Source organism: Ornithorhynchus anatinus, chromosome X5 (assembly GCF_004115215.2).
Source record: "Ornithorhynchus anatinus isolate Pmale09 chromosome X5, mOrnAna1.pri.v4, whole genome shotgun sequence".
In the NCBI taxonomy this organism is placed as follows: Eukaryota; Metazoa; Chordata; class Mammalia; order Monotremata; family Ornithorhynchidae; genus Ornithorhynchus; species Ornithorhynchus anatinus.
In genome coordinates, this window is record NC_041753.1 from 23,926,875 (window position 1) to 24,067,318 (window position 140,444).

General features: G+C 46.6%; 12 protein-coding genes, 2 long non-coding RNA genes and 1 other non-coding gene across 20 annotated transcripts; 7 read left to right on the forward strand and 8 right to left on the reverse strand.

Moving 5' to 3' along the window:
* Nucleotides 1–5,597: 5,597 nt before the first annotated feature.
* LOC100076662 (putative olfactory receptor 2W6) lies at nt 5,598–6,542 on the reverse strand. The gene has a single exon (XM_001507954.3). It carries the CDS (start codon nt 6,540–6,542, stop codon nt 5,598–5,600), a length of 945 nt encoding a protein of 314 aa, XP_001508004.3.
* Nucleotides 6,543–15,686: 9,144 nt separating this feature from the next.
* On the reverse strand, nt 15,687–16,643 carry LOC100079630 (olfactory receptor 15-like). Its single transcript, XM_001510526.2, has one exon. The coding sequence runs from the start codon at nt 16,641–16,643 to the stop codon at nt 15,687–15,689; it is 957 nt and encodes a 318-aa protein (XP_001510576.2).
* Nucleotides 16,644–25,288: 8,645 nt separating this feature from the next.
* On the reverse strand, nt 25,289–26,248 carry LOC100079589 (olfactory receptor 2B2-like). The gene has a single exon (XM_029054644.1). The coding sequence runs from the start codon at nt 26,246–26,248 to the stop codon at nt 25,289–25,291; it is 960 nt and encodes a 319-aa protein (XP_028910477.1).
* A 12-nt stretch (nt 26,249–26,260) lies between these two features.
* On the reverse strand, nt 26,261–32,991 carry LOC100079404 (olfactory receptor 2B2-like). The gene is made up of 3 exons (XM_029054645.1): nt 32,104–32,991; nt 29,432–29,467; nt 26,261–26,269 (listed from the first exon to the last, which is right to left on the reverse strand). Exons 1-3 carry the CDS (start codon nt 32,989–32,991, stop codon nt 26,261–26,263), a joined length of 933 nt encoding a protein of 310 aa, XP_028910478.1.
* On the forward strand, nt 30,137–30,276 carry LOC114808328. Its single transcript, XR_003756174.1, has one exon. It is a non-coding gene; the product is annotated as a small nucleolar RNA SNORA7 (small nucleolar RNA).
* Nucleotides 32,992–38,106: 5,115 nt separating the features above from the next.
* LOC100079368 (olfactory receptor 2G3-like) lies at nt 38,107–39,036 on the reverse strand. The gene has a single exon (XM_001510296.2). It carries the CDS (start codon nt 39,034–39,036, stop codon nt 38,107–38,109), a length of 930 nt encoding a protein of 309 aa, XP_001510346.2.
* Nucleotides 39,037–49,142: 10,106 nt separating this feature from the next.
* Nucleotides 49,143–50,090, forward strand: LOC100079330 (olfactory receptor 2B11-like). Its single transcript, XM_001510257.3, has one exon. It carries the CDS (start codon nt 49,143–49,145, stop codon nt 50,088–50,090), a length of 948 nt encoding a protein of 315 aa, XP_001510307.3.
* Nucleotides 50,091–57,554: 7,464 nt separating this feature from the next.
* On the forward strand, nt 57,555–58,532 carry LOC100680956 (olfactory receptor 2G3-like). The gene has a single exon (XM_003430449.2). The coding sequence runs from the start codon at nt 57,555–57,557 to the stop codon at nt 58,530–58,532; it is 978 nt and encodes a 325-aa protein (XP_003430497.2).
* Nucleotides 58,533–61,416: 2,884 nt separating this feature from the next.
* On the forward strand, nt 61,417–77,600 carry LOC100079260 (butyrophilin subfamily 1 member A1-like). 2 transcript variants are annotated; one of them, XM_029054894.2, is made up of 6 exons: nt 61,417–61,684; nt 67,935–68,061; nt 71,381–71,728; nt 72,934–73,218; nt 74,030–74,140; nt 74,585–74,872. In XM_029054894.2, exons 1-6 carry the CDS (start codon nt 61,619–61,621, stop codon nt 74,599–74,601), a joined length of 954 nt encoding a protein of 317 aa, XP_028910727.1. In that variant the 5' UTR covers nt 61,417–61,618; the 3' UTR covers nt 74,602–74,872. The 2 variants fall into 2 exon arrangements, with proteins under 2 accessions (XP_028910727.1, XP_028910730.1); XM_029054897.2 differs by lacking the exons at nt 74,030–74,140; nt 74,585–74,872 and adding an exon at nt 75,418–77,600.
* A 5,146-nt stretch (nt 77,601–82,746) lies between these two features.
* On the reverse strand, nt 82,747–86,612 carry LOC120638168. Its single transcript, XR_005659672.1, has 4 exons — nt 85,682–86,612; nt 84,076–84,361; nt 83,248–83,364; nt 82,747–82,909 (listed from the first exon to the last, which is right to left on the reverse strand). It is a non-coding gene; the product is annotated as an uncharacterized LOC120638168 (long non-coding RNA).
* A 1,332-nt stretch (nt 86,613–87,944) lies between these two features.
* Nucleotides 87,945–99,414, forward strand: LOC103164805 (butyrophilin subfamily 1 member A1-like). Its single transcript, XM_029054899.2, has 6 exons — nt 87,945–88,576; nt 91,227–91,371; nt 95,370–95,717; nt 96,614–96,895; nt 97,987–98,103; nt 99,114–99,414. The coding sequence occupies exons 1-6, from the start codon at nt 88,559–88,561 to the stop codon at nt 99,146–99,148; spliced, it is 945 nt and encodes a 314-aa protein (XP_028910732.1). The 5' UTR covers nt 87,945–88,558; the 3' UTR covers nt 99,149–99,414.
* A 5,587-nt stretch (nt 99,415–105,001) lies between these two features.
* LOC114807955 (butyrophilin-like protein 1) lies at nt 105,002–120,411 on the forward strand. 5 transcript variants are annotated; one of them, XM_039910906.1, is made up of 5 exons: nt 105,002–105,327; nt 109,111–109,234; nt 116,016–116,300; nt 118,142–118,258; nt 119,470–120,411. In XM_039910906.1, the coding sequence occupies exons 2-5, from the start codon at nt 109,126–109,128 to the stop codon at nt 119,490–119,492; spliced, it is 534 nt and encodes a 177-aa protein (XP_039766840.1). In that variant the 5' UTR covers nt 105,002–105,327; nt 109,111–109,125; the 3' UTR covers nt 119,493–120,411. The 5 variants fall into 5 exon arrangements, with proteins under 5 accessions (XP_039766840.1, XP_028910736.1, XP_028910738.1 ...); XM_029054903.2 differs by having other exon boundaries at nt 116,016–116,082; XM_029054905.2 differs by lacking the exon at nt 119,470–120,411 and having other exon boundaries at nt 118,142–118,411.
* Nucleotides 120,412–127,434: 7,023 nt separating this feature from the next.
* Nucleotides 127,435–128,630, reverse strand: LOC120638169. Its single transcript, XR_005659673.1, has 2 exons — nt 128,388–128,630; nt 127,435–127,642 (listed from the first exon to the last, which is right to left on the reverse strand). It is a non-coding gene; the product is annotated as an uncharacterized LOC120638169 (long non-coding RNA).
* A 1,542-nt stretch (nt 128,631–130,172) lies between these two features.
* Nucleotides 130,173–138,408, reverse strand: LOC114807954 (butyrophilin subfamily 3 member A2-like). The gene is made up of 4 exons (XM_039910747.1): nt 138,332–138,408; nt 134,493–134,566; nt 133,252–133,680; nt 130,173–130,779 (listed from the first exon to the last, which is right to left on the reverse strand). Exons 1-4 carry the CDS (start codon nt 138,406–138,408, stop codon nt 130,370–130,372), a joined length of 990 nt encoding a protein of 329 aa, XP_039766681.1. The 3' UTR covers nt 130,173–130,369.
* An 886-nt stretch (nt 138,409–139,294) lies between these two features.
* LOC100093025 (olfactory receptor 14J1) lies at nt 139,295–140,252 on the forward strand. The gene has a single exon (XM_016225440.2). It carries the CDS (start codon nt 139,295–139,297, stop codon nt 140,222–140,224), a length of 930 nt encoding a protein of 309 aa, XP_016080926.2. The 3' UTR covers nt 140,225–140,252.
* The last annotated feature ends 192 nt before the right edge of the window (nt 140,253–140,444 follow it).

A 140,444-nucleotide genomic window follows, 5' to 3' on the forward strand; every position in this document is an offset into this window, starting at 1 on the left:
ATTAGAAGGGGAAATTTACACATTAGGTCACACAGACCTAAACATATAACCTCAGCGCTTAGTACAGTGCCTGGCACATAATAAGTGCTTAATAATACCATTAACAAACCTAAATTTTAGTATGGGTGTCAAGGAGAGCAGTCATCACATGGTTCCTTAAAATATCCTGTTGCACTGTTCGAAATCAAATACTGGCTCTGATGGGCCACTGTTGATGCACTGATAGGAGTGGGGTAGGTTCTCAGGTTCATTAGTTGTGATGGGCAAAAGTATCCACTAGAAAATGGGGGTATGTACGCGGGGGGGGTGGGATGTCTGCTTTCAGTTTCCTTGCTCCGTGTCATTTCTCAAAGTGAAAGTCACACAACCTTCTCCCATGGGAAAGGTTACTCTAGCCCAGAAATATTACCAAAATCAAAAAAAGAAAAACTAGATGATGAGAAGCAACAGTTATCCTCTTAGCAATAGTAAAACACTTCTGGAAGCTTCATCAGCTCCAGGAGGAGCCCAGAGGTAGGTTGCTCTGGAGGGAGAAGACACTAACGAGCTGAATTCTCCGATCTCTCTCAGAACCAACCTCAGATGCAGCTGAGCTCATGAAAAGTCTCTCAGCCATCTCTGGAAGTTTGTTTTCCCTGCAAGTGGCTCTAGATGGTGGCACACGATGGTGACCGCTCAGAAAACGTGGTGCATCAAAGACTCTGCAAGGATTAGCTAGTGGACCAGCTGCGGAAATCCTCAGCACTTCAAGGTGCTTGCACTCTTCTCCTATTAATAATTGTACTACTTGTTAAGGGCTTACTATGTGTCAAGCACTGTACTAAATACTTGGGTAGAAACAAGATGATCAGGTCAGACACAGTCCCTGTCCCACATGGGGCTCACAATCTAAGAGGGAGGGAGAACGGGTATTTAATCCCCTTTCATAAATGAGGAAACAAATACAGAGAAGTTTAAGTGATTTGTCTATGATCACACAGCAGGCAAGTGGAAGAGATAGAATTAAAACCCAGAGCTTTGCACCAAGTCCCACTGCTTCTCCACATTATAATTCAGGCAGTTTGTGGTTAACCATATTCTCAGTTAGCCAGTTCCGAAGGACTCTCAGTAGATTTTCTTTTTTAATGGTGTTCACTGCGCACTTATTATGTGTCAAACACTGTTCTAAGCACTGGGGTAGATTGAAATCAATCAGGTCAGACACAGTCCCTGTCCCATATGGGGCTCACAGTCTAAGTAGGAGGGAAAACAGGTGTTAAAATGTTATTTTACAGTTGAGGAAACTGAGGCACAGAGAAATTAAATGATTTGCCCAAGGTCACATGGCAGGCAATTGGCGGAGCTGAGATTTGGACCCAAGTCTTCTGACTCCCATGCCAGTGCTCTTGCTATTGGGCCACGTTTCTTTCCAGATCTTGTCAGCAGTGGACAGCCTTCAGATGCTATAATTTGCAATCAGATTTTGGCAATTATTTTTTAAGATAAAGGTGAAATAGTCCACCATGTGACCTCAAGCTACTCACTGATCCTTTCTGGGCCTCAGTTTCTTCCTCTGTAAATTGGGGATAATGTATCAGCACCTCCTCCCTTTTCTACTGTTGTCTGATCTGATTCATTGTATAATTGTTGTAGGGCTTGGAATGGAGTGTTTACTAAAGCCAAATTCTCCCAGTTCCCCTGATTCACACATTATCTGCGGCTTCACCTTGGTCTCCCTGACATGACGGTTTCCTCTAGGGTGTAAACCCATTGTGGGCAGGGAATATGTCTACCAACTATGTTATAGTGTATTTTCCCAAGCAATTGGTACAGTGCTCTGCACACATGAAGCACTTACCAAATATGATCCTTGACTGATGGATTCAGTTTAGTCTGGGCCAGGCACAGTCTGATGCCAAAGGTGTCTGGCTACTTGAGAGTGAAATAACTCCTGGACAAATGCTGTATCCCCATTGGAGGCGGAAGATCAGCAGTGGTTTAAATCTTTAATTCTGCGGCTGTTTTTCTTCAAAACAAAGAGAGGAAATTCCTTTTCTCCTTGTCCCGTTCATTTATTTATTTTGATGTCCATCTGCCCTTCTAGACTGTAAGCTCCTACTGATCACTTAGGATCAGCTGTAAGTGCCTACTGATCAGTGATCACGTCCTACCAACTGTACTGTGTTCTATTCTCCCAAGGGTTTAGTACAGTACCAGCACCCAATAAGTACCACTGACTGATTGATTATTGTATGGTACTCATCTGTTTCCCATATGCCGTGGCTTCCCCTTCCAACATACCTGCATACTCCTTGTATCATTCTCTTCTAGCCCCTCTTCCTGCTAAACAACCCACCACTGGATTCTATTCCTTTTCTCCCTCCTGCCTAGTCTATGAGCCCCATGTGGGACATGGACTGTGTCCGACCTGATTTGACTTGTATCTACCCTAATGTTTGACATGTAGTAAACATGTAACAAATACCTTTTTTTTTTTTGGAAAAAAAGGAGCTGTGGGGGGAAACGTTTTAAGAATTGGGGGAGAATGGGAGAGGCCAGGGGCCAGGGAAAGGGAGTTTCCTGATCACCAGGCAGAAGGATCAAGGAGGGTCAACACATTCGTTTTGCTTCTGATGGAGTCAAAGCCAGCTTTCAAATAAAGGACTCTCTGACTCACCATAAATCCCATCAGTCAATGGTGTTTACTAAATGCTTACTGTGTGCAGAGCACTGTACGAAGCGCTCAAGATAATATAATGCAATAGAGTTGGTAGGCACAATCCCTGCCCTCAAGGGGCTTACAGTTGAGGAAATACTCATGTAACTTTGTGTCTTGTCCAAAATTGAGGACACAGTTCCGGTCACTTTGGTAAACTAGGGCATCCAATAGGGAATGAGTTTCTAATTCATAACATGTTTATATGAGAAAAATGATTCTGACTTATGTTTAGAGTTAAGGCACAATTTTTCAAGATTGGGTTGTGTGGTGAGGCTAAAGACTACTTGTTGATCCATTTAGTGTAGAAAACCCATGGTGTCTCTTGATGGCAAACGATGTGCAAGTCCCACTCTGGGGGATGGCATGAGACACAGTGGTTGGAAATGCAGATACCAGGACATACACACACACACACCTCCACCACCATCCAGTTCTAGTGGGTGACATATTTGCCCTTACTGGCTCCTATGAACTCTATCTTGCAGGCACCCCTTAAGCGTTCTTAATTCAGTTTTACGTGCAGGAGAATGCCGCGAATCTTCCAGTAAGTACAAGGGAATAGAGATCCAGGAGGCTTGCAGGGATGCTAATAAACTGAAGGATGGAACCCAGATGATCTGCTTCCCACCCTCCCTTCCAGAGGATTGCAGATTTAAAGAAGTTGGATTCATGCTTTCATGCCTATTTAGGAAGCAGAGAGAAAATGTAGCCTAGTGGACAAGCCCTGGGCCTGGGATTCAGGGGACCGGGGTTTTAGTTCTGGCTCTGCCTCTGGCCTTCTGAGTGACCTTGGGTCAGACACTTCACTTCTCCGTGACTCAGTTTCTTCAACTGTAAAATGGAAATTCAATACCTGTTCTCCCTCCTCCTTAGACTGTGAACCCCATGTGAGACAGGCACTGTGTCCAACCTGATTATCTACCAACTACTCAAGCTTTTAATACAGTGCTTGGCACATAGCAAACACTTAAAATATAATAATAATATATGGAGGTTCATCTTACACTGAAGGGATATCAAGATTCAGAGCCTGAACCCTTCATTTCTGTTTCTGCCCCAAAGCTACCTGCAGAACTTCCATCATTATCCTACTCACCTAGGCACCAGCTGACATCAGACTCACTGTTCTCAAAACTTCTGGTGTTGATCATTCCAGGTCCCAGGGACCCAATCCGAATCCAAGTAGGATTTATAGCCAAGAGGGAGGGAGGAGTCTAATTCTGTCCTCTCTGATCTCCATACCCTGTTCCCAAGGGAGGAGACGAAGACCGACAGTGGAAATTCTGTTATTTTCCTTGGGACAAATTCCCCCAGAGAACCATCATGTCTTCTCTCTCTCTCTCCTTTCTCCCTCCCTCTCTCTCTTCCTCTCTCTGTCTCTCTCCCCGCAATTCTCTTTCTATTTCTCTCTCTTAGGTTGTGTCCTTATAGTCAACACATGGAATTCAGAGAGTCAGAGATGGAATTCACACCCAGTGGTGTCTCAATCAACCAATCAGTGATATTTATTGAGCCCTTGTTATGTGCAGGGTAGTAATAGTAGTAATAATAGTAAGTATTAAGTGCATAGAATTCCTACTTGAAACTGAGGGAGTGAATGAGTTCTCTGAGGGCGTGGTCATAGATGGAGAGAGAAGGGACTTTTGACCACCCTCAAAGTGAAAAAATTCTTCCTGAGATCTCATAATGGCATCTCTCACTTCAGGAAATACATATTTTTTCTTATTCTACCCTTCTGCCTACAAGTCTACCCTTCAAACACTTGTACCCTTCCACTGGGCATCCTTCTCTTCTCAAGGCGTAACAGTTTCACTGACTTCAGCTTTTCCACTTACATACTATTTGCCAAATCCTAATGATAACAATGATGGTGATGGGAAGCAGCTTGGCATTCTGAATAAAGAATAGGCCTGGGAACCAGAGAACCTGGGTTCTATCCCCACTCCACACTTGCCTGTTTTGTGATGTTGGGCAATTTACATTAACCATTTTGTGACTCAGTTTCCTCAACAGAAAAATGGGGATTTGATTCCTTTCATCCCCCTAATTAGACTGTGAACCCCATGTGGGATAGGGACTGTATCTGGCCTGATTAACTTGTATCTACCCAATGCCTAGAACAGTGCTTGACAAATAGTAAGCACTTAAAAAATACCATTAAAAAAGATGATGACATTTATTAGGCCAAATAAAAACTTCACTTATGCCAGACAAGGCAATTAGAGCAGATACAATCCCTGTCCCACATGGGGCTCACAGGGTGTGAGGGAGGTAGAAAGAATATTTTATCCCCAATTTCCAGGTGAGGAAACTGAGACACAAAGGGATTAAGAGAACTTTCCTGATGACAGAGGGCAGACAAGTGATAGAGCCGGGACTAGAACCTGGATTTCCTGAGATCAGTCCCTCATCCTTTCCACTAGGCGAAGCAGCCTCTCGGACTGTGGGTTCTTTCTCACCCTTTTCTAAGCTCGCCACTTTCCTTTTCCACTGTGGAGACCAAAATCTGATATTGAATTCTGCAAAGGGCTGGCTTAGTATTCACTGTGAAAGAGGCTGACCTGGCATTGCTCACCGGTTTACTGAAGTGCCTTGTTATTCTCAATACTGCACTGGGCATTACTCCTCATATGAGGATAAGGCAGTAGTAATAATAATAGTAATAGTAGTCTTTGTCATCACAGTAGTCATATAAATAGTAGTAGTAATAAGAGGGAAGAATCAGGCTAAGAATCAGGCTTAGGGGAGGGGGGTTGCCTAGATACTAGGAGTTGCTCCCAAACTTTTCTGCCTCAACTTTAGTATTTCTCCAGTCCATCATTACTGAAAGATCTCCCTTCCCTCCAGTGCACATTGTAAGGGTCCAAACAGAAGTGTACCCTAAATCAATTCCATGTTCTCAGGCACCTCCAGGCTCCCCTCCCCTCCCAAACACCTTCTTCAGAGCCCCTTTGACATCTTTGTTCCGCAGGGAGTAGATGAGGGGATTGGCACAAGGGGTGATGATGGTGTAGAAGAGTGTGAGGAACTTGCCCTGGTCCTGAGAAGGACTGTCAGCCGGCTGCAGGTACACATAGATGATGGTGCCATAGAAGAGACACACCACAGTGAGGTGAGAGCCACAGGTGTTGAAAGCCTTCCGCCGTCCGACCACCGACTTGATCCTCAGCACGGCCCGAGTGATGAAGATGTAGGAGGCCAGAATTAGCATCAGTGGGGCAAGGACGATTAAGATGCCCAGCGTAAAGGCCAGGCCTTCAAGCGACAAGGTGTCAACACAGGCCAGGCCAATCAGAGCGGGCATCTCACACAGGAAGTGGTCCACTCGGCGGTGGCCGCAACGGGGAAGGAGTAGGGTCTGGGGGGTCATGACCAGAGAGTTTCCCATCCCACTCAACCAGGCCAGGGAGGCCAGCCAGCCACAGAGTCGTGGGGACATTATGACGCTGTAACGGAGAGGCTGGCAGATGGCAGCGTAGCGGTCATAAGACATGACCGCCAACAGGACGCATTCCACACCCCCAAAGGCTAGGACAAAGTAGAGCTGAATGGCACAGCCCAGGTATGAGATGGTCTTGTCTGGCCCCCGCAGGTTGTAGAGCATCTGGGGGATGGAACTGGTGGTGTAGCAGAGGTCCAGGAAAGAGAGGTTGGTGAGGAAGAAATACATGGGGGTGTGGAGTCGAAGGTCCAGGGCCGCCAGGAGGATGATGGTCATGTTGCCAAATAGGGTGAGGAGGTAGAAGACGAAGACAACCCCAAAGAGCACCATCTCCAATCTGGGTCGGTCAGAGAAGCCCACCAAGATGAACCCTGCCAACAAGCTGTCAGTGACATTTGCCATCTCCTGTGGGGACATAGGCGCACCATTCAAGCAGTCCCCAGAAGGATGAATGTACGACCCATTTATCTGGCCTGGTTCTCAAAGATGAGAGGATTTTCCCGAGTGCTTAGTAAGTGCTTTGCGCACAGTAAGCACTCACTAAATGCGAATGAATGAATGAATGAATGAATGAATGAATGAATGAATGAATAAGCAGTCGTTCTAATTCTCTGACTCATTCAATGTCTAAGTGCTTTAAACTACATAGTCTCCAGCCTAGCAAAAGGGGGGCAGAGCTGGGGAAGAGGGAATTGGGACATCGCGGTGAGCCCAGCTGCTGTCCCTCCCACAGTGGCCCCACTGTCTGAGAAGAGGAAGGGGAGGAGAAGGAGCAGATGCAGTGTTATCAGCGATTTGCAGAGTCCAGCCAGGAGGAGATGAATGTCCTTCCCCAGACTATCCCTCTAGCCCTGCTAAATTCTTCTGCTCCAGGCCAAACACGGAGATCCTCGGTTTTTACCACCACTGTCGGCTCCACACCAATGCAAGCATCACAGTTGATTTTCCAGAAATATTCTCTCTGCCTGTCTCTTGATCTCTGTGTCCCACTATGATTTCACTGGGTGAGAAGATTGACAGAGCACTCTATCAATCAGATCCTGTCTGCAGGTACCAATCAGAGGATGCTCCTCTTGAGCATGCCATAAATCAACCTCTTCAACTGGCTGGAGGATGATCGGATCCGGGTGCCCAGGGACAGCCGTAATCCATTTGAATGGCAATGTACGTCTGTTTCGCGTACCCATTTAAGGTGTAATGAAAAACCCACCTTAACAGTAATCAATAATCAACACCCACCCTTTCCTCTCCATTCAAATTGCTACCACACTGGTGCAAGCACTTTTTATAGTATTTGTGAAGTGCTTTCTGTATAATAATAATAATGATGGCATTTGTTAAGTGCTTACTATGTGCCAAGCACTGTTCTAAGCATTGGGAGGGATTCAAGGTAATCAGGTTGTCCCACATGGGGCTCACAGTCTTCATCGCCATTTTCCAGATGAGGTAACTGAGGCACAGAGAAGTTAAGTGACTTGCCCAAAGTCACACAGCTGACAAGTGGCGGACTCCCAAGCCCGTGCTCTTTCCACTGAGCCATGCTGCTTCTCATACTGTATGTACTGTTCTATGAGCTTGTCATGCCCTGTCTCTGCTGTCGCATCACCTTGCTTCCTGACTTCCCTGCCTCCTGTCTCTCCCTTCTCCAGTCCATACTTCACTCTGCTGCTCATATCATTTTGGGAGAGTACAGTAGACTGAGTAGACGTGATCCCTGCTCTCAAGTTCTTACAATCTACTGGGGATTATATTCCATGTTCTCCAGAAGGTGTTTCCTGATTAAGCTCTTACTTTCCAGGCTGTATCAATCTAACAACCTAGTTTAGCATCTATCCTTATCCACTTTGCCTTAGAATTTATTCATTTACTTCTACATAAATTTGAATCTTTGTGTCCTTACTCTCCTTTTTACACTACCATTAAAGAAATAGAGAGCAGAATCAAGGAAAGCATATCCTCTGGGAGACAGAGTGCAGAAATAGGAGGGTAACAGGGTCAATCAATCATTTGTATTTATTGAGTGCTTATTGAGTTAGTAGACACAGGATTGCAGAGCTGCAGTGTTTTCCAATCTTCTCTGCGACTGTGAGATCTGGACCACACACCAATGCCACATCTGGCTTCTCGAGCAGTTTTATCAGCATTGCTTATGGGTCATACTCAATATTAATTGGCAAGGTAAGATCATAAATGATGAAGCTCAAATGTAGGCAGCCTCCTAGCATCAAAGCCAAGCTTACCTTAACACGGTTACGCTGGGTGGGACAAATGAAGAGACTGAGAGACTGTGGGAGGCCCAAATAGTTGCTGTATTGAGAGCTGAAATTGGAAACTGAAGGCCAGAAGAGCAGAGGAAGTGTTTTAAGGACAAGGTAAAATAGCCTCATACAATGCTGCATACCAGCTGAAAACTGGGAGTCGATTGCTGAGGACAGAAGAGAGTGCCTCTGAGCAAAAGCTTTGCATGGAAAGAGAGACAAGAAAGAAAAAAAAAACACTCACTGCATGCTGCAAATATTGAACATAGAAGCACAAAAGACAATTGTTTTCTGTGTTCATTGTGGCTGGGACTGCGGGTCCCACATTGGCCTTTTCAGCCACTCACACACTCACAGATGAACTTTATTGTCTGACATCTTCTTTGTAGGAAAGCTATGTTTTTATCCTGCCATACTCCTGCTATCAAGAATTGTCCTATTATTCTTCCTTCTGCTCCAACTATCTGTAAGTAATTTGCATCATTCTGTCTCCAGTCGCTCATTCGATGACTGGTATGTATTGAGTGCTTACTTTCTGCAGAGCACTGCACTAAGCAGGTGGGAGAGTCCGATACAGTGCTCCTTGATACTGTCCACTTCTATTTCTATTGCCCACAAGTTGCTTAGTGTCTCACATAAAGGTATGATTGATTGACTGATTAATTGAAGGAAGGCATGGAGAAATTTACTAAGTGCTTGCAGGGCCCTCCACTAGAACAAGCTGGGGATGGGATTGTGTTTTCAAATGATCTATTCCCCTGGAAACTTTCCAAGGTGAACTGACTTCCTTCAGCATGAAGGAGAATCCACTAATATGTAAACTACTCCTCTGTGGACAGGGATCGCGTCTACCAACTCCACTCTGATCAGTACGGTGCTCAGTACATAGTGTGAACTTATTAAATAAGCATTAATTGATTTAATGAGAATCCACCTCTCTGTTTCTAGTAGGTTTAATAGTACTTATTGAGCTCCTTCTGAGGGCAATACACCATATTAAGCATTAGAACTGCATAATCCATGTAATAAAGGTGCCCAGGGATCCATGTTGCTTAGCAATAGAGCTGATGTCATGCTCATAAGAGCAAGGAATAACACTAATAATTAGTGTGGCATTTGTTAAGTGCTAACTTTGTGTCAAGCACTGTACTAAGCACTGGGGTAGACACGGGATAATCAAGTTAGACACTGGCCCTGTCCCACATGGGGCTCACTGTCCAAGGGGGAATGAATAGGGTTTAATCCCCATTTTATAAATTAAGAAAAGAAGCACAGAGAAGTGAAGTTATAAAGCAAAAACTCCTTACTATTGGCTTCAAAGCTCTCCGTCACCTTTCCTCTTTTTACCTTACTCCTTTCTCTCCTTCTACATCCCAGCCCGCACACTCCAATCCTCTGGTACTAACCTCCTCCCTGTGCCTCATTCTCGCCTGTCCCTAAGGCGACCCCTGGCCCACATCCTACCTCTGGCCTGAAATGCCCTCCCTCCTCAAATCGGCCAAACTAGCTCTCTTCCCCCCTTCAAAGCCCTACTGAAAGCTCACCTCCTCCAGGAGGCCTTCCCAGACTAAGTCCCCCTTTTCCTCTGCTCCCCCTCCTCTCCCCATTGCCCCTACCTGCTCCCTTTGCTCTATACCCCCGCCCCACAGCACTTGTGTATATATGTACATACTTTTGATTGTAATTCTATTTATTTTTATTAATGATGTGTACATATATAATAATAATAATGATGGTATTTGTTAAGTGCTTACTATGCACCAAGGACTGTTCTAAGCGCTGGGGGAGAATACAAGGTCATCAGGTTGTCCCAAGTGGGGGTCACAGTCTTAATCCCCATTTTACAGATGAGGGGACTGAGGTACAGAGAAGTTAAGTGACTTGCCCAAAGTCACACAGCTGACAAGTGGTGGAAACAGGATTAGAACCCATGACCTCTGACTCCCAAGCCCGTGCTCTTTCCACTGAGCCACGCTGCTTCTCTAAATATATATATAGATATATATATAGCTATAATTCTATTTATTTATAATGATGCTACCGTTGCCTGTTTACTTGTTTTGATGTCTGTCTCCCGCCTTCTAGACTGTGAGTCTGCCCTGGGCAGGGATTGTCTCTATTTGCTGCTGAATTGTACTTCCCAAGCACTTAGTACAGTGCTCTGCACACAGTAAGCGCTCGATAAATAAGATTGAATGAATGAATGAAGTGACTGGCCTAAGATCACAGAGTAGGCAAATGGCAGAGCCAGAAATATAATCTGTCTTCTGACTTCCAGGCATATGATCTTTCCACTAGACCATGTGGCTTACCCATAATTTATTTAATAATTAATTTTGATCAGGCCATTTGAACTAAGTTCGCAGATAAGGCCAAAAATGTTATTTTCCTGTTGCTATTGGCAATGCGCACTCTGAAGGTCTGTGGTCCCGTCCCTGGGGTCCGTCTTTGAGATTTCAGCACATTCCCCAGTCATCGATTTGGATTCAACCATTGGCTGCAATTATGGCTCAATGTTCAACTAGTATCTCCTAATAAATAGACCATACGCCACCCCCCCACCTCCCGCCCTAACTTACCCCCAAAGGGATTGGCTGCTTCAAATTGTTAATTGTCTTTGCTAACAAGTCCCAAGGGTGAAAGGATGAAGCTGGGGGCTTCATCGTGCAGAACCTGGTGCTTTAATAAGATACCTGGGAACTCATACTGGGAATGGTGGCTCTTTCAGCTGCCCATCTCCCAGGCTCCTCGATGTAATGAACCTGAATTCAAGGTTCATATTCTGTAAGTACTCCTTATGTTGAACTTGCCCTCAGTCTATAGGAGTTGTGAAGGCCATCTAGTCCATCTCTCTGTCTCCAGGTGGGTCATTAGAGACCCAAAGAAGGCGATGTCCACTGGTGAGGTGCTTCCTTACCTCACAACCGCTCATTCAGAATACCTAAGGGCCATTTGCATCTTCCCTATTGGTCCTCTGCCAACCAAATGTTTAATAAATGCCAAAAGCCCCAGCTGGAGACCAAATCTCTTGGTAAGGAAAAGAGAAGGAAAATTGTTGTGGAACAGCCACCCTTCTCCATCCCAGATCAAACCTTTTTTCTCCTCCATCCCAGCTCAGCTGATCAGTTATCAGAACCAACATTTTTGATCAATCATTATATGAATCCATTATATCATATCATGCAATGTTGTATATCATACCACCCTGCATGATAGCATGTTATATAATGTGATAGTGTACAATTGTTGCCGAATTTTACATTCCAAGCGCTTAGTACACTGCTCTACATATAGTAAGCATTCAATAAATACTATTGAATGAATACTCTATCGATCAATCAGTAGCATTTATTGGGTGCCTTTTTTTGTAGAGAAAAGTGTACTCAGTTGATGGGTTAAAGGACTTAATTCCTGGTTTATGATGTGATATGACATGGTATCACAGGATATTCTGTGGAACGGTAGGATATATGATATGATATACACCAACCCCTGTCTCTCAATCTTCCAGCCAGCTTCAGACCCAGAAGTCAATAGTTCTATGAGCCTTGTGGAGTAGGAAAAATGATGTTACAAGACAATAGAGTTGTCATGAGGGACGATCTTTAGGAATAAGCAGATGCTTGTTTAGCTGGGGTGGGTTAGGGCCAACCCTAAGGGAAGTCATGTGGACAGAAGAGACAGGCTCCTTCAGGAATGTTATGGCATGTTATGGAATGTAGAAGTTGACCTCAACCTATCCCTCAATCTGCTCAAACCGGAGGGGACCCATCACAAACATTCCTTTCTAGCTCCAAGCCCCATCCGCACCCAGTTTCCTTAATACTCACCGCAGTCAGCCATAGATTTGGGGGTTTCACATCTTGAGTCCCTGACTGTTCCTAGGTACTGAGACACTAGGTAAGACCTGCTTGTGGCAGCAAGGAGTAAGGATGGACCAAATTGGGGGAGATAGGGAGGTAGCTTCAATCCCAGGCATCAATCGACACCTCCCATCTGTATCTCCAGAAAAGTGGTCCTGGAGAAGAAGTCCCTAAGAACAAAGGATCCAAGATGGCATAATGGGAGCATCTTATGAGTTTTAGAGAAGTTGCAGGACCTGATCATCCCCTGATTCCCCTCCCCACCTGGGCCCCAGAGAATAAAAAGTTCTTCCTCTCCTTAATAACTCAGTTCATTACCACTAATGAGATCTGAGGGGAATCTCCAACCCTAAGAAACAAGTCCTCTTTCTCACTGTACCTGTGGGACTCAGAGCTTTCTCTTTTACATTACTTTTCTATCTCTAGTGCTTTCAACTTGGGTCTGTCACCAAACCACCGCCCCCAACCTACCTATCCATGAATTGTGAACCCCTAGATATCCAGGAACTGTGTCTAATTCTCATTCATGCGTTTTTCCCCAGTATGTAACTGCAGTGCTTTTCACATCATAGGTGCCTAACAAATACCATTTTTACTACTTCTACTAAATCACTTCCCCATTTAATCAATCAGTAGTATTCATTTTGCATCTAGCCTGTGTAGAACACTGTTCTGAGCAGTCAGTAGAGAACTTAGAACTCTACGTCGACAGACCGCTGGCAAAATGCATTTTATTGTTTTCTCTTTTATTTTGGTATAGTGTTCTTATTTTTCCAACACGCTTTCACATTTTCACATTTTCACAGTTAACCTTTTTTTCATGCCTTCCCGCCTGCCTGAAGCTCCCTTTCCCTCCACATTCAGCTGACCACCACTCTCCCCATTTTCAAAGCCCTACCTCCATATCTCCAGGAGACTTCCCCTGACTACTCTCTCATCTCTGCACCCTATTCTTCCGCCCTTCTGCATCCTTTTTTGCACTTGAGTCTTCACCCCTTAAGTATGTAGGTACTCACCCCACCACCTTCCCCATCACATTACTTATGTATCTTTGTTTCTCTCTACATGTAATTTACTTTGGTCTCTGTTTCTCCTGCTAGAATGTGGGCTCCATGAAGACAGAGAATGTATCCTCAAGTCTATTTACTCTTCCGAGTGCTTGGTTCAAAGTTCTGTACTATGTAAGCACTTGCTAAACAGTAGTGATGGATTGATTGATTCATATTAATCATCTCATTTTATCCTCACAAAACCTGCTAGAGGTAGAGAGTATCAGATATTATTATCCGTTACCCCCATCTTTCTAATTAGGAAACTGAGGCCCAGTGAGATTAAAGGACTGAGGTATTATTCAGTAAATTATTGCTTTACAGTAATCAATCAATAGTATTTACTGAGTGCTTACTGTGTGCAGAAAACTGTACTTATATTTTCACTTGGGAAAGTATAATACAATAGAATTGTATAGAAGAAAACTTCACAGACTGCACTGTGTTCAGATGGGTCTGTCGGAGACAAGTTTATTTCTACTAGCGCTAGTAGGAAGTGGTCATTGACGGAGCTTCTCCTGCTAGCCAAAACCAGCTCAACTCCACCTTGAAATAGGCTTGCATATACACACAGATAGGCGGGTGGAAATGTGTTATATGTGATTGACAGCGAGGCCTGCAATTTATTTGAGCAAGAGAGCAGTGCTATTATTACACTTAATGATGATAGAGCGGATATCGGTTTCACAGTATATTACAGAAAGGGAAAATGGAGCTCGGCTCGCAGTTTTCCTGGTTTAGATAGCCAAGCAGACCTAGAAGTGAAACAGCTAAAGAGAAGAGGACTGTGGGGGTGGGCTAAGGCCTAGTCCAAAAAGGGGCCAAGGATCGTGTCAGACCACTGTGCCTACACACTTTGTAGGCCTGATCCCTGCCCACGGGGAGCATACAGTATAAAGAGGGAGAAGGTCCTGACTCTAGTGGTGAGTAGAGACACATGCTGCCAGGTAAACTAATCTTTGTCGAACATCGACTCCACTGCTGTGAGGTGTGTTAGGGAGTGCTTTTGCCCACTCTGAATAATCCCCAGGAACTGACACTGACTCTTCTCCATGGCATCAAGGAGAACCCATCCTGCATTTAACCACCTCTGAGGGAAAGGGAACATAGATCCTCAGGAAGCTTAGTGACCGTACTAGCTGGTGTGTGGCTAAGGGTATACCATGGACTCTGAATCACAAGGAATCTGAAATTCTGCTCTTCTAACCACAGCTCCCTACTGCCTTTAGTTTGTATTTTGCTATATAATAATAACAATAATAATATTTGTTAAATATTTGCTATGTGCTAAACGCTGTACTAAGCACATGGGTAGATGCAAGATAATCCGTATTATGTATTATATATTTGTCCTTGTATCTTGTGCTGTTTTAGTGTTTTATTTTATCTTTGTCCCTGTGTCTAAGTCGAGTCCTCCCCTTCCCCTCCCTTTACTCATAGAATATGAACCCCTTGAAGGACGGGATATGTGTCTAATTTCCACCTGAGTACTCTTTCCCAGAACTTAATACAATGCTTTGCATTCAGTAAATGCTTAGTAAACACCATTAATATTAATATGACTATCACTAGTAATAATAATAATAATGATGGTATTTATTAAGTGCTTACTATGTACCAAGCACTGTTCTAAGAACTGGGGTAGATACAGGGTAATCAGGGTGTCCCATGTGGGGCTCACAGTCTTAATTCCCACTTTACAGATGAGGTAACTGAGGCACAGAGAAGTGAGGTGATTTGCCCAAGGTCACACAGGCGACAAGCGGAGGAGCTGGGATTAGAACCCACATCCTCTGACTCCCAGTCCCCTGCTCTTTCCACTAGTCCTCATTCAATCCCTGCCCTCGAGGATCTTGTAACAGCTGTACAAAAGGCATTTGTTGCACACAAGCTGTTTACACTCTAAAGGGGGGGAAACCCTGTGTGTCCAAATATATGCATGTTCATGTATGTGTGTACCTGGAAAAACGTGCACACGTGTGTGGGTAAATGTACGTGCTTGTTTTGTGTGTGTTTGAATGTTTATCTCTATGCGTGGGTTTCTGTCACCCTTGTCTAGGTATGTCTCTGGGGTTCTTACTTCCCTGATTTGTACTCACTTCTTTGCCTGTTTGAAAAAGATCCCCGCCTCATGGAAGTTTTGGTCCCTGTGGATTATTTAATGGGAAGTTACGAGGTGTTGGCCACTGTCGTTCACCTCTGGGTAAGTACGATATAGAAAGAAGACACAGTCCCTATCCTCAAGGAGTTTACAATGGAATAGTCACACCTAAGCCCCCAAACATTCAGATTATTTAGCCTAGGATCCTACCTCTTTTCTTCAAATCATGAAAACCCAAGCTCCTTAGGAGGTGGCGGGTGGGGTAGGGTAGTCCCTCATGCCTCACCCCTCCTACCCCGGCTTTGACTGCTCTTCCCCAGAAGCCTCTTCAGCGCCCCTTTCACATCTTTGTTCCTTAGCGTGTAGATGAAGGGGTTGAACATTGGGGTGACGACGCTGTAGAATAGGGTCATGAGTTTGGCCTTATCCCGGGAGTTGTCGGCAGAGGGCTGGACGTACATCCCAATCACTGGGCCATAGAAGAGTGAGACCACGGTAACGTGAGAGCCACAAGTGTTGAAGGCCTTGAGCCTGCCTGCAGAGGAGCGGATCCTTAGCACCGCCACAGCAATGAAGCTGTAGGACACCAGGATGAGAGACAGGGGCACCAGGGCATAGAAGGTGCCCACCACGGAGAGCATGGCCACATTGAAGGAGGTGTCCACACAGGCCATCTCAATGACCACCGGCACCTCACAGAAGAAGTTGTCGACCACGTGGTTCCCACAAAGGGGAAGCTGGACGGTGAGTGAGCTCTGCAGCAGGGAGTTGGCCAAGCCACTGACCCAGGCCGTGGCCACCAAGAGGATGCTGAGACGCTGATGCATGATGGCCAGGTAGTGCAAGGGTTTGCAGATGGCCACATAGCGGTCAAAGGACATCATGGCTAGAAGGATGCACTCAGTGGCCCCCAGGAAGTGAAAAATGTAGAACTGGGCCACACAGCCCCCATAGCTGATGGTCTTGTCTGGGCCCCAAAGGTTCTTCAACATCTGGGGAACTGTCGTGGTGGTGAAGCACAGATCCAGGAAGGACAAGTTGCTCAGGAAGAAGTACATGGGGCTATCCAACTTGGGATCCAACCGGGACACCAAAATGATGGCCACATTGCCCACCAGAGTGAAGAGATAAGCGACGAGGACCATGAGGAAAAGAGGCATCTCCAACCAGGGCCGGTCAGAGAAGCCCAGAAGAATGAAGACCCAGTGGGAGCTCACATTCTTGTGATCCATCTTGCAGAAGCCCCTACTGAGGGAGATAGAACGAGAATGAAGATTTCTATTTCCAAACCACTTTGACCCCAAGATGTTCAATGAACCCTAAGCTGTTCACCCAACAGCTCAGTCAGGAGTTGCAGGAGAAAGAGGCAGGAGCAGTTCTTCCTGGTTTTCAGAGACACGGTGAGAGCAAATGACTTGTCTGGGCTGAGATAACAAGTCCGTGGTGGAGCCATTATTAGGACTGAACAACCTGGCCTAGTGATGAGAACAAGGGCCTGGGAGTCAAGGGACCTGGGTTCTAATCCCAGTTCCACCACTTATCTGTTGTGTGACCTTGAGCAAGTCACTGAACTTTTCTGTGCCTCAGTTTTCTCCTCTGTAAAATGGGGATTCAATGCCTGTCCTCCCTGCTACTTAGACCGTGAGCCTCATGGGGGCAGGGACTGTCTGACCTGATTAACTTGTATCTACCCCAGCACTTAGAACAGAGCTTGACATATAGTAAGCACTTGGCAAATAACATAATAATAATAACCAAATCTAACAGTCCAGAATATGAAGTCAGTTCTAGACAGAGTCTATAGTCAGGGAAGTGAGTCCAGGCCACAGGGCACAGGACCTCTGTGAAGGGATAAGGCATAATCAGCCTGCCTAAGGAGTTTGGACAAGAGAATGGGAGCCAGGAAATGGTGAATGAACCAGAGAATCAAGAGAACCTCTTGAAAGAGCATAGTATGGGCTGTTACTGAGAATGTTTTAAAAAATAAAGGAGCCAGGAGAGAGGGAAAAGTTGACAACAGCAATAAGGATGGGGTGAAAAGTGGGGAAAAGTCATTTTACTACCCATCTCCAAGCTTGAACAATTAATAATAATAGTTATTATTATCAAGCACTTACGTGACAAACACTGTTCTAAGCTCTGGGGGAGATAAAAGATAATCAGGTTAGCCTCAGTCACTGTCTCACATGAGGGTCACAGTCTAAGGGTAGTGCAGAGCACCTAAATTTCAAAGTGTTAGTGGGCTGGACTCTCTTCGCACTTTTCTGATAACAGCAGAATTCATCTTCTATATCCCACAAATCAAGCAATCAATGCTATTTATTGAGTGCTTACTATGAACTATTGCCTCCCACTTTCGAACCATCTCTTATGCCGTGTCCACACTGTCAAGCCTTATTTTCCTTATTCTCTCCTGCAAGTAAATTCACCTGTCCCTACCACACCCCTGCCATTCTTCCAAATTCCATTCAAGGCTCACCTCCTCCAGAAAGCCATCTCAGATAATCCTACCTGAATCCACTTGCTCTGCTCATTTACAAAACACATTTAGCACTCCCCTCTATGTCTTTAGAGGCAGCTGACATTGTCCCTGACAGACATTTCTTCATATATTCATTTGTATTTGTTCTCTTCAATTAGGAGTGTGTCCTTTTGTATCTTCCCATTATACCCTAGTACATCCTATTACTCACTGGTACAACCTGTGAAGTGTATGAAGGGTAGAGAAGATATATTTGCCTCCCTATGTTACAACCCATTGGCTGGTGGAGTAATAGCAGGTAACCCAAGCACCTGTTGATTAGGAAAATCAATCAGGGTGGCTGCTAGCAGAGTCTGAAAAAGAAATGTTGGAAAGACACAATGTCCCATCCACCAACCATGATGTGAAGCTGTGTCCTGCCAGAAAAAAAACAACAGCAGACAGGCTAACTCCAAAGTTGGGTGTTGAGAAAAGGAGATGAGAAGAGAGTGGGAAAGGCACGAAAGGGCAAAGGGGGGTCTGTATGGACCAGAGGTTATGGAAAGCTGGTATTACTGCAAGGCAGAGTGGAAAGTAATGTCAGATTATCAGATCAAATAAGTGTGCATCAACTGTGGCATTTGTTAAGCGCCTGAAATTCCACTCCTAGCCACAGTGTCCTACAGATCTTGGGGGTCTTTTGTCATTAGTATAACAATTATTATTTGGTATATAATTCTTATGATTATTATATTTGTTCACCACTTACTATAGATCAAGCACTGTTCTAAGCACTGGGTCTGTACAATTTAATCAAGTTGGACACAATCTCTCCACATGGGGTTAACAGGCTAAGAAGGAGGGAGAATGGATATTTAATTCTCATTTTACTATTGAGGAAACTGAGGCACAGAGAAGTTACATGACTTGCCCAAGGTCACAAAGTAGGTAAATGGTGAAGCTGGGATTAGAACTCACGTCCTCTGACTCCCAGGCCTGTGCTTTTTCTACTCCCTGCCTCTTCTCTCTCTCCCCACTCTAGTCCATACTTCACACCACTGCCCAGATCATTTTTCTTCAAAACTGTTTAGTCCATGTATCCCCACTCCTCAAGAACCCCCCGGTGGTTGCCCATCCATCTCCACACCAAATAGAAGCTCCTTACCATCAACTTTAAAGCATTCAATCACCTTGCCCCCTCCTCCCTCCCCTCACTGATTTCCAACTACAACTCAACCTGCACACTTCACTCCTCTAACGCCAGCCTATTCATTCATCCATTCATTCAATAGTATTTATTGAGCACTTACTATGTGCAGAGCACTGTACTAAGCGCTTGGAATGTATTCACTCTACCTCAGTCTCAACTATCTCACCAATGACCCCTTGCCCATGTCCAGCCTCTAGCCTGGAACTCCTTCCCTCTTTATATTTGAAGTTGATCACTCGCCCCATCTTCAAAGCCTTGTTAAAAGCACATTTCCTCCAAGAGGCCTTCCTCGACTAAGCCCTCATTTCCTCTTCTCCCACTCACTTCTGCATCACTGCATTTGCTCCCTTTATTCACCCCTTCCTCAACCCCACAGCACTTCTGTACAGATCCATAATTGACTTGTTTATATCAATGTCTGTCTCCTCCTCTGGACTGTAAGCTCACTGTGGGGAGGGAACATGTCTACCAACTCAGTTGTATTGTACTCTCTAAAGTGGTTAATACAGTTCTCCGCACACAGTAAGCATTCAATATATATGATTGATTGACCGATTGAATGCTTCCCTGTTGTGTTAGCATTTTGTTTCATCTCTCCTTATCACCAGTCCCCTCTCTCCACTTTTCAGTTTTTAGATTGTGAGCCACCTGAGGACCAGGAACCATGTCTAATTCCCAGCTGGGTATTTTTTTCCAAATGCTTAGTACAGTGGATGAAGTTAATGCTTAACAGATCCTTTGATTCCTTGTATCCTTTAAATGTTTCTTCTCCCCTTCTTCCCTCCCTCTCCATACTCCCATTTGAAGCTGCTGACTGGGGATCCTGCCACCCCCCTCAGACATCTTTACCTTCAAACCCCTGCCAGTACTAGGGACCATAGCATGGTCAAAGCAGTGAGACCTAGTGAATAAAGCAGTCTTGGGAGTCAGAGGTCTAATCCCGGCTACACCTCTTGTCTACTGTGACCTTGGACAAATCACTTAACTTCTCCATTTGTCAGTTATCTCTTCTGTAAAATGGGGATTAAGACTGTGAGCCCCATATGGCACATGGACTGCATCTAGCCTGATTTGCTTGTATCTTCCCCAGTGCTTAGTAAAATGCCTGGCACATAGTAGCACTTAACAAATACCATTTTTTAAAAAAGTGCCTCAGAGCTTGACCTCACAACTTCCACAATGGACAACCCCCAGTACAAGCTCCCAAAGGGTCCCTCGGGAATGAAAACTCACCTTCTCTGACCAGTGAGTTGCAATTCCTGATCTTCTTTTCTGCTGCATCATAGGAGGTGAGAGCTTTCCTCAAAGGGATGTTAGAACCTTTCCTCCTTTGACTAGGGCAGAAGCGGGCAGTGAGGAGGGCTGGGAGACTTTCAGGTGCTTGTGGAAGGAGAAGGCTTCATGTTTATAGGCATTGTCCCTATTACAGAACCGTCCCCGCCCCCAGAGGATGGCTCAGGAAGCTGAACTTGGCTTATTGACTCCATCAGCCTTCGTGGATTCTCTTTCCCTCTTCTGCAATTATCTGCAATAACCCTGGTGCAAACTCCCCAGGGCAGACTTGTTTCGCTTTTCTTTCTTCCCCCGATACGTTTTGCTCTGGGATTTGAGTGCATTTTTCCACTCCCGATGAATATCAGAATCCAAGAACCAAAGAAAGCACCATGTCTTTAAATAGAGCTGTTTCCACAGTCTTATGTTTTGAAGCCTCCTGTCTTTCTCTCTTTCTGTCTTTCTGAGACTCTCTCAACCTTCCTCTCCCTCTGATTTATCTGTCTCTCATTCTGCTTCTCTCTGCATCTCTTTCTCTTTGCCATCTCTCAGATTACTTCTCTCTCTTTCTCTGAATAGCTGTCTCTCATTCTGCTTCTCTGCCTTTCTTTGACTTCCTCAATCTGCCTATCTCCATTTGCCTTTCGTTCTCAGGCTGATCCTTCCTCTGTTTCTCCCTCTCATTTCTCCTGTACATTCAGTTGTCTTTTGGAGGGATGGCAGAGAAGTGAGAGAAAGAGAGAGAGAGAGCAGGAAAAGAGTGCAGAGCTAAGACCAAAATCCAACTCTACCAGCCATTTTTTTTTACTGTATCACACCACCTCCCCAGTGATGAGCTACTAGGGGGCAGTGTGGTCTAGTAGAAAGAGTGTGGACCTGGGAGCTAGAGGATCTGGATCCTAATCCTGGCTCCACCACATACCTGCTGCATGACCTTAAGCAAGTCACTTAACTTCCCTGTTTCTCAGTTCCCTCAGCTACAAAATGGGGATGCAATACTTGTTCTTCTTCCTACTTAGACTGTGATCCCCATAGGCCCACATGGAGCCTACATTCTAGCGGAGGAGAAAGACAAAAAATAAATTACAGGTAGGGAAAATGGAAGGATGTAAGGATATGTACATATGTATATATGCTCTGTGGGACTGGATGTGGGATGAATATCAAGTGCTTAAGAGATATATAGCTGAGTACATAGGCAACGCAGAGGAAAGGGCATTGAGGACTTTTGTTAGGGAAGACCTCCTAGAGGAGATATGATTTTAGGAGAGCTTTGAAAGTAGGGAGAGTGCTGGCTACTCAGATAAAAAGTAGGAGAGAGTTTCAGCCCTGAGGGAAGACATGGGCAAGAGGCCAGCAGTGGGATAGACAAGATTGAGGCACAGAAAGTAAACTGGCATTAGAAGAGTGAAGCGTGCAGTTTGGGTTCAAGTAAACGAGCTAGGTAAGTAGGAGGGCAATACATAAATTGTTTATTTATATTAATGTCTGTCTCCCCCTCAAGACTGTAAGGTTTCTGTTGGCAGGGAACAGGTCTACCATGTTTTATTATACTTTACCAAGTACATAGTACAGTGGTCTGCACACAGAACTGCTTAAAAAATACCATCAGTTGATTGATCGATTGAGGGAAAGCTCTTAATAAATATCACTGATTAACTGATTGAAATCAGCAGAGAGCACAATTGAATGATATGCCAACAACTGCAATGTTTTGAACAAGGTAAGTATTTCATAAACACTAATCATTGGTAATGATGATCACAATCATGGTGATGATAAAGTCTTCACTATTCAGTCAAATGAGGGATTTCTCGATATTGAATCCCCAGCCAAAAGGTACCTGAAATTTGAAGACATTAAAGAGAAGTTATTTCTTGGTTTCTCTACATAATAATAATAATGATGGTATTTAAGCGCTTACTATGTGCCAAGCACTGTTCTAAGCACTGGGAGGGATTCAAGGTAATCAGGTTGTCCCACATGGGTTTCACAGTCTTAATCCCCATTTTCAGATGAGGTAATTGAGGCAAAGAAAGGTTAAGTGACTTTCCCAAGGTCACACAGCAGACAAGTGGCAGAGCCGGGATCAGAACCCATGTCCTCCGACTCCCAACCCTGTGCTCTTGCCACTAGGCTACACTGCTTCTCATCTCTAAAGAGACTGTCCAGTTCATGTCCACCTCTGGACATGCAAAATAATAATAATAATAACTATTATGGTGTCTGTTAAACACTGACTATATGCCAGACACTGTTCTAAGCACTGGGGTAGATACAAGATAATTGGTTTGGACACAGTCCCTGTTCCACCCAGGGCTCACAGTCTTAATCCCCATTTTACAGATGATGGAACTGAGGCACAGAGAAGTGAAGTGACTTGCCCAAGGCCACATAGCAGACAAGTGGCAGAGTCAGGATTAGAACCCATGACCTTCTGACTCCCAGGCCCGTGCTCTATCCCTGAGGCCATGCTGTTTCAAAAACACTCAGCGGAGCCCAGCAAATTGTTGTCTCTAAGCTTCCAAATATCTGGTTTTTCCCCCGACTCTCCAGTTTCACCATGCCTTCTGCTTCTCATTCCCAAACCTCGGGGCTTCTGAGACATCCCAGGGGTGGGTAGAATGATAAGATTGTAGAGATGGAATGGACCAAATGAAATCACTTAGACTAGCACTTTGGCCTGGCCTGCTATGCGACCTAGAGCAAATCACTTAACCTCTCCGTGCCTTAGTTACTACATCTTTTAAAATGGGCAAAACATCCTTGCTCTCTTAGATTGAGAGTCCTCTGGGGTCATATTGAATCTACCGCAGTGAGTGTTTCGCATATGCTAAGTACTTGATAAATGCCATAAACATCATGATTATCAATGTTTTGCTTCTAGGCAGTTGTCTAAGGTATCTAGGGCATGTAGTTATCCACTGCATCCAGTTCTTCCTCCATCAGGTGGCCAAATGAAAACAGTGGGAACACCAGGCCCTGACTGACTTCCAGCATGCTCAACACATGCAGGGCTGCAGGGGATTTATGCCACAGCATCTCACCATCTGCAAATCTTAGAAGGCCCCTAGAGTTCTCCCATTCCACCGGACCTGTAGAATTCTACGCTTTCGTGTTCTTCTATGTGGTTTTGTGTTTAGATCGTTTCATCTTCCCTACTATTGCTGGCCACAGAACCTGCCCCACCTTATTTTTAAATCTACTATTGCTGGCCCTCCATGAATTTTCCCAGTGCTTAGGACAGTGCTTTGCATACAGTAAGCCCATGATAAATACTAATGCTGCTACTGCTGCTCACCTATTTTTAGACACCCGGGAATAGAGACTCTGTGATCTCATCTGGTCCCCTGTTTCAGAGTTCAATCAGCTCAAATTAGTTTAACCATCTCATCCTAATGTAAGCTCCCTGTAGGTAGGGAACATGTCTTGGCCTCTAGTAGTATCATTACTACTAAAATTTGTAGACAAGAAGGTTTTCCCCCTACCTACCCAACATTTCACTTGTTGCAATTCAAAGAAATTTCATTCTTTTGGACCTTTTGTGGAATGGAGAGAAATCAAACATCCACTCACCATGCATAGTTTTAGAAAGTTACTAAGTCATGCCTCGGACTTAACTTCTCCTTCTTAATAAGTTTATTCTTAGAGTACATTTATTTTTAATATAGTATTTATTAAGAACTTACTCTATGCCCAAGAATGGTATAAAAGTGTTGGGTTAGTGTAGAGGATAATCAGACAAAATTCCTGTACCACATGGAGCTCACAGTCTAAGAGATAGGGAGAGCAGTTATTTCCTCTCCATTTAGAGACAAGGAAACCGAAGCACAGAGAAGTTATGTGACTTGTCCAAGGTCACTTGGCTGCCAAGTGATGACGCAGGGATTAGAAACCAGGTGCTCTAACTTCCAGGCCCTTGCTCCATCCACCAGGCCTTGCTGCTGCTAGTTTTACTGGAGTCTCCTGAAGCCCAGTACCATGATTTTTGCATCAAGCCTCACTGTCTCGACTTTCATCTGAGATTGTCTTCTCTGAATCCTCCTAAGTTTCCCTCTATCCTTTTAAAGAGGAGGCTTTTGGGGACAGGCCTAAATCCTGTAATCCATCTTGTTGGGCCAAGTCACCATTACCTCCAGGCTAAACCACTTGGGAGTCTGTAACATACTTTCTTATCTCTAGGAGCTAGCAGATGCCTCTGGGCTACATCTGCTCATGACTGCTGATAAAGAGATAAGGAAGTGGAATGAGCGAAACAAGGCAGAGCTCAGCCATGCCAAACCCCATAAGAATCAGCCCCAGGGAACAGCCCTTTGCAGCAGGACAAGATCACCATTAACTGGTCTAACACTCTCCTCTACCCAGAGTTTGGAAGCCCTCTCTATCTTGGCACTTCTAGAAAGATGGGGCACCTGGATGATCCTCGTTTGTATGTGAATAGACCCATGGCTTTGGCCTAGGTGAGATAGATAGCTCCAGGCCATTTTTGCACTGAATTTTGACCCAGGGGAGTCTGAGTAGCTGTTGGCTGTGTTTGTGATGGATGTTTGTGCTGAGTGCGCTTTGACCCAGGTAGCAAAGTAAGCTATGGCCATGAATCACACTATAATGCTTTGGACCTAGGTGAGCCCAGGGATTCGGGCCATGTTGTAATGAATTTGCTAACATATTAAATAGACTAGGTGAACCCAGCCTTTAGGCCATGTTGTAATGAATTCTATTAGTATATTAGAGGATTTTGGGGAGCCCGCTTTTTGGGCCTTGACTTTCTGCTTCTTCTTTTTTATGATACTCTTCTTGTGTCTGTACACGGGGGACTCAATAAAGAGATCAAGATCCTTTTTTAAAAAAATGCATCTTGGCTCGTTCTGACTTCCTCCCAGCTCTTACCAGCCAGTGAAAGGGGATTCCGAAACCCAAGCCTTATCAACTGGTCACACCTTCCCAAGGAGGCTTCCCATGAGGGAGGGAACCTTGGACACAAGTCCCAGGAAAGCGCGGTGCACATCCTTATTCCTCAGAGTGTAGATGATGGGATTCAACATGGGGGTGATGATCCCATAGAAGAGAGAGACCATCTTTCCATGCTCCATTGAGATGGGGGATGGGGGCTTCAGGTACACATAGATGGCCGTCCCATAGAAGAGCAAAACCACCAGCAGGTGAGAACCACAGGTCTCGAAGGCCCTGCGGCGGCCCTTCACCAGTGGGATCCTCAGCACGGACCGGACGATGAAGCAGTAGGAGATCAGGATGAGGGTCATGGGGATCAGGAGGAAGAGGATGCTGATGAAGAAGAGCTCTGCCTCATTGGCCACGGTATTGACACAGGACAGCTTGAGCAGGGCGGGCACCTCGCAGAAGAAGTGATTCACTCGGCGGCGGCCACAGCGGGGCATCTTCAGCGTCCATGTGGACTGGAGCACGGAGGTGCTGACCCCGCTGAACCATGAGATGGCTACTAGCTGGAAGCAAAGCCTGTGGTGCATAATAGTGGAATAATGCAGGGGCCTGCAGATGGCCACAAAGCGGTCAAAGGACATGGCCATCAGGAGGATGCACTCAGTGGAGCCCAAAGCCAGGAAGATGAAGAGCTGAGCCACACAGCCACCATAGCTGATGGTCCTGCGTGTGCTGCGAAGGTTGACTAGCATCTGAGGAACGGTGGTGGTGGTGTAACAGAGGTCCAGGAGGGAGAGATTAGTGAGGAAAATGTACATGGGGGTGTGGAGTCGGGGGTCCAGCCGACACAGCAGGATGATGGTCACATTGCCAAGGATGGTCAGGATGTAGAAGACCAGAAAGACCACAAAGAGGGGCAGCTCCAGCCAGGGCTGGTCTGAAAAGCCCAGCAGGATGAAGTCTTGTGAGAAACTCCCATTGGCCAAGTCCATGCTGGCTCATCTCTAGGACACCTGTAGGACAAAAGAGAAACCAGAGTGAGGGGGATGAAGACCAGCCCACCATTTGTCATGTTTAGGATGAGCAAAGGTCTGGCAGCAGAACTTATATGAGGAATACAGAGTTGAGAAAGGGGGTGGGAGAGAAGGAGCAAATCATTAGAGACTGTTTACTATAATTGTCAGGTTTAATTGGAGTTAATTTGAGTGAGGGGAAACCAAAAAATAAGAATGCACGTGTTTATTGAACCCTCGCTATGTGCTCAAACACTGTGCTAAGCCCTGGGGTAGATATCATATAATCAGATCAGATACCATCCTAGTTCCACAACAGGTTCTTAATCTAAAAGGAAATCTGTCTTTAGTCCTGACAGTAATGTAAACTGAGGAGGGAGATGGAGCAGTGGGGTGAGGGTTAGAAAAAGGAAGCACTGTGAGTGGGAAAGCTGCATGTGAGATGAAGATCAGTCTTGGTGGTGGTTGGTGGAGCAAGTAGGTTGGGGTTAGTATGTCCAGAGCATGACTGAAAGAGAGCTTGATGAAAATATAATTCACTCATGAGACAAAAATCTCCGGTGGCCGCTTATCAACCTCCGTATCTAACAATAACTCCTCGCCAATGGTTTCGAAGCTCTCCATCACCCTGCCCCTTCTTATCGCACTTCCCTTCTGTCCTTCTACATCCCAGCCCACTCACTCCGTTCCACTGGTACTAACCTTCTCACTGTGCCTCGTTCTCGCCTGTCCAGCCATCAACCCCTGGCCCATGTCCTACTTCTGGAATGCCCTCCCTCCTCAAATCTGCCAAACCAGCACACTTCCCCCCTTCAAAGCCCTACTGAAGGCTCACCACCTCCAAGAGGCCTTCCCAGACTAAGCCCCCCCCCTTTTCCTCAGCTCTGCCTCTCCTCCGCTTCGCCTCAACTCACTCCCTTTGCTCTACCCCTCTCTCCCTGCCCACAGCACTTATGTATATGTCTATAGTCTGTTCATTTATGTTAATGCCTGTTTACCTGTTTTGATGTGTATATGTCTATAATTCTATTTATTTATATTGATGCCTGTTTACTTGTTTTGATGTCTGTCTCCCCCCTTCTAGACTGTAAGCCTGGTATGGGCAGGGATTGTCTCTCTTTATTGCTGAACTGCACTCTCCAAGTGCTTACTATAGTGGTCTGCACACGGTAAGTTCTCAATAAATAAGATTGAATGAATGAATAAATGAATGATTGCATGAATGAATGAATAAGAACTTCTGCCATATAGGGTGTGAGGCAATAGAGTGGGATATTAGAGGAAGAAAAGGCTGGGTCAATCTCCAGAGGATTTTCAGAATCCAAGGCTGAGGGAGACCCTGACAGTGAGAAGACAGATGGAGACCTGGAAGGATCTTAGTAGCATGAACTCTCCCTGTATATGGTTCTGCATAATCATCAAGGTCTGAAAAATCTGGGTGGGATTTGGGGCTTGAAGGAGAGAGGGCTGATGAGAAGCAGGAATGTGTCTCTTGCTTGCTTTTATTTCCCAAGTACTTAGCACAGCGGTCCCTCAATAAATACAGTTTCTTTGACTGCTGTTACTACTACTCGATCCCCAGATGTGACTATCCCACACCAGGGGAAGTGGAGATCTGGTGAGGTCATAGTTCGTTTGATCAGGTTAGCCAGTGAAAACAGATAATTCAGACCCCAGAGTGGATTCTGTGGCTAGAATCATCTTGCTGAGCTACATACAGTGATCATAACAGCCAGTTCTTCCTCAGTCCTTTAGTTCAGTCGGGATGTTTGGACTAGTCTCTATGGGAGCACAGGCAAGTTTCTTACCCTCTATTGGCCCCAATCTGTGAAACGTGGCTCAGAACTTCAGCCCCTAGCTGCCTCCCAAAGACCATGTGAAGGCTTTGTGAGAGTGGAGATGTGATGTCTTTGGGTCAGAAATGTATGACATTCATTCTAATATTACTACTTCTTATCTGAAAGGTAATCATGGTCAGGTCCACTGGGTAGTGGTGTCATGTGGAACTGAACGGGGGCCGGGGTGGGGGGGCTGTGTGCATGTGTCTGTAAACCCTTTATGATCCATGGAATCATTTTGAGCTGGACTCACATTCCCTTCTTCATATACAAAGATAGAGACAGAAACAGAGAGAGAGAGAGGACAAGAGAGGAGAGAGAAAGAAAGAGAGACAGTGATAGAGAGAGGAAGAAGAAAGAACGAAAAGGGGGAGAAAGATTGGTCAATCACTCATTGGTATTTTCTGAGCATTAACAGCATAGTGTTAAGCACTTGGGAGAGTATATTAAAGGTAAACATGGTCCTTTCTCTCAGGGAAAGAGAAGAAGCAGGAGAGAGAGAAAGGAAAAAGAAGTAATGAGACAAAGGAACGAGAGAAAAAGAGGAGAAAACCGTGTCTTTTATTATCATAGAAGATGTGACAGTGAAATTCATTACAAGTATGAAAATTCACTGCCTCTCCTCTATGGGTTTCATGTATGACCATATATTGCCTGTCGCTACAAAGATAGGGAGAGAACTGAGGAAGTTTCAGACTGAGTCAATTCATCTAGACAACCCACCCAAATTACTCTGGCTCCCAAGTTGTCATTTTGGTCTATGTAGCAGGTTGCGGAGAATCCTAGAGGTAGGTTTCATCCATTTTTTTCCCAGCAAATTAAACCAAGAAGTTGACTAAACCATCCAGGATAAACTGCATCCCAAACAGTTGCCTGTGTTTTCTTTTCTTAAAGTTTCCCCCTCTCAACTGTAAGGTGGCTGTGGGCAGGGAATGTCTGTTGTTATATTGTACTCTCCCAGGAGCTTAGTACAGTGTTCTGCACACAGTAAGTACTCAATAAATATGACTGACTGACTTACTGACACACACTACCTTGGAAGAATTTTCCCATGCTTTGTCCATTCTAGTATCCACAGATAGTATTTATTGAGTATCTCCTTTTTGTAAAGCACTGTTCTAAGTGCTCGTGATAGTACAATGGAGTAGGTAGACACAGTTTCTGCCATGTAGAAGTCCTGATATCCAACCACAGTCGGGCCTGATTTGGTTTAAGCCCCTTTCTTTACATTAAATATCTATAAACATGGAAAATGACTAGTCAGCATTTTCCCCATCCAACCCACTGTAAGCACAAAAACCAAGTCACCTCTCAAAGTACCTACCTCTGTCGCTAGCCCGAACATTTGCAATCCCTTTATCTGGCACACATTGAACTAAGTTATGATCCACTTTTAGAGTAAAATATTAATGGCATTTTTTAAATGTTTATTATACACCGAGAATTGGGCTAAGTACCAAGGTGAAGAGAATGCATTCAGGTCACACATTTTCCCTTCCCCATATGGGGCTCTCTTTATAGTATCTGATCTGATTGCATTTTATCTACCCTAGCAGGCAGTAAAGTGCTTGCCACATGTATAACAAATACCACACACACAAAACAGTTTAATAACCAAGACCCCAAAATTGTTTCACCAAAATGCATATAAGAATTACCTCCTTAATCTGGAATGCCAAACTCCTATTGCTTATTGATAAAAGTCTCTCATTTCTGACTCCCTTGCAGCTTGTGTTCAACTAGGCACTTAAGTCAATGACTGGTTAATGTTAATCACTCTTCCAATTTAAGTGTTTGTTTTTCTTATCATCCTTCCTAAATTCCATCCTATTGACCAAGGACCAGTTTTACAATTCTGTAGGATTTTCTAAGTGTTACTGACCCCGGTCTAACCTGGGTTATCAACAAACTTACTGGCAACATTCTTGGTTCCTTTTTTACCAGGGCAGGGAAAGAAGATATTACTTGGATAATGTTCTCAACTTTTGAAGTACCTTTTATCACATAGACATGCTCTATTCCGCACTCCCCCCTCTCAGGGTCGCACCTGGAGAGTTTCCAGTACTCTACCAGTCTCTGTTATGGGAGAGAGAGAGTCAAGCAGAGGCATACCCATTCCATTCCTGGCTTGGGCAGTGGTTAGTGAGTGGAAGGCAATCTGCTACAAGTCAAAACCCACCCGTGCTGGGCAGCAGCGGCATGGAAGAGGGTGAAGGCTCGAGTTTACTGCAGGGGAGGAAGCAATGGTAAACCACTTCTGTATTTTTACCAAGAAAACTCTGTGGCTACACTGCCAGAATGATTGCAGATGGAGAGCGGGGCTTTCTGGGAGAGATGTGTCTGTGGTGTCGCTATGGGTCGGAAACGACTCGGCAGCATAAGACAAGATTCCACACTCCAATCAATCAATCAGTCACATTTATTGAATGCTTACTGTGTGCAGAGAACTGTACTAAGCGCTTGGGAGAGTACAATATAACAGAATTGGTAAACACCTTCCCTGCCCAAAATGAGCTTACCAGCCGCTGCCAATGGAAGTAAAATGAAGAGAATTGAGGAGATTGAGGGGAAGACGGGACTGAGTTACATATCATCATTTCAACTCAGGAAGCTGGGAATCTCTTGACACCTCAATTGGCCAGGGTTCTTTCCACTGGGTTCAGATCCAACAACTTACCTCCATTCCGTTTAGGGATGGACAGCTGAAAATTCTGGAGTCAGCAGTGAACTGGCTAAGGGGAGTTGCAATGAGAGAGCGTCTCAGAATGGAGCCTCGCAGAACTGGCAGAGGGAAACAAATGAAAATGCTAATTCACCAGTAAAGGGATCTGGGATTATCTAACCTTTGCTCTGGACCTAAGACTAAAGGGAAAAAGCTGGGATCTTTTGGCACTTTTATGGACACCACAAATGTAGCAGTTTGGGTGAGAGGCATGATTAGCTAACTTGACTCTTCCAATTAACACAAGTGTCCAGAGGGAAATATCAGGGGGTTGGAGGAAAAACAGGAACTATAATTTCCTCCAGAGATGATATCTCCACCTCTCTCCCTCACTTCGGTCTTCCTGCTCTCCGACTCATTGCAGTGACAAACACAAAAGAGATTTAGGAAAAACAGCAAGATCCTTACACAAAGGGAAGGTAGTTCATCAACTCAAGGCAACAAAGTATTACCCCTAGGACGGCAAGGATATGAAAAAGTGTTATCCATAGAATATACAGTATTGTCAAAGGAGACACGAGTCAATCAATCAGTGGTATTTATTGAGCTCTTACTATGTACAGAACACCACTGATGGTGAAGTTCAACAGTGAGTCTGTGTGTAGCTGCAAAGGTCAATAAGGGAGGAAGAGAAGGGAATGAAGACCTTGGATGAGACATCATCCCTGAGCTCAAGAAGGTCGAAATTTAATAGGAGACCCCAAACCCCAAAATAGAAGTAGTCAATCAATCAATCCATAGAATTTAGGGAGTGTTTACAGTGACAGAACACTACTCAGGTTTGAAGAGGACAATCAGGGATAGGAGATACAACTCTGCCTCCTAGAAGCTTTCAGTCTCATGGGAAAGAACTACAAAATTACAAAAAATAATTTACAGATCGGAGGAAGAATGGCTCGAATAGTAGAGGAAGTAGTAGAGGACTGTGACCAATCTGATTCTCTCGTATCTATCCCAGTGTTTAGAACAGTGCTCGACAAATGCTAAGCCCTTAACAAGTACCATAAGTGTTGCTAATTCGATCTGTACAAAAGTAGAGGGATGTTGTGAGCTCATGCTTCCTCTAAAAGGATCCCTTTTGTTATATTGTACTCTCCCAAGCTTGTTCTAAAAAGATCCCTTTGGTTATATTGTACCAAGCGCTTAGTAAAGTGCTCTGCACACAGTAAGCACTCAGTAAATATGATCAACTGACTGACCTTTGTCCCTTAGCGTGTTTCCCACTACTTTAGGGAGGATAACCTGGACACCAAACCCGAGAAAGTGTGGTGTACGTCTTTATTCCTCAGGGTATAGATGACAGGGTTCAGCATGGGGGCAACGATTCCATAGAAGATAGAGACCATCTTTCCCCGGTCCAGCGAGGTGGGGGACGGGGGCTGCAGGTACATGTAGATGGCCGTCCCGTAGAAGAGTGAAACCACCAGCAGGTGAGAACCACAGGTCCCGAAGGCCCTGCGACGGCCCTCCACCGATGAGATCCTCAGCACTGCCCGGGCAATGAAGCCATAAGAGATCAGGATGAGGGTCACGGGAATCAGGAGGAAGAGGACGCTGATAAAGAAGAGCTCTGCCTCATTGGGCACAGTATTGGCGCAGGACAACTTCAGCAGGGCCGGCACCTCGCAGAAGAAGTGATCCACTCGGCGGCGACCACACCGGGGCATCTTCAATGTCCACGTGGACTGGAGGGCAGAATTTCCAAAACCACTGAGCCAGGAGGAGGCTGCCAGCTGGAGGCAGAGCCTATGGTGCATGATGGCAGGGTAGTGCAGGGGTCGGCAGATGGCCATGAAGCGGTCGAAGGACATGACCGCAAGAAGGAGACACTCAGTGGAGCCCAAGGCCAGGAAGATGAAGAGCTGAGCCACGCAGCCGCCATAGCTGATCATTTTTTGAGCACGGTGAAGGTTGGCCAGCATCTGGGGTACGATGCTGGTGGTGTAACAGAGGTCCAGGAGGGAGAGGTTAGTGAGGAAGATGTACATGGGGGTGTGGAGTCGGGGGTCCAGCCGACACAGCAGGATGATGGTCGCATTGCCGAGGATGGTCAGGATGTAGGAGACCAGAAAGACCACAAAGAGAGGCAGCTCCAGCTGGGGTCGATCTGAGAAGCCCAGAAGGATGAAGCCCTGAGGGGTACTCTCATTGGCCCTGTCCATGTTTACTTTGCTCTAGGACACCTGCAGGATAAAAGAAAAAACAGAGAGAGAGGTCACAATGATCCGCTCACACCATCTCACATCTACGATCAGCAACATTTTAGCAGCAGAACACCAAGGGGGAATATGGGGTGGCGGAGATGGATCGTTGTGTTTGGGGGTGGGGAAGGCAGGCAACATATACAAGCCTTTTAACATCCATGGAATCCCACTGAGCTCAACTTACATTCCCTTCATCATACATTGAGTGAGAAAGAGACAGAAAGAGAGGACTAGAGAGAAGAGTGAAGGAAAGAAAGAAAGGCAGAAAGAAAGATGAAGATGAGAAAGAGAATGAGGAGAGGGAGAAAGATTAATTCATTGTCTTCTTTTTTGGAAACTCAAGGACAACAATGTCTATGTCTCTGCATTTAAAGGGAGAGAGTTGAGGAATTTTTAGACTGAGACAAATAGTCTCGACCACCCAACCAGATTACTTGGAGCCCAAAGGTATCCTTCTGGTGTGCATAGCAGGATGCTATGAATCATAAAATAGATTTGATTTGATCCATTTTCTCCAGGCTAATTAAACAAAGAAGTTGACTATACCATCCAGGATGAGCTGCACCAAAAAGAATAGCCCATCTTTTCTTTTCTTAAATATGTCTAGTGTCAAGAATGTCAGGAGCCATGTTTTGAGACCTTTCTAGGGTTTTTCCTATCTCAGTATCCATTAATTGAATGTACTGAGCCACTACTTTGTGAAAAGCACTGAAGTAGGAGTCTGGGAGTTTTAAGTAGTACAAGCATACACAGTCTCTGCTCTTTGGAGCTTACGATAAAACAGTCCTTTATATCCATCCACAATCACCCCTAAATTCATTTAAGTCCCTTTTCTTATATTTAAATATCCATAAACATGGAAAATAACTAGTCATCACTTTCCACCTTAATCAATCAAATGATGGTATTTGTTGAGCACTTACTGCGTGCAGATCACTGTGGGATATGGATAAGAGATGCTGATAAGCCCACTATAAGCCTGAAGACAGTTACCAAGGCAATGTTCAGACCATCTATCGCTGTCTCTGGCTTGAACATTCCCAGTGCCTTTATCTTTCGCCCAATGGACTTCCATTCCTGTTCCTAATGAAATAATAGAGTATTAGTGACCTTGGTCGATCTAGAGCAGTCTAAAAGGTTACTGGCAATGTCCTTGATTCCTTTGCCCAGGTGAATGAGAGATATTATCTGGATCATTTTATCAACGCTTAAAATTCCCTGTATCATGTAGACAAAGTGTATTCCACATTCCATTATTCCCAGTTCCTGGCAACAGAAGGGAAATAAGGAGAACTGAGAAGTTTGAGGAAAAGATGAGACTAAGATAGAGACATCAATTCAGCTCAGAGAGATGGGAATCTCTTGATGTCTGAGTGGTTCTCTATGCTTGTTTCAGGTGCAAGTAGGGCTAACCTTCTCACTGTGCCTCAATCTCACTAATCTCACCACCAACCCCTAGCCCACGTTCTGCCTCTGGCCTGGAACGCCATCACCTTGCCCCTTCCTACCTCTCCTCCCTTCTCTCTTTCTACCGCCCACCCCGCACGCTCCGCTCCTCTGCCGCCCACCTCCTCACCATCCCTCGGTCTCGCCTATCCCGCCGTCGACCCCTGGGTCACGTCCTCCCGCGGTCCTGGAACGCCCTCCCTCCTCACCTCCGCCAAACTGATTCTCTTTCCCTCTTCAAAACCTTACTTAAAAATCACCTCCTCCAAGAGGCGTTCCCAGACTGAGCTCCTCTTCCCCCTCTACTCCCTCTGCCATCCCCCCTTTACCTCTCCGCAGCTAAAGCCTCATTTTCCCCTTTTCCCTCTGCTCCTCCACCTCTCCCTTCCCATCCCCACAGCACTGTACTCGTCCGCTCAACTGTATATATTTTCGTCACCCTATTTATTTTGTTAATGAATTGTACATCGCCTTGATTCTATTTAGTTGCCATCGGTTTTTACGAGATGTTCTTCCCCTTGACGCTGTTTAGTGCCATTGTTCTTGTCTGTCCGTCTCCCCCGATTAGACTGTAAGCCCGTCAAACGGCAGGGACTGTCTCTATCTGTTGCCGACTTGTTCATCCCAAGCGCTTAGTACAGTGCTCTGCACATAGTAAGCGCTCAATAAATACTATTGAATGAATGAATTAATTAATTAATTAATTCATTAATCCCCATTTTACAGATGAGGGAACTGAGGCACAGAGAAGTTAAGTGATTTGCCCAAGGTCACACAGTAGACAAGTGGCAGAGCCAGGATCAGAACCCATGACCTCTGACTCCTAAACCCGGGCTCTTTTCCACTAAGCCATGCTGCTTCTATGAATGAATCCAACAGCTTACCTCCATTCCCTTTATGGAAGGGGAACTGAAAAGTCCAAGGTCAGAAGTGAACCAGCTCAGTATACCTGGAGCAAGATAGCTTCTCAAAGTGGAGTTGTGCAAATTTGGCTGAGGGTAGCAACAAAAAAATCCTGAGACACCAGTGAATTGATCTGGGATTATTAAGCCACTGCGCTGAACCTAAGACTAAAGGGCAAAAGCCAGGATGTGGGGACAATTTTATGGAGACCGTAAATGCTGCAGTTTTGGCAAGAGGCATGATTCATTAACTTTTTGTGTCTAATTAACCCTAGTGTCCAGAGGGAAATATCTGGGGACTGGAGGAGAAACAAGAACGATTATTCCCTCTGGAGATGATTTTTCCCTCCCTCTCCCCCTCACCACCAGATGGACATGAGCAAAGTCTTCTTGCTGCCTTCAGTGACGAACCCTAAAGGGCCTTGGGAAAAATCGCAAAAGCTTCAGCCCGAGGCAAAATAGTACACTGATTCAAGAACACAGAGCACTAACCCATTATTCCTTTTATAGAAATCTTTGCCTCTCATATTCTAGCCTCAACAGACCCTCTCCTACTTCTGGCTCTTTCACTCCCTCGCCACCTCTATAGGGAAACAGTGTGACCTAGTGGAAAAAGTTCAGGCCTCAGAGTCAGAGGACTTAGGCTCTAATCACAACTCTGCCATTTTCACGCAGTGTAACCTGGGGCAAGTCACTTAACTCCTCTGTACCTCAGTTACCTCATCTGTAAAATGAAGATTAAATCCTCTCCTGTCCAGTTTAGGCTGTGATTCTATGTGGAACAGGGACTTTGTTCAACCCATTTATATTGTATCTACCACAGGTCTTAGTACAGTTTCTGGCACCTAGTAAGCACTTAACAGATACCAGTAAAAAAGGGTTTCTAGGGAAGAATATCCCTATTTCATCTAGTTCTAAGGGCCATCGAAGATGGGGATGCCACTGCTTCCATTTATTAGTCCACTGCAACTCTCTAATTGTGGTACTAAGTCCTGGGCCTCTCCTTTTCATTCATTCAATATTATTGACTGCCTACTGTATGCAGAGCACTGTCCTGAGGAATTGGTAGATTAAAATAAGAATAAAAGAGCAGGACCTTTGAGATAAGTGGCACTGGTTGAAATGAAAATGAGACTGTGTGAAATGAAGGGAGTAAGGGACTATAGGTGCTGGACCCTGTAAGATCCTATTAGGGCTAAAGAGTTTCAGCCTTCCTTAAGAATTGAACCGACTTGCCAAGGTCACACAACAAGCAACTGGAAGAGCCTAGGTTAGAACCCAGGAAAACTGGGCCTCAGTTTCCCCAGCTGTAAATTGGGGAGTATATCTTTGCTCTCCTTTCCTGTTAGATTAAAAGCCCCATATGCGGGATGGAGACTGTGTCTGATCTTATTTTTTTTGTCTACCCACATCATGTGACATAAGGTAGATACAAAATATGTACAGTCATAAAGAAAAGTGCTTAATAAATACCATGACAAGCTAGCTAACATAGCTATCTTTCTTGACTCTCCTCTCCTGCTCTTTCCTGGGCTGACTCTTTCCCACCACTACTTCCCTGGCCTTGCCACAGTTTCCCTTATCTCACCACAGATTCCACCATCATTATCCATGTCACTACCATCCTCTCCAATGGGATTAGGGCATTTATATGAGGCACTGAATAAAACAAGGAAATCCAATCTGGTTCAGTCCCTAGCCAACAGAGCTGTATGAGAAGCAGCCTGGCTTAGTGGAAAGAGCACGGGCTTGAGAGTCAGAGGATGTAGGTTCTGATCCAGGCTCCACCACTTGTCTGCTGTGTGACCTTGGGCAAGTCAGCGTGGCTCAGTGGAAAGAGCCTGGGCTTGGGAATCAGAGGTCATGGGTTCGAAGCCCGGCTCTGCCACTTGTCAGCTGTGTGACTGTGGGCAAGTCACTTAACTTCTCTGTGCCTCAGTTCCCTCATCTGTAAAATGGGGATTAAGACTGTGAGCCTCACGTAGGACAACCTGATTTCCCTGTAGGTACCCCAGCGCTTAGAACAGTGCTCTGCACATAGTAAGCGCTTAACAAATACCAACATTATTATTATTATTATTAACAAATACCATTACTATTATTAGTATTAACAAAGTCTATTGGAGAGAAGACAGGACTGGGAGTCAGGGGACCTGGGTCCCTTTGGCTGGGCGGCCTTGGGTTTATGCCTGGGGCTTGCGGAGGGGAGTCAGGGGCTGTGGGACCGGAACCACCCAGCTCGGTCCGCCCCAGTACGGCTCTCCGTGCTGGCCAGGAGGAGTTGATGTGACGCTGTTTTTCTCCTGGTTCCTGTGTGTCCCACGAGGATCCAAATATTACCTTTTCACTCAAGCAAGGCTGTCCAGAGTCCAGCAATCAGAACAGCCGCTGCCATTCTCTTCCATCTACCGCCAGTTCAATCAGTCCCCATGCTGATCTGCCACTTGTCTGCTGGGTGTGACCTCGGGAAAGTCACTTAACTTATCTGTGCCTTGGTTTCCTCATTCATATAATGGGGATTAAATCCTACTCCTTCCTACTTAGACCGTGAGCCTCATGTGGGGCAGGGATTGCAGCCGCCTGATTATGTACCCCAGAGCTTAGTACAGTGGTTGGCACAAAATAAGTGCCTAACAAGTACCATAATAATCAGAATAATCATTATTCTTCGTATTATTTTTATTATGTGACACAGGAGCAACTGAGACCATCCATCTCCCTGGCTTCATCTTCTCCCCAGCCTTCTCACTGCATCCTTGACCTCTCTGTTTCTCAGGGTGTAGATGAGAGGGTTGAGGCAGGGGGTGACAACGACGTAGAAGAGGGAGACGAACCTGCCCCGGTCCTTAGAGGTGCTCTTAGCTGGTTGGAGGTACATGAAGGCGATGGTTCCAAAGAAGATGACCACCACCATGAGGTGAGAGGAGCCAGTCTGGAATGCCTTGACGCGCCCGGCGGCCGACTGGAGCCTCAGCACCGCCCGGGTGATGTGCCCATAGGAGGTGACGATGAGGGAGACGGGTGCCAGCAGAAAGATCACACTTGCCGCAAACATCTCAGCCTCGTTGGGTGCAGTGTCCCCACAGGCGATCCTAATGAGGGCCGGGACTTCGCACTGGAAGTGGTCCAGCCTACGTCGCCCACACAGAGGCATCCTGAGGGTGACCGCCGTGCCCACTATGGAGTTGGAAAAGCCACTAACCCATGCCAGAGCGGCCAGCTGCCTACAGAGACACAGCGGCATGAGCACTGCATACCTCAGGGGCTGGCAGACAGCAACGTAGCGGTCGTACGACATGACGGCCAACAGTATGCATTCGGTGGAGCCCAAAGCCAGAGCAATGTAGAGTTGGGCAAGGCAGCCTTGGTAGCTGATGGTTTTCCCTGGTGCCCACAGGTTGATCAGCAGTTGGGGGATTGTGGTGGTAGTGAAGCAGAGATCCAGGAAAGAGAGATTAGAGAGGAAGAAGTACATGGGCGTATGGAGCTGGGAGTCCAGGTAAGATACCAGGATGACAGCTGTGTTGCCCATTAGAGTCAAGAAGTAGAAAATGGAGATGACCACAAAGAGAACCTTTTCCAACCCTGGATGGTCAGAGAAACCCAGCAGGATAAAGTCACCCCCAGAGCTCTGGTTGGCTTCGCTTAGCTCCATTCTGCTCAGGATATTTGGGAAAGAAAACCCATCCAAGATGGAACACTCTACCCAACTCTAAGCCCCACATGGAACCGGGACTGTCTCCAACCTGTTGATGTTGTATCTACCCCAGCGCCAATATACGGTAAGCTTGGCATATAGTAAGCACTTAACCACACAATTATTACTAGACGACTTCCAGAGGATATGCCACCGTTCAGATGAGCATCAGTCAGATTTGCCCCTCTTCTTCACTTCGGTGGATGTCCTGAGCAAGAGAGGGAATTTGCAAACCAGGATTCTTAGGGACAGAGGTGGAATGTTGAGTCTGGGGGTTGTGACTTGAAAAATCTGGACTCTCAGAAGAGACTGATGTGATGGTTGGAAGTGGCCTGAGGATTCTTCAATTCCTTTCCAGAACTTTGGCTGTCCTTGGACTTTGGTTTCCAGGTCTTTGGTTGCCTGGGTATAAAGCCAAGTCAGACAATCCATTACTCTCGGGCTGAATTCTCATCTCCCCCCATGTCTACCTTTAAATGGGCCCAGCCGCATAGGTTCTACCTATATTGTTAGCCTTCTTATTCAAAGAAAATGCCACGGATGGCCAAGTTCCCCATGAGTGTCTCTTTGACGCCGAAAAGGCCAATTCAGGAACCCACAATCCCAGTCACAATGGGCACACAAAAAGATTGTTCTTTGCTGTGTTATAGTACATGAAGTCTGTAGCATCTGGTGCTGTTCTCTCCTTCACTTCCTCACCTATCTTCTTGACATCAGGTTCTATCCTATTCTTGAATATCTTCCAGAAAGAAGAATCTAGAGTCTCTGTCTGCTGCCTTTTCTAATGCCACATCACCATAAGCCACAGCCTTTCTTTAAGTCTGATTTTCATCTCATCCACTGCAGTCCAGACTCATTTTCTTGTGAGCATTCAGGCTGCAGACTTATCCGGTGAACAATCTCTTGAGCTCTTGATAATTTTTACACCCCATTCCCACAACACTCATGTACATATCCTTATACTCTCCTATTTCCCTCATTTGTAAATTATTTTAGTGACTGACTCCCCCTCTAGACTGTTAGCTCCTTGAAGGAAGGGAGCATATCTACCACCTCTGCTGTATTTTACTCTCTCAAGTCCCTAGTACAGTGCTTGACACACAGTAAGCAGTCATTAATCGATTCACTGGTACTGATCCATTCCCTTCACTGATACTGTTCCATCCCCTTCAGAAACTTGGAGGCTGTGATTGTCAGCTTTCTACCTTCTGCTCCTTAGATACACTTCAGCTCCCTCCCCTTCCATCTTTTCTCTGTCTGAATTGTTTATAATATTTAGATTTTTAGAAGACCTTTCTCTTCTACCCCCTTCTACATCCTTTTCCTCATTATGTATCTACCTAGCCACTCTTCATTTGAACACTTCTTCAATTCCACTTCAACCAGGGCCGAGTACACAGCAACAACCCTAAGAGACAGATTCAAACTCATATACGCGAATACCCAGATAGACACAAATCCAGTACACTTTCCCATAGATGCATACATGTGCATGTCAGATTCAAGTTCATGAACAATCGCTCACACAAAGACACTAACACTCCTCACATTTACCTCACACTTAAGGCCTCCTCCTTCAGGAAGTCTTCCTCACTCCTGCACATCCCCCACCTGTCATTCTGATCTAAGACTCAATAATTCCCCTCAATTCGCTCTAGTAATTTTGGTACTGATCTTGACCTGTCTGTCTGATCTCCTTTTGTGAAAGGCCTGAGGGCATGGATTTAATCTCTAACATGGCCTCCTTGCACTTAATATGAGGATATAGACCCTGTGGACCACAGATGCCAACTTTCTGGGGGCTAAAGTGGTAATAGGTTGTGGACTCAGAAGACTCATTCACTGGTCAAAGAATTCCCTGCAGCTGGGGAGATGAACCCCATTCCTCCCATCCTTCCTATCACACTCCCAATACTTTACCCACTGAGGATGATGTGTGACCACTTCTCCAAGTCCTGATGGATCGCCTCAACCCCACTTTGATCCCTTGGTCGGAAGATCCAGAAGTAAAGGGAGAAAGGGTAGCGGAAATATTCCATCCCCCCATAGTTGCCTCCTTTACTATGTCCCAATGGTGCTTTCTTGGCACAAAGGGCATTTTACAACAAAACATTTTATGCCTGGAGCTGGCCCTGCCCCCTTAAGCAGTGGAAGAGTGGAACCTCTGGGAGAAGACTATTTAACTCTCCTGTGGGTTCATGGACCTGCCTGGACAATTAGCGGCTAATGAGAAGCAGCGTGGCCTAGCGGATAGAGCATGGGCCTGGGAGTTAAGAGGATCTGGATTATAATCTCTGCTCTGCCACTTCTCTGCCACGTGATCTTAGACAAGTCACTTAACTTCTCTGTACCTCAGTTACCTCATCTGTAAAATGGGGATTAAGAGCCCAAGTGGGATAGGGACTGTATCCAACCTGATTTGCTTGTATCCATCCCAGCGATTAAAGCAGTGCCTGGCACATAGTAAGCACTTAACAAATACCACTACTATTATTATTCTTATTATTATTGGATCCTGTGTGAAACCTATAGGGGAACATATAGGAAAGGGGCCTCTGGAGAGGTGTCAGTCTCTTCCCTGCAACTCCCCTAATCCTGAAGGATCATTTCATTCCTCCCATGATTCCTTGGGGCTGGACCACCATCCAACCTAACAGCCTCTCCTCACAACTTGGCCTTATTCCTCCCTTGTTGAAGTCTCTCTGCTCAACCTACCTCCTCCAGGAGGATTGTCCCAAAGAAAGGAGCCTGTGAAAGATTAGCCATCCAAATGAAACTAACTCTAGAGTCTTCTCTAACCCGCTCCCCACATCAATCAATCAAACAATGGTATTTATTCAGCGCTTGCTGGGTGCAGAACACTGTACTAAGTGCTTGGGAGAATACAGTCATTTGTTAAATGAGTACAAAACCTCTATTCTCCCTCCATCTTATCCTGTGAGCCCCAGGAGGGACAGCAATTGTCTCCAATCTGCTGATTTTATTACAGTGCTTGGCACAGTAAACAGTGAACAAACACCACAGTAATCATCATCATCACTGTCATTGATTATCATTATTATTTCCTATTTTAGAATTATTTGAATACCCTTAACTTGGAGATGGGACTGACACCCAGGCCCTTTAAATACAGTCTCACATCCCTCCATCAAGAAGCCACTACAGTCAGTTCAGTCTAAATTCTACTAGCATCCCAAACCTGTGTGACTTTGGACAAGTCACTTAACTTCTCTATGCCTCAGTTTCCTTATTTGTAAACTGGGGAATCAATATCTGTTCTCCCTCCCACTTAAAATTTGAGCACCATGTGGGATAGGGATCATGCCCAACCTGAATATCTTGTATCTACCCCAGTGCTTAGTTCAGTGATTGGCACATAGCAAGTGCTTAGCAAATATCACCGTGATTACTGTTATCAGAGCTAGAATTAGAACCCAGGTCTCCTGATTTCCAGGCCTGTGCTCTGACCACTAGAACAAACTGCTTCTCATAACTGTTCACTCCGTCAAAATGATTTAAGACCCACCTCCTCCAAGAAGCTTTCCCAGAGGATCCCTTCTTGACTCAACATTCCATCAACCTGGCTAACTTCTAGCTCTTCTTCAGTGTGTGGGGAGACATTTTGGCTGTGTATACACAAGTTTATACCCCTAGTTTATGTTCTGTGTTAGCTTGGATCTGGACACACACACTGTCCTGACTCTCTTTTACCTGTCAGTTCCCCAAGAACAAAGAACATGCAGCTCCTTCCTCTTTCCCTACCAGCCCAGCACCTTTCATCCAAAGTTCAGCTTACAAAGAGAGCCCCATAATAATAGTAATTGTGGTATTTCTAGCTAGTGCACTTACTATATGCCAAGCACTGTACTTAACACTGTGGGAGGTTTGAGGTAATCAGTTCGGGTGCAGTCTCTGTCCCACATGAGGCTCACAGTCTAAGGAGAAGGGTGAACAGATATTTCATCCCCATTTTACAGATGAGGAAACTGAAACACAGAGAGGTTAAATGACTTTTCCAAGGTCACCTGGAAGGCAAGTGGCAGAGTTGAGCTTAGAACCCAAGAACTCTGACTCCCAGGCCTGTGCTCTTTCAACTAGATCATACAGAACCCTGATTTCTGACTTATGCCAGCTGTTTGATTTTCTGATCTTTCTGACCCTGATCCCATCTAAGTCCCTGCAATAGAAGGTCAGTAGCTGGGTAATGGCTTTCCCTTAAGAAACATGAGTTTAATCATTGTGGTATTTGTTAAGCACTTACCTGTATAGACGCTGGGACAAATATAAGATTTGTTTGGATATAAGGTTGGACACAGTCCTTGTTCTAATAATGTTGGTATTTATTAAGCGCTTACTATGTACAGAGCACTGTTCTAAGTGCTAGGGGAGATACAGGGTAATCATGTTGTCCCACGTGAGGCTCACAGTTAATCCCCATTCTACAGATGAGGTAACTGAGGCACAGAGAAGTGAAGTGACTTGCCCAGAGTCACACAGCTGACAAGTGATGGAGCCGGGATTTGAACCCATGACCTCTGACTCCCAAGCCCGAGCTCTTTCCACTGAGCCATGCTGCTTCTCTACATGGGGCTCCTGGTCTAAATAGGAGGGAGAGCAGGTATTGACTCCCCATTTTACAGTTGAGGAAAGTAAGGCCTACAGAAGTCGGGTAAATTGCCCAAGGTCAGGTGGCAGGCAAGTGGCAGAGTCAGAATTAGAACCCAAGTCCTCTACTCTCAGATCTGTATTTTTCCACTAGGAGTTTACCAGGACAATAGGAGAGCCCCAGTGTAGAGATGGGGAGAAGGGAAGGTGAAGATGGAGAGGACCAAGCTCTGCCCCAAGCTTCAGGCCTAAATCCATCAGGGAGGGAAAGTTTAGCCTCTGCTGCTGAGAGGGTCTCCCCCTCCCCATGGTCAGGTCTCTCTGGACCCACTGGTGGCCCGGACTAATTGCTCGAGAATAACTGGGATCTCAGAGGCAGCAGGATGACACCAAGCTACCGCCACAATCTTGCTAATGGGGGTGGAAAATTCCTGCCATTCCTTAATTCCTTCTGAATTGTCTGCCCCCCTCCCTCACCTCTCACTTTCTCCATCACCCATAAATGCCTGCTGATCTCACAGGGTGGACCCCCGCCCCTACTTCCCAGTCCCCACCAGATAGAAGATGCAGCAGCTGTCTAAAGGGGGGCAGGAGGGAGAAGCAAAGACCCACTACTTGATGCCTGGATCTTGGATTCCGCAGTGGGACCTCTGGATTTCCATCTGTCCTTTTGAGCCCGCCTGCTGGGAGCGAGCTGTCTCTTTCAGCCCAGAATGAGGTAAACAGAGTGGGGGGCTCGGGGGAAGGTACAGAGAAAGGGTGAACCCGGAGCCAGCTCCAGCCCTTCCGTATTGCCTTCTTGGGCAAGAGAAGGAGAGAAGCAGCATGGCTTAGTGGAAAGAGCCCAGGCCTGGGAGTCAGAGGACGTGGGTTCTAATCCCGGCTCCACCACTTGTCTGCTGTGTGACCTTGGGCAGGCCACTTAACTTCTCGATGCCTCAGTTAGGTCATCTGTAAAATGGGGATTAAGAGTGTGAGCCCCATGTGGGACAACCCAATTGCCTTGTATTTACCCCAGTGTTAAGAATAGTGTTTGGCACATAATAAGTGCTTAACAAATACCATCATTATTATATTTATTGGATGGTTATGGCAGGGCCACCCTCCTCTAGCCTCAGTAATCTTGCCTTTTGTTACGTGGCAATAGAGTCAATTTGGGCAGGCAGGGGTCGTGACTTGGCTTTACCGACAGAATGAACCACGATATTTTCAGTCGTATTTATTGAGCGCTTACTGTGTGCAGAGCACGGTACTAAGCTCTTGAAATGTACAATTAGGCAACAGGTGAGATATTCAGTGTCACAGAAAGAAAACATTTATTAACATGCAGAAAAGCATCAGGCGCAACGGATCCTGCTTCTGTTAATCTTTCAACCCAGGGGCGAGGAGATCTCTGACATTATTTAAGCCCTCAACCCCCCGGGACACTGAGACTTTCCTATGGTAAAATGATCAATCTCGTCCGATGTTCAGGTCCTTAAGGAGCTGGACCGGCAACGAGCCTCCCCCATCTAGTGTAGTGGGCCTAATCTACCAATTGCGGTCCCACTGTCGCCTGCTTTTAGGAAACAGCTCGCCCAGACTCAACGTTTGGGTCTTCTCCTGCAGCCTTTTGGTTTGGCTCACCTGCTGTCACAGGAAGCGATCTGCCCAAAGACGTTAAATTTTAACACAGTGTGCGAACTGCACACTTTCACCTTCGCTCCTTGTGAATGGTGTCTCTGCCACATCTATTGCATTGTACTCTCCCAAGTGCTTAAAACCGAGCTCTGCCCACAGTAATAATAATAACTGCGGTATAGGTTAAGCGCTTACTCTGTGCCAGGCACCATATTAAGCGCTGGGGTGGCTACAAGCAAATCGAGTTGGCCACAGTCCCTGTCCCACGTAGGGCTCATGGTCTCAATCCCCATTTTACAGATGAAGGAACTGAGAGCTAGAGAAGGGAAGTGACTTGCCCCAGGTCACACAGCTGACAAGAGGCAGAACTGGGATTAAAACCCATGACCTTCTGACTCCCAGACCCATGTTCTATCCACTATGCCATGCTGTTCAATAAATATCTTAGATGGATTAACATCTTTTCCTTTAAAATACCCCTCCCTCTTCCAGCACCAGCAGTCCATTTCACCCAAAGCCCCCCGTATTTGCAATCGATTGCTGAGTCTCCCCCACCTAGACAGCAGTTGGTACAGAAATAATTATAATAGTGGCATTTAAGTGCTTATTTTGTGCTAAAAAACTGTACTAAGTGCAGGGATAGATACAATATAAAGAGATCAGATCCAGTCCTCTCCCACATGTAGCTCACAGTCTAAATGAGAAGAACTGTCTTATCTCCATTTTTACAGGTGAGGAAACTGAGGCACAAGTAATTTGCCCAAGGTCACCCGGCAAGCATTAATCCTTGTTGCCACAGTTTGGGATCACACACTCTTATTGGAAGCTGAGCAGATATGGAACCATTTAGAGAAGCCGGATGGTCTAGTGGAATTAGGCCAGGCTTCAGAATCAGGAGACCTGGTTTATTAACCTATTTCCGCCACTTGCTTGCTGTGTGACCTTGGGAACATCACTTAACTCCTCTGGGCCTCAGTTTTCTCATCTACAAATGGGGATTCATCAATCAATTAATCAATCATTTGTATTTATTGAGCACTTACTATGTGCAGAGCACTGTACTAAGTGTTTGGGAGAGTACAGCACAACAGAATTGGCAGGCGTGTTCCCTGCCCTAATATTTGTTCTCCTTCCATGAACCTTACATGGATTAGGGACAGGATTGTGTCGTATCTCTCCCAGTACCTGAGATGTGGTAAGAATTTAACAGATCACACAATTATAATTGTTACTTATCTCCACCCTTCTTAATGATTCTAGGGCGTGTCTCCCCATTTAGCTTTTTTGGATCTTGTATGGGGAAGCTGGGATGAGTGGCTCATGTTCTTGATGCATTGAGGGATCAATCAGTCACTCAGTGGTATTTACGGAGCGCTTACTGTGTGCAGAGCACTGTTCTAAGCACTTGGGAGAGGACAGCACAATTGAGTTGGTAGATACATTCCTTGCCCACCAGGAGCTTATGACTAGAGGGGGAGACAGACTTTAAAATAAATTGTGGATATGTGCATATGTGTTGTGGGGTGAAATTGCTTAATATCAATATTGCTGATCCTCTTTTCTGTATTTTCGTTTGGCATAATAATAATAATATGCCTGGCACATAGTAAGTGCTTAACAAATGCCATTATTATTATAATAAAGGATTCGGGGTTAGGGATTGAGATGCCTGGGTACCCAGCCCTGCCTATGACATGCTGTGTCACCTTGGATAAGTCTATCCACTTCTCTCAGCTTCCATTTCTCCTGCCTTCCCTCTCGCTGAGCAATAACTCTCAGAGAGGGTTAAAGACAGGGCATATCCTGTCTTTCTCCCTCCATTCTCTGCCCATCTCCAAGAAGAAAATACCAAGAGATCAGAGACACCTGGGGAAGGAGTTGATGGATGAACCATCAGAATGTCAGCTTCCTCCTGCCCCCTCCCGCCTCCCTCCCAGTGTCTTAAAAGCTTTCTGTGCCTTGGGGAGGCAAGAATCTGTGGACTGTGAGTCAGGTAGGGGGCCAGGATTCTCCCAGCCAGATAGTGAATCACTCCGTGATTGAATATTAGCTGTTTGAAAAATCCTGACCTAAATTTTGTGGCAGATTACAGAGAAGATTGCTAAAATGACAGCATTTACCAATGCACTCTAAAAGAGCATAAATAGGGTATTCCCTCGGTATTCAATATCAATCGATGGTCTTTATTGGACACACTTTGTCTGCAAAGTATTATACTAAGCATTTGGGAGAGTATGAAACAACAGATTTTGGTAGACACACTCTCTGTCCACAAGGAATTTAAAGTGGAGAGGGGACTATTTCTTGAGTTTCGACAATCAGAAGTTGGCAAAATCCCTTTTGGTGGTGGTGGTAAGAATGGCGATGGTCCCCTGCAATCAATTAATCAGTGAACTCCCCACCATCTCTGTGTCTTTGGTCACCAGCAGCCATAGTCAATCTTCTCCTCCCACTCCAGAAAGTCAGGGCACCCATGAATCAGCTTTCATCATCAGGCACAAATCATCTTCAAGCTTTCATCTCACTCAGGTGGGTTTCTCTAATCAGTCCCTGGCTGAAAACGAAGAACTACCAACTACCGTATAGAGACACAGAAATTACCAGGGGCAGAAAAATTAAAAAGATATAAGCAGCATGGCCCAGTTGAAAGGGCTCAGGTTCTCTTAAGTTATTTAATTTCTCTCTGCATCAGTTTCCTCATCTGTAAAATGAGGATTAAATCCTTCTCCCTCCTATTTAGACTGGGAGCCCAATATGAGACAGGAACTGGGTCCAACCTTATTATTTTTCATCTACCCCAGTTCTTAGAAAGTGCTTGACACATAGTAAGAACTTAACAAATACCATAATTATTATCATTTGAGAGGTAGAGGGGAGGGCATTCCAGGGAGGGGAAATGTCCAGGTGCAAGAGAACAGATGAAGATCCTAGGAACTCTTCTGGGGGCTGACAACGCACAGGTAGGGACTGGATTCATTAAGTGAATTTGCAATTTGACTGGGTTTTCGAGGACTGACTCTCTTTTTATTATTTTGAGGCGCAGTCTATTGATCTCAATTGGAGAGGATACACCAAAGTGCCAATAATCAATCTTCTAACCAGCCATTTCTGGCCCAGGACCTGCCATCAGTCCTTTCTTCAGCAGCAATGGCTTGGATCAGATGTCTTTTCTTCCGTGCCATATTTCTACTGCTAACCCATCTGCCAGCCTCGTATCAAGTCCGCTCCCTTCTCAGGCTGTCCTATGGATACCCAGAGTTTCCCTCTGCAAGAATCCACCAAGCTCCATCACCTGCACAGTTTTCTTCTTAGCTTCTCTGTTAGCTAGAGAAGAAGCAGTAGCCTCATCGCCAATAGACTGTAAGCTCCTTGTGGGCAGCGATCATGTCTACCAGCTCGACTGCACTGCACTTTCCCAAGCTTTTAATATAGCACCCTGTTCACAGTAAGCTCTCGGTAAATACCATTGATCAATTGACTGATTTTCCAGATAGAGACAGGGGAATTTCCTAGAAGTTGTGTCTCATTCAGGGCCTCTCAACTGCTGCCCAGTTTTATAACTCCAACCTGGGATCGCTGGGCCCAACACTCTCCAGTTCCTAGACGTTGTGACCCATCATGCACTGAACCACAACTTTAATGGGGAAACTGAGGCAGTGGGGCAAAGGGTTTTGCCCAAACTGGGAATCCAACCACATCCCTGGCTGCAATTAGTTCCTTGTTTCTGTTCCCCCTCCACTGCTTCCTCCCATGAGCTCCACTTCTCCATCCCCAGCAGACGGTTCTGGACATTTTCCAGGTAGTTCTCAAGAGGGACCCTCTCTTTCTGCCAAACGACTATGGTGAAGAACAGCACACAGAGCTCACTGGAAGGGTTTGTCTTGTTGGGCTTCTCTGACAAGCCCTGGCTGGAAACCCCACTCTTTGTCATCTTCCTGCTGGCCTACGTCTTGGCCCTCTTCGGTAACATCTCCATCATCCTTGTCTCAAGGCTAGACCCTCAACTCAACACCCCCATGTACTTCTTCCTCAGCAACCTCTCCTTCCTGGACCTCTGCTACACCACCAGCACCACCCCCCAGATGCTAGTCAACCTGTGGGGACCAGAGAAGACCATCAGCTATGGGGGCTGTGTGACCCAACTCTACATCTTCTTGGCTTTGGGCTCCACCGAGTGCATCCTGCTGGCCATCATGGCCTTTGACCGTTATGCCGCCATCTGCAGACCCCTCCGCTATCCAGTCATCATGAACCCACAGCGCTGTATGCATATGGCAGCAGGCACCTGGTTCAGTGGCTTCGCTAACTCTCTGGTGCAGTCGACACTCACGGTGGTGGTCCCTCGCTGTGGGCACCAAGTCCTCGATCACTTCTTCTGTGAGGTGCCCGCCCTGCTCAAGTTGGCCTGCACCGATATCCGGCTCAACGAGGCCGAGCTCAACGTGCTCGGGTCTCTCCTGCTCCTGGTGCCCCTGACCCTGATTGTGGGCACCTACGGCTTCATCGCCCGCACCGTGCAGCGGATCCGCTCGGCAGAGAGCCGACACAAGGCCTTCAACACCTGTGCCTCCCACCTGGTGGTGGTGTCGATGTTCTACTTCTCGGCCATCAGCATGTACGTCCAGCCACCGTCCAGCTATTCGCAGGAACGTGGCAAGGTCATGGCCTTGTTCTATGGGCTCCTCACCCCCACGTTCAACCCCTTCATATACACCCTGAGGAATAAGGATGTGAAGGCGGCACTGCGCCGGGCACTGACCAAGGAATTTTGGGTCAGGGGGACATAAGCTGAGAATGGTGGAGGGAGAAGATCACCATCAGTCTGCCTGCCCCTGTTGGCCGGATGGGATGAGGCTCAAGAAATCAAGCGAGCCGAGCGACTCAGTGATGGGGAGGCAACTTGGCTAAGGGAAAAGACCCTGGAACAGCAAGTTGGAAGGCCCAGAATTCCAATGTGGCTCTCCTGCTGATCTGCAAGTCAGTTAAACTCTCCATGCCTCAGTTTTCTTAAAATGAGGTTACAAATTATGCTTTCCCTATGTTTTACTTAGTGTGCCCCCAGTGGGACAGCGATGGTGCCCAATCTAATCAACTTGAATAGTGGAAAGAGCATGGGCCTGGGAGTCAGAGGATCAGGATTTTAATCCCAGCTCTACCACTTGTCTGCTGTGTGACCTAGGACAGATCACTTAACTTCTCAGTGCTCCAGCTACCTCATCTTCAAAATGGGGATTGAGACTGTGATCCTCATGTGGGACATGGACTGTATCCAACCTGATTATCTTGTATCTACCGTAGGACTTTTTAAGTGCCTTGCACAAAGTAAGTGCTTAACAAGTACCATTCAAAGAAATCTACCCCACCCCTTGCACATAGTAAGCCCTTAATAAATATTATTATTGCTTCTATGGTTATCACTAGCAATATTGTTGTTCTTGGCATGGAGGGTTGATTGCAAAAATGTAAGAGAGGTTGTCACTGGGCAGCTGACACAAGTCCACCTAGCAGACTATAACAAAGTGAAAGCGGAGCCCTAGAAGCATTTGTTTACATAGAAAGGGAACTTATTAATTTGTTTGATCTAGGTCGGATGGATGGTTCCACTCTTCTGTTGCTTTCAGATAGCCTTGATTTCTTTGGTAATAGTTTTGTGGGTAACCTGAAAATTCCCATAGAAACAGTCCATCCAGGACCTAAGCAACAGAGAAATATCAACACAATTTGTTGAAATGTGCAACTATTAACAGCAAGACCATTATTAATTAATCAGTGGTATTTATTTAGCGCTTGCTGTGGGTAGAGCACTGTACTAAGCACTTGGAAAGTACAATACAACAGAGTCGGTAGACATGCCCTGCCTACAAGGAGTTTACAGTCTAGATGGGGAGACAGGCATTAAAACAAATAACAGAAAGGGAAAATGTCAGAGTGAAAGGATCTGTACCTTAGTGCTGCGGGGCTGGGGGGGGGGTGGTGAATATCAACTGCTTAAGGGGTACAGGTGCATAGGTAACACAGGGAGAGGATAGGTGAGGGAAATAAAAGGTTTAGGGAAGGTGGTTTGAAGAAGGTGTGATTTTATGAGGGTTTTCAGGGTGGGGAGAGTGGTGGACTGTGAGATTAAACAAGGGAGTTTCAGGATAGAGGGAGGATGTGGGTGAGGGATTGGTGGTGAGATAGACAAGATCAAGTTACAGAGAGTGGGTTGGCATTGAAGGAAAAACGTGTGTGGCCTGGATTGTAGGAGATCAGTGAGGTAAGGTAGGAGGGAGAGGGCTGAATTGAGTGCCTTAAAGTCAATGGTAAGGAGTTTCTATTTGATGTTGAGGTGAATATACAACCACTGGAGGACTATGAGGAGTGGGGAAACATGGACTCATTTTTATTTATTTTTTTTTATGAAAAACGATGCAGGCAGCAGGGAGAACATGCATCAGAGTAGTGTGGACTCTAGAATTGTCAATTTATGTTAAACAATACTTCTGAACATGGCATGTATTAAGCTCTCACTATGTTCCAAATGCTATACTAAGAGTTGGGATAGAAACAATTTAATCAGGTCAGACACCGTCCCTGTCCCACAAGGGGGTCACAGACTAAGTAGGAAGGAGAACAGTTATTTAATCCCCACTTTACAGATGAGTAAACTAAGGCCCAGAAAAGTGAAGTGACTTGTCCAAGATCACACAGCAGGCAAGTGGCAGAGCCAAGATTAGAACCCAGGTCATCTGACTCCCAAGCTCAGGTTCTTTCACAAAACCAAGCTGCTTCGCAATATTAACCCCATGAAAGAGCTAAGCAGCTTTTTGGGTATAAGGAAAGGAGCACAACCAATCAGTCTCAAGGAGTAATATCCCAAAGAATCCAGGGAAACAGAGAGGTATCTGAGGAAGGAAAAACAATCCATTCACTTCATCAGAACAAAGGCTGGGAGACTTGTCCAGTTTTCCAGCGTGATCCTACTGCAATGAGAAGTGACCAATAAAACCTGGATGCTCCACTGGCTATTTATATGTATTGAGCACTTACTATGAACCAGGTATCGTGCTTAAGTGTTGGGATGGATATAAGGTAGTCAGATCAGTCACAATCCTTATCCCCCCCACCAAGTACTCACGGTGAGATTTTAGCTGATTAAACTTTGTCACATTCCATTTTACTATTTATGATTGATGACCATATTATGATATTTTTAACAGTAGAATTTGTATGATTTTCTATCACTTCATGTGGCCATTTTCTAATTTTTTTAGCATTAGTCCCATCTCATGGTTATGATATTCCTTTTGGTGATAAAGATTACATGAAAAATGATTACTGTGCACATACTCTCTCCTTGATTCCTAAAATGTTTGACTTTCCCACACAAGGATGCCATGTCTCTCAGAAGCTTCTGGGACCAGGAGAAAGGCAGAGATGTTTTCAAAACATGATGTCAGACCACAGGAGGGGAGAGAATTAGATCCTGTACTTCTAGCCACAATCCCCTGGGCCCTTGTTGTTCAAAAGATAATTGCTGGTTTCCTTTGTGGGGTCCCCAGGCTTAGTGGAATCAGCCAGATGGGTGGTCTCGCAGGACCAAGAAATAGGTAAAAAACCACAGTCTAACCAGCCTTCTTAAGCTCAGGCAGTTCAAATGCAAAGCAGCATTGGGGGTGAGGGAGGGAGAATGAATGGTTCATCTCTCTGTTGGCGTCTCTTTCCCTTCCTTTAGCTTCCTGCTGCCCCTCTATTGGGAAAATCAGGGTGGCCCCAGCTCAGCAGGAACCACTGAGAAGAGGCGTACTTGGCTTTTTCAGACAATTCCTCTCCAACACCACTCCTCTACCACTAGGTCAAGCTGGAGCCAAGATCTCTCTAAACTGCCATTTCCACTCATTCCTCTCCTTTAGACATTCCCTTCACATTGCCTCTCCCTGGCTCAGCTCTTCCTACATCCAATACTGCCCTGAATGGAGACAAGGAGGAAACAGGCCATTGAGGACTCTCATTTTCCACTTGTATCCCCAACAGTGACCAAGATGATGATGGTCAGGTGGAAGTTATTGTCAACTGAGCCCTGAACCCAGTGCTGAACCAAGGAGGGAAAGGAAGCCAGCGGTGGGTCTGACTGATGATGTAAGTTCCTATTTTCTGGGGGGATATAGAGGAGGGGAGAGAGAGAGAGACAGCAAGCAAGAGCAGTGTAGCCCACTGGAAAGAGCCTAGGCCTAGAAATCAGAGGACCTGGTTTCTAATCCCAGCTTGCCACCTTCTTGCTGTGTGACCTAGGGCAAGTCATTTAACTTCTCTGTACCTCAGTTTCCTCATCTGCAAAATGGGGATTAATACCTGTCCTCTCTCCCACTTAGACTGTGAGCCCCATGTGGGACAGACACCGTGCCCAACCTGGTTATTTTGTATCTAAGCCAATGCTTAGTACAGTACAGAGCCCGGGCTTGGGAGTCAGAGGTCATGGGTTCGAATCCTGGCTCTGCCACTTGTCAGCTGTGTGACTGTGGGCAAGTCACTTAACTTCTCTGTGCCTCAGTTACCTCATCTGGAAAATGGGGATTAACTGTGAGCCTCACGTGGGACAACCTGATTACGCTGAATCTACCCCAGTGCTTAGAACAGTGCTCTGCACATAGTAAGCGCTTAACAAATACCAATATTATTATTATTATTATTATTGGCACATAGTAGGTGCTTAATGAATGATACAATTCCTATTATTTTTATTATTAGAGAAAGAGAAAACATCCTTCCACCCTACATAGTTTGGTGACTCCAAGATGCTTTGCTGCTGCCCCAACCCTAGCCATCTGCTGCTCTCATCTCATAAGACAACCTACCCTCAAATCTGCCTTCAACCAAGCTTCACTTCTTGTAGCCTCTCCTCTCTTGGTCTTCCCCACACAGAGCTCCATTCAAGCACCAATTAGACAACCCTCTGCCCTGAATGTTTTTATCACCTTGGGTTTCCTTGACATCCCTTCCAGTTCCAGGATCACAAGGCTCTTGGAGGAATTTAAGGTAGAAATGTGGCAGGGTCAGGGAAGGGGTGACCTCTGTGACTTTCTTAGACGTAAGGTGATGGGAAAGCTGATCTCTTGAGACTCCAGCCAGATTGAGAAGTTTCTCAGATCAGCTCCAGAAATACATTTCCCTGAGATTGCTGGGGCCACATGGGTGCTGGCCTGCTGAGAATTCAGTGAGCAAAGATCATGAGTTTTTGAGAGGAATCGAAAGGAAACGTGGTCATGGGACTTGATGGGGCAAATGAAGTGTACTGTAAGGCAGGAGGTCCTGGAAACATATTCTGATAAATAAGCAGGAGACAAAATGGTTGTGTTCTCTGATGTGCTGCTTCCTCCATGCATGTGTCCGTATTGGCTGGCAGAATTCCAAGGGCTTTGTGCAAGGACATGACCAGAGAGGAAGGGGGTAGCCCCACAGGGACTGGGGGACCAGTGGGGACAGGTGAACTCTGTACAGGAAGAATGGACCCTCCTCAATACATATGAGCCCATGAATCAATCAATCGGAGAAGCAATGGTGCCTAGTGGAAAGAGCCCGGGCCTGGGAGTCAGAGAACCTGGGTACTAATCCCATCGTGGCCATTTGTCTTTCGAGTGATCAAGGGCAGGTCAGTTAACATCTCTGTGCTTCGGTTACCTCATCTGTAAAATGTGGATTAAGACTGTGAGTCCCAAGTGGGGCAGGGACTGTGTCCAACCGGATAAGCTTGTATCTACCCCAGTGCTTAGTACAGTGCCTGGGACGAAGTGCTTAATAGCATTAAAATAAAAAATACATCAATCCATGATATTTACTGAGAACTTATTGAGGGCAAATCAGTGAACTGAGCACTTGGGAGAGAATGACATGGCAGAGTTGGTTAACACCATTTCTGTCCTCAAGGAACTCACAGCCAAGCGCTTAGTACAGTGCTCTGCAAAGGGTAAGCACTCAATAAATACCACGGATAGTCTAGAGGGGGATATAGACATTAAAATAAATTACAACTAGGGGAAGCAACAGAGTAGATGGACATGTACGCAAGTGCTGTGAGGGTAGGGTGAATAACCAAGTCCTTAATGGCATTAAAATTAAACTTCTGGATTGAGCCCTCAGCCCTGAATTTCAGGAGTTGAGAACCTGTGTGATAGAAACTGCTGACAATTATTGCCACTAGCACTCTATTGTAATAATTATGGCATTTGTTAACTGCCAAGCATTGTCCTAAGAGCTGCGGTAGATACAAGGTTATCAGGTTGTCCCACGTGGGGCTCAGTCTTAATCCCCATTTTACAGATGAGGTAAGTGTGGGCACAGAGAAGGTAAGTGACTTGCCCAAAGTCACACAGCTGACAAGTGGTGGAGCCGGGATTAGAACCCACAACCTCTGACTCCTAAGCCCATGCTCTTTGCACTAAGCCACACTGCTTCTCAATTGCTTTGAACTTTCATCTTTCAACTCTCATCCCTTCCAACTGCGTTTCAAGACTGGTCAATAGAGACCCCTCTCTGCTGGTCTCTCCCCAGTCTCTTGCTGACCCTTTCATTCATTCAATAGTATTTATTGAGCGCTTACTATGTGCAGAGCACTGTACTAAGCGCTTGGGATGAACAAGTCGGCAACAGATACAGTCCCTGCCGTTTGACAGGCTTACAGCCTAATCGGGGGAGACGGACAGACGAGAACAATGGCAATAAACAGCGTCAAGGGGAAGAACATCTCGTAAAAACAATGGCAACTAAATAGAATCGAGGCGATGTACAATTCATTAACAAAATAAATAGGGTAACGTGGAGAAGAGATGGGACAGGAGACCCTGTGCTGACATTTCACAATTACAACCTGCTCTGTGATCTCGGGTAAGTCACTTAACTTTGTGTCCCGGTTTCCTCGTTTGTGAAATGAAGAGTAAATACCTGTTCTCTCTGCCCTTTAGACTGTGAGATCCATGTGGATAATGACTGTCTGACCTGATTAATTCGTATCTACCCCAGTGCTTAATACCGTGCTTAGCACATAGTAAGCACTTAACAAATACCATCATAATTAATTAACCAATGTCTTTACCACGTTGATGGGGTGGATCCAATTCTGCTGAACCTTCACTGGGCTGCCAGGTGGTGCTCAAGAGCTTGCTCAGAGCCCTTGAGATTGAAATTACAAACTTCAGGGTTGAAGGGCAACCCAGCAAAAGGAAGACTCTATTAGCATGATTTTCCCATTGCAGAGGAGACCAAGTTTCCCAGGATGCCTAAGGGCTCCCTCTCTCATTCCTGGCATAGAGTAGGTTAGACCTGGGCCGACAGAAAGAGTAAGAAATAGTGAAAAGATCTGGCACCAGGCTTCCCGATCGATCAGTTAATCAATCAATGGTATTTATCAAGTGTTTACTCTGTGCTGAGCCCTGCACTAAGCTCTTGGGAGAGTATAATACAACAGAATTAGTAGACATGTTCCCTAACCATAACAAGTCTACAGTCTAGAAGGGGAGAAAGACATTAATATTAAATAAGTCATTTATAGTATATAATTCAAAGATATGTACATAAGTGCTGTGGGGTTAGGGGTGGGGTGAATATCAAATGCCCAAAGGTCACAGATCCAAGTGTCCAACCCAAATGGCCAGCCAACTTCCTTCCTTAGCAGTGGACAAAAGGTCAGGAGGCTTGGGAACCCTGTGCTAGCATACTGGGTTTCCACGGACAAGTTGTATGATCCATCAGGTCTCAGCTGCTGTTTCTGTACAATGGGTACATGTTCCTAATTAATAATAATGATTGGAGCATTGGTTAACCTCTTACTATGTGCCAAGCACTATGCTAATGACTGGGTAATCAGGTCAGACAGAGTCCCTGTTCCTCACAGAGCTCACAGTCTAAGGGAAAAGGGAAAATATATATTGACTTCCCATTTAACAAATGAGAAAACTGAGGCACAGAGAATCAATCAATCATATTTATTGAGCATTTACTCTGCGCAGAGCACTGTATTTAAGTGCTTGGGCGAATACAATATAACAATATAAGAGACACATTCCCTGCCCACAACAAGCTTGCAGGGTAGAGGGAGCTTACAGTCTAGACGGCGGTGACTTGCCCAATTTCACCCAGCAGGCAAGTGATGGAGCTGGGAGGAGACTCCCAGCCCTGTGCCCTTTCCACGAGGCCATGCTGCTTCATCCCCTGCCTCCTTCCCACAGAAGTTGGGGAAGAAGCACGAGATGACAGATTTCTCCCCCTACAGACTGAAAATGATGAACAGAAGCTTCTCCCAAAGCTTCATCCTCTTGGGATTCTCCAACTGGCCCTACCTGGAACTGGTCCTCTTTGTGATCATCTTGATTTTCTACCTCCTGACCCTGTTGGGCAACACATCCATCATCCTAGTTTCCCACTTGGACCCCCAGCTCCACACGCCCATGTACTTCTTCCTCTCCCACCTCTCCGCGCTGGACCTCTGCTTCACCACCAGTGTCATCCCCCAGTTGCTAGTTCACCTGTCCCGAGCAGACAAGTCCATCACCTTTGGCGGCTGTGCCGTCCAACTCTACGTGTCCCTGGCCCTGGGCTCCACTGAGTGCCTCCTCCTCGCCGCCATGGCACTGGACCGCTTCGCAGCCATCTGCCACCCCCTGCGTTATGCCGTCTTCATGAACCCTCGTCTCTGCCGGCAGCTGGCCGCCGGGTCTTGGGGGTGCGGCTTCACAGCATCCCTGTTGCAGACCGTCCTCACCATGAAGCTGCCTTTCTGCGGCCAGGCACAGGTGGACGGCTTTCTGTGCGAGGTCCCCGCTCTGCTGAAGATCTCCTGTGTCGACACGACCTTCATCGAAATGGAGCTATTTGCCGCCACCTTGCTCTACCTCGGGCTGCCGGTGGTGCTCATCTTCATCTCCTACGGCTGCATTGCCCGGGCCGTGCTGAGGGTAGGGTCGGGTGAGGGACGGCGGAAGGCGTTCGGGACCTGCGGCTCTCACCTGCTGGTGGTATCCCTGTTCTACGGCACCATCCTCGCCGTCTATATCGTGCCGCAGAACCGCTACGCCGAGGCCAGAGGCAAATTGCTCTCCCTCTTCTACACGGTGGTCACCCCCACCCTCAACCCCCTCATCTACACCCTGAGGAACCAGGATGTGAAAGGTGCCATGAGGAGGTTGTTGGCCCAGAAGAAGACAGTCAAGTTAGGGATGGGCCCAGGCTGGGCTTGCTGGGAGACCTCCCTAGGTTAAGATGATGCCAAGTGCCAGTGGAATTCAGTTCCGTCCCACAACTTCTCTCCCCACAGTTGAGGCACGTATGCACACATGCCTTTCGGCCACATCACATTCAAATCCTCATGTATGCACACAGCACGGGTATACATCCAACCCGATTAGCTTGTATCTACCCCAGCGCTTAGGAGGGCACTTGACACATAGTAAATGCTTAACATAAAATAATAAATCATTATCTCCTGAAACAAGAAACTCTGGAATCCAGCACCAGCTGGTAAGAAAGGTAAACAATGACCTCGGAGTGAGCCACAACAGGGATATCTCGGAAGGTCCTCTGCAAAGTTGGCCACCACTGCTAGCCTTCTCCAAGATAGCCACCACCCCTGCCCTTCTCCAAGATGGCAGCCCTACAGCTTCTCTCAAAACCGAGACTTGCTCTAAGTCACACAGCAGACAAGCGGCAGAGCCGGGACTAGAACCATCTGACTCCTTTTGTCTGCTGTAAACCACGTTGCCTTTGTAAGTCTCTCTTGTTTCATCTAACCAAGCAGAGGTGGACAGCGCGCTAAGTAGCAACGACCAGGGACAGCTGTAAGTTTTGTGTGCTCGATGGAATCCGTAGGCTTTCTGTCGGGTTTTGTGGGTGTGAGCGGGAGAAGCTCCGTGGCCCAGTGGACAGAGCGTGGGCATGGGAGTCGGGAGATCTGGGTTTTAATGCCAGCTCAGCCACTTACCTGTTGCGGGATCTTAGGTGAGTCACTTTACTTCTCTGTGCCTCAGTTTCCTCAGCTGTAAAATGGGCATTAAATAACTCTTCTCCCTTCCTTTTAGGTGATCAGACTGTGTCTGACCTGTTGATCTTGCATCTACCCAAGTGCTTGACACATATTAATGGCTTAATAAATACCACAGTTATCATTTATTATTGCTCGACTTCAAAGTTATTTTGCCATGCATGATCTGCGGAACATTTTCTCCTTGGGGATGTGCCTCTAAAGTCACAGCCAACTGTACTGGGATAAAAATCTACTCATAATTTATAAGTGGGATGGAGAATTTATGTAGGACATGGATTAAAAGGAATGGGTTACCGATGTCCAGGTTTTGACTTTGTGATTCCCCTTTAAATAATATTGTAAATGAAACGAGCAGTCTGTTTCAAGAAATCCTCTTCACCGCCTAGATGACGTTGTCGATGAAGCCCCAAACAATCAAATCTGAAGTAGAACAGCAGCTCATAAGAAACTATTTCGAGAACTCCCTGGGAATATCATCAACAGGTATGCCCAGGCTAATTTGAGAAGATGTGCTGCCTAGTGGAAAGAGTACAGGTCTGGGAAGCAGGAGACCTGGGTTCTAACTCTTGCTCCCACACTGTTGTGGACAGGGAACATGTCTACCAAATCTGCTGTATTGTACTTGAAGCAGCGTGGCTCAGTGGAAAGAGCATGGGCTTGGGAGTCAGAGGTCATGGGTTCTAATCCTGGCTCCACCACTTGTCAGCTGTGTGACTTCGGGCAGGTCACTTAACTTCTCTAGGCCTCAGTTACCTTATCTGTAAAATGGGGATGAAGACTGTGAGCCCCATGAGGGACAACCTGATCACCTTGTATCCCCCCAGCGCTTACCCATTTTTAAGAAGAAATTTCTTTTATCCCAGAGGAAGAGAGAAGAAGGGCTAATTGGAGAAAGGAAGCATCTGTGGAGAGGGGATGGGATCAGGAGAATAAGGAGGATGATCTGAGTTTTACCTCTCTCAGTCTAATGGATTAAAATCTTCAAATCAGTGGCTTGACTGTCTTTCCTTTGGAATGATCTCTGAAGCTGAAAGAGTTTGAAGCTTGCAATAGTTCATGGATGTTGTAACCCCCCATATGCATGTCCCACGAGTCGATAACCTTGGCATTATCCTCCACTCGTCTCTAAGGTTCTACTCCCGTATTCAATCTCTCACCAAATCATGTCAGCACAATCTTCACAGCGTGACTAAAATCTGCCCTTTCCTATCCATTCAAATGGGTAACAGGTTGATCCAAGCACTGATCCTTTCCCACCTTGACTGAACTCACAAGCTTCTGCAGAGGAGGGTCTGAGTTTCAGAAGGTTCCCCAGGCCCCCTGGAATGCCCCCCAGTCAGCTGTGGAGTTGGATCCCTGGGCACGGGTTGGGGTAGATGTGGAGCAGCCTGCTTTAGCTCAGCAGCGGTTCCCAAACCCCGAGGACCCCAATTCAGGGAGGGTCCAGGGCTCTTGGAATCTCTTCTGAGTGGCTCAGATATAAGTATGTGGATCCTATCTGGCTAAAATAAATAAGCTACTTTCCAAAGAACAAACTCAAGCAATCTAGAGGAAACAGATGTTTCTTGAAGAAGCAGTGTTGCCTAGTGGATAGAGCATTAACCTGGGAGGTAGAAGGACTGGGGTTCTAATCCTGACTCTGCCACTTGTCTGCTGTGTGACCTTGGACAAGTCACTTCACTTCTCTGTGCCTCAGTTACCTCATCTGTAAAATGGGGATTAAGACTGTGAGTCCCATGTGGGACAGGGACTGTGTCCAACCTGACAAGTTTGTATCTACCCCAGCACTTAGTAAAGTTCCCAGCACCTAGTAAGTGCTTAGCAAATACCATTAAAAAATTAAATAATTGCCTTTCTTATCTTTCATTCATTCATTCATTCAATAGTATTTATTGAGCGCTTACTATGTGCAGAGCACTGTACTAAGCGCTTGGAATGTACAAATCAGTAACAGATAGAGACAGTCCCTGCCCTTTGACGGGCTTACAGTCTAATCGGGGGAGACGGACAGACAAGAACAATAGCAATAAATCTTCTGACCTCGAGGCATCTGGAAAGTGGGAGGAGCAAAACTACAGTTGGGGCATAAAATGGACAGAAATAGATGCAAGATAAGATGTGGAAGTGGGACTGTTCTTGACCTAAGAAAATCGGCTGGCAGCAGCCAGAATTAATCCTGCTGTCTTGGCAGGAAAGTTCCCAGAGTCTCAGCTGGACAGGTAAGGGAGAAGGGATTTTACCATAGGCATCGATTACTGAAAATGCAGGCCAAAATCATGGACACACAGAATTGACAGGGGGAGTATGAGAAAATGCCAAGAAGGGAAAATCAAGGTGAGGATTTCCAGCTACAGATGGACAGGGTCAACTGTAAGTAGCCCTCTTTCACAATTTGATTAATTTTTAAGGCATTATTTGGAGTGAAACAATTTTCCCCTCGCCTTTTAAATTGTTCCCTTGTCACATTGGTGAGGAAGCAGTTTGATTGTTTGAGAAGTCAGCATGATATGTTAGTTCAGTCCTTAATTAGAGAGTCCGCTATCTTAAGATGCTGGAAACATAATGTTTAGAACAGTGCTCTGCACATAGTAAGTGCTTAACAAATACCAACATTATTATTATTATTATGTTAATATTGATAAGGATTCATTTTTAAAAGAAATTTCAAGTTAGAGGGGAAATTTTGGATAGCTAATAATTGAGTGTCCACTATCCAGTGACAGTTTGTGCCTAACAGGGAGATTTGAATGCTTAATGGAAGAAATGCTCCCAAATCGAAAAGTCAAATAAATGAATTGTTGATAGACTTTCTAAACAAAATATTTCTAACTTGTTTGAATATATAACATAAATTTGGTTATCTTAATTATGGTATTTGGTTATCTTGTATTGAAACTTCTCAGGTGTGGTAGGAAGTAAATGCAGTTTGGAAAAGGAGATGATTTGGGGTAATCCTGAGAGTTTGGGGTGTGGAACCAACCTAACAAATTTAAGGATTTTATTTGGTGAACACAGAAAAAGACTTTGTTGTTTCTGTTTTTATGGTATTTTTTAAGTGCTCATTATGTGTCAAGAAGTGTTCTAAGTGCTGGGAGAGGTACAAGTTAATCAGGTCAGACAGTCTTTGTTCCACACAGTTCTAAGTAGGAGGGAGAACAGGTACTGAATCCCCAATTTGACTGTAAACTCGGAGTGAGAAGTGCATATGTCTACCAACTCTGCCATACTGTACTCTCCCAAGTGCTTAGCATGGTGGTCTGCAAAGAGTAAATGCTCAATAAATTCAATTGACTGATTTTGCAGTTGAAGAAACTGAGAAACAGAGAGTGAATTCAATAGTATTTATTTATTGAGCACTTACTATGTGCAGAGCACTGTACTAAGCGCTTGGAATTTACAAATCGGTAACAGGTAGAGACAGTCCCTGCCCTTTGACGGGCTTACAGTCTAATCGGGGGAGACAGACAGACAAGAACAGTAGCAATAAATAGAATCACGGGAATGAACATCTCATTAAAACAATAACAAATAAATAGAATCAAGGTGATGTACATCTCATTAGCAAAATAAATAGGGTAATGAAAATATATACAGTTGAGCGGACGAGTACAGTGCTGAGGGGAGGGGAAGGGAGGTGGGGAGGAGCAGAGGGAAAGGGGGGAAAAGAGGGCTTAGCTGAGGAGAGGTGAAGGGGGTGGTAGAGGAGGAGCAGAGGGAGCAGAGGGAAAAGGGGAGCTCAGTTTGGGAAGGCCTCTTGGAGGAGGTGAGCTTTAAGTAGGGTTTTGAAGAGGGGAAGAGAATTAGTTTGGCGGAGGTGAGGAGGGAGGGCATTCCAGGGCCACGGGAGGACGTGGCCCAGGGGTTGATGGCGGGATAGGCGAGAACGGGGGACGGTGAGGAGGTGGGCGGCAGAGGAGTGGAGCGTGCGGGGTGGGCAGTAGAAAGAGAGAAGAGAGGAGAGGTAAGAGGGGGCAAGGTGATGGAGAGCCTCAAAGCCTAGAGTGAGAAGTTTTTGTTTCATGCAGAGGTTGATAGGCAGCCACTGGAGGTTTTTAAGAAGGGGAGTGATATGCCTAGAGCATTTCTGCAGGAAGATGAGCCGGGCAGCGGAGTGAAGAAAAGACTGGAGCGGGGAGAGAGAGGAGGAAGGGAGATCAGAGAGAAGGCTGACACAATAATCCAGCCGGGATATTATGAGAGCTTGTAACAGTAAAATAGCTGTTTGGATGGAGATGAAAGGGCAGATCTTGGCGATATTATAAAGGTGAGATCGGCAGGTTTTGATGACGCATTGGATGTGTGGGGTGAACGAGAGAGCCGAGTCAAAGATGACACCGAGGTTGCGGGCCTGAGAGACGGGAAGGATGGTCATACCATCCACAGTGATAGGGAAGTCAGGGAGAGGACCGGGCTTGGGAGGGAAGATGAGGAGCTCAGTTTTGGTCATGTTGAGTTTTAGGTGGCGGGCAGACATCCAGGAAGAGACGTTTTGGAGGCAGGAGGAGATACGAGCCTGAAGGGAGGGGGAGAGGACAGGGGCAGAGATGTAGATCTGTGTGTCATCTGCATAGAGATGACAGTTGAAGTCGTGAGAGCGGATGAGTTCACCGAGGGAGTGAGTGTATATGGAGAACAGAAGAGGGCCAAGAACTGACCTTTGGGGAACCCCAACAGTTAGAGGATGGAAGGGGGAGGAGGAGCCTGCGAAGGCAACCGAGAATGAATGACCAGAGAGATAAGAGGAGAACCAGGAGGGGACGGAGTCCGTGAAGCCATGGTGAGATAAAGTGTGGAGGAGAAGGGTTGGTCAACTGTGTCAAAGGCAGCTGAGAGGTCGAGGAGGATTAGGATAGAGTATGAGCCATTAGATTTGGCAAGAAGGAGGTCATGGGTGACCTTAGAGAGAGCAGTCTCTGTAGAGTGGAGGGGACAGAAGCCAGATTGGAGGGGGTCTAGGAGAGAATGGGAGTTAAGGAACTCTAGGCAGCGAGTGTAGACGACTCGTTCTAGGAGCTTGGAAAGGAAGGGTGGTAGAGAGATAGAGCGATAACTGGAAGGGGAAGTGGGGTTGAGAGAGGGTTTTTTTAGGATGGGGGAGACATGGGCATGTTTGAAGGCAGAGGGGAAGAAGCCATTGGAGAGTGAGCGGTTAAAGATAGAAGTTAAGGAGGGGAGAAGGGCAGGGGTGATGGTTTTTATAAGGTGAGTGGGAATGGGGTCCGAGGCGCAGGTGGAGGGGGTGGCACTTGCGAGGAGGGAGGAGATCTCCTCTGAGGATACTGCAGGGAAGGATGGGAAGGTAGGGGAGAGGGTTGGGGGGGTGGGGGGGAGGCACGAGGGGGAGGGATGATTTTGGGGAGCCCCTGACCTGATTGTGTTAATTTTTGTGATGAAGTAGGTGGCCAGATCATTGGGGGTGAGGGATGGGGGAGGGGGAGGAACAGGGGGCCTAAGGAGAGAATTAAAAGTCCAGAACAATTGGCAGGGGTGACGGGCATTTACACAAGCAGGCAAGTGGCAGAACTGGGGTTAGAACCCAGGTCCTCTGGCTCTAAGGTCAATAATATTATAAAGTCTGGATATCTGTTTATATTTTGAAATGCATTTGCTTAAACTTGGTCTGAAATAAAAAGTGGGTTGTCCTGTACTTTGCAGATGGAGTTTCAGACAAAAGTTGACTGTGTTTTCTCTTTGCGATTGGAGTGTTTTACAGTGTTTCAGAAAGGGGATAATATTGGCAGGATGGCATTTATTAAGCATTTACCCGATATCAAACGCTGTGCAAAGCGCTGGGGTACAGGTTAGCCCCAGTCCCTGGACCACCCAGAGTTTGCAGTCAAAGTCAATATTGATCAGTTCTGACCTGAAATTATCCTTCCTGATGGTGCATTGGAGGAAAGAGTGGACATGGACCTTTGGGAGGCTGGGGTAGGGGAGAGTCAAAAAGTCCAATATTTATCCCCTGGAGAAGGATTTGTGGGTTGCCTAGGACAGGAAGAGGGGAATCCATGAAGCTGAAGCTGAATGCAGTGGAAATGAACTCCGGCCGGCAGTGCTGACTCCAGCCTCTCCTCCCACCGTGCAAGGGAGCATCATATCCCAGAGGAAAGAGCAAGGCAGAGGACCTAAGTTCTAATTACTGTAAGCTCGTTGTGGGCAGGGAATGTGCCTGTTTTTTGCATTATACTCTCCCAGGAGCTTAGTACAGTGCTGTATACACAGTAAGTGCTCAAGAAATGCGATTGAATGAGTGTATGAATGAATGAATAATTCTGGGTCCGCCACTTCCCTGTTCTGTGACCTTGAGCAAGTCGCTTCACATCTCTGTGCCTCAGTCTCCTCATCTGTGAAATGGAGATTCAATATCTGTTCTCCCTCCTACTTAGACCGTAAGCCCCCTGTGGGACAGGAACTGTGTCTGTCCTGAATAATTTGTAACTTCCAGCACTTAGAAAAGTGCTTGAGGCTAGTAAACATTTAACAGACACAGCAGTTATTAACTATTATTCCAGGGGAGGCGAATGGGTCTGGAACCAAGGTGTCCAGCTCCAGGGAGAAGGAAGGGGCAGCAAGCAAGCATTATTTAGTAGAGAATGGATCCAACCCCCCTTTGTGAGAGAATTAATCCGGCCTGCAGGGGATAGAGGAGGGAGGTAGGATGGTGCTGTCTGCCTGGAGGTGCTCCCTCCCACCCCATCCAATGCCCACTAGTAAATTCGAAATGAATCCAAAGCTGACTTGAAAAAGGGAGTAAATGTTTTGTAAAGCTGCGGGTAAAGTTGGTCATCAGGTGACAATCAGCCAACAGGCGATTGCTCTGGAGAGAGTTGGCTGGATGCTTGTGGTCTCCCCCAGACAGTGGGGGTAAACAGAGGCATGAGACAGTGGGCAGATGGCATGGCTGGTTGGGGGCAGGGGGAGAAAACCCTATCTAGCTCTATCTCACCCCTTTCACCAACAGCGGCCAGGGAGTGAAGCAGCAGGAACAGGTCAGAGAAGCTGCATCGAGAAAAGGTGAAAAAGGTTTAAAAGCTGTGTCATGGGGTATGATCCGATTATAGAGAAGCAGCATGGCATGGTGGGTAGAGCATGGGGCTGGGAGGCAGAAGGTCATGGGTTCTAATCCCAGCTCTGCCACTTGTCTGCCATGTGACCTTGGGTAAGTCACGTAAGGGTTTGCCCAAGTTCTATCTTTCCTCTCCAAACTCCTTGAGTGAGTTGTCTACACTCGCTGTCTCAAGTTCCTCTCCTCCAATTCTCTCCTTTACCCCCTCCAATCTGACTTCTGTCCCCTTTACTCCATAGAAACAACCTCTCAAAGGTCACAAATGATCTCCTTCTTGCCAAATCCAATGTCCTCTATTTCCTCCTCGACCTCTCAGCTGCCTTCGACACTGCAGACCACCCCCTTCTCCTGGAAACACTATCCAACCTTGGCTCCACTGATACTGTCCTCTCCTGGTTCTCCTCCTATCTCTCGGGCTGTTCATTCTCCATCTCTTTCATGGGCTCCTCCTCTGCCTCCCACCCCCTAACTGTGGGATCCCCTTAAGGTTCATTTCTGGGTCCCCGTTTATTCTCTGTCTATACCCACTCCTTTGGAGAATTTACTCACATGGCTTCAACTACCACCTCTATGCGGATGATATTCAAATCTACATCTCCACCCCTGATCTCTCTTCCTCTTTGCAGTCTTGCATTTCCCCCTGCCTTCAAGACTTCTGTACTTGGATATCTTCCCATCACTAAACTTGTCTGAAACAGAATTTTTTATCTTCTCACCCAACCGTATCCTCCCTCTGACTTTCCTATCACTGTAGATAGCCCAACCATCCTTCCTGTCTCACAAGCCCATAAACTTGGCATTATTCTTGACTCCTCTCTCTCATTCTACCCACATATTCAATCCATCATGAAATCCTCTGGGTTCCCCCTTCACAACATAGCTACCCTTTCCTCTCCCTCCCAGCTGTTACCATGTTAATACAATCATTTATCCTATCCTGCCTTGATTACTGTAACAGCCTCCTTGCTGACCTCTCAGCCTCCTGTCTCTCCTCACTCCAGCCCATGCTTCGCTCTGCTGCCCAGATCATTTTTCCTCAGAAATGTTCAGACCAGGTTTCCCCACTCCTCAAGAACCTCCTCTGTAATGTATTTATTCATATTAATGTCTGTCTTCCCCTCTAAGACTGTAAGCTCATTGTGCACAGGGAATTTGTTTATTGTTACACTGAACTCTCCCAAGTGCCTGATCACAGTAAGCACTCAATAAATAAGATTGCCTGACTGGCTGATAACTTCTCTGTGCCTCAGTTACCTTATCTGCAAATTGGAGGTAAAAGACTGTGAACCTCATGTAGAACATGGACTATGTCCAACTTGATTACCTTTTACCTACTCCAGGGTTTAGAACACTACCTAGCAAATAGTGTTTAACAAATACCATAAAGAAAAGATGAGGAGTTCTGGTTTGGACATGTTAAGCTTGAGGAGTGTGTTGGTCTAACAGATTTGGAAGGGGAGAAAATTCCAGGCAAAAGGGAGGGCATGAACAAGGGGTTGATGGTGGGTGAAGTGAAAGAGGGTGACCTCTGTTCATTATTCTTCTACAACTCAGCTCCCCGGTGACCCTGCCTCAGAGATGGGGGCTTCCTCCCAACCCAGCCCCAGGCCTAGAAAAGAGACCTGTCTGCACTGGGGTCTCAAGATCCTTATCCTCCTCTTGCAGGTACAGCTGTACTCAGGTGAGTTCCAGCTCATCCTTTCTCTTGCTTGTGCTGCTATGACCTTGGACTTGGGCAGAAATGGACAAAGGGAATCTATGATTTGGGTCAATCAATCAGTGGTAATTACTCTCCCCCTCTGGACTGGAAGCTCATTGTGGACAGGGAATATGTTCATTTATTGTTACATTGTAATTTTCCAAGTGCTTAGTACAGCGCTCTGCACACAGTAAGCACTCAGTAAATACCACTGACTGCCTGAGTGCTTACTGTGTGCAGAGCACTGTTCCACCACCTCCCTGGTAGGACACACTCATGAGAAGTGGTCTATGATAATAATAATAATAATGTTGGTATTTGTTAAGCACTTACTATGTGCAGAGCACTGTTCTAAGCACTGGGGTAGATACAAGGTCATCAGGTTGCCCCATGTGAGGCACACAGTTAATCCCCATTTTACAGATGAGGTAACTGAGGCCCAGAGAAGTGAAGTGACTTGCCCACAGTCACACAGCTGACAAGTGGCCAAGCCGGGATTCAAACCCATGACCTCTGACTCCCAAGCCCAGGCTTTTGCCACTGAGCCACGCTGCCTCTCTGATGATGATCCTCCCATCACTCTGGACCAAAGCCTCTGGTAGAATTCATTGAATCAATCAGCACATCAATCAGTGAAAGAATAAATACTGAATGGTATTTATTCAGTATTTACTATGTGCAAAGCACCATAGTAAGCATTTGAGAAAGTACACTATGATAGAGTTGGGAGATGCTAACTCTGCCCACAAGGAGCATTCAGCCTACAGGGGGAGAAATATATTAAAATATAGATAGGGGAAATAGAAGAGTGTAAAGATATGTACATTAGTGCTGTTGGAATAGGGTAAGTATCACAGTGCTTAAGGAGTACCCAGCCATGTTCGGGGGGAGGGTGAGGTTTCCCATGTCACCATTTACCATCATGTGTTTGGCCATGTGTGAGTGCACTCACGGGTGGCACTGAGATCAATGTGGTTGGGGCTCCAAACTCCCAGAACCGTCAGGGAGCTGATCGAGGTACATCAGATAATAAGCACTCTTCACTGAGCACCTGCTGAGTGCAATCTACTGAATTAAGCACTTGGGGGCTTGAGCCACATCAACCTAACAGCCAACAGAAGGAGAGAATGTTAGTCTAATCAGACCTGGAAGGGGAGAGGATTTCAGGTAAGAGGAAGTGTGTAAGCAAAGGGTTCAGTTGCTGGATGATGGGTGAGATGATGATGATTGTATTTGTCAAGCACTTACAGTTCTAAGCGTCAGGGTAGATACAAGTTAATCAGGTTGGGCACCTTCCCCATCCCACATGGAGCTCACAGTCTTACTCCCCATTTTATAGATGAGGGAACTGGAGAACAAAGAAATTAAGTGACTTGCTCAAGGTCACATAGAAGGAAGAGCTGGGATTAGAACCCAGATCTTTCTGACTCCTGGGCCCGTGCTCTGTCCACTAGGCCATGAGAGAATGTAACCTCTAACATCAGATGGCCCCTGCCCATAAGAAGCAATGTGGCCTAGTGGAAAGAACATGGGTCTGGGAGTCAAAGGATGTGGGTTCAAATCCTGGCTCTTCCAGTTGCTTGCTATGTGAGTTTAAGCAAGTCACTTAACTTCTCTACACCTCACTTTCCTCAACTGTGAAATGGTAATGAAATATCTCATCTCCCTCACATTTAGACTGTGAGCCCCATTTGGGACAGGAACTGTGTTTGACCTGATTAACCTGTATCTATCCCAGCCCGTAGAACAGTACTTGCCATATAGTAAATGCTTAACAAATACCACAAAAAAAGAGAAGCTTACACTCTAAAAGCTTACACATTTACAATCAGTGGGAGGAGTAGAAGGAATAAGATTTGGAAAGGGCCTAGAAGGAATATGACAGGATGAAATATCAGAAAATTTTAAAATATGTCAGTTCTGAGGATGGGTTTAAATGCTTATGTGCCAAGCATGGCTGTTGGGTTGATATGGCTCAAGGACTTGAGAATTCTTTGGGAAATGCTTGCTGGAGGAGAGGGACTTTCAGAGGGCGTTAATGGTGAGAAGGATTTAAGAACTCAGTAAGTATTGTCGATTGATTGATTGACCTGGTGGATTTGGAGGAGGGGGGAGTTCCAGGCTAGGGAGACAACATGAGTGAGAGGTTGGAGATGGGAGATTCGGCAGTGAGTTTCATCCAGAATCAATCAATCGGTGGTATTTATTGAGGGCTTACTATGCTTGGGAGTATTAGTGCTTGGGAGTGCACAATACAACAGAATTTACAGACATGTTCCCTGCCCATAACGAGCTTAGAGTTTAGAGGAGAGTTTACAGTTTAGAGGGTGAGCTTACAGTCTAGAGGTGTAGAGTTAGAAGGTAAATTTGGGAAGATCAAAGAGAGCAAGCTGGTGGGTAGTGGGTGAAGAGTGGAGCTGGGGCACTGGGGCCAATGGTATGGAGCTCTTTGTTTGATCCAGACAGAGAAGGGCAAACATTGGAGGCGTTTGAAGAGTGGAGGGTTAAGTACTGATTGGTGCAAGTGCGCTCAATTATACTGAGTGCCACAGCACCCTGGGAATCCCAGCGTTAGAGCAGAGCTTCTCCACCTCTTTTTGAGGAAACCAACTATATCCATGGACCATATTTCAAGAGAGGAGGGCTGAGAGTCATGTCAGGAGGCAGCAGAACCACTGTAAGTGGCTCCATCACCGCACTATTTCACTCGTGAATAACAGCGGAATTGGGGAAGGATTTTCCCCATTTTTGCTCGGAAATGTCCGTGGCTCTAGGACAGATAGCCTCTAATAGCTCTGGACGGCTTCCAATTCAACCCCTTTCTCATGTCCTCTCCTCCTGTCTCGCAGACCCCTGAAGACCCAGACGGTAAGAACTACTTTTCCTCCTCCGGCCTCTCCCCACCCTGCTAGGGGGCAAGGCTGAACCATCTGACATTCAAGCATAGAATGTCAAATCTATATCAATTGGCCATCATATTTTTTGAAAACATGGTACTAAACCCTTGGGAGAACGAAGGTCAGAAGGATGCTTTTCTCCCTTTTGGGCTTTGGATACTGGCTGGTGCCATCAGGTCTTTGTGTGTGCGTGTATGTGTGTGGTGTACACACACATCATACCTCTAGACTATAAACTCATGGGCAGAGAACGTGTTTATCAACTCTGTTACATTGGACTCTCTCAAATGCTTAGTACAGTGCTTTGCACACAGTAAGCATTCAATAATGACCATTGATGATTATGATACTTGCCCTCAGCTGCTCTTTTTCTTTTTTGCCTTGGTTCCTGATGAACCCCATAGGGCAGTTCACTGTAGTCAGCCCTGATAAGCCCATCTGGGCCAATTTTGGAGAAGACACTGAACTTCACTGCTTCCTGGCCCCCAGGACGAACGCTGAGAACATGGAGATCAGGTGGTTCCGATCCAATGACTCCAGCCTGGTGCATCTGTATCGGGAAGGGAAGGATCAGGAGGCTGAGCAGATGCCGAAGTTCCGGGGGAGAACAACCCTGGTGAAAAACGCCATTGTGGATGGGAACATAGTGCTGAGGATACATAAAGTGAGGGTCTCTGATGCTGGGAACTACACGTGCCAGTTCCAGTCAGACAAGCATTTGGATGCAGCCACATGTGAGCTGTATGTGACCAGTAAGTAACTTCAATCAGTCAATTCATCAGTCGAAAAGGGAAAAGATTATGACAGGTGGCTGGGGTTCATGATAAACAATAGATAAAGTTCTCATCCAGGAAGAGTTTTATTCATTCGATCGTATTTATTGAGCATTAACTATGTGCACAACACTGTTGAAACCCTCTCCCTCTTGGACTGTGAGCTCAATGTAGGGAAGGAACTGCCTCTGACCTAATTGTTTTGTACCTATCCCAGCACATGGAACAGTGCTTGGCACATATAAAGGGTTTAGCAAATAAGACAATTCCCATTGTTATTATTGTCATTACTACTAAGGAGGCAAAACAATATAATAATTATAATTGTGGTATTGATTAAACGCTTACTATGTGCAAAGCACTGTTCTAAGAGCTGGGGTTGATACAAGGTAATCAGATTGTCCCAGGTGGGGCTTAATCCCCATTTTACAGATGAGGTAACTGAGGCCCAGAGAAGTAGAGTGACTTGCCCAAAGTCACACAGCTGATAAATGGTGGAGCTGGGATTAGAACCCATGACCTCTGATTCCCAAGCCTGGGCTCTTTCCACTAGGCCACGCTGCTTCTCATAAATATGTTAAATATGTGCATGCACTGCCTATGTTGTAAAGACAAGAGTGAATTGAGAGGGACGAGTGAGCCACAGATTGTGCTGGTGGGTTGCCAAATGGATTTAGCTAATCTGGGAAAACTTCTTGGAGGAGGTGGGTCCTGAGTATAGGAAATGAGGGGGCGTGGGTGGTGAATAAGCAGCAGGGAGGTAGTTCTGTTCAGAAGGTGGCAGGGAGACAGAAGATGGAGACCTGTGGGCAGGGGTTGCAGGAAAATGGAGAGAAGAATGGAATCTGGCTGATATGGGGTAGGCCAACATCCGGAGAGGGTAACAGCATCAGCAGGATTTAGTGAGGGCCTGGAAGGGGCGGAGAACTGCACGAGGTGCTTAGGAAACAGCTGGGTGGGAGCTTGGAAAGCCACAGGAAGAGGTTGTGTTTGGTCCAAGGGCAATGGAAAGCCCCTGAAGGGATGTGAGAAGGGAAGAACCGGCACTAAAATGACAGAGGTAGGAGACCATTTTAGCTGCCGCAAGTAGACTCCTCATAGAGGAGGTAGAGGGTAGAGTGTCACCCTGTGTGTGATTGGAGCCAGGTTCGTGCTGTTCAACTTCACGTTCATTGTGTCCCTAGGTGAAGGATCAGCACCCAGTATTCACATTGAAGGGCTTGGGACGGAAGAGAGAAGACTTCTGTGCAGGTCAGCAGGATGGTACCCAGAGCCCCGAGTTCAGTGGAAAGATTCTGCCGAAGAGACTGTGTCAAAGAAATCTGAACCAATAATGACTCAGGATGCAGATGGCCTCTATCAAGTGGAAGCAGGTTTTATACTCCGAAAAAACACCAATAGGACAGTGACCTGTTCCATCTTGAGCCCAGTACTGAGGCAGGAAAAAGAGACAAGTGTTCCCGTGGCAGGTAAAGGGAAGGGTTTGTATCTTGCCATTAATCAGCCAATCAGAAAACAACATCTTCGGAGAAGCCTCTGTTCTGAGCCTGATTGTCTCCTTGACATGGTAGGGCAAGGATCTTCTTTAACCTGGGGTTGTATAATCAATCCATCAATTCAGTGAGAGCTTACTGTGTGCAGACCACTCTACTAAGCGCTTGGGAAACTACAATATAGCAGAGTTGGTAGACATGCTCCCTGCCTACACTGAGCTTACATTCTAAAGGTTGAGCTTTGCAAGAGAGATTAAAGGGAAGGGGGATAAATGGTGTAGGAGCCCTGTTGTTCCTGGGATGCGGTCCTCAGTTTCCTGTGCCCGGTCCCGATGTCTGATTGGAGGCTCAAAAATCACCATTTCCCCCTGATTACAAGGGTACAGAATGATGTGGTTCTGACTGAAGTTTCTGGTTCTGGGCCAGAACTGGAGTGACCTGGAGCTCTCTTGGGAAGGATCCACCCCTGTGAACAGGGGCCCTGGGGTTGGGGTCAGCTTTGTCCTGAGGAAATTGGATCAGTTGTGGACTCCTCCCAGGAGAAGCTTCTGAGCTGCAATTCATTGGTTGCAGGGAACTTTGGACAAAAAGGATAACAGAGCTCCTGGTCACTGCTGCACTGGTTGGAGATCAGCTCCTGGAATGACCTGTTCATTCCTTTCATCCTGAGGGACAGCCTGGACAGACAGTCCAGAGAGGGTGAGGAAGGCTCAGCTCTTCCCTGTGCTCTTCCTGCCATGGGAGGGAGAACTGATGCGCAGCGAACCTCTGGGTATTTACATTTCAGATTTCCCCCAGACTAATTCCGGTGTATGGGGTCTGGCTGTGAGTGGGACGGTGAATGTGATCTGTCTTCTCATCATCGCGGCTCTCCTCTGGATCATTTACAAGAGAAGAGGTAAAGCAAGAAAGGGGAGAGTTAAGTTAAGCTGAGAAAGTTAAGTGCTCACTCTGTGCCGGGTACCCTACCCCTACCCCTATGCACTGGGGTAGATACAAGCTAATGGTTGGGCGCATTCCATGTCCCACATAGAGCTCACATTCTTAATCTCCATTTTACAGATAAGGTTATTGAGGCACAGAGAAGTTAAATGACTTGCCCAAGGTCACAGAGCAGGCAAGTGGCAGAGCCGGGAGTAGCACCCAGGTCCTCTTGCCTTCCAGGCCCGTGCTCTATCCACTACGCCACGCTGCTTCTCAGATCAATCTGGAACTTCTGATTCTCTCCTAACAGCATTTGAGTTTGTCCATCCTTCCCCGATCTCTGCCCACAGCAGGTGCTCAACAGTTACTACTGATTGGTTTGATTTCTCTCTCTGCCTCTCATCTGTTCTCTCCTCAGTCATGGAAAATTACTAGACTCAGACCCAGCTCATTCTCAACTGCATGTCTCTAAGAATTGCCAGTGGATCATCTCTGGCCACACAGAGGAGACTGCATCTTCCTGGATGCCTTTGAAGACTCTGATGTTCTCTGGTCTTACTTCCCGTCTAGGCCCCAGGATGGAGAGGATGATCCTCATGACTGGCTGCCCTGAGCAAGTTCATCATGTCCATTTCTTAAAAAATACCACAATTATTATTATTAAGAGCTTACTATGTGCCAGACACTGTTCTAAGCGTTAGGTAGATACAAGATAATCGGTTTGGACACAGTCCTTGTCCCACATAGGACTCACAGTCTTCACCCCCATTTTACAGATGACAGAACTGAGGCACAGAGAAGTTAAGGGACTTGCCCAAGCTCTCACAGCTGACAAGTGGTGGGGACAGGATTAGCACCCAGGTCCTTCTGACTCGCAGGCCAGTGTTCTGTCCACTAGGCCATGCTATTTCTTTTAGTTCCCATCTTCCCCGCTAGTTTGTCAGCTTCTGGAGAGTGGGGATCATGTCTTCTAAGCGTGGCTTAGTGGCAAGAGCATGGGCTTGGGAGTCAGAGGGCACGGGTTCTAATTCCGGCTCTGCTACTTGTCTGCTGTGTGACCTTGGGCAAGTCGCTTAACTTCTCTGTGCATCAGTTACCTCATCTGTAAAATGGGGATTAAAACTGTGAGCCCCACGTGGATCAACTTGATTACCTTGTATCCACCCCAGTGCTTAGAACAGTGCTTGGTAGTAAGTGCTTAATAAATACCATAATTATTATTATTATTCTAATTGCACTCTCCCCCAATAGGTGCTCAGAAAATACCGCTGATTGATTAATGGATTAATGGAAAAGTGAGGTGAATAGCACTGGCCCTTCTCTGCTGATCTCATGGAAATGCCTGGATCCTTACAGGAAGAGGGAGGGAGGACTGCCCTACCCCAATATGGACAGTGGATTTCAACACCAACTCAGCACCCTCTACAAATATGAGTCAGTGTGCTTGACTCTAAATTAATCAATCAATGGTATTTTTTCAGCACTTACTATGTGCAGAACACTGAACTAAGTGCTTGGGAGAATACAACACAATTAGCAGATATGTTCCCTGCCCATAACACGCTTATAGTCTATAGGTGAGCTTAAAGTATAGCCTAATTTGTATGCTGTTTTGTAAACAAACACAATGCAAGGACTCCTGCCTCCAGGAGAGTTTATAGAGGGGTCACAAACCTATCAACAAAAGCTATGTGGGAACTGGGGGGGACCCACAAGGGACATGGAACAGAGGAAACTGCATTTCAGTGCTATGTCTCATATGACACTACTGTGTTATCTGTAGGGGAACTAAACCCACAGTGAGTAAATTCTCTTATCAGCAAGGTAATAAATAACTTACCCAATCAAATCTGTAGGGAGTTACACTACTGGGAATTCATGAAAGTTGGATCAGAAAGACGCTATTGAAAAATGCTGTTTTTGACCACCAAGACCGCCTTTTCTATCTAAGGGATAGATTTTAAGAAATAAAAAATACAGAGTAGCTCTGAAAGAAGAACTTCTGTGGAAGTGCTACTTAGGGCTGGAGTAACACAGGATAATGGGACTTCAGCCCAGATCCCCAGGATTAGGGGGAGAAGCCCAGTGCCGCCTCCAAGATTACACCCCTCTTAACCTTTGCAACAAGGCTGCTGCTTGCTTCATTTTGAAAATGGTGCCCAAAAAAGACCTCCCCAAAATGTCCACTGCCCATGCACAACACCACAAGGGACAGTAGCACTGGGGTTGGTCTGCAGTCGTTGTCTTCCAACCCCTCCCTCTGCTCTCTCTATCACTGATGAAGGGCCAAGGCCACTTCAAATTTCTCCACCCTGTTGAGGAGAAGATGGTATATAGAGGAGCCTGACCCACCCGCTGCCGCCGCCAAGATTTCCATCAGCTCCTGCTTCAGGCTGGGATGGACTCTGTCAGCAGCAGCAGCAGCAGAGCGAGCCCTCCACTGTTCCCCTTACAGCCGACCTCCAGAGCTCAAACACATGGGAAGGAGCCTGCCTTACCTTCCAGCAATCAGGACTCCCATTGGCTCCTGCTCCAGCCCGGGGAAGAACCTGACCGGAGGCAATGTGAGGTGATCTCAACTTCTAGAACGATAAGGCCACAACCCTGGTGGCAAATGAGACTTCTGTGACCATTGACCTGTGCTGTGAGAAGCCTAATACCCAGCTGCTCTTCTCATGTTCACCATCACTCTTGTCTTTTGTGTTTTTGTTTACTTTTTCTTAAATGTCTCCCTGTGTTATTCTTAGACCATGCGTCCCTTGGGGGCCAGGGACCAGGTCTATAGCCTATCCACGAACTCTCTTCCCAGCACTTACTATTACTATTTTATATTTTTTATTTTTTTATGGTATTTGTAATTACTACTAAATTGTATCAGAAAAAGAGCAATTGGGCATTTTTCTTCCAAGTTTACAAGGGACTGCGATGCGAGAGTTGAGGTGGCTTGGGTTGGTATGACTGTGTGTTTGCATGTGTGTGTATGCTTGTACACCCTGCTGGTGATTGTGCATAGTTGGAGAAATGTTGAGATGGGAGTTGTGGGAAATATAACCCAGAGAGAAGAGAAGTTAATCAGGGATGGCCTCCTGGAGAAGACGTGATATCCAAAGGGCTTTGAATATGGGGAGACCAGGGGTCTGCTGGTTGTGAAGGAGGAGGTAACTTTACAGGCAGGATGAAGGGAGGGCATGAGCAAGAGGTTGGCAGTGGGAGAGATGAGAACAAGGGACAATGATTAGTTTGAGATGATCAAAGAGCATGAGCTGGGGTGTCATAGAAGAAGAGAGTTGATAAATAGGAGAAAGAGAGCTGAGTGCCTTAAAGCCAATAGTCAGGATTTTCTGCCTGGTAAGGAGAAGAATGGGTTACCATTAAGGATAGTGAGGAGTGGAGAGATGTGTGCAGAATGACATTTTAGGAAAATGACCCAAGTAGCAGAGGGAGAAGACCCAGGCTGGAGTTGGGAGAGACTACAGACAGGGAAACCAGTGAAGAGGCTGATGCAGTAGTCACACAGGGATATCAGTCGGTGGTATTTACTGAGCACTTACTGTGGGCAGATTACTGTGCTAAAGGCTTGGAAAAGTAGGATGCAATAAAGTTGGTAGATGTGATACCTGCCCACAAGGAGTTAACAGTCTACAGGCAGAGACAGACTACAGGAAATATGACCAGTGTCTAGACTAGTGTTGTGCCCATTTTAATGGTTCCTGGAAATGTAGTAGAGGAAAAACTGTCAGGATTTGAGAACAGAATATATATTGTGGTAGAAACAGAACAAGGAGTCAAGGATTATGCCCAGGTTTGGGAATTCAGGAAGAGCGGAATGGTACTGTGGTCATCTGCGATGGGAAAGTCACATTGGAAAGAAGATTGAGGGTCCAGTTTAGGATATACTGTGTTTGAGGTATTGAGATGTATAGACATCCTGGAGCCATCTCAATTTACCTGACAGGAATCTGTTATAGGCGGCCTTTCATAAATTTGTCCAAACCTCTTTGAACCATCTGTTATTTGCAGTTTGCACAATTTCCTGAGGTAAGAAATTTTCTATGATTACCACAGGAAGGTCAAAGTGTTCTTCCTTTGTGTTGAAACTGCCTCTTTCCAAGTTCAACGAATGCTGCCGCTGCCGTTTTCAAGCATCCCTTCCCCTGTTGAGGCAGGAGTGGCTGGACAATTATTTCATGAGCACTCTGTCCACATTCCGCATAATTTTTAATTGTGTTTTCTCTTAACTTTCATCTTTCTAGCCTGATTAATTCTTTTTCAATCTATCCTAATGGAAGAATGTCCATTCCCCTGATCGTCTGAGTTATCGTGATCTGAATCTTTTCCAAACTCCTTTGAGTCTTCTCAGAATGCATTGACTGAAACTATGTACAATATTGCACATATAAAGTACCATTGCTTCTAGAATGACCATACTTGGCCTTTTTACTTTGTTTTCTCTCCTTTCCTACATGATACCCTGATGAGTTTATACAGCTTGGGATGCAGGCAAATCACTGGGGAAGGTTTCTTGGAACACATGGGATTTTAAGAGGGGATCGAATGTGGGAAGCGTATAGTCTGTCAGATTTGAGATGGAAAGGGATTTGGGGCTGGGAAAACAATGTGTGAGAGGTAATGGAGAAGGCAGAGGTGAGGGTGATGTACAGTTAAATTAGCTTAAGAATAAAGACAGTTACCTGGGGAGTGTCAGGTGAAGAGAGAAGAGGTATAAGCTGGGATGAGTTGGTGAGGAGCTTTAAAATAGTCATTCAGTCATATCTATCGAGCACTTATTGTGTGCAGAGCCCTGTACTATGGGCTTGGGAGAATGCAATACAACAGGTTTGGTAGACATGTTCCCTGCCCGCAAATGCACTGCACTGAATGGTTAGAAAGAACAACAGCAGAACAAGACATGTTCCCTGTCCACAAGGAAAATAACCTTTTGATTTCTATTGAAGGATCTGCTAGAGCTCCAAAATGTCCACCTTTTCCCACTATTTTGCACTGTTAGATTACAAATGCTTCATATTCTATCCTTTAATTTATATAAAATTTGAATCTTTCTACTCTCTAATAATTGCTTGGTGAACAATAGCCTTGGGATCTCCACAGTATCAAGTAACCATTACTTTTTTTAGTCTCTGATAGATCAAAACAATTAAATAACCACCCAGAACCTTGCCCAAATATATGTAGGAATATTGCAATCTTTTGAGGAAGCTGCCTTGTATTTGGTCCATTGGTTTTCAAGGATAATTCAAACCTCTGTATAAAGTATATCTGGTCACGAACATGAAATGAAGAAGGAACCAACTCTCACATCGCAAACAGTAATTAATGGAAATGTTTGTCTTCCAGGTCTTCCCTCACCCCCATGCTGGTGCTCAGGATTCCATCAGTCAATCAGTGGTATTTATTGATCCCTGACTGTGTGCCAAGCACAAAATTGAGCACTCGAAAAAGTAAAGTACAATGGAATTGGTGGACACAATCTCTGCCCTCAAGGAGTTTACAATCCAATGAGATTGAGGCCAGCCTAAAGCCTTTAATAGTATTTTTTTATTATTATTATCATTACAATTGTTACTAATAATAATAATGGTGCTTATTAAGCACTTACTATGTGCTAAGCACTTTTCCAAGCACCGGGGTAGATATAAGGTAATAAGGTTGGACACAGTCCCTGTCCCACATGGAGCTCAAAGTCTTAAAATTATTACTATATGTGTAAAGTGCTTACTATATATCAAGCACTGTTCTAAGAGCTGGAGTAAATAGGAGTTAATCAGGTTGGAAACCGTCCCTGCCCGACATGGGGCTCACACGATAAGTGAGAGTAGCTTGGCCTAGTGGATGGATCATAGGCCTGGGAGTCAGAAGGACCTGGGTTCTAATCCCAGCTCCCAGCTCCTCCCGCTTCTGCTGGTTGTGAATAAATTGTGTTTGCTTGGGTCTCTATTTGATCATAAACTCCTTTATAAGGCATCATTTACTTCTAATGCATTCTCCCAACTGCTTAAAATAGAGCACTTGTGCACAGTAGGTGGCCAATAAATACTATGGGTTGATTGATTAATTTATGCTGGCCTATGGGTTGAGAGTCCCTGGAGTAGACTATATCAATAATAACTGTGCTATTGTTAAGCATTTGCCATAATCCAAGTACTCTGCTAAGCACTGGGATAGATACAAGATAATTGTCAAATATAGTTCCTCTCCCACATGGGCCTCATAGGCTAGAAGGGAAGGAGAACAGGTATTTAACTGCCATTTGAGCTGAGGATGGGATAGGAACTGTGTCCAATGTGCTTATATCAATCGATCAATGTCTTTTATTGAACACTTATTGTGGGCAGAGTATTATATTAAGTGTTTGGGAAAGAACGATATATTACAGGTAGACACAATCCCTCCCCACAAAGATTTTACAGACTAGAGGGAGGAAATCTACTCGATCACTTAGTACAGTGCTTGGCATGGTATTTTATTATTATTATTTTTTCATTCTCACTGAATCATGTGACTCCAGTAATGTTGGATAATAAGCAAAATATTTCTGTGTCAGAGTTTTTTTTAAAAGGTATTTGTTAAGAACTCACTATGTGTTGGGCACTGTACTAAGTACTGGGGTAGATACAAGATAGAGTCCCTGGCCTGTATTGGGTTCACAGTCTTAATCCCCATTTTACAGATGAGGTAACTGAAGTATAGAGAAATGAAGGGACTTGCCCAAGGTCACACAGCAGACAAATGGCAAAGCCAGAATTAGAACTCAGGTCTTCTGAATCCCAGGCCCTCCACTAGGCCATGTTGCTTCTCATATATATATACATATATAGCTATATTGGTCAGGAGCAGGCCTAGAAATTTGGAGATCTAAGGCTCAGGTCTGTGGAAGGGACTGTTTAACCAGCAGAAATGATAAAATAAAAGCTTCCCTTTTTAACCCCACTTCCCTATCCGTAAAACTCCACCACAAACACCTGCTTCCTTCAGATTGAAAATGCAGCCTTGAGACAGTTGGATAGGGACAGTTCAGAGAAGCAGACTGAAGAGCAAATGTTTATCTGGAAAGAAAACGCAAAATGCCTAAGGGAAGTGGGGAGACGAGTGGAAAAGTGGGAGAACACTTCCGAATATATCTGTAATTAATTTATTTTAATGTCTGTCTCCCCCTCTAGACTTCAAGGTCCTTGTGGGCTTGGGACCGTGTCTACTAACTCTACCGTACCTTCCCAAACTTTAGTACAGTGCTCTGCACATAGTAAACGCTCAATAAATGTCATTGATCGATTGAGAGATAGGGAGATAGGGAGAGGGAAGGTGAGCTGGATTAAAGGATTGCCTGAAATGGGACAAGAAGAGAGAGGTGATTGTTAATTGAGCAAGAAAAGTCTACAAAGGAAAAAAAACTTAATTGTGGCGAACATAATGTAAGGCTAAAGGATGAGGTAAACTTAGACAGTTTACCACATTAAGCAACTATGCAGAAGTTGATAGTGATAAAATTGGCTACATTATACTTATGGCATTTGGTAATACAACCCATTCCCAAAGGTAATACAGCTAAACACAGGGTATGGAGTACTTAAGGGACCCGCCTGTGGGTTAGTCATGCATGCTCAGCCCAAGAGAGACACCTAGCTCCGTTCTAGGTCAACAGCAGGGTGTACATTCCTCATGGCTTTCTTGGTTCTTGTCATCACAGAACCGGCAACCCACACTCTGGGTAAGGGTCTTACCAATACAAATTAGTGCTGTGATTTGGAGTCAAATACCTAGACTCATATTTGTAGGCTGTGCTGAGGTGGTGGTGAAATCTATGGTCCAGCTTGGAGTAGGACAGGCCTCCCTCCCTCTTCCTGGAAGATCAGCAGGAAAGGGCCCACGCTATTTAATCCATCACTAAATCCTGTCGATTCCACTTTCACAACATTGCTAAAGTCTGCCCTTTCCCCTCCATCCAAATTGCTACCACATTAAAACAGTCACTTATCCTATCCCACCTTGATTACTGAATCAGCCCCCTTGATGACCACCTAGCCTCCTGTCTCTCCCCACTGCAGTCCATACTTGATCTGCTGCCCCAATCATTTTTCTACAGAAATTCTCAGCATGTTTCCCACCTCTCAAGAAACTTCAGTGGTTGTCCATCCACCTCAGTATTAGACAAAACATCCTCACTATTGGCTTCAAAGCACTCAATCACCTTGCCCCATCCTACCTCACCTCGCTACTCTCCTACTACAACACAGTCCATACACTTCGCTCCTCTCACTGTACCTCAGTCTTGTCTGTCTCACCACCAACCCCTTGCCCACATCTTTCCTCTAGCCTCGAATGGCCTCCCTCCTCATATCCAACAATTACTCTCCTCTGCTTCAAAGCCTTATTGAAGGCACATCTCCTCCAAGAGGCCTTCCCTGACTAAGCCATCCTTTCCTCTTTTCCCACTCCCTTCTACGTCGCCCCAACTTGCACCCTTTATTCATCCACCCTCCCAGCCCCACAGCACTTATGTACATATCTGTAATTTATTTATATTAATGTCTGTCACCCCCTTCTAGACTGTAAGATCATTGTGGGCAGGGAATGTGTCTCTTTATTGTTATATTGTACTCTTCAAAGTGCTTAGTACAGAGTTCTTCTCACAGTAAGCCCTCAATAAATACGATTGAATGAATGAATGAATCTTAGAGACGTAGTTTGGGATGAACCAGGTCCGAGTCTAGTCATTCCTCTTGACCTAAGAGAGAAAAATCGAGAGAAGAGAAATTAATTCAATCAATAATATTTATTGAGCAGCTGCTTTGGGCAGAGATTATGGGAAGGATGGACAGATTCAAACGTTGTGAGAAGGATAGGTTCCAGATTGTCTGAAACTTGCACTTTTGTTCCCAAGTCCTTAGTACAGTAGTTTGCAAATGTTGGACTCAACATTGCTTCATCACTTTTCTCTGCCAGACTTCTGTTCATCAAAATGACTGCCTCAACATCTCTTTTATGTTCCCACATATCTGAAGGCCCATCATCCACCTCCCAGAGACTTCCCAGTTCCCCATGTTCTCCCCTTCCTAGTTTTACCTCTTCTCCTATAAATGATCCAGAGGAGAGCAGCGATACCGGGAAGACAGACCACATTCATCGTCCCACTCACAGCCAGACCCCACCAACAGGAATTCGTTTTGGGGAAAAGGAGATCTGAAATGCAAATGCCCAGAGGTTCATTGTGTGTCAGTTCTCTCTCCCTTGGCAGGAGGACTACAGGGAAAAGCTGAGCCTCCTTCACCCCCCTGGACTATCCATCCAGACTCTCCCCCAGGAGATAAGGGAAATGAGCCAGTCACTCCAGGGGCTGCTCCCCAGCCAGGACATCAGTGACCAGCAACAGCTCCCCTGCCCTTTGTGTGGCGGGAATATCCCAGGGCTCCACACAACCAGTGAAATAAACCTCTGAAGCCACTCCCAGAAGGGGCTCAGAACTGGCTCAGATTCCCCAGGACAAAGCTGACCCCCCAACCCCTGGCCCCCTGCCCTTAGGTGTGGATCTTCCCCAAGGGAACTCCTGGTCAATACAGTTCTGGCCCATTCTGCTCCCTTGAAAACAGGGAGAAAATGCTATTTCTGAGCCTCCAATCAGACATCAGGCCTGGACACAGGAAGCTGAGGACTGCATCCCAGGAACTACAGGGCTCTTGCACTCTCTGGCCCAACTTCCTGTTCACCCCCAGACTCAGCCCATTTCCTCTCCCTTTCATTTCTCCTGTATAACCCCGCCTAATGTCACCTGGGCTAAAGTAGATCCTTGCCCTACCTTGTCAAGGAGGCAATCAGGCTTAAAACAGAGGCTGCTCCTAAGATGTGGTTTTCTGATTGGCTGATTTATGGCAGGATGCAAACCCCATCCTTTACCTGTTACATGGACATTTGACTCCTTCTCCTGTCTCAGGACTGGGTTCATGATGGAACAGATCACTCTCCTATCAGTGTCTTTTCTGAGGATAAAATCCACTTCCACTTGATAAAGGCCACCTGCATCCTGAGATATTACTGGGTTCAAACTTCTCTGGCACTGTCTCTCCAGTGGAATCTCTCCACTGAACTCGGGGCTCTGGGAACCATCCCACTGACCCGCACAGCAGTCTTATCTCTTCCGTCCCAAGTCCTTCAACGTGGATAGTGGGTGTTGATCCTTCACCTGGGGACACAGTGAATGTGAAGTTGAACAGCACAGATCTGGATCTGTTCACATACAGGGTGACACTTTACCATCTCTCTTCTGTGAGGAGTTCTACTTTCTGCAGCCAAAATGGTCTCCTACCCCTGCCTCTTTAGTGCTGTCTCTTCCCTTCTCTCAGCTCTGCAGGGGCTTCTCATCATCCTCTGGACTAAGCATGTTCTCCCTGTGGCTTTCCAAACTCCTCACCAAATCCTGCAGGTGCTGCTACCAGCCCTGAATGTTGGCATATCCTAAATCAGGGAGTTTCCAGTCTCCGCCTCAGCCAAATTTATGCAAGCTTAAGCTCATGGAACCCCTGCCCACAGTCCTCATCCTCCTGTCTCTAAGCCTTTCCGCTCACAGTCCCCTTGGGAACGGAACCATTTCCCTGCTCCTATTCACCATCCATACCCACTCCTTTCCTATATTCAGGATCCACTTTCTTCGCAGAGTAACTGTACCCACTTGGCATCCCAGCAGCACAATCCATGGCTCGCTTGTCCCTCTTGTCAATTCACTACTCACTCTTGTCTTTACTGCACAGGCATTGTGTGCAACTAATTATGCCAATTGTATATGCTTCTTTTTGCTTCCCTAGGAATTATAATAATTGTGTTGTCTTTAAAATGGATTCATTGAATCGTATTTACTGAGTGCTTACTATGTGACAAGCATTGTAATAAGTGCTGGAGTAGATACAAGGTAATCAGGTCAGATGCAAGTTCCAGTTCTACATGAAACTTGCAGTGGAAAGTGGGGGGAGTTTTAACCAGAAACTCTTTGGGGCAAGGGCTTCATCTATTCCATATCAAAAACCCCAGCCACTTGTCATAGATCCTTTAATACTTTTTAACTGGTGAATTGACTGATTGTAACACATGACTTACTGGTCACATGCAGCTCACACATGGCTACATTGAAATTGACATGTACAGTTCCCCGTGTCAAAGACCCTCGCTTTGTGTATCCTCAGAGCCACAATCCCATTGGCGATGACGTCTCTCACCATCGTCATTCTCTCCAAACTACAGCATCTGCCCAGCCTTCCAGTACAGGTGCCCCAGACTGGGGTCAGTGGATAGATACTACCTGATCTCCAGTTGTGTGACTGTGGGCAAGTCACTTAACTTCTCTCTGCCTCAGTTACCTCATCTGTAAAATGGGGATTCACTGTGAGCCTCACGTGGGACGACCTGATTACCCTATATCTACCCCAGTGTTTAGAACAGTGCTGTGCACATAGTAAGCACTTAACAAATACCAACATTATTATTATTATTATTATCCCCATGTGCTCACCATTCATCGTGGAGGCCAGGAAGCAGCAGAGCTCGGCATTTTCTCCAAACTTGCCCATGATGGACTGATCAGGGCTGGCCACAACCAACTGCCCTAAGGAATGGTCAGGAACCAAGACAAAAGAGAAAGAAAGGAGCTGAGGGTGGATTGTGATGCATACTCACGCACACACACGCAAAAGCTGGAACTTAATGCTGGAGCTAAAAAGTAGGCCACACTGCTGCCAGAACTCAAGCATGTCTCCCGTGGACAGTAGGACATGCCTTTCCCCTCTTAAAGCCTTGTGTAGAGTAGTGTTCACATGGGTGGCAAAGAACCAGCCCAATGACATTACTGGATTTTCATGGTCAAAATGTCTAAGTGTGCCAGAGAGTCTTTCTTAATCACACTCATATTCACAGACACAATTTCCCTGTCAGCAATATAATCTTTGAACAGAAAAAGAACTCGAAATAAAAGAGCAAAGGTAGCCGAAGAAAAACAATTTTCTATTCGTAAAAGTTTCCATGAACTGTTTTTTTCAATTGTGACTTTAAAGTGACAACTGCACTGATTTCCTGTGCAGATAGCTGGCCACACTTTAGCTTGCTCAGTGCAGCGTTTGTTATTGACGATATATTTCCCGCCTACCATCGCAAAACCCCCAACACCTATAGGGCTGGCGGGTGGGAGGGTGCGCGAATGGAAGGGCAGATAGGGGATGGGGGCCAGAAAGAGACAGAGGGGGATGGGGATAGGATTATGGCGGGAGGATGGGGGAGCAGCGGAGGCTGTCTCTGTTTCAGTTAATTATTTTTTTCTTTCATCACAGGCTCTATCTCACTCTGGATCATGCTTGGGTTCCTCATATTTGCAGCCAGGAAGGCAGGGATCTCCACCTGTGGAAGTGGCTTGGAGGTGGGGCAGGACAGGGAAGCTGGCAGCAGCTGTAATAATAATAATAAGAAGAAGAAGAATTGTTAAATGCTTACTCTGTACTATACTAAGTGCTGGGGGAGATACAAGATAATCAGGTCCCTCATGGGGCTCATAATCTAAGTAGGAGGGAGACACAAGTATTGAATGTTCATTTTATTAATAATAATAATAATAATTGTAATATCTGTTAAGCATTTACTATGTGTCAGGCACCGTACTAAGCCCTAGGGTGGAGACAAGCAAATCAGGTTGGACACAGTCCCTATCCCAAATGGGACTCACAGTCTTAATCCCCATTTTACAGATAAGGGCACTGAGGCACAGAGAAGTTAATTGACTTGCCCAAGGTCACACTGCAGACAAGTGGTGGAGCTGGGATTAGAACTCATGACTTCCTGACTCCCAGGCCTGGGCTCTGTCCACTACGCCATGCTATCTCCACCTAGATTACTGCATCAGCCTCCTTGCTGACCTCCCAGCCTCCTGTCTTTCCCCACTCCAGTCCATACTTCACTCTGCTGCCCGGATCATTTTTCTACAAAACCTCTCAGGACATGTTTCCCCACTCCTCAAGAAACTCCAGTGGCTGCCCATCCATCTCCACATCAAACAAAAATTCCTCACCATTGGCTTTAAAGCAGTCCATCACCTTGCCCCCTCCTACCTCACCTCACTACTCTCTTACTACAAGCCAGCCTGCACACTTCGCTCCTCTAATACCAACCTTCTCACTGTGACTGGATCTCATCTATCTCGCCACTGACCCCTCACCTCTGTCTTGCCTCTGGCCTGGAACACCCTACCTCCTCAAATCTGACACTTACTCTCCCCCACTTCAAAGTCTTATTGAAGACATATCTCCTCCAAGAGACCTTCCTTGACTAAGTCCTGCTTTCCTTTTCTCCCACTCCTTTCTGCGTTTTCCCTACGTGCTCCCTTTGTTCATCCCCCCTCCCAGCCCCATAGCATTCATGTACATATTCGTCATTTATTTATTTCTATTAATGTCTGGTGTGTGTCCCCTGAGACTGTAAGCTTGTTGTAGGCAGGGAATGTCTGAGTACTCTCCCAAGTGCCTAGCACAGTGCTCTGCACACAGTAAGCACTCAATAAAAATGATTGAATGAATGAATTCTTAATTACTGGTATTTATTGAGCACTTACTCTGTGCAGAGCACTGTACTTAGCACATTAAAACAGAGTTGGTAGACAATTCCCTGCCCACAGTGAACTTAGAGTCTAGAGAGGGAGGCACACATTAAAATACATTATGGATATGGCTATAAATGCTGTGGACCTTATAAATAAATCTTTTATGAATCTTATATGAATAAAGTGTATAAATCCAAGTGCAAGGGTGACACAGAAGGGAGAAGGAGTAGGGAAAATGAGAGTTTAGTTGGGAAGGATTCTTAGAGGAGTTATTTTAATGAGGCTTTGAAGGTAGGGAGAATGCTAGTCGGTTATGAAGGGGAGGAGTTTCCAGGTAGACTCAGGATGTGGGCAGGGGTCGGCAGCAAGATAGTTGAAATTGAAATACAGTGAGCAGATTGGCATTAGAGGAGTGACTTGAACGTGCTGGGTTGTAAACACCTGACAGTGGGATAGGACCCATCCTCTGCCCTAGCCCATGAACCCCTTTCTGGGTTCTCATGGTGAGCCTAGGGAAGAATATCAGACCATGCGGTCAGGGGAGGGACAGCACAGGAGAGCACAGCTTCCATTGCAGCTCCACCACTACACAACCCTGAGGGGACTCGTGGAGTTGGGGTCAGGTGGGTACAGATGGCAAGAGCCAAGGGGTATGTCTTGGTGAACCAGGGTGCCTGCCAACTCAGGGTCCAAAACGCCATCTTGTTTTCAACATCAGCCTGAGCTAGCAGGGGGCAGGGCACATCACCTACAACTAAAAGTTCTGGATGCCCTAGAACACGACTGTGAAAGAAGCTGTCCTCAACCATGTGCCAATCCAATAAGGTAAGGAGGAGCAGGTGTTGGGGAGAGAGGGGATTGTGGAGATTGAACAAAAGGAATCTGGAAGCCCAACCAACCAGGAAGGATGGGTAAAAAATTCCTTCCATCTCTGACGTTCTGGACAGTGAGTTGGGACTCGCAGCAGTTGGTTGTGTTTCTCCCCTGCCCAGAACGTAGGACACTTTGTCCGTCTCTGGAACCCGCACATTAAGCGAGGAAACTTCGGGTTGGTAAGTGTCCCACTGCGTGTTCGTGGACCTCCTCATGGTTAGGGGCTCTTCCACTTGTGAATAACTAGAAATAAGTGTAGTCCTCTCGAGAGGAAAGTTCAATTCACCACGTGGAATAAGTTTGGCATGGCGGCTCTCTGTCCCAGGCAATGTTAGATGTCATTTTAGTTTGCTGTTAGGGAAATAGGGAATGCTTTTTGGTGGCATGTGTCTATCTGGATGGAATACGTGATGAAGAATGATCAGGATTAGTGTTAATCTCTCTATTAAGCTACCTAGGAAAGGAGAATTCACTGCTTTTCTTTGTAACTCATTGTTCTTTCTTGCATCTGCCCCAAAGTAGATGAGTTTACTTCTACTTGAGATGGAAAATAACTAGACAGCATCCACGTTTACAATAGCCCTGATATACTTATCAATTATTAAGGTGCTTTTTGAACTTCGTTATGTGTGTAAATTGGGGGAAATGAAGGGTGGAATGTACAGGTAGTAAGTAATGTACGAATGGGCTAAATAGAACCAAGCATCATACCTATTAAAGTGGCCAACCTGGGAATATTACATTAGCATTCATTTTCAGTAGCTTATGGTAGGGATTTTATGTCAGTCAGTCAGTCGATCGCATTTATTGAGTGCTTACTGTATGAGAATGCTGTACTAAGCGCTTCAGAGAGTACAATAAAACAATATATCAGACACATTACCTGCCCACAACGAGCTTACAGTGCAGAAGGAGAAACAGACATTGATATAAAATAAATTACAGATAATATCATCAGACAGGTATTTAAATACTCTTATTACTTCCTTTAGGATGCCGTACACACAACAAAAATTCATATTGGCAGCACAGAGCTAAACAATGTCACAAAATTCTGTCATCTAGGCAGTTCACTGGTGAATGGCAAAATGATAGATATGGAAGTAGCTGAGAAACAGTATGACAATGAATAGAGCAGTTACCTCATCTGTAAAATGGGGATGAAGACTGTGAGCCCCACGAGGGACAACCTGATTACCCTGTATCTACCCCAGCACTTAGAACAGTGCTCTGCACATAGTAAGCGCTTAACAAATACCAACATTATTATTATTAAGAAGAAGAAGAATGGCATTTATTAAGCACTTACTATGTGCCAAGTACTGTTCTAAGCGCTGGGATAGATACAAGGTAATCAGGTTGTCCCACGTGGGGCTCACAGGCTTAATCCCCATTTTACAGATGAGGTAACTGAGGCCCAGAGAACTTAAATGACTTCTCCATCCTAACTGCTACCACGCTGATCTAAACACTTGTCATATTCTGCCTTGACTACCAAATCGGCCTCCTCATTAACCTTCCTGACTCCTATCTCTTTCCTATCCAGTTGATACTTCATTCTGCTGCCTGGATCATTTTTCTTGCCCACTCCTCCCTCTGGCCTGGCACTCACTTCCCCTTCTATCTGACAGTCCATCACTGTGCCCATCTTAAAGTCCACCTAAAATCACATTTCCTCCAAGAGGTCTTCCCTGACTAAGCCCTCATTTCCCCTACCTGCCCTCCCCACCTGCATCACCTCTGGACTTGGCTGTGTCCCCTTTTAGGCACTTTGATACTCAGCACCCCCCACCCCCCTCCAAGGACACATGTAAATATCCTTATATTCTACTATTTCCTCTATCTGTAATTTACTTTAATGTCTGTCTTCCCATGTACACTGTAAGATCAGGGATGATGTCTATCACCTCTATCGTACTGTACTTTCCTAAAGCCCCTGAGGATGTGCAGTGACCTTCTTACTGGCTGGGAGGAGTGGGGGGGTGGGGGAGTAGAGCGCCATTGCCGTGGGCTGTCGGCACTCCTCACAAGGTCAGAAAGGGCTTCCTGCCCCACCGAGTCCCTCATGAGTGATGGGAAGAGACTTAGACCTAAGAAGGACTGAGCTCCTTGGGTGTGATGGCCCCCATTCCTGCCCTTCGTTTGGCCTCTCCGTCAGTCCCAGGATCCCCTCCCCACCTCCCCCGCTTCCCAGGATCTGCAGACAGTCGCCTGTTACCACCCAATCTGACACATCCATTTAGCAAAGATCCCCTCATATTAATACCCTGTCATAGATGCCCGACCTGATCATGAAAAATTTCTCCCAACACCTCCCATAAATCCCTACACGCCTTAATCAAATGAAGGATTCCCTCCCCTTTCCCTGACACCACTGTCCCTTAACTTTGTGGGAGCAAGTAACCTTCGGGGTCCCCAAGGATACAAAGTAAAGGCTGTTTCCTCTCTTGGCTTTCTTCCAATTAGAAGGCTCCAGTCATTGCTGGCTGTGCCAAATTATTATGCGGTTCTGTTAGTCAGCCGGAAAAGCAGCCGCAGTCTCAAGTTGGAGCAACAGGGGGCAGCCTGCCCGCTAACACTATGATCATTTCTCTCCCTGTAGGTGAATTCTAACCCCGTAGCCCTGCTGCCTCAAAGAGGGGGGGCTTTCTCTTCTTCCTCCTCCACCTGTGGTGTCAAAAGACACTTCTGTCTCTGCTGGTGTCTCCTGAACTTCCTCCTCCTCTTGTCAGTGCAGCTGGGCTCAGGTAAGTCCTGCCCCTCCTTTCTCCGGGCTGCACTGCTGTGAAGCCCGTGGTAGTCAGGGGGAGGCAGCATGGCCTCGTGGGAAGAGCCTAGGACTGAAAGTCAAGAGACCCAGGTTCTAATCTCAGCACTGCCACTGGCCTACTCTCTGGCATTAGACAAATCACTAACCCACAGCCCTGGGTCACTGCCTCTGTCCGCCTCCTACGCTCCTATGCTCGAGCTGCCAAGCACTGCTGGTGAAAGTCCAAGCACCAAGCCTACCTCATACATTTCAAATTTATCCTTTCCTACCTTAACTCTGCCCTCTCCTCCACCAGGCAAAACTTCTTCTCCTCCCTCATCGACACCCATGCCCGTCACCCCCGCCCATTGTTCCAGACCTTTAACTCTCTCCTTAGGCCCCCTGTTCCTCCCCCTCCCTCACCCCCAATGATCTGGCCACCTACTTCATCACAAAAATTAACACAATCAGGTCAGGGGCTCCCCAAAATCATCCCTCCCCCTCGTGCCTCCCCCCCACCCTCTCCCCTACTGTCCCATCCTTCCCTGCAGTATCCTCAGAGGAGATCTCCTCCCTCCTCGCAAGTGCCACCCCCTCCACCTGTGCCTCAGACCCCATTCCCACTCACCTTATAAAAACCATCGCCCCTGCCCTCCTCCCCTCCTTAACTTCTATCTTTAACCGCTCACTCTCCAATGGCTTCTTCCCCTCTGCCTTCAAACATGCCCATGTCTCCCCCATCCTAAAAAAACTCTCTCTCGACCCCACTTCCCCTTCCAGTTATCGCCCTATCTCCCTCCTACCCTTCCTTTCCAAGTTCCTAGAACGAGTCGTCTACACTCGCTGCCTAGAATTCCTTAACTCCCATTCTCTCCTGGACCCCCTTCAATCTGGCTTCCGTCCCCTCCACTCTACCGGGACTGCTCTCTCTAAGGTCACCCATGACCTCCTTCTTGCCAAATCCAATGGCTCCTACTCTATTCTAATCCTCCTTGACCTCTCAGCTGCCTTTGACACTGTCGATCATCCCCTTCTCCTCCACACCTTATCTCACCTTGGCTTCATGGTCTCCGTCCTCTCCTGGTTCTCTTCTTATCTCTCTGGCCGGTCACTCTCGGTCTCCTTCGCAGGCTCCTCCTCCCCTTCCCATCCTCTAACTGTTGGGGTTCCTCAAGAGTCAGTTCTTGGCCCTCTTCTGTTCTCCATATACACTCACTCCCTCGATGAACTCATCCGCTCTCACGGCTTCAACTATCATCTCTATGCAGATGACACACAGATCTACATCTCTGCCCCTGTCCTCTCCCCCTCCCTTCAGGCTCATATCTCCTCCTGCCTCCAGGACGTCTCTACCTGGATGTCTGCCCGCCACCTAAAACTCAACATGACCAAAACTGAGCTCCTCATCTTCCCTCCCAAGGCCGGTCCTCTCCCTGACTTCCCTATCACTGTGGATGGTACGACCATCCTTCCCGTCTCTCAGGCCCGCAACCTCGGTGTTATATTTGATTCGGCTCTTTCGTTCACCCCACCCATCCGATCCGTTACCGAAACCTGCCGGTCTCACCTTTATAATATCGCCAAGATCCGCCCTTTCCTCTCCACCCAAACGGCTATTTTACTGCTACAGGCTCTAGTAATATCCCGGCTAGATTACTGTGTCAGCCTTCTCTCTGATCTCCCTTCCTCCTCTCTCTCCCTGCTCCAGTCTATTCTTCACTCCGCTGCCTGGCTCATCTTCCTGCAGAAACGCTCTGGGCATGTCACTCCCCTTCTTAAAAACCTCCAGTGGTTGCCTATCGACCTCCGCACGAAACAAAAACTTCTCACTCTAGGCTTCAAGGCTCTCCATCACCTTGCCCCCTCCTACCTCTCCTCCCCTCTCTCTTTCTACTGCCTACCTCGCACGCTCCGCTCCTCTGCCACCCACCTCCTCACCGTCCCCCGTTCTCGCCTATCCCACCGTCGACCCCTGGGCCACATCCCCCTGTGGTCCTGGAACGCCCTCCCTCCTCACCTCTGCCAAACTAATTCTCTTCCCCTCTTCAAAACCCTACTTAAAGCTCACCTCCTCCAAGAGGCCTTCCAAGACTGAGCTCCCCTTTTCCCTCTGCTCCCTTTACCCCCCCTTCACCTCTTCACAGCTAAACCCTCTTCTCCCCCCTTTCCCTCTTCTCCTCCCCCTCTCCCGTCCCATCCCCTCAGCACTGTACTCGTCCGCTCAATTGTATATATCTTCATCACCCTATTTATTTTGTTAATGAGATGTACATCACCCTGATTCTATTTATTTGCTATTCTTTTAATGAGATGCTCCTCCCCTCGATTCTATTTATTGCCATTGTTCTTGTCTGTCTGTCTCCCCCGATTAGACTATAAGCCCGTCAAAGGGCAGGGACTGTCTCTATCTGTTACCGATTTGTCCATTCCAAGTACTTAGTACAGTGCTCTGCACATAGTAAGTGCTCAATAAATACTATTGAATGAATGAATGAACTTAACCCCCCTGGCCTCAGTTTTCTCATCTTTAAAAGAAATCTATACTTCCATTTTCAGCCTCCTTGACTTTGAGCTCAGGTGGGGGTGGTGTTTTATTTGATCTGATCATATTATATGTATCCCAGTGCTAAGGACAGTTCTTGGCATAGAATAAGCACTTAATAATTACCCTAACTAGTGGGCAAAATGGGTCTATATGCATCAAGATTTCTCTGCCTTGGTAGGTGACTACTCCCTGAGGAGTAGTCCATGACCTTCCCCACTATTATGGCTGCTTTTCCTCCTCTAGAGAGGCCCAGTAACTCATAGAACATGTTTGTGCTGAGGAGGACTGGGAATCACAGCAGCCCCTTGGCTCTTGGAGTCAATAATTCTGTCAACAAGCCTCTGCTGAGCTGTTGCACAGTGCAGGGCCTGGGACATGAATCTGGGGCTCAGGTTATAATACAAATACCGTTCCTGTCATCTGGCCACTCAGATATGTCCCCAGACTGGTACCTTCCTGACACAGTTGGATCAAGCGCTTCTGACTGGTCCAGTCTGTTCTCCTGTGTCTGATGGCTCCCAAGTCTGCCTTTGGGCTTGATCTCTCAGCCAGACCCAGAGGCACTTGGGTGTCACCACCTCCCCCACCTCCTGCCCGGCCCAGATTCACAGAGGGTCACAGCTCCAAAGGGACTGTCTACCCACAGACGTTGCCCACTGCCCACTGCAATAGGGGCTATTGTGGTGACAGCCATGGGGACAGCCCTTGTCACTGGGGAAGAAAAAGACCTTGGGTGGGTCCTGCCTCAGTCCTCTCAGCTGGAGGGACAGACACCTAGACAGCCCGACCATCCTGCCTCACATGGGATGTCTGGTTCCCTGCAGAAGCCTCACCCCCACCCCACTTACAGCTCCAGGTTACACAGCCATCTTTAGCCAAAAGAACATGTACATGAAGGGTTAAAGAGAAGCAAACCCAACAGTAAGGCACAATGGAGCCAGTCAGAGCAATCAGAGAAAGCATCCCGTGAACATAGCCAAGTACCTAGTGGTAAGCGAATGAAAACAGTAGCTGGCCAGTTAGTGCCATTTTTCACTGGAACATTATTTTTTACCTCAGGTTATGATTGAACCCAAACAGAAATACAGAACACTCCATGATTCTCAGGCCAAAGATATCTGACAGTGTTTGTGAGCAAATAGGAGAATTTATTTGTCTCCTCCCATCTCTCCCTTTCAGCTGTGGGCAGGGCTTGAAGAGCCGCCAGCTGTAGGGTGGAAATGACTGAAAAGCCTGGTCAGGAGGCACAAAGTGGCAATTTTATGTGGAGATTGTGGAGCGAATAAGAGGGGAAAGGAAAATCTCATCCCCTCGAGGGTAGGGAAACTTTAGCTTCTACCATTAAGTCCCAGCATGTGAGAGAGAGAGAGAAAGAGAGAGTGTAGATATATCCCCGCCTACCCTCAGCTGCTTTCTTTACCTTTTGTCTTGGTTCCTGACCAACCCCATAGGGCAGTTCACTGTGGTTGGTCCCACTCAGCCCATCGTGGCCAATTTTGGAGAAGACGCTGAGCTCCTCTGCCAACTAGACCCAAAGACAGATGCTGAGCACATGGAGATCAGGTGGTACCGATACAATGAATCCAACCCACTGCACATGTACCCAAAGAGGAAGGATCAGGAGGCTGAGCTGACGCCAGAGTTCCAGGAGAGAACAATGCTGGTGAGGAACTCCATCACCAGCGGCATGGTGGCTCTGAGGATACCCAGAGTGAAGATCTCTGACACGGGGAACTACATGTGTCAGTTCATTTCGGACAAACATTTTAGTGAAGCAGTGTGTGAGCTGCAAGTGACCAGTAAGTCATGTGTTATGATCAGTCAATTCGTCAGCGAAAAAGTGTTGAAGGATCTATAACAAGTGGCTGGGGCTCATCATAGAGAATAGATGAAACCCATGCCCACAAAGAATTTCCTGTTGAAACTCACCCCATTTTCTACTCCAAGCCTCATGTAAGAAAAGATTGTTTCTGATTACCCTATCTCTACCCCAGCACTTAGTAGAGTGCTTGTCACAGCAATTTCTTAATAAATAACAAAATTGAATTACTAGGGAGACAAAAAGATGTATACAGGATTGTCATAAATATGTGAATGCATTGTTTATGCAGTAAAGCCAAGAGTGGATTGAGAAGGACAAGTGAGCAGTGGATTGTATTGGTGGGTTGCAGAATCAATGCAGTTAATCTGGAAAACTTTGGAGAAAGTTGATCATGGGTATGGCAGGGTGGGGTTTGGCGATTAGGAGCAGGGAGGGGGATCCATTCAGAAGGGGGCTCTGAGTGGAGATGTTTAGAAACCAGAAATGGAGGATTATGGGCAGGGATTGCATGAAGATATGCTTGGCTGGAGCAGAGAATGGAATATTGTTGATGTAGGATATGACAACTTTCAGGGAAGGTAACAACACCAGCAGGATTTAGTGAGGGCCTGGCACTGTATGAGGTGCTTGGGGAACAGCTGAGCGCGAGCTTGAAAGGCCACAAGGAGAGTCTGTGTTGAGCCCAGGGGGTGATGGGAAGTCCTTGAAGGGACGTGAGAAGGGAAGAGACAACACTAAAAGAGCAGGGGTAGAAGTCCATTTTAGCCACAGCAAGTAAAACTTCTCAAAGAGGAGGGAGAGGGTGGAGTGTCACCCTGAGTGTGAATGGAATGAAATCTGAGCTGTTCGACTTCACGTTCACTGTGTCCCCAGGTGAAGGATCAACACCCACTATCCACTTTGAAGTGCTTGGGACAGAAGAGATCAGGCTTTGGTGCAGGTCAAGTGGATGGTACCCAGAACCCCAAGTTCAGTGGAGAGATTCCACTGGAGAGACTGTGTCAAATTCTGAACCGGTAATGTCTCGGGATGAAGATGGCCTTTATGATGCGAAAGTGGCGTTTACCCTCAGGAAAAACACCACTAGGACAGTGACCTGTTCCATCTTGAGTCAAGCTCTGAAATGGAAGAAAGAGTCTAGTGTCCTTGTAACAGGTAAAGGGAAGGGTTTGTATCCTGTCAGAAATCAGCCAGTCAGAAAATCACATCTTCAGAGCAGCCTCTGTTCTGAGCCTGATTGTCTCATCGACATAATAATAATAATGTTGGTATTTAAGTGCTTACTATGTGCAGAGCACTGTTCTAAGCGCTGGGGTAGATACAGGGTAATCAGGTTGTCCCACATGAGGCTCACAGTCTTCATCCCCATTTTACAGATGAGCTAACTGAGACACAGAGAAGTTAAAATAACTGAGACACAGAGAAGTTAAGTGACTTGCCCACAGTCACACAGCTGACAAGCGGCGGAGCAGGGATTCGAACCCATGACCTCTGACTCCCAAGCCCATACTCTATCCACTGAGCCACGCTGCTTCTTTAATTGCCCCGCATAGTGGGGCAAGGTTCTGCTTTAACCCAGGGGTTGTTCAAAGAGAGACAAATGGGAGGGGGGAAAAAATCTCTAAATGGGCTGAGTCTGGGGGTGAGCAGGGGGTTGGTCCAGAGAGTGCAGGAGCCCTGTAGTTCTTGGGATGCACTCCTCAGTTTTCTCTACCCAGGCTGATGTCTGATTCGAGACTCAGAAATGATCACCTCCCCCTGATTACAAAGGAGCAAAATGGTTTGGTTCTGCCAGAAGGATCTCATTTTAGGTGACCCAGAGCTCCCTTGGGAAGGATCCACCCCTGTAGCTAGGGGACCTGGGGTTGGGATCAGCTTTGTCCTGGGGAAACTGAGTTAGTTCTGGACCCCCTTCCAGGGGAGACTTCTAAGCTGCAGTCCATTGGTTGTATGGAGCCCTGGGACACTCCTGGCACATAAAGAGCAGCAGAGCTGCTCATCACAGCTGCATTCCTTCATCCAGTCGTATTTATTGAGCACTTACTGTGTGCAGAGCACTGTACTAAGCGCTCGGAAAGTCCAATTCAGCAATAGAGACAATCCCTGCCCGTGATGGGCTCACGGTCTACAAGGGGGAAGGGTGACTGGCTCATTCTCCTTAAGTCCTTGGGGAGAGACTGGTTAGACAATCCAACCATGGAGGGAGAACTGACTACACAGTGAACCTCTGGGTATTTGTATTTCAGACAACCTTTTCTCCCAGATCAGTTCTGGTCGGTGGATATTGGCTGTGAGTGGGATTTTGAATGTGATCTGCCTTCTCAGCATCACTGCTCTCCTCTGGATCATTTACAGAAGAAAAGGTAAAGCAAGGAAGGGGGGAAACATAGTTCATTCATTCACTCAATTGTATTTATTGAGCGCTTACTGTGTGCAGAGCACTGTACCAAGTGCTTGGAAAGTACAATTCAGCAACAGATAGAGACAATCCCTACCCAACAACGGGCTCAGTCTAGAAGGGGATAACAGACAACAAAACAAAGTAAGTAGACAGGCATCAATAACTTCAAAATAAATAAATAGAATTATAGCTATATGCTCATCATTAATAAAATAAATTGAATAATAAATATGTACAAATATACATAAGTGTTGTGGGGCGGTGAAGGGGGTAGAGCAGAGGGATAGAGTAGGGGTGATGGGGAGGGGAGGAGGAGCAGAGGCAAAGGGGGGCTCAGTCTGAGAAGGCCTTCTGGAGGAGGTGAGCTCTCAGTAGGGCTTTGAAGGAGGGAAGAGAGCTACTTTGGCAGATGTGAGGAGGGAGGACATTCCAGGCCAGAGATAGGACTTGGGTCGAAGGCGGGACAGGCAAGAACGAGGCCCAGGGAGGAGGTTAGAGGCAGAGGAGCAGAGTGTACGGGGTGGGCTGTAGAAGGAGAGAAGGGAGGTGAGGTGGAGGGGGCAAGGTGATTTAGAGCTTTGAAGCCAATAGAAAACATAGGTAACGAGGGAGTCTCTGACCCTGGGGGAGAGATGAACAAGTGGAGGGTGGGCCTTCAGGTACTTGGGAATGTAAAATAAAAGTAAAAGAGATCATGAGGCAGCTATTTTGACCATTAGAAGCCTGGTGGAGGAGAGTAATAAAGCAATATTGAGTCTAACATGTGCTCATTCAATCGTATTTATTAAGCGCTCACTGTGGGCAGAGCACTGTATTAAACGCTTGGGAAGGTACAATACAACAATGAAGAGTGACATTCCCTGCCCACAACGACCTCACAGTTTAGAGGGGGGACAGACATCAATGCAAATAAATAAAATTAAAATTATTGATTTGTTTGCTTTCTCTCTCACTTTTTCTCTCTTCACTCAGGATACATTTTGAATGCAAATTCAATTCATCCGTAGCTGTGTGATTTTAAAAATGCAAGAGGATCATCTATGGCAACATAGAGCAATCTGCCTGTTCACAGATGCCTTCAAAGACTCAGACGCCCTGTGGTCCTCCTTCCTGATTCTGTCCCAGGATGAAGGGAATGACCTTTCATGACTGTCTGCCCTAGGTCAGCTCATCTTGTCCATTTATTTTAGAATCAGTCTTCCCCACTAAATTGTCAGCTCCTAGAGGGTGAGGATCATGTCTTCTAATTCTTTTGCACCCTCCCAAGAACTTACTGGAGTGCTCTGCACACAGTAGGTGCTCAAAAAATTCCATTCACTGATTGATGAAAAAGTGAGGTGATTTCTCTGTGCCTCAATTCTGTCATCTGCAAAATGGGAAATCAATACCTGTTCCACCTCCAACTTCGTCTGTGAGCCTTATGTGGGATCTGATTATCTTGTATCTACTCCAGCATATCGTACGTTGCTTGGCGGATAGTAAGTGCTTAACACGTAAGAACCTTGAGGCTTCCTCTGCCTCACATTATAGAGGAAAGGAGAGAACTGGGAGAGCATTTGGCTATTAAAACCAAGTCCAGAGAGTTAGGTGAGGAAAAGGTCGACAGATTCAGAAGACGTCTAGACGTTTAGAAGGATGAGGCCAGAGTAAAGTCCATTAGATTTAGTCAGAAGGAGGTCATTGCATCCGTTACTGAGCACCATCTCTGTAGAGAGAAAGGGTGAAAACCCATCAAGAGGAGAGTTTGTTGAGAGGCAGGAGGCAGGTGAGCCTACTGCCTGTTTGAGGAGTCAGAAATGGGAGCGGGGAGGAGTCTCTGGAAGGAGCAGGGAGGTTAAGGGATGGATTTTCTAGTACAGGGGAGCCTTGAATATATTAGAAGGCAGGGGAGAAGTGAGCAGGGGAGAGTGAGGATGAAGGCAGGGGTCAGAAAGGGGAGACGGTGGCCCCTGAGTAAGTTTGTATCTGGTGGTATCTGCCTTGTCAACAAGATAGTTATCAAAGCCACCAGGATATGGAAAGGGAGGAGTCAGAATGTACCCAGAGCTGTTTTCAAGTCTTTATGATTTCATAGCGAGACGACTGGTAGGGAAAACAGGTGTTGTCTGTGATCATGGAACGGAATCTGTCAGATCTCTATGGCAGTTTAGCCAAATATTTTGAAAACTCTCATGTAATTTGGTAAGACATCATTAAGTGTGTTGCTCGGAATGACTTAATAAGGCCGGAGAGAGTATTTGCTACTTTCTCATAAAAACTAGGGGAAAGGTAAAAATAGGAACTGAGAAACAAAACAAAGAAGAAGATGGAAAAATCCAGTTGTCCCATGCATAACTAACTAGACAGTCCAGAGCTGTGAAGTGGCCGGAGCCTTAGAGCAAGACTCGGGCAGGGAGGGGTGGTTGTATCTGGGGGCCGAACAGTGTCACCTGATGGTCACTTCTATCTCTGGGCAGATTGGGATGGCCAGAATCCAACCTCTGTCTGACTGTAAAACCGGTAGCAACTGCCACCAGCAAGTAAAGACTTTTCCATAATTAAGTGCATCTAGCCCCTATCTCCGTGTACATCCCTCAGCAGGACTCCCAGCCTCTCCCACTCTGAGGACACTGATGCCTCTCCAGGAAACCTCTTGGGCTGCAATTAATCAATTAATCAATCAATCAATGGTATTTATCATCACCATCATCATCATCGATGGTATTTTTTGAGAGCTTACTCCGTGCAGAGGACTGTTCTAAGCGCTTGGGGAAGTACAGTACAGTACAATTGAGTTGGTAGACATGTTCCCTGCCCACAGTGAGTTTCCAGCCTAGAGGATGTCACCCTTCTGGGCAGTCCATTCTCTCTGACACACAGCACCCTGATCGGAGAGAGTGCCACAGGGAATTGACACTTGGAGAGAGTGAAAGAGCATATCTTAACTACCAAGTTAAAAGCTCTACATCCTACACCGACCCAGTCCTGAAGCTCAAGGGAGACAAAGCATCATAAGATGGCTCTGTGCAGATTTAGAAGGCCCAATATTGGTGTTCAGTGTTACCACAGAACCAGTCACTGGAACGTGGTGATCAGAGAAATGCAAGTATAGGGAGATTCACTGTTCTTTCCACATCAGTGGATAGGAGAACACACCTCTCCACATCCTTAACCTCAATTTAAAGCACTCAGTCATGTTGCCCCCTCCTACCACACCTCGCTACTCTCCTACTACAACCCAGCCCACACACTTCTCTCCTCTAATGCCAACCTACTAGCTGTACCTTGATCTCGTCTGCCTCATCACCAACCTATCACCCATGTCCTGCCTCTGGCCCGGAACGCATTCCCTTTTCAAATCCAACAGTCGATTATTCTCCCCACCTTCAGAGACTTATTGAAGGCTCCAAGAGGCCATCCCTAACTGCACCCTCATTTCCTCTTTTCCCACTCCCTTCTGCATCACCCTGACTTGCTCCCTTTATTCATCACCCATTCCCAACCCAGCCTCACAGCTCTTATGTACATGTCCATAATTTTTTTATTTACATCAATGTTCATCTCCCCCTCTAGACTGTAAGCTCATTATGAGCAGGGAATGTGTCTGTTATATTGTTGTGTCGTATTCTCCCAAGGGCTTAGTGCAGTGCCCTGCACAAAGAAAGCACGCAGTAAATATGATTGATTGATTCATTCATTGATTGATAGATCAGTGGCCTTTAGCCATCTTCTTTCACAGCTACCCTATGTTTTCAAAGTCCTTAAAATTCTCCCTACAAAATCCCCAAACCCAAGAGAAGGCTCTTATCTCCATCTAGACTGTAAGCTCATTGTGGGCAAGAAACCAGTCCACCAACTCTGTTGGATTGTACTCTCCCAAGCGCTTAATACAGTGCTCTGCACACAGTAAGCACTCAATAAATACCATTAATGAAATGATATTTACAGACGCTGAGAGTAAACTGTTTACAACAGAATGTCTTTGATCCAAATTTCACAGCTCTTCAGTAGTCTACTTTGAGTAGATCTCTGAGTAAGTGAACAATGTGTATGTGTGCTTATATTAAAAAAAATAAATAAATGGTGGTATTTGTTAAGCGCTTACTATGTGCAGAGCACTCTTCTCAGCACTGGGGGATACAAGGTGATGTGGTTGTCCCACGTGGGGCTCACAGTTTTAATCCCCATTTTACAGATGAGGAAACTGAGGCCCAGAGAAGTTAAGTGACTTGCCCGAAGTCACAGCTGGCAACTGGCCGAGTCGGGATTTGAACCCATGACTTCTGATTCCCAAGCCTGGGCTCTTTCCACTGAGCCATGCTGCTTCTCCAATATATATAATATATATAAATGTATATATGTATATATTACAATTCTCCATATATAATATAATATATAATCTCCATATATAATAATATGTAATCTCCATATATAATAGAATTCTCCATATATAATTCTCCCTTCTCCAATATATAGAAATATATAAATTTATAAATTTATATAAATATCAAATAGAGCAACCCCTCTCCTGACTGCTGCCTGCAAAGCTGGTGTGTGGCCACTGTTGTGTTTTTCCACCACCTCACTTCTACACTGTCAGTTTGAAACTATAATTAATGGATGGGCTTTGGAGTCAGAGATCATGGGTTCGAATCCCAGCTCTGCCACTTGTCAGCTGTGTGACTTTGGGCAAGTCACTTAACTTCTCTTTGCCTCAGTTCCCTCATCTGTAAAATGGGGATTAAGACTGTGAGCCCCACGTGGGACAACCTGATTTCCTTGTGTCTACCCCAGCGCTTAGAACAGTGCTCTGTACATAGTAAGTGCTTAACAAATACCAACATTATTATAGAGAAGCAGCGTGGCTCAGTGGAAAGAGCATGGGCTTTGGAGTCAGGGGTCATGAGTTTGAATCCCAGCTCTGCCACTTGTCAGCTGGGTGACTGTGGGCAAGTCACTTGAGAAGCAGCGTGGCGCAGTGGAAAGAGCACGGGCTTTGGAGTCAGGGCTCATGAGTTCGAATCCCAGCTCTGCCACTTGTCAGCTGTGTGACTGTGGGCAAGTCACTTAACTTCTCTGTGCCTCAGTTCCCTCATCTGTAAAATGGGGATTAAGACTGTGAGCCCCACGTGGGACAACCTGATTCCCCTGTGTTTACCCCAGTGCTTAGAACAGTGCTCTGCACATAGTAAGTGCTTAACAAGTACCAACATTATTAATTTCCAGTTGATGTCAACCAAGTTTCCCTCTATATTTGAGGAGCAGCGTGGCTCAGTGCTGCTCAGATCACGGGATTGGGAGTCAGAGGTGATGAGTTCGAATCCCAGCTCTGCCACTTGTCAGCTGTGTGACTGTGGGCAAGTCACTTCACTTCTCTCTGCCTCAGTTCCCTCATCTGTAAAATGGGGATGAAGACTGTGAGCCTCTTGTGGGACAACCTAATTACCCTGTATACCCCAGCGCTTAGAACAGTGCTCTGCACATAGTAAGCGCTTAATAAATCCCAACATTATTATTATTATTGTGGCTGGGTGTGTTCCCTTTCCGTTAATTTTGAAAGCCGGTGTTGTTGGGTGGAGGTGACATTCACTGGCAGCAAGAAATAAACCGCTTGTATGGGTTTCACTCCCCACCCCTTCCTGGCCGCCTGCCCACCACAGGTGTGGCTGTTATTCAGAGAGCTGGTACAATAACAGACTGCAGAGCTCCCTCAGCCTGCCAGTGAAGTGATGCATATCAAAGTTAAGCTGCAGCTGGTTCAGGTTCACTGGAGGAACTGCTCCTTTATAGACAGCGATCCCGCCCATCTAATGCTTTCCCAAGTCCTTTAAGCATCCCTTTCCCCTGAACTAGCCAAGAGGGGAAAAAGTCAGAATTTCCTCTTTCTTCCTCTGTGTCCCCTCATCTCCCATTGTCTCCTCCACCTCCAGTCAATCAATCAATCAATGAGCACTACTGAATGCTTATCGTGGGCAGTATTAAGCTCTTGGGGAAGTACAATATAACAGAGGTGGTAGATGCTGAAGCCACTTCAGCCATGACCTCGTCACCTCCCCGAGAGTGAACTTTAAATCCAAACTGTGCTGGGGAAGACCCCCCCCCCCAACCTCTCCCCTCCCCCTTCCCACCCTCTACTCCCTGTCCTCTGCCTGGACTTAGTTGGATGGTAAAATTTTCACTCTGCACTGACGGGTATGGGGCCGAGGATGGATCCTGTCCTCAGACTGCTGCAGGGCTGGTGGAGTTCCCATCATTTCCTTGCTCCTTCACCTCCCACCAATCAGATTCGACTGAGGGAACCATTCAGAGGAAGTGACCCACAAACATCCCATAAAATAGTGTCTTTTAACCGATGGAATACAATCAAAGTCATCTGGAAGCTATAATTTGTTGCGGTGGGCCATACTTGACCAAGGTACAAATTTCTCATATTCCCATATCAGGCTGCTCATGAAAAAAAAATACACAGGACGGTTAGCTTGCAAATCCTAATTGGACCATCCCTGAAATGACTTTACTATTTATCACAAGTCAAGTCTGGGGGGACCGGGTATGCACAGTTAGCCTAAACTTGGTATGTCAAGTTTCAGTAAGAGGGAGTCAACTACATCCTATGGTGGAAAGAACCATCTTCCCCTTCACCCCAGCGGGTGAAGAACCCAGCTTTTCAGGTTCTATCTGGGATCTGAGGACCAGTTAAGGGTCCTACTATTTGGCCTGGGAAGCGGGACAGAATGCCTCGGTCACAATGTGGCAACAGCAGTCACCATTGCTGCTGAAGCTGAGGGGAGGGAGGGGTGAAGAGGTGAGAGGGATGGAGGAGGAGGAGGATGACAAGCATCAGACATTGACCTTGCAGCTCTAATGTCTGGCTGGGGCTGGGCCAGGCTGGACTCACAGTTTCTGGTGTGGCCAGAACTACATGTTTCCAGCTGGGTCACCAACTCCTCTTCATTCCCAGCCCCTCCAAGAATCCCGGGAGACTGTGGGACCTGCTGGTGCTGTTGGTGGTTTGTTTTCATCATAAAAGGGAGGGGTTGACTCCACCCCCTCAACCCACGACCTACATACCAACGTGATTTGGTGCACAGTCGTATCAAAAGAAAATATCCTTCTCTGAAATACCTGGCCTGATGTGTATAAACAATTGGAGTCTCCAACACTGGATGCCAAGCACGTTTGTCAGAGGTGGAAGACCAAGATTCAGGTTAGTGTGACTCTTGTCCTTCTGCTGTCAGACTGATGGAGCTCAGCCCCTTCCCTCCCCAACCTTCCCGACCCCCCAAGCCCCCTGTCCTGTCTCCTGGCTGGAGGATTGTAAGTGTCCATAGCCACACAGGGGGTGGCCAATTCCCTGCTGTCTGTAATAGAACTGCTATTCTGGTAATAGAAGAAATGCTTATTGAGTATAAGAGAAGCAGCGTGGCTCAGTGGAAAGAGCACGGGCTCGGGAGTCAGAGGAAATGGATTCTTGTCAGCTGTGTGACTTTGGGCAGGTCACTTTACTTCTCTGTGCCTCAGTTACCTCATCTGTAAAATGGGGATTAAGACTGTGAGCCCACCGTGGGACAACCTGAGTATCTTGTATCCCCCCAGTGCTTAGAACAGTGCTTGGCACATAGTAAGGGCTTAACAAATACCATCATTATTATTATTATTATCTCCCTGTTGCAGTGCACTTTATTAGACACTTGGGAAGCACAGAATAACCAAGGGATACCTTCCAAATCCACTAAGAACTGAAGCTATTTGTTGATTTCCTCTTTGGGAAGCTGCTAACAGTATGCCCTATCCTCCAAAACATGGAAGGAAGAAACCCTTCCACCTGCCCACTCCCCATGTTCTCCCTGCACCTCTCATCTGGAGGGGAGACTCATTCTCCAGTTCTGGTAGCTCTGTTTGATCCCTGTTGAGATGGTTGCTGAACTGAATACCTTCCCCAGCAAAGATCCTCTGGGTGTAAACGAGGCAACACACAGCCCAGGTAACTCCGGGGACTGTGGCTTTTGTCTCCTTCTCTCCCCAAACTGGCATCCCTGTGGGCTCCTGGGATGGAAGCTGCTCACTGGAAAAACATAAGGGGTAAGCAGCATGGCCTAGTGGATAGAGCACAGGCCTGGGAGTCAGAAACACCTGGTTCTAATCCTGGCTCTGCCACTTGTCTGTGTGACCTTGGGCAAGTCACCTCACTTCTCTATGCCTCAGTTACCTCATCTGTATAATGGGGATTAAGACCATGAGCCCCATGTGGGACATGGACTGTATCCAACCTGATTAGCTTTTATCTACTCCAGCGCTTAGATCAGTGACAACACATAGTAAGCACTTAACAAATACCATAAAATAGGTGGTTGTTGAAGTCATTCATGGTGGGTTTGGAAGAGTAGACCAGGTGAAGCTCCTATTCTTGAACTGTATACAAATGATTGGGAAGCAGCATAGTGCAGTGGATAGAGCACAGGCCTGGGAGTGAGAAGGTCATGAATTCTAATCCCTGCTCTTCCTCTTTTCTGCTGGGTGGCTTTGGGCAAATCACTTCACTTCTCTGTGCCTTAGTTACCTCATCTGTAAAATGGGGATGGAGAACCTCATCCCACTCTAGTCCATTCTTCACTCCGCTGCCCAGATCGGCTTTCTACAGAAATTTTCAGGATATGTCACCCCCTTCCTCAAAAATCTCCACTGGTTGCCTATCCACCTCTGTATCAAATGAAAACTGCTCACCATTGGCTTTAAAGCACTCCATCACCTTGCCCCTTCCTACCTCACTTCACTTCTCTCCTTCTACAACCCAGACCACCTACATTACTCCTCTGGTGCCAACCTTCTCACTGTGCCTCGATCTCACCTGTCTCACCGCCAACCCCTGGCCCATGTCCTGCCTCTGGCCTGAAATACCTTCCCTCCTCAAATCCTCCAGACAATCACTCTCCCCTGCTTCAAAGCCCTATTGAAGGCACATCTCCTCCAAGAGGCCTTCCCAAACTAAACCCCTCTTTTCCTCATCTACCATTCCCTGACTTGCTGCCTTTGCTCTTTCCCCTCTCCCAGCCCCACAGCACTTATGTATATATCTATAATTTTATTTATTTGTATTTATGTCTGTCTCCCCCCCACTCTAGACTGTGAACTCGTTGTGGGCAGGGATTGTCTCTCTTTATTGTTGTATCGTACTTTCCCAAGCACTTAGCACAGTGCTCTGCACACAGTAAACATTTAATAAATATGATTGAATGATTGAATGAATGAATGATGCAGGGCAGGGACCGTGTTCAACCCAGTTTGCTTGTATCCACTCTAACGCTTAATACAGTGCCCGGCACATAGTAAGTACTTAATAAGTACCACAATTATTATCATTATTATTATCATTACTACCTAAAAGGAATAAACCTAAGAGGACACAAAAATGATGGCAGAATTGTTCACCTAACCAGCCAGAGGTTAAGGGCTGACATAAGTCTGAAGAAACCCAAGGTGATATAGCATTTTGCCCCAGCGAAAACATACCTGTAGAAAAAATTTTATTTGGGAAACACAGAGTTAAGCACTGTCAAAAATTCTATTGTCAAGGCAATACACTGACTAATGATGCAATGATAGACAAGAAACTACAAAGCCAAATCAAGAATCAATCAATCATATTTATTGGTGCCAACCTACTCACAGTGTCTCGATCTCATCTATCCCTCGCCATCCTCTCGCCCACGTCATGTCTCTGGCCTGGAACGTCCTCCATCTTCATAGCCGTCAGATAATTACTCTCCCACTTGCAAAGCCTTAGTGAAATCACATCTCCTCCAAGAGGCCTTGTCTAACTAAGCCCTCCTTTCCTCTTCTCCCACTCCCTTCTGCATCACCCTGACTTGCTCCCTTTATGCATCCCTCCTTCCACCCCCACAGCACCTATGTAAATATCTGTAATTTTTTCTCATATTAATGTCTGTCTCCCCCTCCAGACTGTAAGCTCCTTGTGGGAAGGGAATTTATCTATTATATTGTTTTATATTACTCTCCCTAGCACTTAGTACAGTGTTCTCTGAGTCCATAGCACCGGTGGGCAGCTCTATGGGAAGTGCACAGCTATTTCTGTCACCCACCGGATGTGTCTGGTTCCTGCTTCTCCCCCACGCCCACAGATGAGTGGTGGTGAAGCACTAAAGACCCCAGAGGTTCTCCCCAGGGCCTGGACGACAGTGGAACGGCCGCCTCATCGCTGCTCTGGGGCATGGCCAGGCCTGGGGTGACCCTGACCCAAGGTTTCCAACCCGAGGAGAGGCCTGAGTGGCTGGGCAGTGACCTCCTTCCTCACTGTGGGGAAGGGAAGGACCAGGGGAAGTGGGGGGAGTAGAACACAATCGCAGTGAGCCGTCAGCATTTCCCTCAGGGTGAGAAGGGGCTTCCTGTTGCTCTAAGCCTCTCACATGTGATGAGGAAACTTGGATATAAAGAGGGCTGACCTCCCTACCGGCTCCTATTTCTGCCACTGGACTTAGTCTCTCAGTCAGTCCTACCATCACCTGGGTGTCATCTACACCCCACCACCCCCATTCCCACCCCACCCCGGATCTGGGAACCGTCTGCCCACAGATGCTCTGGATACAGCTCTGACCCTTGTAATGATGTGTCACCAGTTACCACACCATCCATCGCACCCATCTCAGCAGACATCCCTATATATTAGGACCCTGTCATAGCCACCACTCACTCGCATAAAATGCCTCCGACAAATCCCTAAGAGTCCTCATCCGGTGCAGGCCTTCCTGCCCTTTCCCTGACACTGTTGTCTCCTAATTCTGTAGGGATGACCAGGTGTCCGGTCCTCAAGGTTATACAAAGTTCAAACTGCTCCAACCCTTCCCTCTTGTAGCTTGCTGTTCCAAATTGTTGCTGAGGCTTTTGTAAATGGGCCAGAACAGCAGCAGTCCATAGGTGGAAAAGCTTGGGACAGGCTGACTAGCTAAGGCTGTGATCATTTCTCTCCCTGTAGATCAGTTTAAACCCCATGCCCTACTGCCTAAACAATGTGGGAGCTTCTTCTTCCTTCTCCAGTGTCAGGAGGGACTCCTGTCGGCTCTGGTATCTCCTTCTCTTGCTGGTGCAGCTGGGCTCAGGTAAGTCCTGCCTTTTCTTTCTCCCGGCTGTGGTGCTGGTCATATCAGGGTGGAAGGGCAGACATTCAAAAGCAGCACAACCATCCTGCCCCATACGAGATGGTCACCGACTGGAGCCCCAACAGAAACAGGCACCTTTGGCCAAAGGAACACCTTCATGGGAGGAGAGTAATAATAATAAAAATGATGGTATTTATTAAGCGCTTACTATGTGCCAAGCACTGTTCTAAACGCTGGGGTAGATACAAGGTAATGAGGTTCTCCCACATGGGGCTCACAGATGAGGTAACTGAGGCACCAGAGAAGTTAAGTGACTTGCCCAAAGTCACACAGCTGACAAGTGGCAGAGCTGGAATTAGAACCCACGACTGACTCCCAAGCCCGTGCTCTTTCCACTAAGCCACGCTGCTTCTCAGTGAGGCACCTTGGATCCATTCAGAATAGCTAGTGAACTCAGCCAGGTAGCCTAGCACTAAGCAAATCAAAAGAGCCAGCTTGCCAGTCAGTAGCATTTTTGAATGGAACATTATAGTTCATCTCAGGTTATGATCAAATCCAAACAAAAATCCAGAAAACTCCATTGTTCTTGAATCATAGGGTGAGGGGGCGGGGGGGCATGCAGGTTTGGGTACAAATGGGAGAATCGATTTGTCTCCTCCCTCCTCTCCCTCTCAGCCACAGGGCAGAGCTGTACCAATGACATTTTCTCAGTATCCCCAGCACTCTGTGGGTCTTGACTGAAAAATCTGGCCAGAAGGAACTGGATTCTAATCTGGATCCACCACTTCACTGCTGTGTGACCTTAAGCAAGTCACTTCATTTTTCTAGTCCTCGGTTCCCTCATCTGTAAATGGGGATTAAGACTGTGAGCCTCATGTGGGACATGGATTGTGTCCAACCTGATTATCATGTATCTACTCCAGGGCTTAGTACAATGCCTGCTACATAGTAAGCACTTAACAAATACCATTAAAAAAAGTAAAAAGGCACAGAGTCTGAAGTTAATGAGGAGAGGCAAAAGGAAGCTCTTCTCCCCTCAAGGCCGAGGAGACTGTTTAGCTTCTGCCGGGCACCTGCATCACCCCCTATCCTCAGCTCCTTTCTTGACCAAAGCCACAGGGCAGTTTTCTGTGGAATGCCCAAATCAGCCCATCCTGGTCGCGATTGGAGAAGATGCCGAGGTCCAGTGCTCGCTCTACCCAAAGACGAACGCTGAGCACATGGGAATCAGGTGGCTCCGATCTGACAACTCCGGCCTACTGTGCCTTTATGAGGAGGGGACGGATCAGGAGGCTGAGCAGATGCCAGAGTTCCGGGGAGAACAATTGTGGTGAGAGACGCCATCACCGAAGGGAGAGTGGCTCTGAGGATACACCAAGTGAGGGCCTCTGACACGGGGAATTACACGTGTCAATTCTGGTCGGACAAATATTCTGTGGAAGCGATGTATGAGCTGCATGCAATCGGTAAGTCACTTGTTACCTTCTATCAATTCATCAGTCAAAAAACTCTTACAGGGACTGTGACAGGTGGCTAGGGTTGGTGATACAGAATAGACAAAGCCCTTGCCCACAACGTTTCCTGTTGAAGTCCATTCCCCTTAGACTCTGAGCCCCGTGTGGCACAGAGACTGTGCTTATCCTGATTATCTTGTATCCAACCCAGTGTTTAGAACAGTGCTCAGTACTTAGTGAGCACTTAACAAATACAGAGCATAGGAAGGCATTGAATAGGGGATTAGGAACAGGGAGACGTCTCCATTCATTAGGGATGGGGAGATTGAAGACAATGAAGAAGGAGATGGGGGAGTCCTGACCTAGCCACCCGTCCTTGGATTATTTTTTTGTATGGTATCTGTTAGGAGTTTACTATGTGCCAGGCACTGTTCTAAGCCCTGGGGTAGATACAAGCTAATCAGGTTGGACATAGTCTATGGTGCTCAGTCTTAATCCCCATTTTCCAGATGAGGTAACTGAGTCACCGAGAAGTTAAATGACTTGCCCAAAGTCACACAGCTGCCAGGTGGCAGAGCCGGGATTAGAATCCGTGACCTAGAGACTTTAGATTACAAGAACAAAAATCCAGACTCCCAAATGGGATTAGTAAAGAGGAACTGCCCTGATTCTCTTTTTCTGGTTCCATCTTACAGTCTGAGCTCTGGAAAAACCAGCAGTTCCTCCCCATTTCTTCTGGAGCCCAGGGACAATCCCACAATCTCTGCCTCAAGGGACCTCAATCTTCCCCAGAGGCGTCTAGTTTCTGTAAGAGTAGGGCCCAGACCTATTGAGCTCGCTAAACGTCGGGGAGAACTTTGTGGTTTGGATTCCAGCAGTTCAATCAATCGTATTGAGTGCTCACTGTGAGCAGAGCACTGTTCTAAGCACTTGGCAGAGTACAATATAACAGCGAAGCAGTGTGCCCCAATCAATAGAGCAAGAGCCTAGGAGTCAGAAGGACCTCGGTACTAATACCAGATCCACCACTTGTCTGCTGCGTGACCTTGGACAAGTCACTAAACTTCTCTATGACTCAGTTACCTCATCTGGAAAATGGGGGTTAAGACTGGGAGCCCTATGTGGGACAGGGACTGTCTCCAACCTGCTTATCTCCTATCTACCCCAGTGCTTAGTACAGTGGCTGGAACATCTTAAGTGTTTAACAGATGCCATTAAAAAAAAGTGGAGTTGAAAGAACCTTCCCAGTTTATGGAAAGTTTTCAATTTAGCAAGGGAGACAGGCTTTAATAGAAATAAGAAAACAAATTGAGATATTTACATAAATTCAACCCACACATTCAATCTATCACTAAATCCTGTCCATTCGACCTTTACAATGTCACTAAAATCGCTCTTTCCTCTTCACTCAAACTGCAACCACAGTAATCCAAGTGTTTATCCTATCCCTCCTTGATTACTGTATCAGCCTCCTTGTTGAACTCCCTGACTCCTGTCTCCCCCCAGTCCAGTCCAGCCCAGTTCATACTTCACTCTGCTGCCCGGATCATTTTTCTACAAAAATATTCAGTCCACATTTCCCCACTCTTCGAAAACTTCCAGTAGTTGACCATTCACCTCTGCATTCATTCAGTCATTCATTCAGTCTTATTTATTGAGCGCTTACTGTGTGCAGAGTGTACTAAGAGTGTATTAAGGGCTGAGGAAAGTACAATACAGCAATAAAGAGAGACAATCCCTGCCCACAACAAGCTCACAGTCTAGATGTGGGGAGATGGACATCAGTACAATTAAACAGACATCAATATAAATAAGTAAAATGACAGCTATATACATTACCGCTGTGGGGTGGGGAGGGGTCAAAGAGCAAAGGGAGCAAGTCAGGGTGCCGAGGAAGGGAATGGGAGATGAGGAAAAGTGGGGCTTAGTCGGGGAAGGCCTCTTGGAGGAGATGTGCCTTCAGTAAGGCTTTGAAAGAGGGGGAGGGTAATTGTCTGGCGGATTGCAGAAACTCCTTACCGTCGGCTTTAAAACACTCAATCACCTTGCCCCCTCCTACCTCACCTCGCTACTCTCCTACTACACTCTAACCCACACACTTCGCTCCTCTAATGCCAATCTTTTCACTGTATCTCAATCTCGTCTATCTCACCCCCAACCTCTGGCGCACATCCTGCCTCTGGTCTGGCACACCCTTCCTCTTCATAGTCAACAAATAATCACCCTCCCCACCTTCAAAGCCTTACTGAAGGCACATCTCCAAGAGGCCTTTCCTGACAAAGCCTTCATTTCCTCTCCTCCCACTGCCTTCTGTGTTGCCCTGACTTGCTCCCTTTATTTACCTCCCGCTTCAACCCCACTGCACTTGTGCACAAATCCGTAATTTATTTATTTATATTAATGTCAGTTTCCCCCTCTAGACTGTCAGCTCGTTTGGGTCGGGGAGCGTGTCCACCAACTCTGTCATATTGTTCTCTCCCAAGTGCTCAATACAGTGTTCTGCACACAGTAAGACCTCAATAAATACAATTGATTGGTTGCAGAACACTGTTCTAAGTGTTTGGGAGAGTACAGTAGAGTTTGTTCATGTTTTGAGAAGGGCAGACAATTTAGAGCACTCCTTCTCAGGATCATCCCCCCTCTTTCCCTGAGCAGTCATTTAGAAGGGAAAGAATTCCCAGAGAAAAGTTATTTTAGCATGTTGTTGGGCTTTGAGATGACAATTTGGAAGCCCTTCTGAGTTTTCTTGGAAGGTTTGGTTCATTTATATAGGTTTAAACTTCACTGAAACCATTCATGGCTACTCACAGAGACCTAAGATGGCTATTATCTGTCTTCTTTATCTAAATCTTAGGGGGCACTGCTTCTGCTAGCCTGCTCAATCCATCATTCAATCAGTCAGTGTCACAGTGGCAAGAATTAATCATTTACTGTGCACAGAGAACTGTAGTAAGTAGTAAGAGAGTATAATACAGCAGAGTGGTAGCATGACCCCTGACAGCAAGGAGTTTCCAGTCTAGAAGGGGAGAAAGATATTAAAATAAAATGTGCTATGGGGCTAAGTGTGGGGTGACTTTCAAGAGCTTAAGTTTACAAATCCAAGTACCAGGGCAACACAAAAGGGAGAAGGAGTAGGGGAAATGAGGGATTAATCGGGGAAGGCCTCTTGGAGGAGGGGTGATTTTAATAAGGCTTTGAAGGTGGGGGGGGGGACGTTTCAGGTCAGAGGGAGGATAAGGACAAAGGGTTGCCAGTAGGATAGACAAGATTGAGGTACAGTGAGTTGATGTTAGAGGAGAAAAGTGTGAGGTCTGTGTTGTAGTAGGAAATCAGAGAGGTATCATAGCAGGAGGAAAAGTGATTGAGTGCTTCAAAGCCAACGGTAAGGAGTTTCTTTTTGATGCGGAGATGAATAGGCAATCACTGGAGATTTTTGAAGAGTAGGGGAAAATGGACTTAATGGCTTTTTAGAAAAATGAACTGGGCAGCAGAGTGATATATGGACTGCAGTGGGGAGAGAGAGGAGGTACGGAGGTCAGTGAAGAGTCTGATGCACTAGTCAAGGCAGGATATGATAATACTTGGACCAGAGTGGTAGCAATTTGGATGGAGAGAAAGGGATAGATTCTAGAGACGTAGTGAAAGTAGAACAGGAGGATTTGGTGATTGATTAAATTTATGAGTTGAATGAGAGAAAAGAGTCGAGGATAATGCCAAGGTTATGGACTTGTGAGATAGGGAGACTAGTGGTGTTGTCTACAAGGCAGGGGAAATCTTGTGGGGTTAGTAGAGGGTTTGAGTGGAAAGATGAGGCATTCTGTTTTGGACATGTTTAGTTAGAGGTGTCCATGGGACATCCAAGTAGAGATAACCTGAAAGCAGGAGGAAATACTAGACGGCAGAGAAGGCGAGAGGTCAAGGCTGGAGGTGTAGATTTGGGAATCATCCGCATAGAGATAGTATTTGAATAATAACGATGGTATTTGTTAAGTGCTGACTATGTGCCAAGCACTGTTCTAAGCACTCAGGTAGATACAAGGTAATCAGGTTGTCCCACATGGGGCTCACAGTCTTAATCCTCATTTTACAGATGAGATAACTGAGGCACAGAGAAGTTAAGTGACTTGCCCAGAGTCACACAGCTGATAAGTGGCGGAGCCAGGATCAGAACCCACAATCTTTGACTCCCAAGCCCGAGCTCTTTCCTCTAAGCCATGCTGTTTCTCTACCGTAAGAGTGAATGAGTTCTCTGAGGGAGTGGGTGTAGTTGGGGAAGGGGTGTAGAAGGAGACCCAGACCTGAGTCTTGAGGGACTCCCATAGTTAGATGGTGAGAGGCAGAAGAGGAGCCCACAGAAGAGATTGGAGTAGAATCAGGAGAGGAGAGTGTCACTGAAGCCGAGATTAGATGATGTTTCCAGAAGCAGGGGGTTGTCCACAGTGTCAAAGGCTGCTGAGAGGTCAAGAAGGATTAGGATGAAGTAGAGGCCATTGGATTTGGCAAAAAGGAGATCGTTAGGGACATTTGAACGGGCAGTTTCACAGAGTGAAAGAGGTGGAAGCTAGATTGGGAGGGGTCTAAGAGACAAGGAGAGGCAGTGAGTGTGGACAACTCACTCGAGTTTGGAAAGGAATGGTAGGAAGGAGATGGAGTGATAACTAGAGGGAGTCGTGGGGTCCAAAGACGGGGGTTTTTTTAGGATAGAAGATACGTAAGCATGCTCCCAGTTTTATTTTTCCTAGTTTTAGTTTTAGCCTGCTTCCAGTTGCCAGAGGAATGGATACCTTTCCCTCTTCAGAGATTTGTAGCTGGTCCCCACATTGTGACTGGTTTCCTTGACTAAGTCTCTCTTCGTACCAAATAATTCATTAGAATTCTATGGCTCGCCACGTGTATTTGGCCGAGGCTTATAAAGCTGCTATCCTTGTTTTCAATTATGACTCTTTTCCTTTATTCTAATCAATCAATCAATGGTATTTATCGAGTGCTTAGAGTGTGCAATGCACGTGGATGAGGACAACAGAGTCGGTAGATATGTTCCCTGCCCACAACGAGCTTCAATCGATCAATCGTAGGCATATCCCCAACCAGGTATACTAGGTGATTGGGGCTCCGTTCCTCTTGGAAGTAGTAGATTTGACAATGGAGACAAGCAGGAAAACATAAAAGCAACTTGAATATGTCCAAACAGCCGCAATGTAGCTTAGTTTAAAAGGGAGGAGACTATGGAGGATGTGTGGGAGAGGGGGAGGATGGGTGGAGGGTCACTGTGTGTAAGAACTGAACCAGATCTAAGCTGTTCGATTTTACATCCTTTGCATCCCTAGGTGTAGGATCATCACCCACTATCCACGTTGAAGGGCTCGAGACGGCGGAGATAAGGCTGCTGTGCAGGTCAGCGGGATGGTTCCCAGAGCCCCGAGTTCAGTGGAGAGATTCCACTGGGAAGACTTTGTCCATGGTGTCCGATCCAATAATTTCTCGGGATGCCGATGACCTTTATCGAATGGAAGTCGGTTTTACGCTCAGAAAAGAGAACAGTGGGGTGATCACTTGCTCTATTTTGAACCCCCTGCTGAAGCAGGAGAAGGAATCAAGTGTCAATGCATCAGGTAAAGGAAGGACGCTTGTGCCCTGTCATGAGGCAAACAGTCAACCTCATCTGTGCTTGTTCTCTGAGTATAGCTTTCCCTGGAGAGTGAATCGGTGAATGGGATTTGCGGAGTCCCGGTTTGGTGTTTTCCCTACTGGAGTCTCAGATGCCCAGAACCAATCAGTCCTCCTGGCCTCTCTAGAACAACAACAATAATGATAACAATAATAATAATATAACAATATGTATAACAATATATGATAATAATAAAAGTATCGTTATTATCTCTCTAGACTGTAAGTTCGTTGTGGGCAGGGAATATGTCTTCTAACTCTGTTGAATCATACTCTCCCAAGTGCTTAGCACAGTACTCAATGCATATTAAGTGCTCAATAAATACTTTGATTAATAATAATGCTGCTATTTGTTATTAACAGTAATAGTATTTATTCAGTGCTTAGTGTGTTTAAAGAGCTGTACTAAGCACTGGGAAAGAATATACAGGTAGAAATTAGACACAAGTCCCTGATCCTTGGGTTCACAATCTAAAAAGAACTTACTAAGTGCAAAGCCCTGTATTCAGCACTGGGCAGAAGCAAGATGAGGAGGTCAGACACCATCCCTGTCCCACATTCTAAGTAGGAAGAAAAATCGATATTTAATCCCCCTTTCACAGATTGAGGAGAAGCAGCGTGGCTCAGTGGAAAGAGCACGGGCTTGGGAGTCAGAGGTCATGAGTTCAAATCCCGGCTCTGCCGCTTGTCAGCTGTGTGACTGTGGGCAAGTCACTTAACTTCTCGGTGCCTCAGTTCCCTCATCTGTAAAATGGGGATTAAGACTGTGAGCCCCACGTGGGACAACCTGATTCCCCTGTGTCTACCCCAGCGCTTAGAACAGTGCTCGGCACATAGTAAGCGCTTAACAAATACCAACATCATCATCAACAATTAAGTGACTTGCCCAAGGTCACCTAGCAGGGATCTGGCAAAGCTAGGATTAGAACCCAGGTCCTCCGAATCCCTTTCCACTAGGCCCCACTGCTTCTCCATGAGGGTTAGGACCAGAGAGCTCCAGAGCTGATTCAGGTCTGGGTGCCGGGATCCAACCATTCCAAGATTTACCGGTGATGCCCTGTGCCGTCTTGGAATAACCCAGCTTCTGCTAATGCAGGTTTCTGAGTGGGTGAGCCCAATTCTTCCCTCCTATGGAAGGTTTAATCTTCCTGGTGGGAACAGATGTGGGTGTGGAGTTCTAAACAGCCATGCTCTGTGTAAGTAGTGGACCCTGCCCTGTGGGAAAAAGCCCGGTTCTGTCCGCGGCGTGGCAGACTGACCTGATCTGCTTTGGTTAGAGAAGATCGGAGGGAGGATGAGAATGGGCTGAGTAGGGGTGGGACAGAGTGCTCAGGAGACTGTATTACTGGGCTGCAGTCCCTGATACCTGTGCCCTGGCCTGATATCCAGTCGGACACCTGGATTAGTCATTTTCCTCTGGAATGGTGCAGCTGTGCCCTAAAGTTCTGGTTCTAGGTCAGAACTCTAATGACTCGAATGGATCCACCCCTGCGGGCCGGGGATCCGGGGTTTGGGGTCAGCTTCGTCCTGGGGAAACTGGGTCAGTTCTGAGCGCCCCCCCCAAGGGGAGGTTTCTGAGCTGCAGCTCATTGGTTGCTGGGAGACCTGGGATACTCCTGCAACTCAAATGGTGGAGAGTGTTGCCCCTGTGGTGACCTGCTCATTCCCTTCCATCCTGGGGGAGAGCCTGGACGGATGGACCGGAGTGGGTGAGGGAGGCTCAGCTATTTCCTGAACAGAAGAGAAAACTTAACACACAATGAACCTCTGGATGTTTGCGTTTCAGATTACTTTTTCTCCCAGGACAATTCCTGTCTGCGAGGTCTGGCTGTGAGTGGAGCCCTAAATGTAATATTTCTTCTCAGTATCGCTGCATGCCTCTGGACCATGTACAGGAGAAGAGGTAAAACAAGGAAGGGGAGAACATGGGGAACAGGGGAGTCCCTGACCCCTGGAGAGAGATGGACAGGTGAAGGATGGGGACTTTGAATGTGTCAGGCAATCAATCAATCGATGGTATTTATTGAGGGCTTACTTTCATTCAGTTACATTTACTGAGGGCTTACTTTCATTCAATTACATTTACTGAGTGCATACTGTGTGCAAAGCACTGTATTAAGTACTTGGGAGAGTACAATATAACAAAACAGACACATTCCCTGCCCACAGTGAGCTCACAGTCAAGAGGGGGAGACAGATATTAATGTACCTAAATAAATAAGAGATATAATCAGATATATACATATGTGCTGTGGGAATGGGAGAGAGGATGAATGAAGGGAGCAAGTCAGGGTGATGCAGAAAGGGGTGGTAGAAGAGCAGAGAAGGGCTTAGGGAAGGCTTCTTGGAGGAGATGTGCCTTTAGTAAGTCTTCAAAGTGAGGGAGAGTGTGCGCAGAATCCTGTTCTAAACACTTGGGAGAGTACACTACAGCAGAGTTGGTAGATAGGTTTCCTGCCCCCAAGGAGCTCACAGTCTACAGGGGAAGACACTCATTAAAATGAATTTCAATTAGGGGAAATAGCAGAGTTTAGGGATATGGGCATAAGTGCTGGGGGGGCTGGGGGTGGGGTCAGAATCAGACTGTAAGCTCCTTGTGGGCAGGGAGCATGTCCACCAACTCTGTTATGTGGTACTCTTCCAACCACTTAGTACAGTGCTTTGATCGATTGATTAATCGATTGAATGATTACAGGGTAGAGATCTAAATGCATAGATGGCACAGAAGGCAGGGCAAATAGGGGAAATTAGGTGTTAGTTGGGGAAGGCCTCTTGGAGGAAAGGTGATTTTAAAGGGAAAGCCGAGGAGAGCGGTAGTCTGTTGAATATGAAGGAGGAGGAGTTTCAGATCAGAGGGAGGACACGGGCAAGGGGTTGGCGGTGAGACAGACGAGATCGAGGTACAGTGAGTAAACTGGCGCTAGAGGAGCAAAGTGTGCAGGCTGGGCTGTAGTAGGAAATAGGTGAGGTAAAGTAGGAGGGGGCAAGCTGACTGAATGTATTAAAGCCCATGGTAAGGAGTTTCTGTTTGATATCAAGGTGTTTGGACAACCTCTGGAGGTTCTTGAGGAGTGGGGTGGTGTGTACTAACCTTCTCTTTCTCTTCTTTTGAAGGCCTTTTCAACCAGTGGAACTAATGGCCATCATCTACCACCCCCAAGGCCCTACCTACAACTTTCTGAACCATTTTGATCCCTTTGAAACATTCCTTCTCTCTTTTCCCGCCCCTGCACTGATCCTCAGCAACTTCAATATTCATGTGGATGTTCCCAACGACCTTCCTGCTTCCCGCTTCCTCTCCCCTCTCAACTCCTCCAACCACCAGCTCCACCTCTACTCACCAACTCTCCAGTTTGAACAACCACTTGATCTCATCATCTCTAGTCACTGTACAGTCTCTAACCTCATCAACTCTAAAAATCCCAACCTCCTCAGACCACACCTTCTTCATCTGCCTTCTCTCTCTGCACAAATCTAACCTGTCCCTCCACAGAGTCACCTGTGCCCAGAAACCCTACTTCCAGCCCAGTTCTCGGGACAGTGACTGGTCCGGACCCTCCTCCATGAACCCTTGGACCTCTGCATCTTTGAGGACAGAGAAGAGAGCTGCCGACCATCAACAGATCCACGGACGGTCAGCTAAAACGCCCTAAAATCGATCATGACCAAAACATTCGTAAAGAGATTTTGATGTCTGTGAATATAGTCGGCAGCCTCAACGGTGTGGCGGCAGGAGGAATCAGGTTTGCTCTATGCCACATCCCAACTGCTGTGTCTCTTGGGGTTCATCCTGTCTTCTCTGCACAGAATCCTGCTTCCTGAATTGTCAGGATCCACAGTGGAAAGCCACACAGTTTCCCAGAATGACAAGGAGCCCAGCTCTCCCTGGCCAATAGATTAGCTTCAGATCCATCCTGGAACTTGAACCATGGAGGGCCAGCCCCTCCCTGGCTAGGAAAAGAGAAGGTGACAGGCCTTCTCTGCCTTCTTTTTTTTTTTTTTGTATTTGTTAAATGCTTACTATGTGCCAGGTACTGTATTAGGCAGTGGGGTAGATTTAAGGTAATCAGATTAGGCACAGTCCATGTCCCACATAGGGCTCACAGTCTTAATCCCCATTTTCCAGATGAGGTAACTGAGGCATAGAGAAGTTAAGTGATTTGCCTTAGACCACACAGCAGACAAGTGGCGGAGGGGGGATTAGAACCCAGGTCCTTCTGATTTCCAGGCCCGTGCTCTTCCTCCTCCTCCTCCTCATTTCCTACTCTCCATCTTTCTTCTTTTTCTTCCTGCACCTCAGATCCCAGTTGTGAGTTCCCACCAACCATCGGATTCCCCCACTCAGATCAGGTGTCTCCTCTCTCCACCCTAAACCCACTTGTGGGTCCCCTCTCCCCATGCCCCCTGGAATTGATGAATGTGGACTGGGTTCCTCTCTGGCTGCAAGCTGAGAGGAGAAATCCTCTGATTTTGATACTTCAATCGTGTTTATAGTGTTTATTGAGCGCTTACTATGTGCAGAGCACTGTACTAAGCGCTTGGAATGAACAAGTCGGCAACAGATAGAGACAGTCCCTGCCGTTTGAGGGGCTTACAGTCTAATTGGGGGAGACGGACAGACAAGAACAATGGCAATAAATAGAGTCGAGGGGAAGAACATCTTGTAAAAACAATGGATACTGAGCGCTTACTGTGTGCAGAGCACTGTATTTAGCGCTTGAACACTGTACTAAACGCTTGAATTGACTGACTGAGCCCCATGTGACCCAGGGACTGTATCCAATCGTAACTCTATCTACCCCGGTACTTGGAAAAGTGGTGGATCTAAATAATGTCTTAAATTGGTTTTATTATTACTCTTACTATCCAGAGGCATATCTAGAGGGGGGCAAGGGGGGCAGTCTGCCCCCAGCGACAATTTTATGGGGGTGGCACTTTGGGGTCTGCTGTATAAGCCTCTATAGGCTGTATTGAAATAAAAGTGGTTTTAATGTCGGGACACTACTCACAGTTAAAGGGCCTTTTCGATTTTGAGTAGCTTAAACTATGACATATGTATTTAGGCGATTTTTATCTTGGCCGAACAATCAACATTATCCAGTGATGTATTCAGGGCTGGGCGTTCTTTTAAGGCCGCAGCACCGCTGTGTGTGGGAGACGCCTTCTTGGGAGGGTGGGGGGAGCCGCCGGCCGGCAAACTCAAGGGCTGCCCCGGCAGGCACACACTCTAGCTATGCCACTGTTACTATCGTCATCATCGTTATTAATTGTTTCCAATATCTGTCTTCTGCTGCTCTCTTGTAGCCAATTGTACCGTGGCTCAGTGGAAAGAGCACGGGCGTGGGGGTCACAGGTCATGGGTTCGAAACCCGGCTCTGCCACTTGTCAGCTGTGTGACTGTGGGCAAGTCACTTCACTTCTCTGGGCCTCAGTTACCTCATCTGTAAAATGGGGGTTGATTGTGAGCCTCATGAGGGACAACCTGATTACCCTGTATCTACCCCAGCGCTTAGAACAGTGCTCTGCACATAGTAAGCGCTTAACAAATACCAACATTATTATTATTAATATTTGTTGTGACCCACACAGACGATCGCTCCAACACCTGTGCTCTGCTGCCCTCTAGTGGGTATGTGTGATTTTGCGTACTATGTGCCAGGCACTGTACTAGGTACAAGTTAATAATAATAATGTTGGTATTTGTTAAGCGCTTACTACATGCCGAGCACTGTTCTAAAAGCTGGGGTAGATATAGGGTAATCAGGTTGTCCCTCGTGAGGCTCACAGTTAATCCCCATTTTACAGATGAGGTAACTGAGGCACAGAGAAGTGAAGTGACTTGCCCACGGTCACACAGCTGACAAGTGGCAGAGCCGGGAGTCGAACCCATGATCTCTGACTCCGAAGCCCAGGCTCTTTCCACTGAGCCACGCTGCTTCCCAGTCAGTTTGGACACAGTCCATGGCCCATATGGGACTCACAGTCTTAATCCCCATTTTACAGATGAGGAAAATAAGGCACGAAGAAGTTAAGTGACTTGCTCAAGGTCATACAGCATACAGGTGACAAAGCCGGGATTAGAACCCAGGTCCTCTGACTTCCAGGCCTCTGCTCTATCCATTAGGCCACGATTGTACTCTCCCAAGCTGTTAGTACAGTGCTCTGCCCAAAGCAAACACTCAAGAAATGCCATTGATTGACTGAGAGCTCCTAAAGCCACTAGAGAAGGAGTGGAACTCCAAAGAGAATACAGAGGATCCTAAAGCCTTTGGAACAGGGGAGAATCTGGGAAACATACAGAGGCGGAGAGGAGGAGAAACTTTAGACGTTTGTAGAAGAGGCACCCCTCTCGCCGTCGTACCTGGAGAGTTTCCAGTACTCTACCGGCCACAACTACAGGAGTGGAAGTCAAGCAGAGGCATACCCATTCCATTCCTAGCTTGGAAAGTGGCTAGTGAGCAGAAGGCAATCTGCTACAAGTCCAAACTCACCTGTGCTGGGCAGCAGCGGCATGGGAGAGAGTAGAAGGCAGAGACTCGTTTACTGTGCAGAAGGCTTTTCATTTTTACCAAGAAAGCTCTGTGGATACGCTTCCAGAACGATTACAGATGGAAGTGGGGCGTTCCGGGAGAGATGTGTCTATGGCTTCACTATGGGTCGGACACGGCTTGACAACAGAAGACAATAATAATGGTGGTATTTGTTAAGCTTTTACTATGTGCAAAGCACTGTTCTAAGCGCTGGGGGGATACAGGGTGATCAGATTGTCCCATGTGGGGCTCACAGTTTTAATCCCCATTTGACAGATGAGGTATCTGAAGCACAGAGAAGTTAAGTGACTTGCCCAAAATCACACAGCTAGCAAGCGGCAGAGCTGGGATTAGAACCCATGGCCTCTGACTCCCAAGCCCAAGCTCTTTCCACTGAGCCATGCTGCTTCTCTAGCAGAAGCAGCTGCTTCTTATCTTCTTGTCAGCTGTGTGACTGCAGACAAGTCACTTAACTTCTCTGTGCCTCAGTTCCCTCATCTGTAAAATGGGGAGGAAGATTGTGAGCCTCACGTGGGACAACCTGATTACCCTGTATCTACCCCAGCACTTAGAACAGTGCTCTGCACATAGTAAGACAACAGAGAAGGCAACTCTCCAGGAGTGGAGGCCAAGAGGATTAAGAACCAGATATTCTCCTGGTTCACAACCATTCAGAGGGGATGATTGGGCAAGGATGAACAGGTGAGCAAATTGGAAAAAGAAGCCCCTCAGCAAGGCTGGAGGGACAGAATGCAGAAGAAAACTTCTCCATTTTGGGATCCAGGTGAGAACGGCTCCTACCTTAAATTGAAATCCAGGCTACGTTTGAGTGGGAAGCTGAGGGAGGGGCTGGGGGGAGGAAGACTGGGCTCCTCTGACCACTTTGCAGTCAACCTCAGGAGGGGCATGGTTGGCTGCATGGCAAATCAATCACTCAGTAAGTGGTATTTATTGAGCACTCACTGGGTACAGCACCCTGAACTAAGCAGTTGAGAGCATGTTGGCGAAGGTAGGCTGGATCCCTGCCTGAATGATCCCCTGCTGTTTGGGGGTGATTGTAAAGACAAGGGGTGGGGTAGCCAAAGGGTTGCAGGAGTGGGGTGTTTTTAGTATGCTTATGTATCCCTGGAAGGGAAGACCTGGAGGGCTTTAGGCTCCAGGGGATAGCCATGGGTGTAAAGGTTCTCTTGCTATTTTGGCTCTAGCCACACTCCCTCCAACTGTAGGCCGAAGGAGGCACAACTGGAAGGGCATCAGAGTGTGGCCAGAGGTGAAACAGCATCCCCACCCTGGAAAATGGTTCCTCTGCCAGCAGAGAGCAGCAGATGGGAGACTTAACAGGGAAAATGAGGGGGAACAGGTAGCTGTGTAGGAACAGGCTACTGTTGGACACTGACAGGCCCAGGTCACATATTTAATATCAGGGACCAAAGCTCAGAGCTCAGCAGCAAGCAGTGAGGTATGACTAAAGCAGGGCCGGGTCCAGGATTTTTACCCCGGTGCAGGGCTGTGTTTCTGCCCTCGCCCACTGAAAGTTTTGCTTAGTTCCACGATTACATCTGTTTCCTCTAACCCCACACAACGGTTAAAAATGATTTCATTTGATTCTGCAGCTGCATTTTGGGTGGGACAGGTGCAGCGCCTACTAGCACCCAGTTTTGCCAGTCCCTCCCCACCTCCACCTAGAATCAAGGGTAGGGCAGGGGGAACTTGAAAGTAAAATTTAAAAAAAACTGTTTCTGGACAGGATGGCCAGGTGGTGGGACCCTTCTGCGCTTGCCCTGCCCTGCTGGAAAGCACAACCTCTTAGCTTGTGGGGCCCCATCCAGCCAGCTTGCTGGACACTTTTTTTTTATGGTAATTGTTATGTGTCAAACACTGCTCTAAATGATGGAGTAGGTACAATTTAATTAGGTAGGACACAGTCCTTTTCCTGCATGGGGCTCAGAGTCTAAGTAGGAGGGAGAACAGGTAAAGAATCCCCATTTTACAATTGAGGGAACTGAGGCCCAGAGAAATTAAGTGACTTGCCCAGGATCACGTAGCAAGCATTTGGCAGAACCAGGATGAGAACCCAGGTCCTCTGTTTCCCAAGCCCATGCTCTTTCCACTAGGCCATTCATTCATTCAATAGTATTTATTGAGCGCTTACTATGTGCAGAGCACTGTACTAAGTGCTGGGAATTTACAAATTGGTAACAGATAGAGACAGTCCCTACCCTTCGATGGGCTTACAGTCAAATCGGGGGAGACAGACAAGAACAATAGCAATAAATAGAATCAAGATGTGCATAGGCACTACGGATTTGGAGTGAGCGGATACCTAAGTTCTTTGAAGGGGCATACTCGAGGGGCTGTCTGAAGTGTCACGCAGCATGAGAACGTGAATCAAACGGTCAAGCAGTAGTTTTTAATAATGATGATGGTATTTAAGCGCTTACTATGTGCCAAGCATTGTTCTAAGCACTGGGAGACATACAAGGTTATCAGGTTGTCCCATGTGGGAGGCCACAACACTTCACTTGTGGTGGGCTGTGGGGGTTTAGGCAGGGCTACTTTAGTTGTCACTGGAGAGAGGGGGACGGAGTCCACATGCACACGGACCACGGACCTTCTCACCGATACTGCCAGGAGGGGCCCCCCGGCCAGCCGCTGGGGACACAGAGGCATGTGGGAGGAGGGAGGAGTGTTTCCTACAGATCCTGCTCCCACTAGTCCATCTGTCTGCTGGTTCAGAGGCTGTCAGAACACTTGAGACCCTCCCCCTTAAACTGACACCAGAGAGTCCTCTGAATGGGGGACCAATCTGCTCCCTGTTCTCCTTTCATTTTTTTATGGTATTTACTATGTACTTAGAACCAGGCAATGTTCTAAGCGCTGGGGTAGGCACAAACTCATCAGGTTGGACTAAATCCATGTCCTACATGGAGCTCATAGTCTTAATCCCCATTTTACAGATGAGGTAACTGAGGCACAGATAAATTAAGTGACTCATCCAGGGTCACACAGGAGACTAGTGGTGGTCGGGATTTCATATCAATTGACTGGAAACAAAAACAGATGTGATATGGCAAAGAAGTAGGTTGAAGTAAACTGTGTGGAAAACATGACAATATGGTGAGTATGGAAAGGACATGAAATTGGAAATGAATTGTCATAAGCCATGTTATCTTTGGGGGAAAAACCCCATCTTTTTTTGTCACTAAGAAGCCCAGAAATCTGATGCAAGTGAGAAATGGGGGGGGGGGGGGTGGCAGAGGAGAAGAGGAGAGGGGAGAATCATGGGTCCTGGGTGAACATAATAGAAACTGTTGGACTGTGTCCAACCCGATTATCTTGTATCTGCCCCAGTACTTAGTACAATGCCTGGCACATAGTACATGCTTAACAAATACTGCGATTATATGTTGGATGCGAGGGAGTGTGTAGCAGGGACTCTACCCCACCATCAGATTACAGTAATGGGATCTTGGGCATGAATTGACTCAGGTCTGTGGGTGGGGGCTGAGCCACTTTACATTGTAGGATGTGTTTATTTGACTGTTTCTGGTGAACTTCAATTCTCTGTAATTTATTCATTCAATCCTATTTATTGAGCACTTACTGTGTGCAGAGCACTGTACTAAGTGCTTGTAATGATTTTCCATAAAATTATTTGTGTTGTAGTCAATTTTCTAGAAAAATCAAGTAAGCTTCAAGGACATGGTACACACACAATAATAGTTGTGGTATTTATTGGGTGATTATTGTGTACTATCCTATACTAGTTGCTAAGGTAGATCATGGGGTCAGGGACTAAGTAGGAGGGAGAACCGGCATTGAATCCCCATTTTACAGATGAGGAAACTGAGGCCCAGAGAAGCTAATTGACTTGTCCAAGGTCACGCAGCAGGCAAATGGATTAGATGGAAGTAGAAAATCCAGGTCATCCTCTAGACTGTAAGCTCTTCCTCTAGACAGTAAACTCATAAGCAGGGAACCTGTCTGCTAGTTCTGTTATAGTGTACTCTCCCAAGTGCTTAGTACAGTGCTCTGCACATAGTAAACGCTCAATACTATTGAATGAATGAATGAATAAATACCACCGGTTGATTGATCCTTTGGGAGATTGTTAGGCAGAAGGTGAGGATAGCGTGGGATCAGTCTCCAGGTCAAGCTGTGTACAACTGCCACGGTGTCCAGTCATCTTTACAACTGAGAGCAGCTGCATCAACATCAATTACAGTCTCTGCTCAAAATCAGATAGAAAAGGAGGCTCACAAACAACGGAAAAGCAGCATGGCCTAGAGGAAAGAGCACAGACTTACATATCCGAGCACCTGGGTGCTAATCCCAACTCTGCCAAATGCTTGCGGTGTGACCTTGGGCAAGTCACTTAACCTCTCCATGCCTCAGTTCTCCTGTTCTCCCAACTGCTTAGACTGTGAGTCCCATGCGGGACAGGGACTGTGTTCAACCAAATGGTACATTCCAGGTGCTTAGCACAGTGCTCTGCACATAGTAAGCGCTCAATAAATCCTAATGAATGAATAAATACAGTACAGTACCAGGGGGACAAACAGCAGCATTATTAGTGGTCTGAGGTAAGAATCCTGGCTTGTAATTGTAGAGAAGCTGAGACAACCCACCCCATCAGAAGACCGGAATGTCTCCTCGCTGTGGGGCACAGCCTGCTCTGCAGCCACAGGGCCCTCTTCTCTGCTCCGTAGATACTCCGAGATTGAGATTAACGGTATCTGGGTCCAGAGTCACTGATCCTGGAGGGGTTCGGGGGGGGGGGGGGGGAAGAAAGAGAGAGGCTAGAGTCATGGAGAGGGAGAGAAAGTCAAAGAGCTTGCGAGAGCAGACTCCGCCTCGTTGAGAGAGCGAGAGTCACGGACAGCGAGGGCCGGGTCAGTGAGCTGTTTCGGGCAAAGATTCCCGGTGCTTTGGGGGCTTTCTGTGCTCAGATCCCTGAATTACTCTTCTCAATTAGGGGGCAAATAATAGTAGTGGTAATAATAAAAGGAACAATAATAATAATTGTGGTATTTGTAAGTGCTTGCTGTGCGCTAAGCACTGTTCTAAGCACGGGGTAGACAGAAGACAGTCACGTTGGTCATAGTATGAACAGGAATTGAATCTCCATCATCCCCATGTTATACTGCACTCTCCCAAACACTTAGTAGAGTGCTTTGCACATAGTAAGTGCTCACTAAATATGATTGAATGAATGAATACAGATGAGGAAACTGAGGCTCAGAGACGTGAAGTGGCATAGGTCACGTAGCAGACAACAGTGATGCTGGGATTAGAATACAGGTCCTCTGGCTCCCAGGCCTGTGTTCCTAACATTAGGCCAAGCTACTTCTGTATTCACACTCCTCTTCACTCAAAGATGCATGACAACCTTCTGGCGTGTTGTCTGTGTGACAAATACGAAGTCCATGTCTTCACCTGTTCATCTCTCCATCGAGGTCAGAGACTACCCCGTTCCCCATGTTCCCTCCTTCTTTGTTTTACCCTTTCTCCTGAAACTGTTCCAGACGATACCAGTGATGATGAGAAGGCAGATCACGTTCAGGGTCCCACTCACAGCCAGACCCCACCAACCGGAATCATTCTGAGGAAGATGGAAACCTGAAATGCAAGCATCCGGAGGTTCATGGTGTGTCAGTTCTCCCTCCCATGGCAGGGAGAGCACAGGAATAGCTAAGCCTCCCTCACCCTCTCTGGACTGTCCGTCCAGGCTCCCCAGGGATGAAAAGGGAATGAGCCGGTCACTCCAGGGGCTGCCCTCCAGCCAGTGCAGGAGTGACCAGCAGCTCCGCTGACCCTTGGGGCCCAGGAGCCTCATGGCCAATGAACTGTAGAGAAGCAGCGTGGCTTGGTGGAAAGAGCCTGGGCTTGGGAGTCAGAGGTCGTGGGTTCTAATTCCAGCTCTGCCACTTGTCTGCTGTGTGACCTTGGGCAAGTCAATTAACTTCTCTGGGCCTCAGTTACCTCATCTGTAAAAATGGGGATTAAAAAATGTGAGCCCCACGTGGGACAATATGATTACCCTGTATCTAGCCCAGCGCTTAGAACAGTGCTCAGCACATAGTAAGCGCTTAACAAATACTATCATTATTATTATTATTACAACAATATAAGAATATAGCAGACACATTCCCAGCCCACAGTGAGTACTCCACAGCCAGGACCCCAACTGCAGGGTTCCACTCTTCCCCAGGCGAAAGACCACCCATTCCTAACCCCAAGGGAGCTACAGGCCAGGATGATTCAAACCCTGAATGGAAATTTGAAGCAGAGTGGAAACATTCTTCTCCCTTCTAAACAGGGAGGAAAATGGCCCTATCTCTGAGTCCTAAGGAGATATCAGGCCTGGACACAGGGAACAACTGAAGAGTACACTACAATAACATGGGCTTCTGCATTCTCTGTTCCCAGTTCCTCCTCACCCCAAACATGTCCCATCTATGGTTTCCCCTAATGCACACCCAGCTATGTGAATTTGGGTTAAAATACCCCAGATGGGGACAGAATCAGGTTCCTTCCCATGGACCAAAATATGATAGTTCAGCTCTGTGTGAGTCCAAGGAGCAGTCATTGAAGTACACACAGGCAAACACACACACACACCCTATGTTGTTCTATTCAAGCTTATTATCATTATTATTATTTTTGCCAGTTATTTACAATTCATAGCAACTCCATGGATATACTTTCTCCAGAACGTCCTGTCCTCTGCCATAATCCGCAACTTTTCCAATGGTTCTTCCGTTATCGTTGTTCTGGTCTCTAGCTGCTGGTCTGCCTCTTCCACGTTTTCCCTGGATTTTTCCTAGCATTAGTGTCTTCTCCAAAGAATTAGTCCTCCTGATTGTGTCCAAAATATGCTAATCTAAGTCTAGGTATTTGACCTTCCAAAGACCACTTTGGTTTAATTTGTTGTAAAATCCATTTGTTTTTCGGGCAGTCCATGGTATTTGCAAAACCTCATGGCCCCCTTTTAATGGTATTCGTTAAGCTCTACTATGTGCCAAGCACTGTACTAAGCTCTGGGGTAGATACAAGCTAATCAGGCTGGACATGGTCCATGTCCCACGTAGGACTCATAATCTTAATTCCCATTTTACAGATGAGGTAACTGGGGCAAAGAGAAATGAAGTGACTTGCTCAGGGTCACAGAGCAGACAAGTGGTGAAGCTGGAATTAGAACCCAGGTCCTTCTGGGTCTGTGCTCTTTCCACTAAGCCTTGCTGCTAACCCACTAGCACTAGACCTAGTGGGTTGAACTAGACCTGCTGAATGAGGGAAGAATTGGTGTCAGCCAGTTACAAGCTTGCATTAACAGGATCTAGACTCTTCCAAATCCCACAGGGTCTCTCAGGTAAATCCTGGGTTGGCTGAATACCTGAACCTAGAGTCTGAGCCAGTCCTGGCTCTAGCCAGAGAGCCCCCCTAGGAGGACTGGTTGGTTCTGGGATGCCTGACACTGAAGGTCATTTGAGGAGGAGGGGGTGACAATATTGGGACCTCCCAACATTCCCTGAAACACCCGAAAATTCACCGTACAGAGGATGCTTACCAGATGTGGCCGACTGATTTAAGACAGAGAATCTTGTACCTTTTATGTAGATATTCGACTCCTTCTTGGCCCCCAGGAGTGGGTTCTGGATGCAACAGGACATGGTCTTATTGGTGCTTTTTCTGAGAGGCAAAGCCACAGTCACTTGATAAAGGCCGTCAACATCCTGGGACATTACTGGTTCAGACACGGTTGACAAAATCTCTCCGGTGGAATCTCTCCACTGAATTTGGGGCTCTGGATACCATCCCTCTGATCTGCACACCACCTGGATTCCTTCCGTCCCGAGGCCTTCAACATGCATTACTGGCACTGATCCTTCCCCTGGGGATACAATGGGCATGAATTCAAACAGTATAGATCTGGTTCCATTCTCACACTCGGTAAACACCACCCATCCCTCTCCCTCCCCATCCCCTCAAAGTTTACAACCCTCTCTTTCCATTTAAGTTCATCGTCATAAATATTACATCCGTTTGAACACTTATGTTGATTTCATGTTTTCCTGCCTTGTGTCCAATGCCAGACCTCTCGTTCCATGACAGCAGGAGTTGCAAGCACCTAGTACATGGGGTTGGGAACAAGCCTGAAATGCTAGCGATTAATTAGGATAAAGGATTAGAGCTGAAAATTGAAACCAGAAGGACACCAGCTATATAAGCCTCTACTGAACATAGACAAAGGGTCACAAATTATTTGAGAGAAATAGAGGCTCAGTAATGGAAAATGGGCACCAACTGGGATGCAGGTATAAATTCCTCTGAAATGCAAAAGTTGTAAATTACTCTCTCAAGCAAACACAGTTTTATTGACTATCTGACCTGAATTCGGAGCAGAAATCAACAAAAATAATACTGCTAATACTAATGAAATCATTTATGTTCCTACTTGCAGAGTAATGTTTAGAAATAGTACCAATGATATTAATAATGTTAATAACATTATTATTACTAAAACAATTACTCTGCAAGTAGCAACGCTGTTATGAATACTTTCAAAACCTAAATGGAATGAACCAAACCTTCCAACTGAGTCTCTTATCTACCATGATGGCTTCTGTGTTGTCACCTGGAACTCCAGCAACATGCTCAGTGGGTTTTCTCTGGGAATTTTTCCCTCCCTAAAATGGGAAAGAGGGTGATTTCTGAGAGGGGATTTCAGTAGTTGAATTCCCTGTTCTTCTAGAAATAGAAAACCAATTTTTATGGTATTTGTTAAATGTTTACTGTGTGCTAGGCACTGTGCTAAACACTGGGGTAGATCCAAGCTAATCAGGTTGGACACAGTCCATGTCTCACATGAGGCTCACGGTCTCACTCCCAATTTTACGGATGAGGTAACTGAGACCCAGAGATGGTAAATGACTTGCTCAAGGTCACACAGCAGACAAATGGCAGAGTCAGAATTTGAACCCAGGTCCTTCTGACTCCCAGGCCCGTGATATGATCGCTAGGTCACCCTGCTTCTCATTGCAGATGAGTTTCTGATTTAGAATGAAAATAATCTCTCATCAAAGAAGTGTTTAGGAACCCATCTTTGCCTGGGAACACCAGCCGAGGAGTGGATCAGCTCCAAGGATCAATTAGATAGGATTGTGGAGACGGGGCAGGTGGAGTCCTGACCATCTCTGGGACACCCAGGGAGTTTCAGGGGAACATTGAGGTCCTCTGAAATAGAGAATGAGAGGTTCCACTGGGGATCTGGGGGAAGGGAGATGACTCAGTTTATTTCCCAGAAGTTAGTCTATAAAGCCAATTTCTCTCAAATAGCTACATTATTAGAAGCAGTGTAGCTTATTAGGGGAAAGACCAATGGTCCGGGAAGTCACATAATCTGGGTTCTAGTAATGACTCTGCCACTTGTCTGCTGTGTGACCTTGGGTAAATCACTTAACTTCTCTGTGCCTTGGTTACCTCATCTGTAAAATGACTGTGAGCCACACGTGGGACACAGACTATGTTCAACCTAATTAGCTTATATTTACTCCAGTGCTAAGTTCAGTGCCTGGCACAAAGTAAGCACTTAAATACCATTTTAAAAAACATAGTAAACACCTAAAATATGCTATCATCCTTATTCTGTTTTCTGCCCAGGAGTCTGGACTTACGCCGTGTAACCTAAAATCTACAGGGGGAGGGCATAGAAGTTCTGCATCCCTCCCCGCCACCTCCTGCCTCATTGTCTTCAATCTCCCTGTTCCCGATGCTCCTATTCTCCACCCCGCTTCCTCCCTTTCCATACTCAGGGCTCTCTTCTTTGGTGGTGCAGCACGGGGTAATGGATAGAGCACGGGCCTGGGAGTCAAAAGGCAATGGGTTCACCACTTTTCTGCTGTGTGACTTTGACAGGTCACTTCACTTCTCTGTGCCTCAGTTACCTCATCTGTAAAATGGGGATTGAGACCGTGAACCCCACATGGGACGGGGACTGTGTTCAACCCGATTTGCTTGGATCCACCCCAGCGCTTATTACAGCGCCTGGCACGTGGTAAGCGCTTAACAAATTCCACAATTATTATTCCTCATTCTCCAAGAAGATTCTGGAATCAACTGTGTTCACTCTGGAAGCATCAGCACAAACCACGGCCCAATGACCCTTCCAGTTCCCCCTTGCTATTAAAGTACTGAAGAACAGGCACATAGTTATAGTAGGTCTGTGAGCATCTGTTTGGCTGCCTCTTGAACTATAAATCCTCTGAGGGCAGGGACCCCCGGGTTTAGTCTAATGTGAATACCCAGTCACCCGTCACAAGACCCTGTAAGACTTGTTACTGACGAACCGAAGCAAGTGACTTACGGATTACGCCCAGCTCCAGCACAGCCTCTTCAATAATTGATGATTGGAATCGACAAGTGTAGCTCCCCTGGTCGGAAACCCTCACTCTGTGTATCCTCAGGGCCACTCGCCCCTCTGCGATGGCGTCCCTAATCAGCGTCGTTCTCCCCTGGAATTCAGGCATCTGTTCAGACTCCTGATCCTTCCCCTCCGGATACAGGTGCACCAGCCTGGAGTCGTTGGATCGGTACCACCTGATCTCCATGTGCTCAGCGTTCGTCTTGGGGTAGAGTTGGCAGGGGAGCTCAGCATCTTCGCCCCACTTGGCCAGGATGGGGCGATGAGGGCCAACCACAGAAAACTGCCCTGTGGTGATGGTCAGGAACCAAGGCAAAAGATAAGGAAGCAGTTGAGAATAGGCTGTGATACACACATATAGAGACACACACACTCATGCTGGGACTTAATGGCAGAAGCTAGTCACCTCGGCCTCAAAGGCCCGATCTTCCTTTTCCCTCTTCTTCCCTCTACGGTCTCCAAATGAACTTGACCCTCTGTGCCTTTTAACCAGGCTTTTCAGTCAAGACCCTCTGGCTGCCGGTGGCTCCTCAAAAAATGTCAAGTAGTTCAGGGAGGGAAAGGCGAGAGGAGACAAACTTACATTTAGGCACAAACATGCACACTCAAACACTCTCACGCACCTGTGAATGGAGAAGAATGAAATATTCTGTATCCGTATTTCTGCTCAGATTCAGACGTGACTTGGGGCCTGCTCTAGCTCGGAGTCCTCAGTGGCTGTACCGGGACATACTACTGTAGCTTCTTTCAGTAGTATGCACTGAACACTTAATGTGTGCAAAACATTGTACTAAACAATGGAGGAGAAGGCAATGAAGGATAAGCAAGATTCAGGTCTGGTCCTGAGGTGGCTACCAATCAAAAACCAGGACTGTAGTCAACTCCCTGCTGGAAAATTGGAGTCCCACCCCCATTAATCTCAAGGTACACACACTAGGGACTTCATTCACATGGACAAGTGTGGGTCTGCTCAGTCAAAAGGAAAATTGTGGCATGGCATTTCCCCCACTGTTCCTACAGGCTAAAGGCCAGAGTGGTGGGGAGGTCTTGAACCATTCACCATGGGTGCCACCAACCGGGAAGGTGGAAGAGCCCTGACCCAAAACGCACACTCCCTCTGTCCTCTTCTGCCCAGCCCCAGAACTACAGGAGCACAAGTCAGGAAAGGAAAGGACAAAACGTACCTGAGCTCAGCTTCACCGGCAGGAGAAGGAGGAGGCTCAGGAGACACCAGCACAGACAGGAGTCTCTCTTGGATCTGGGGGAAGAGGGTGCAGAGGAAGCCCCCATCTCTGTGACAGGATCACTATTGATCTATGAACTAGGGAGAGAAATTTCACTCCAACAATCAGTCAATCAGTCAATGGTTTTGGACAAAGTAGGGAGCTAAGAGGGAGTCACTACTAACTCACTCTAAGATACTTTTCTCTCCTCCCACGAAACTAACGTTAGTAGATTATTCAAATAGAAACAATCGTTCCAAAAGAGTAGAAATCACCAGCAACCGTCAGCTCCCTGATGGTTTCCATCTCATTTTCTCTTTCAAGCAGCGTGGCTCAGTGGAAAGAGCATGGGCTTTGGAGTCAGGGCTCATGAGTTCGAATCCCAGCTCTGCCACTTGTCGGCTGTGTGACTGTGGGCAAGTCACTTAACTTCTCTGTGCCTCAGTTCCCTCATCTGTAAAATGGGGATTAAGACTGTGAGCCCCACGTGGGACAACCTGATTCCCCTATGTCTACCCCAGCGCTTAGAACAGTGCTCGGCACATAGTAAGCGCTTAACAAATACCAACATTATTATTATCTTTCCTAGAGTGCCCTCTTCTGATAGAAGTAGTGGCCTAGACTATTACTCCTTGGAGGTCCAGTAAATTCAGCTCACAGGGAGACACGATAGCCCTTACAGGTCACTAGACCTTATCAAGGCAGGAAAGTTTGCATACACTGATGAGCTATGCCATAGAGGGCTAACCATAATGAAAAGGTCTAAGCTGAAGCATCAGACAAAATCGTTTAAGCTGTGCTGGTGCCCGTGCTCTTTCCAATAGGCTGACTTTATTCTCTTTTACCTCCCCCAGCATTTGGCATAAGGCTAGGAACAGAATACTATACTTACTCGTTATTACGATGGCTAATGATGATGGGTGGTGATGGCGATGAGCAATGGATGGATGGTGATGATGATCATGACAATGATGATGAAGGGCAGAGGGGAGAGGGGAAGCATTCATCTCCACTACTGTCTCCCCAGCTGGTACTATGGCTGTTTCTCTCAGGGTCGTTGTAGCCATCCTCTCCTATCTTCCCCCCAGCCCTCTCCACCCATGTGCTGAGAGGGACCCAGGTGGTGAGAGAGCAAGCATCTTCCCCGTACCTGACCCTGCCATCTGTTGAGGTTCTCATTCATTTTTATGTATTTCATATTGTATCTAACATCAAAAATGTGCCCCGTAGACCCTGGAGTGACAGGACAGATCCCGGAATTTGGGACTGGCCACCCAAATTGGGATCAATCAATGATAGTTACTGAGCAGTTAACTATATGCAGAGCATATATGTGCTTGGGAGAGTACAAAACAACAGAGTTTAAATACATGATCCCTATCCTCAGGGAGAGGACAATCAGAAGGACCAGTGTTCTAATTCCGGCTCCTTCACATACCCGCTGGTGGCTTTAGGCAAGTCACTTAACTTCTCTGTCCCTCAATTACCTCATCTGTAAAATGGGGATTAAGGCTGAAAGCCCCATGTGGGACATGGACTGTGTCCATCCTGATTAGCTTGCATCTACCCCAGCACTTAGTACGGTGTCCGGCACATAGTAAATGCTTAAAAAATACCATTAAAAAAATAAAATCTATCTGGGCACCTCACATCCCTCCCCTTTTACCCGGAGCCCCACAACCCTGAAACCAGTTCTCCGCTAAGTTGCCTTGCTCCTTCCTGCCTCCCCTCTCCATCTGTTCAGCTCCCCACAGAGCCTTGTTCTCTCCACTCCCTCCCTCCACTCTCAGACACACACTGGCCTGGCCCCCCCCCCATCATGCATGAATCCCAGGGAGCTACCAGCATGGACCCATAAAGGCCCAGGTCTTTGAGGTGTACAAGATAAATTTAAGAAATAAATGCCTAAAAGAATGTGGGTATAAAGCATCTTTCCATCTGTGTGAATCGAGGAGCTGGAATACTAGCCAGAATTGAGCAGGAAGTCATTGCTTATTGTAAAAGGATGACCAGGTGTCCCCTCTCTTCTCTGGAGACTGAAAGAGGAAACATGTGTTGGAACTGAAGCAGGAAGTATGAAGGTTAGATAACTGGAAGGACTTCCATTCCCCCTTCAGCCTGGTGGCTAATTTATCAGATCAGCAGGTCTGCTGTGTTTGCTGGGTAGGTCCAAGGCTAAAGCAACACCTAGTGAAGGTCATTCATTCATTCATTCATTCATTCAATCGTATTTATTGAGCACTTACTGTGTGCAGAGCACTGTACTAAGTGCTTGAGAGAGTACAAGAAAACAATAGACACATTCCCTACCCACAGCAAGCTTACAATCTAGAGGGGGAGACAGACGTTAATATAAATAAATAAATTACAGATGTGCGTAAGTGCTGTGGGGTCAGGAGGAGAGAACAGCGCTTCTCACATAGTAAGTGCTTAAATACCATCATTATTATTATTATTATGAATAAAGGGAGCAAGTCAGGGCAACGCACATGGGAGTGTGAGAAGAGGAAAGGAGGGCTTAATCAGGGAAGGCTTCTTGAAGGAGGTGTGCCTTCAGTAAGACTTTGGGCGGGGGGGAGAGCATTCCAGACCAGAGGCAGGACGTGGGGGAGAGATCGGCGGCGAGAGAGAAGAGATGGAGGTACAGTGAGAAGGTCAGCATTAGAGGAGCAAAGTGTGCAGGCTGGGTTGGAGAGGGAGTGTAGCGAGGTGAGGGAGGAGGGGGCAAGATGATTGAGTGCTTTGAAGTCAACGGGAGGTGGATGGGCAACTACTGGAGTTCCTTGCCGAATGGGGAACCGTGGCCTGAACATTTCTGTAGGAAAACGATCCAAGCAGCAGAGCAAAGTATGGACTGGAGTGGGGAAAGACAGGAGGCAGGGAGGTCAGCGGGGAGGCCGATAGAGTAATCCAAGTGGGATAGGATAAGTGCTTGGATTAACGTGGTAGTAGTTTGGATGGAGAGGAAAGGGTAGGTTGGTCTGACAGGGAACTCACTGGGTTCGTATGATAATACTTTCAATCAGTCAGTGCTATTTATGTTCTCACTGTGTGCACAGCCCTGTATTAAGAAAATACAATAGGCCAGAGTTGGTAGACACGTTCCCCAGTATAAAGAAGATCCTTGAAGGCAGACACCTTGTCTTTAACATCTGCTTCCTGCCCACAACAGCTAACTGTGTCAAGAGCTGTATTAAGCACTGAGGTAGATACAATACAATCAGGTCAAAGTCCCCATCCCAGCTGAGGCTCACAGTTTAAGGGGGAGGGAGAACAGCTAACAAATCCCCATTTTCCAGAGGAGGAAACTGAGGCACAAGGAAGTCAAAAGACTTGCTCAAGGTCAAAGAACAGGCCAGTGGCAAGTAGCAGTAGGCAACCCCTATAAAGCGTTAATCCTTACAGATTGTGAGACGTGTATAGATTTGCGATTTACTTTCTCCCGGGAGGATTTCATCTGTGGTTACTGCGAAGAATAATGAACTCTCAGAGGAAATCAGAGGGACTCTCCTGGGGGAGGGACTCAGTTACAACCCTGAGCCCGGCACCAGGGTGTTGGGCAAGGAATCCAAATTCCCAGAAGCTCTCGGTCCCCCCTCTGTGCCAGTGCTGGAGCCTCAAGAGTGGCAGGCCCTTAGTCTCCAGGGACTGTGAGGTAATGAAATGTGCCTGGTCTCTACCACCAACCCAGCCCTGGAGGGGAAGGGAGAACTGTGTTCTTTTCAGACGGAGAAGAGGCTGACTCCTTCAGGACCCTCTCAGGGGCAGAGGATGCTGAGATCGGCAGATTCAGTGCCCACCTGCTGGAGACCTGCTCCAGGGAGGATGGAGAGTTGAGCTGAAGGTGGCAGGACAGAGCATGGGGGAGGACATTCATCCTGGACAAAGGTAAAGTGATCCTGTACCTCAGACTAAGTACATGCAAGCAAGAATAAAGGGGGAAAGACCAACTGGTTTCACAAAACTGGGATGTGACCCATGGAGTGGGAGACGAGGCAAACTTGGTCTGATATCAAACCAACCCTGGGGCTCCTGCTTCTGGCCTGGAGTTTTGCTCCAATTCCTAAGAAGCATTGTGCCTCAGTTTCCCCATTCAGGCGTTTCTCCCTCATACTTAGACCGGTAGCCTGAAGTGGGACAGGAACTGAGTCCAGCCTGATTAATTTCTATCTAACCCAGTGCTTAGTACAGTGCTTGATACATAATAAGCCCTTAACAAATGTAATAATAATAACAGAAAGTCATTCCTAATTACTGTAAGTTCGCTGTGGGCAAGGAATGGGACTGTTATATGGTTATATTGTACTCTCCCAAGTGTTCAGTACGGTGCTCTGCACACAGTAAGTGCTCAATAAATACAGTTGACTGACTGAATGACTAGTGTCACTTAAATCTATTTGGGCTAGACTGAAGGAAGTGTGGGGAAGTTGTGAGAAGAAGAGGGTGAGGCAGACTCAGTAAATAGGATGGAAACTTGGAAGAATTTCCCCTCTGCTCCTTGAGAGTCCTGGACACTCCTAAGACCACCTCATCTATCTGGGCTGGGAGGGTGGGTAGGGGAAGGGGTAAAATGGTGGGATTCCTCCAACAGGTTGTGGTCTCTCACCCCACCCCACCCCACCCCCTGTGGAGACCTCAAGTTTCCCCTCTGTTAAGTCATTCCTCAGATCTCTTGTCTGGGCAGCCCTGACCCTTCTATTTCCCATCAGTGACCTCTCAGTCCATACCTTCCCCCCCCCCCCAGAGTCGCTCTTGAGGCGGACATGGCCAATCTTACCACAGGGACCAGATTCCTCCTCCTGGGCTTCTCCGATGTCCGGGAGCTGCAGCTGGTCCACGCCACGCTCTTCTTCCTGGTCTACCTGGTGGCCCTGGCAGGGAATCTCCTCATCGTCGCGATCACCACCCTCAACCGGCGCCTCTACACCCCCATGTACTTCTTCCTCAAGCACCTGTCCGTCCTTGACCTGTGCTACATCTCCGTCACTGTTCCCAAGTCCATCGCCGACTCCCTGATGGGGAACAGCTCCATCTCCTTCTGGGAGTGCGTGTTTCAGGTCTTCTCTTTCGCAATCCTGGCCAATGCCGAGATGGCCTTCCTCACGGTCATGTCCTTCGACCGCTACGTGGCCATCTGTCTGCCGCTCCGCTATGAGGTCCTCCTGAGGAGGCGCGTCTGCCAGCGTCTGGCGGTGGCCGCGTGGTTCAGTGGAGGCCTCTGCGCCATCCTGCACGTGGCCAACACGTTCTCCCTGCCCTTCTGTGGCTCCAGAACCATCCGCCAGTTCTTCTGCGACGTCCCCCAGCTGCTGAAGCTTGCCTGCCCTGAGGGGATTCTGGGAGAAGTAGTGGTCTCCGGCATCCTGGCCTCACTGGCGTCCCTCTGCTTCATCGCCATCCTGCTCTCTTATGCCCACATCTTCTCCACGGTGCTAAGGATGGCATCCGCTGAGGGTCGGGCCAAAGCCTTCTCTACCTGCCTGCCCCACCTTGGGGTGGCCACCCTGTTCCTCTCGACCAGCGGCTTTGAATACCTGAAGCCGACGGTGGACTCTGCCTCGGCCCTGGACCTCGGCATTTCTGTCTTCTACACCGTGGTGCCCCCCACACTAAACCCCGTCATCTACAGCCTGAGGAATAGGGAAATGAAGGCTGCTATGGCCAGAGTCCTGGGGAGGAAAGGGTCCTTCTGAATGTAATCCCTTTGGCCCGGTTGGGAGATTGTGTTCCTCACAGTTTGGCCCATTTGAACCCTTAATATAGTGCTCTGCACACAGTTAGTGCTCAGTACCACTGATTGATTCACTGATTGAGTGATCTCCTACCTATCCCACTCCCTTCCTCACTCCCTGACTGCCATCTTCAACTCTTCACTCTCCAGTGGCTTTTTTCCCACTCCTTTCAAACAAGCTC

Bases quoted from the DNA above. Each gene is read 5' to 3' on its own strand.
- LOC100079630 (XM_001510526.2), bottom strand. From the start codon at position 16,643: ATGGATCACAAGAATGTGAGCTCCCACTGGGTCTTCATTCTTCTGGGC.
- LOC100079368 (XM_001510296.2), bottom strand. From the start codon at position 39,036: ATGGAGCTAAGCGAAGCCAACCAGAGCTCTGGGGGTGACTTTATCCTG.
- LOC100680956 (XM_003430449.2), top strand. From the start codon at position 57,555: ATGATGAACAGAAGCTTCTCCCAAAGCTTCATCCTCTTGGGATTCTCC.
- LOC114807954 (XM_039910747.1), bottom strand. From the start codon at position 138,408: ATGAATGTCCTCCCCCATGCTCTGTCCTGCCACCTTCAGCTCAACTCT. The intron at 133,681-134,492 runs GTACGTTTTGTC...TCCCAGCATGAG, and splicing joins GCCGGTGAAGCTGAGCTCAG to TGTGTGTGTCTCTATATGTG. The intron at 130,780-133,251 runs GTAAGTCACTTG...TTGTATCCCCAG, and splicing joins GCTGGAGCTGGGCGTAATCC to GGGAAGGATCAGTGCCAGTA.
- LOC100079404 (XM_029054645.1), bottom strand. From the start codon at position 32,991: ATGGACAGGGCCAATGAGAGTACCCCTCAGGGCTTCATCCTTCTGGGC. The intron at 29,468-32,103 runs GTACACCACACT...AATGTGTGCCAG, and splicing joins ATACCCTGAGGAATAAAGAC to ATAAAGGGATTGCAAATGTT.
- LOC100079589 (XM_029054644.1), bottom strand. From the start codon at position 26,248: ATGGACTTGGCCAATGGGAGTTTCTCACAAGACTTCATCCTGCTGGGC.
- LOC100076662 (XM_001507954.3), bottom strand. From the start codon at position 6,542: ATGGCAAATGTCACTGACAGCTTGTTGGCAGGGTTCATCTTGGTGGGC.
- LOC100079260 (XM_029054894.2), top strand. From the start codon at position 61,619: ATGAGAAAATGCCAAGAAGGGAAAATCAAGGTGAGGATTTCCAGCTAC. The intron at 68,062-71,380 runs GTGAGTTCCAGC...TGAACCCCATAG, and splicing joins GCAGGTACAGCTGTACTCAG to GGCAGTTCACTGTAGTCAGC. The intron at 71,729-72,933 runs GTAAGTAACTTC...TTGTGTCCCTAG, and splicing joins ATGTGAGCTGTATGTGACCA to GTGAAGGATCAGCACCCAGT.
- LOC114807955 (XM_029054903.2), top strand. From the start codon at position 109,126: ATGCCCTACTGCCTAAACAATGTGGGAGCTTCTTCTTCCTTCTCCAGT. The intron at 109,235-116,015 runs GTAAGTCCTGCC...TTGCATCCCTAG, and splicing joins GCTGGTGCAGCTGGGCTCAG to GTGTAGGATCATCACCCACT. The intron at 116,083-118,141 runs GTCAGCGGGATG...TTTGCGTTTCAG, and splicing joins GAGATAAGGCTGCTGTGCAG to ATTACTTTTTCTCCCAGGAC.
- LOC100079330 (XM_001510257.3), top strand. From the start codon at position 49,143: ATGGTGAAGAACAGCACACAGAGCTCACTGGAAGGGTTTGTCTTGTTG.
- LOC103164805 (XM_029054899.2), top strand. The intron at 95,718-96,613 runs GTAAGTCATGTG...CTGTGTCCCCAG, and splicing joins GTGTGAGCTGCAAGTGACCA to GTGAAGGATCAACACCCACT. The intron at 96,896-97,986 runs GTAAAGGGAAGG...TTTGTATTTCAG, and splicing joins GTCTAGTGTCCTTGTAACAG to ACAACCTTTTCTCCCAGATC.
- LOC100093025 (XM_016225440.2), top strand. From the start codon at position 139,295: ATGGCCAATCTTACCACAGGGACCAGATTCCTCCTCCTGGGCTTCTCC.